General features: G+C 41.8%; 1 protein-coding gene, 7 non-coding genes and 2 pseudogenes across 8 annotated transcripts; 7 read left to right on the top strand and 3 right to left on the bottom strand.

Moving 5' to 3' along the window:
• Nucleotides 1-9,807: 9,807 nt before the first annotated feature.
• trnal-uag (transfer RNA leucine (anticodon UAG)) lies at nucleotides 9,808-9,889 on the bottom strand. The gene has a single exon. It is a non-coding gene; the product is annotated as a tRNA-Leu (tRNA).
• Nucleotides 9,890-16,074: 6,185 nt separating this feature from the next.
• LOC148812409 (histone H4-like) lies at nucleotides 16,075-16,376 on the top strand (annotated as a pseudogene).
• Nucleotides 16,377-16,682: 306 nt separating this feature from the next.
• On the bottom strand, nucleotides 16,683-16,740 carry LOC148812410 (U7 small nuclear RNA). Its single transcript, XR_016086351.1, has one exon. It is a non-coding gene; the product is annotated as a U7 small nuclear RNA (small nuclear RNA).
• Nucleotides 16,741-33,747: 17,007 nt separating this feature from the next.
• trnaa-ugc (transfer RNA alanine (anticodon UGC)) lies at nucleotides 33,748-33,819 on the top strand. The gene has a single exon. It is a non-coding gene; the product is annotated as a tRNA-Ala (tRNA).
• Nucleotides 33,820-35,138: 1,319 nt separating this feature from the next.
• On the top strand, nucleotides 35,139-35,211 carry trnak-uuu (transfer RNA lysine (anticodon UUU)). Its single transcript has one exon. It is a non-coding gene; the product is annotated as a tRNA-Lys (tRNA).
• An 11,343-nt stretch (nucleotides 35,212-46,554) lies between these two features.
• trnar-ucu (transfer RNA arginine (anticodon UCU)) lies at nucleotides 46,555-46,647 on the top strand. The gene is made up of 2 exons: nucleotides 46,555-46,591; nucleotides 46,612-46,647. It is a non-coding gene; the product is annotated as a tRNA-Arg (tRNA).
• A 43,499-nt stretch (nucleotides 46,648-90,146) lies between these two features.
• LOC148812414 (uncharacterized) lies at nucleotides 90,147-96,956 on the top strand (annotated as a pseudogene).
• A 1,595-nt stretch (nucleotides 96,957-98,551) lies between these two features.
• On the bottom strand, nucleotides 98,552-104,856 carry LOC148812415 (uncharacterized). The gene is made up of 2 exons (XM_088908628.1): nucleotides 104,239-104,856; nucleotides 98,552-101,726 (listed from the first exon to the last, which is right to left on the bottom strand). Exons 1-2 carry the CDS (start codon nucleotides 104,624-104,626, stop codon nucleotides 99,814-99,816), a joined length of 2,301 nt encoding a protein of 766 aa, XP_088764754.1. The 5' UTR covers nucleotides 104,627-104,856; the 3' UTR covers nucleotides 98,552-99,813.
• An 8,316-nt stretch (nucleotides 104,857-113,172) lies between these two features.
• On the top strand, nucleotides 113,173-113,285 carry trnal-caa (transfer RNA leucine (anticodon CAA)). Its single transcript has 2 exons — nucleotides 113,173-113,210; nucleotides 113,240-113,285. It is a non-coding gene; the product is annotated as a tRNA-Leu (tRNA).
• Nucleotides 113,286-137,705: 24,420 nt separating this feature from the next.
• trnat-cgu (transfer RNA threonine (anticodon CGU)) lies at nucleotides 137,706-137,777 on the top strand. The gene has a single exon. It is a non-coding gene; the product is annotated as a tRNA-Thr (tRNA).
• Nucleotides 137,778-144,179: the final 6,402 nt, after the last annotated feature.

Consider the following 144,179-nt stretch of genomic DNA (forward strand, 5'->3'; position numbering starts at 1 on the left):
AATCCACACAGATCGGATGAGTATTCAACATTCTGCATTACAGCTCGAGAATTCAATTGTTACCTCAACCACAATTGATATCAATCTAATACCTATGAGTGATGTACTTGCTTTTGAGTATCTAGTGTAGAAGTTGTAATCCCAGTTCATTTACGAAACAGTCTAAATGAATGGTATACTGAATGTATGTCCCTCTTGGTTTGGAACTCTTCGTGATTTAATATATACCTTTTGTATTCTGCTAACCCACACTCTTAAGATCTGTTATGTTTATATGCACATTTTATGTATTAATGAGTGTATTAGTATCTGTGTGTGTGCGTTAATGAGTTAACCCGCAAGGTCGGTTTTCTAATAGCCATCAAAGAATCATTTTGTGACTTACTGCTACAATTAATAATTGTCCCAGTAAATACACAAAACCCCTACACATGCATGGAAACCAATATTTACCTGCTAATCTAGAATGCAGCAGAGAACAGTTGGACAGAAGGTTAGTATTTGTCGATACTGCATCACAGAGGTCAGTCTCTTCCCCCTCATTATGCAGGCTGACTTGTTCACGATGAACTGTCCTCCAGTGACAGTCAGCTGCAATCACTGAGTCAGACATGGTGTTGATACACTGATGGCACTTTGGCTGATTTGGTTAATATGCTTTCCTCAGGAGATGCTGAGTTCAAATCCCAACAGTGCTTTTCTTCCTGTCTTGTCTTACAAAATGTATCACAATGGATGATTATGTATAGCTTGATTTTGTTTAATGCAAGTTTTCATTTTCTTTCTAGAACAACTTGCTTTTCATGAAATTCATACAGCTTGCGAAAGATGAAATACAAATCTTGCCTTGTATATCGCAGGCTGGTAAGAAAGAAGCATTATTTTCTTTTTTTTAATCAGAAGCTTGCAAATGGAGAAAAGGGACACACGTGAGTCTCTGTTAATTGAAAGGTTAGTGGTTTGAGCCTACCCAGAAATGCACTTCTCATTATTGCAATGTAAACCTCATCTCTACTTATTCGGATTTCTTAGCAAAACCTTAACCCACTTGATATTTGCAGGAAATGTGAATGTTTTTGTTAAACAATTAAGTACGTAAGTCAATATCACTGGGAATTGCCAATAATGACCAACATTCAAGGACATCATATTCAGCCAAGGACTTTGATCTTCGAACGGCTGGCAGAAGAATTCATTTATGCTCTCGATGCATCCTTAGTTAGAATATTTAAAATTACGACACAGATTTGTTGGAGAACTTGACAAGCAAAAAAGACAGTTGGACAGCATGATGATGTTAGGACTGTACGTTTGTATTTTAATACTTTTGTATATTTATCTTAATTTTAATATACATGTAACCACAAATGCTGTTCTACTGTATGTAAATACATTTTGTTGTATTTTATCATATTTTAGCTGATGGCACAAGGGGGTCTATTATACCTTCCGAAACTTCCAAGACAACTATAACTGAGGCTCATATTTTAATATAATTTGCTTTAAAAGAAAACCAAAATGTGTAAGATATCATCCCTCAATATTGACGTTCAAATGAAGGATTTAAAGAAGCAACAGCGATAGGAGAGTACATTGATTTTGGACCAATGTTTGCATCTGAACAATCCTTCCTCCTGGAAAGAAGAAAAAACAGGTATGTTTTGAGTCTCATGATGATGCTCTTCTGGATAAAAAAAACAGTGCAAATTTGTTTCGGATGTATTTTGGATAACATTATAACTGTCATCGAAGAGAAATTTGATCAGTTGAATGCAGTCGAAACTTTTGACATTTTATATGATGACAGGACATACATTTAGGACTCAGTACCGATACACTGCTGCTATTGATGGAGTAGAAATAAGTGTATTGGTAGTTTTATCTGAGGCAAGAAGTACTAGAACACCTCCTATAAAAATGTTAGGATTCAGAGCAAGAAATATTTTTCCACCTCACCCAATGGTATTGCATTAACGAGGCTGAATCTGGCTTCTTATTCGCCAGCTTCTTCTTCTGCCTTAAATGCTGCTGCTGTGATGTTATGCCGCCTTTCACCTGTAGATGGCTCTTTACAGTAATTTTTAAAAGTACTAATCGGGATGGATTACTGTATTTATCCTCAGTAAAGGGGAATATGTAAGTAGTGACTATCCAAATAGAATTTTTGTGTGAAACACATTTCAGAAAATTGTAAACCAATTTTCAAAACTCACAATAACACAAACACAATAAGTAAATAAGACAAAGGTAAAACATAAGTTCACAGGCACTTTCTGCATATTTACCACAACCTTACCTTCTGATCGTAAAAAGTCTTAAAATCTTGCATTTTACAAGAAATTTTTAAAATAAATGGGACATTTAGAACATGGCATATGAGAATATATGGTTAACTGAGGATGAGCAACTGGTGATGGCACTTTCTGCTTCTTGCTATAAACCTATCCCCTGGTTATAAAAACATCTAAAAATTCTGACACTGAGGTGTGAGAGACAATGGAACAGACTATCAAAATCCTGAACTTTAGGAAATTTTACTGTGCCATTTTTTTAAATATGACCCTGTGAACATGGCATGTCCCTCCTTCCTCATTACCAAAACATCTCAATGTTCCAACACTATGTACATTGGTAATTACAACACTTCACTGTTGCATTTCTGAGTTGTGACATTGTGAACATGGCATGTTAAAGTATATAGAAAATCTAGATCAGAACAGGCTAAATGCAATTCATAGTGATGTATCATTTTCTTACTTTCTAAATGAAAAAATAAATTCAGTGATTATGACACTTCGGTATGACATAAAATATGCTTCAATGACAGAATAAATACTCATGGAAAAAATACCCACAGTGGACATTCATAGTTGTGATTATAGGAATGTTAAATATCAGGTGAGTAGCTGCGTCAGCATGCGTAGGCTGCAAAGGAACAAGTAAAGGGTTATTCCATGCTGAAAAGAGAAGAAAGGAAACGCAACGTGTTGGCCGTGGAGCCTTCTTCAGGTGTTAGAAAGACAGGGCAGTATGCAAAGATAATTTTCTTTTTATCTTTGCTTACTGCAGTTTATCTTTGATGACAACATCAAAGACATTAAGGGATCCTTACGGCTAACAGCTCCACATCAACTTCCTTTTATAACTAACCTCATCAGATCTCTCAACTACACTCTTCCAGTTTCTCACTTCAGAGAAGGATAAAAAAGTCAATCATCCTCTACAGAGAAAAACCATCAACACCCCTACCACCTCCACCAGTCCTAACCTTGTTGTTACTGTACCCTCTGACCTTTCCCTTTCACCCCTTTGCATCCTCAGCTAACATATTTTAATATTACAACACAATTACAATAGATTGTACAGTATTTACAGTTTAAAATTAAGGTAAATATGTCAAAATATCAAAATCCAACTGCACAGTGCTAACAAAACAATGCTTGTCAAGTTCTCAAACAAATCTGCATTGTATTTTTAAAATATTTCAGCAGAGGATGTGACGGGAGTATAAATGACGATTCGACGATCATTTTTCTTGGGTGAATATGGTTTTCTGGGGAGTTGCGATGTTGGGCATTATTGGACATTTTTGACACGTGTTGAACAGTCGCATTTCCTACAAATATTAAAATGACTATGGTTTAGCTGAGAAATCCAATCGACCTATGTAAAACAATGTTTACATCGCAGAAGAAAGCCGTCCCTGGGTGGACTTGAACCACCAACCTTTCAGTTAATAGCCAAACGCGATAACCGATTGCGCCACAGAGTCTTTCCTCAACTCAAAAAAAAAAAAAAAAAAAAAAAAAAAAAAAATCTCTTACCGTTTATTTTGCCAGCCGGTAATATTTCTTCTGCACTGATAACCAAGAACTGAATTTCATGTTTCGCAAGCTGTGTGAATTTCATCAAAAACAAGTTTTCCAGAAGGGAAATGAACACATGCATTTAACGAAATCAAACCCTTTGTGAGTGCCCAAAATGGTACGTTCTGTACTACAAGATAAGAAGAAATACACGGCTGGGATTTGAACCGCGGTTCTTTTGGTTAATAAAGAGTCACTTTAACCAACTAAGCTACGGTGACATGACTTCCATCACCTTTTACACCCACTTGGACACACCGCTCTGAGACATCTGTGTTCAGAAAGCGCTGAAGCTGCTCTCAGAGCAAATTGCCTCTTTTACATACAGTAGCAGCCCCGACACTGAGAAACGAAGAGAACTGGGTTTTATCTGGCATTTTTCATGTCCAATGCGTTTGACATCTCCCAAGGGCGACAGAGTTCTTTTGCAACACTATTTCTTCTTCTTTTTTATTTCTGTACGCTTTGATAAAAAAACGAGAAATCGTGCAAGGGAAAAAATGTATTTGTTTCATAGAGAAAACGTACACCAGGAAATGTTGTGTTGAGAAGAGGTGATTTAACATGATACGTAACCTAGTTTATCGGAGTAAATGCTCACCCAGCAAGGTCTGGAGAAGTTGGAGAGTCTGGTGGATGTGTTTATACGGTGTTGTGGAAGAAAACAGTCTTTCTTTGAATTCTCAATCAATCGGAATTCCAGTGCGAAACATAAACCCTTTGTCTGATTTAAAGAAATAATATTTTAAAAATCATAAAAAATCGGAAAACACATGTTTCTCACTTTGAAATTTTAGACGGGGCGGTATATTACTAGTAGCGACGCTGAGCACACTATGGGGGAATTCCGGTTATGTGAAATACCAGCAGTTTAATAAATAACGCATCTGATTTTGAATCATAAGATTGTAGGTTCGACTTCTACCTGGCTCGTGTAAATTTTATTCAAGCTCCTCAGTAATAGATGTCTATTATGTAATGAACCGCACCTAAAAGCAAACATTGGGTCTGTTTCCTTTGTTTTCCAGCATGAAATAGCAAATCGTTACAAAAAGTACCTGCTAATGTCCAATAGCGTTTTTTTTTTTCAAATTACATTTTCAGGCTTCAGACACTTTTTAATAAAACAAAAGTGTCCGGAAACTCCCTAACTTTCAGGTTTGCTTGAACCTGTATTAAAAGAAGTTATTTGAAACTTCCGGGATTCCATTCTCTGATGTAGCTGTCTCTAAAGACGGATGTGATGTTTCGCAGATGTGAACTGTGCCTTCTCTCTTGTGTTCAAGGGTATTCGCTGTGTGAGATCCTAACTGTATGTCCAGTAGGGCTCTATTTTGTTTAGATTATCTATGTTGTGTACAGATAGAACTCAACTACATGGTGTGAATTCCGTGTTTAGGACGAGCAGAACCTGAAAAACGAAAAGCAGACCTCAATGTGATTTGAACATGCAGCCTTCTGACCTGGAGTCAGATATGCTACCTTTGCACCACGGCTATCAGCAACTTTGAATTTCCCAAAGGAGACAAATCAACTTCACAAAAAAAAATCTCCTGTGAAGAGCGCCGCTCTTCCGAAGAGAGTCTCTTCATCCCAGACCACATTTTATTCTTCCTGCACAGCTCTTGTGCAGGTGTTGTTCTCAATTACAGATCCAGGAACACTGATTTTTTTTCCCTATTTTTTTAACTTAAGTACCCCATGGTGCAACGGTAGCACGTCTGACTCTAAATCCCCAAGTTCATTTTCAAAGTATATCGGAGTCAACTGATACTGATCAGGTTCTGCTGCTACTGAACCCGCAGTCTTCACCTTAAAGTTCAATTCCCCAAGCCTTTTGACCTTATATGTCCATCCCTTCTCGTCAAAACTCGTATTTTCACAGAGTACCCTTCAGAAATCGCAGTATAGAATGAAAAAACTCCAGTAGATCTCGGCCGCTGTTGGTGATTTTCCCTTAAAAATAAATGAATCTCTGGAAATTTTACGGAGTGTATCACTTTCACCGAGACCGAGAAGTGTTAAGCTGTACATGAGTCTTTGTGGTTCGGTTGTTAACCAAAAGGGTGGTGGTTTGAGCCCTCCCAGGGACACTATGAGCCTTTTAATGTACACACCCGTCTCACTTTATCTCCACGGCCGGTCTTGTACCGCAATCAAATACAGAGCCCGTAGGAGGCAGTAAGCCCGCATATATAGCTCACTGTGTATATAATGAAGAAGTAGAGGTTAGTTTCTCATCTGCTCGTTACAGAGCCTTACGCAACTCGTACTGTACCAATAGCTAGGGTTTGATCCCTGCACGGGCTATTAGTTGAAAAGCCATTGTAAATGACGTGTAAGAGATTTATAGATACTGTAGATCAGTGGTTCTCAAACTGTGGTACGCGTACCGGCAGTGGTACGTGGAGTGCCACCAGGTGGTACGCCAAATGACCCTGGAACTGTGTAGTGTGCACTGAAAAATCGGGACGGGTTTTCATATTTTGTATTTTAATACGTGTCGAATATGCAGCCTACGTATTACGATACAGTGCATGCTAATACTTCAGAGGACACAAGAGATACTCTGTAATTCTATACCACTCTATAGGAATGCGTGCTACGGATGCAAGTGACCAATTGTATTTAAAAAAAGCTATTGTATCTCCAGCAAATAGGGAGAAAGGAGAATGCGTGTGATTTTGGAACAATGCCAACATTGTAAACACAGGAATGCATAGAAATACGTGCTACGAACGCAGGCAATCTTGTGAGCACACGAAAGCGTGATAACAGAAAAATATTTAAGAACTGTTCGAATTTGAGAAAAATACACCAAGCGTCTCTGTGTTTCGCTCCCATGCGCATGAAATAAAAACTTTAAATAAATACGGAAATAAAAACAGAAACGCGGAAAAATGCAAGCTTGCAGATTGCTAAAGCAGGTAAGCAACACTATTTTTGAAGAACCTTATTTACCGTTGGCAAAAGAGCTGACACGTATTATGTGTGGAGAAAAAGCTGCTAAACAGCTCGACCTGCTGCCCCCCTCCCCCTGAAAGACACAGTCATTCATAGAATTATTGAAATGAAGGATTATATCAAAAGTACACTGATAGAGCGCGTTAAGATGAGCAGATGTTTTTCACTGCAATTAGATGAGTCTGTAGTCGATTTGGCCAATTTGCTCGTTTACGTTAGATACGAGTTTGAGGGTATGTCCCATGAAGACTTTCTGTTCTGTAAACCGCTACCAACAGGAACTACAGGAGAGCACATATTTCAGCTTCTGAATGAATTTTTCGAAGAGAATGGCCTTGACTTGATAAAATGCGTCTGAGTTTGTACAGACAGTGCTAGAGCAATGACAAGCCGACATAACGGTGCAGTTGCACGAATTAGAGAGGTTGCTCCAGAAATTAATGTACGCATTACAACATCCACCGCGAGACCTTTGCCGTCAAGAAAATGCCTGACGATTTAATATCTGTTAGACTCTGTTGTGAATTGTATCAAGGCTCGAAAAATTAATTCACATCTCCTTTGCTCAACTAAATAGGCTCACCCTTCTCACTGAAATGGTGCTTTTTTATTAGTTGTTGTTAATGTTTTTTTTCTGTAAAATACTTTGAGAAGCCACCTTTAAAGGCGCTATATCAAATAAAGTTCATTATTATAATATTTATTTCTGGGGTTCCTATGAGATGATGACTTGTAGGTGGTACTTGGATGCTTTGGTTGGATTAGGGGTGGTACTTGGTCCAAAAAGTTTGAGAACCACTGCTGTAGATACTTTATTGATCCCATGAGGGAAATTAATAAAGCTTATCCAGCTAGCTTTTATGTTTCACACTAAATTGCGATCTTGAAACCAAAATAATTAGAAATATGGAACACAACCGTTGTTCTCCAAGAAGGAAAGCTGTTTAACACTGACGTCACTCCTTTTTATTTAACCCAGATTGTGAAGACAACTCCACCCTATCAAAGGTAATTGTTGCACAAAAGTTGGAAAGCACACTCTGAATCCATCTGTACTGTATATTTGATTTCCGCGATCCGTTCAAGGCTGCTTGGTGCTTCGCAAGCAAGTCATTTCAGGGAAGAAACTCAGTTTAGAGAACTACTGGTGCATTTTCACTCATTGAATTTGATCTTTGTACTCTCTTTTCATTCTCAGCTATAATATTTCAAAATTACAGTTAGGATTTGTTGGAAAACTTCACAGGCATTATTAAGTTAGGACTGTACAATTGTATTTTAATATCTTGGTATATTTACCTTCATTTTAATATGGATGTAACCATAAATGTTGTACTTTTGTCGTACATTTTAACTGAGGACGCACGACGACTATTATACCTTGTGATACATGCAAGACATCTGTAAACGAAGATGTAATTACAGTCAAATTGGCAATTAACAGAAAACCACAATTGTATAATATTATTTCTCTATGTCGATGATCAGTTGAAGGATTTGAAGAAACTATATATTATTCCTCGATATCGATGATCAGTTGAAGGATTTGAAGAAACAGCAGCGATAGCAGGTGATTTTGGTTTTGAACCCATCTTTACACCTCAATAATCCATTTGTCCTCGAAAAAAGAAAAGACAGGCATGTTTTGAGTCTCATAATGATCATCTTCTCGATCCAAAGAAACATATAAATTTGATTCCTTCCGTAGTATTTGGGATTTTCTTACGAAGATCTCACGAAGTATTGCCAGGATCTATATTTAGCGTTCGGTAGTGATAACACTGCTGATATTGATTGAGTAGAAATCTATGATGTATTGACAACTTTATCTGAAGCGAGAAGTCCTAGAACGCTGCCTATGAAGTGTTAGGATTCATACCAAGATATACTTTTTGTTTTCAACCCAAAATGCTGCTATTGCATTAATCATTATATGAACTATACCAGTTTTGGTAGCTTCTCTGCATGATTTTTCAAAACTGAAACTAATTACAAAATTATTTAAGATCAACCATGACAAAAAATTATAAATCAGGACTAATATTAATATCAACTGATGTTACTACAGAAAAAAAGATTTAACTGAAATATTAATAAGACTATTTGTGATTATGTCACTTCTCTGCTTCAGCAAGGTCAATATAAGACTCTGAAAGTAGTAAAGCAAAACTGAACTCAAAATCATATTAGGAATTCTGAGCGATATCTCCATACAGGTAATCCAACAGAACGTTGAAATATTTGAATATCATCTCTCTGTATATTGCGCTGCTTTTAACCTAGAGTAAAACTATTGGATTGAAGGAATGCTAACCGCTGGGTTAAAATGTATAGTTGTTATTTGGAGAAATCTGTAAACTCGTGATCTTATATGTTTTAAAAGACAGCACAGGAAAAAACAGTGCTGATTATTTTCCGGAGACGGAGCACTGATGACCTATCCGAGCTAATCGATAAAACCCACCCAGTGGATACTCTAGCAGAACGTCAAAGAACATTCACCTTTGTATCCAAAGAAACCACAGGAACAACATCAGGTAGCACAATCAATTCCCCTTTTAAATCTTTCCTGTAAGGTATGCTATGTGAATTCATGAAGTTAATCCTCTGATCTCTTTTGAGCACGAACAAAGTATTTCTGATGGAGCGCTCTGTTCAAAGATAAGCAATTACCCCTGCCAACGATTCGGCGTGAAGAATTAAAAGTTTCACAGACAAAAGCAGCTCACCACCACAGCCAATATTAAATTTACTTGCCGGTACACTATCATGTGCACTGCCTCAAAAGTGATCTCGGCAGATGTTGTTCCCTACATAAAGCTGAACGTGCCAAAGAGAATTTTTGTTGAGAAAACAAAATATTTTTTCTGCCTTGATGTTAAGCCTGTCTTTTAGAAAGTCTATCTCTAAACACCTCTCGCAGCCTAACAAAAAGCGCTTTTACTGATCGTATTGCAGGTCTTAAAACACTAACATTTGGCAGCGGTGGGATTCAAACCCACGCCCCCAGAGAAACTGGAGCCTAAATCCAGCGCCTTAGACTGCTCGACCACGCTACCTTCCTCCATGCCCATCTTTGTCACATTCCTGGCTTGGAAAATGCCGGGGGCTTCAGCTCTTGTCGTCGGATCTAATGATATCATGACATGTGGAAGTGACTGCACCTTCATCTTCTGAGATGCTTTCAATAGCACAAATGCTACTTTCACCGGCACAAACATAGCAATAACGAAAGAGGTGGGTTTCATCCTTTGTGCTGTTTGTAGGGGCGCAACTCTACGTCGATCTACTGCCTTGAAGAGCAAAAATCAAAATCCTCTGCTATTACTGTTGCTTTTTTCATAGTTTCTTTAAATCCTTCATTTGAACATAGATTTTGAAGGATATTGATGATAATACCACATAAATTGTGGTTTTCTTGTGATCGCCAATTTTTTTCAAATACCAGCCTTTTTTACAGTTCCTTGCGTGTTTCACAAGGTATAATAGCCCCCCTCGCATCCTCAGCTAACATATTTTAAAATTACAATAGATTATACAGCATGCATGTTTACATTTATATTAAAATTAAAGTAAATATACCAGAATACATACAGTGCTAACCCAATAATTCTTGTCAGGTTCTCCAACAAATCTGCGTTGTTATTTTAACATGTTTCAGCTGAGGGTGCAACAGGAGTATAAATGAATTTTCCCGCCAGCCGTTCAAAGACCAAATTCCATGAGTGAACATTATTTTCTCAGAAGTTGCCGGTTTTGGACTTTGCCGGTGGTAATGAATTATATCCACAACTGTTGTAGTAGTTCCTTCTTGAAATTCAACACGTGCAAAGCACTCGTAAAATCATAGGTGTTAAAGTTCGCTGAGTCTATTCGAGTCATGGTGTGTATCCCTGCCTATCATTGGGAGATGGGTAGCTTTTTACACTCAGATTCCAATCTTCAATGCTTTGTGTGAGAGCTTACATAACTTTCATTTTCTCACATTTTCTGACGACTGTTCCAAAGGGGCACCCTGTCAATTCCGAATACTTTTCAAAAATCTGCCTGCATGTTTGATTATTGTCATTTCATTTCGAAAAAGTTCAATATTGATCATAACTAAAGAAAATAATGATCACGAACAAAAAAGGGATAAAGATGCGAGTCGATCTTGAATCACAGCTGGGTGACACGGTCTTCTGTTCTGATATGGTTGTACGAGAAACAGAAGGAATCGCCAATCTCCTATAGAACATGAGTTGAATCAGGAGTGAGACATTTCGTATACTCGTGCATATGTCAACGCCTGACCTACATCGTAAAACTAACATTAAGTTGTCAGAGACATTCATTTATATACAAACAAGAGACAGACCAAGTAATAATTCTACATTAGTTCAGGTGGGTAAACCTGAACTAACTAACTAATAAGCCTATTAATAATTCTACATTAACGTGTCCTACACTGATCAGACTAATTGACATGGTCTGATTCAGAGCCTGTGCAGTTCGTGCTAATTACAACAAGGACAGTTCTGAACCCTCATCACCGAACTGAGCACAAGTTCAGCTGTTCTCCAGTTTTGTTACGCATGGTTTTTCATTGCAATTGAGTTCAGAGCTGGAGCTGATCTCCAGACAGTACAGTGTTTTGGGTAAGTTGTCGAAATTCGCATGAGGCTGCAGACAACTTACCCAAAGTGTTTTCTATAGCTTTCAGATGCAGTTCATTTATATAAAAGAATGTAAGTGGTATAAACGCAACAAGCCAGACGGCTGTCCAACCTATAATTTTCTGACGCAAGGCCTGACGCGTTATTCATTACGCCACTGACGCTGCTATTGTAGCGCTAAAAAAAACACATTTTCTACATTTATGTCTGTTTAAAAATCACTCTAAAAAAGACAAAGGGTTTGTGTGTCGCGCTAAAATTCAGCTTCATTTCGAATGCAAATAAAAACCATTTTGTTCCAAGAAATCATAAATTTGTCACATCCTTCATACTACTAATAAGTACACGAATAAATACTCGGAAGAAGCCGCTCAGGTATTAGAGAGATTTAAAATCGGATCGGAGGATTTAGAGTCCAGACTGCAAACCAACAGCTAACACAGGTCTTTTATAGAACCGTTTTGATTTCCTCTACTTTGTCCCCGTGACGTCATTGTCCTGCTTATAGCCGAGCCCGACACACATCTGGTTTCTGTCGCTGGGCACACACACTGCGGTCCATGCGGGTCCTAATACCCCAGTACAATGACGGGGACACTAAACTGTAAACAGGTGCCGTCCTTCGGCTGAGACGTAAAACCGAGGTCCTGTGATCATTCAGGAGAATGGTGGTGGTGGAGGGGAGTCCCCATTACCTGTAAAGCGCATTGAGTGGAGTATCCAGAACAGCGCTATATAAGTGTAAGCAATGATGATGATGATGATTATTATTATTATAATGTAAAATGCAATAAAAAAAATCAAACTTTGATTCAAAATAGATTAATGTAAAAACTGATAAAGCTAATGCTTTTTTCAGGGCTATATCTACTTTTTTTTTTAAAAGCGAAGTCTGTCGCGATTGTGAGAGTTAGAGAATGTGTTCCAGCGGGTGCCTTCATATCATGAGCGTCAGTCTCGCCCGTAGCTGCGAGAAGGTTAAAAGCACACAAGTGATCTGTAGACGATGTTCGGGGAAGAAATAATTCTGTTTTCAGCACAGGGAGTGAGAATGAGCTCAGCCCGGCTCCCAGCAGAATCCATTCTGGTTTGGTTACTGTTAGACTGTGCGTCTGAGGCTCTTTGGATCGCAACGTAAAAAAAACAATTGCTCACATCATGTGACTTCCACGACAGGAAGGAAAGATATCACTTTAAAAAATCAGAACTGAAGATTTGGATCCTGGGCCTCAACTTAAAAATAAACAGTTTAACGACAGGAAATTGATTCCAGTTGTCAGATCACGTATACGCATACCTTAGCTTTGTGCAACAACCTGAAACTTTCAGGTACCATAAGTAATTTTATTGCTAAACATATGCCATTTTAATCTGCAAGCGACCAGAATATAGAATACGAATTTTTGTATAAAAATGCATTAAGTCCTGTTCTACACCTGCATGCTTTGGAAGCGCTGGCCTACCTGTATCAAAATATCAGATTGTGTTTCTGCAACATTTCGTGCATAGTGCGCCATTTTATCTAAAACAGTCACAACGAGGGCTTTACATGCAGTCTGGGGTATTTTCCCCTTTTATTTTTTTGCCACTTTATATCGAACCTGTTATACTCCCAGAAGTGCACAGTAGCTTGTACTTAATAAAAATGTACAATTCACCACTGGTATAAACTGATGTGTGCCGTGTTTGCCTTTGTAAGCATTTGTTTAAAAAATAAGTTCACAATACGATAAAAACACAGAAAGCACAAACTTTATAATACAACGATACAAAATCAATACCAAATAATTATGCCAATTAAGTAACTATCCTTTGAGAACAGAGAACACCTTTATATCTACAAAAAACTTGACATTTGTATGTATTTTTGAATTACAAAGCAGACAGTGTAGTCCCTTAATTCAAAGATCAGATCTTGGCCAAAACAAGACAATCAGACGTGGGCTGAATTCGGAACAGGAACCTTTGCTTAGTCGATTATTGAGCTTTTGATCAATGTCTGAATAAAACAGATTCGCTTTTTTAACTCTTTGATTAAATTACACGAAAAGCACCTTCCTTCGAGCCAGAATCGAACCAGCGACCTAAGGATTCCCTGTTGACTCCACTACCGTCCTCCGCTCTACTAACTGAGCTATCGAAGGGATGCTGTGGCATTGCTCTCTGGCACATACTGCCCAATGAAGTAAAATGTGAAATGGGTGATTTAAATCCCACTTCGACATCAAGTTTCCAACTCGTTTCCTTAGTCTCATTTACCTTGAATTTAAGCCACTAACCAGGATTCTACTGTATAAACTTCCAGGGATATTACAAAATGTTTGATGGGGCATCAATCATTCCAGGCGGAAATTGATTCCTTTTTTTTCTCGAGGGATCATATTAAACATTTCATTAGTCTTGAGAGGAGGATCACCATGAGACACAAAACAAACAGTTTCTTTCTGTCTTTATTAGAAAGTAGCGTTTGTGCTACATTAATAATATTTTCGTGGAAATAAAGAAGTTGTAAATTTTAAAAACTTATATTTGAATCGAAATGTGGTTTTGATTTAAATATTAGCGTGTTCATGTAATTAGTTTGTGTTTGTCATTAATATATATATATATTGCCATGTTACTAGAATTTGTAACTGAAGTTTACTAGTTGTGTTTTTTATAATGATTAGACATTTGAATACAATATTGTATATAATGTATAATTTGAACTACATATTGTTAAGGTGTGAATAATTGTATATTTTAAGAATACATTTCTAAAACAAATCATTGGCTTTATTTACTAGTTTCTACACCTATAAAAATATTTCTTTGATGTATAATAGACATCCAAGAAAGATGTCTATTATACATCAAAGATGAGCAGTGTGTGTCGTGTTCACAGCTGATAACTAGAAGATTGTCACGATATTAGTTCCCCCTCCTTAAGGGTGCTCCAGCCCTTTCACTTAAGACTTCATTCTCTGCACCTGTTTCCCATTCCCAGCCCACCTTAAAAGCCAGGCGCTGACGCTCATCCGGGCTCTGCATTTGATTTCCGTATCGTGCTAGTCTGGGACCTGGAAGCGCCTGGTCCCGTTAAGGTTTTAATCTCGGTTCCCGTTCCTGTTCCCTGTCCGCCGGTTCCGACCCGGCCTTCGTGGTTTTTAACTTGTTCTGATGGATCTTCTGGTTTTGGACTTTCTCGTGTGTTTTGGATATTCCCTTAGGACTTTTCTTTTGGATTGTTCGCCTCGGCCACACCTCCCCTGTGCACCAGCGCACCTTGGACACGCCCCCCTGTCTTCAGCCCCGTATTCCTGCATGACGTTTCCCCAGTGTTTCCCCACTTCGTCGGATTGTGTCGTCCGCATAGGGTCCGGAAAGAACTGTTCGTTACAGAATGCAGAGCCAACACCTGGACCCCGCGGACGGCACCCTGGCAGCCTGGATTCCATCGGGTTTTTTTTCTCCCCTTTTTTTTTCTTAGGGCTTCGGAGCCGCCCTGAAAAGGAGGGGCGTACTGTCACGATATTAGTTCCCCCTCCTTAAGGGTGCTCCAGCCCTTTCACTTAAGACTTCATTCTCTGCACCTGTTTCCCATTCCCAGCCCACCTTAAAAGCCAGGCGCTGACGCTCATCCGGGCTCTGCATCTGATTTCCGTATCGTGCGAGTCTGGGACCTGGAAGCGCCTGGTCACGTTAAGGTTTTAATCCTGGTTCCCGTTCCTGTTCCCTGTCCGCCAGTTCCGACCCGGCCTTCGTGGTTTTTAACTTGTTCTGATGGATCTTGTGGTTTTGGACTTTCTCGTGTGTTTTGGATATTCCCTTAGGACTTCTCTTTTGGATTGTTCGCCTCGGCCACACCTCCGCTGTGCACCAGCGCACCTTGGACACGCCCCCCTGTCTTCAGCCCCGTATTCCTGCATGACGTTTCCCCAGTGTTTCCCCACTTCGTCGGATTGTGTCGTCCGCATAGGGTCCGGAAAGAACTGTTCGTTACAGAATGCAGAGCCAACACCTGGACCCCACGGACGGCACCCTGGCAGCCTGGATTCCATCGGGTTTTTTTTCTCCCCTTTTTTTTTCTTAGGGCTTCGGAGCCGCCCTGAAAAGGAGGGGCGTACTGTCACGATATTAGTTCCCCCTCCTTAAGGGTGCTCCAGCCCTTTCACTTAAGACTTCATTCTCTGCACCTGTTTCCCATTCCCAGCCCACCTTAAAAGCCAGGCGCTGACGCTCATCCGGGCTCTGCATCTGATTTCCGTATCGTGCGAGTCTGGGACCTGGAAGCGCCTGGTCCCGTTAAGGTTTTAATCCTGGTTCCCGTTCCTGTTCCCTGTCCGCCGGTTCCGACCCGGCCTTCGTGGTTTTTAACTTGTTCTGATGGATCTTGTGGTTTTGGACTTTCTCGTGTGTTTTGGATATTCCCTTAGGACTTCTCTTTTGGATTGTTCGCCTCGGCCACACCTCCGCTGTGCACCAGCGCACCTTGGACACGCCCCCCTGTCTTCAGCCCCGTATTCCTGCATGACGTTTCCCCAGTGTTTCCCTACTTCGTCGGATTGTGTCGTCCGCATAGGGTCCGGAAAGAACTGTTCGTTACAGAGATGTCTGGAAGAGGCAAAGGCGGAAAGGGACTCGGGAAAGGAGGCGCTAAGCGTCACCATAAGGTTCTCCGTGACAACATCCAGGGAATCACCAAGCCCGCCATCCGCCGCCTGGGGGAGTGAAGCGGATCTCCGGGCTGATCTACGAGGAGACCCGCGGGGTGCTGAAGGTGTTCCTGGAGAACGTCATCCGCGACGCCGTCACCTACACCGAGCATGCCAAGAGGAAGACCGTCACCGCCATGGACATGGTGTACGTGCTGAAGCGCCAGGGCCGCACCCTGTACGGCTTCGGAGGCTAAACAGGAGTGGAGCTTCACTACCGGACCCCGACGTATAAACCCAACTGACCCAGTGACATTTGTCACTGCTGAGGTTGCTTTATGGGTCTATTTTCTATACTGTGCTGATCAATTGGAAATCAAATTGCAAAAAAGACCCGTTCCCACACCTAAGGTCAAATATTAGGAATCAAAACTGCTTGAGTGTATGGAAGCACACAGCTTTATCAAGATTTCCAAGTGCAAGATCTTTTTATTCATAAAAGACCCTATTTATGTTGTATGAGAAATATTAATATTAATACAGAATCTTTTTTCACCAAATAAATGGGCTTCCTGACTTCAGAAAGCCTTCTAAACAAATACTAAAAGAGCAAGAATTCAACTTGGTAAATGAAATGAAAACACATACCCTACCAAACCTTGAGTACAGGCCATTCAGGATGATAATACAAAACCATTTATAATTCAACAAATAAAACCTGTCAACTGGTAATCACCACTTATCATAAAAAAATAAGTAGCAATACACAGTAGGGGACTCTTGAGTGCAAGTTAAATCCATGCAAGAAGGGGGTTTAGTGTTATATTTCCAAATCAGATATGCAAATGAGAGATCTGGCGCAGCCAATCTCAAAGCTCCCTTGGTCTGGAATGGAGCTGCTCCCCTCTTCTAGTTATTCACACTGGAGTTAGGTAACATATTAGCACATTTCATCTAACAGTTGCTGCAGAAACAAAAACGTAAACAAATGACCTGGAATGTGACCACACCTATTAGAATGTAGTTCAACAGATAACTTGTAAACCTTGTCATAAGATTTTTTTTGTTCTACAAAATATACTTTATTCCGCAAAAAAAAACATCTCAAAAGGAACATCTCACACATATTAACACTCCATGTAATAAAAAACAACGGCGGAAGGGAGATTGATTGTCCGTTATCAATCTTTGCAAGTGGGGGTGGATTTGCGCAATTAAGAGAGTCCCTCCAAACCTACCACTTGCTATTGTCCTTTGATCCCTGTATAGGGCCCAAAGTCCTTTCCAGCGCTCCCTTGCCGTGGGGAAACCCCATTTGGCTACGTGGTGCTTCGTCCTCCTCTTGAGGTCCGCCAGGATCCTCTCCTCCAGCTCCCTCGCCCCCCACTTTATGTTGTGCCGGATGAGAGTGTTCCTCGCCTTCCACAGTCCTTGTTTTGTGAGGGACAGCAGCAGCCCCCGCAGGTCCTGTGTCCCCTTGTCCAGTCTGGTGGGTGCCAGCCCCCAGCAGAATGTACTGGTAACTGAGCACCACACCCGTTCCCAGGAGTTGCATAATGTTGTCCATTCTGTGCCCAACACCGCCTTGGCGAAGGGGCAGCTCCAGAACACGTGCTCCTGAGTCTCCTCGACAAAACACGTGTCCCGGGGGCAATGCGGATTCCTGGAGATCGAGTGTCTGTAGAGGACCTTTCTGGTAGCCAGTCTCTTGTGTACAGCCATCCAGTTGAGGTCCTTCAGTTGGTTGTCAAGTTCTTTGGGCTGTGTCCTTTCCCAGACTTGTCTGGGAACCTGCAGCCTTTCGTCAGTGACCAAATGCCCCCTCACCTCTTTGTACAGGGCTCTGTGGTTGGTGCAGAGCTCTGGCTGTCTCGTGGCCTCGTACCTCCTGCTCCACTTGACAGCATGGATGTAGAACTCCGGTTGCATCTCTGCCTTGGGCCCAGTGTTTGACCACCGGACCAAGTGCCTCATCGGGACGGAGAGCCACAGACTGACAAAGTACTGGTACTTGTGGCCAATGGGCTCCCGCAGCGCCCGACAGAGCTTGCAGTAGACGATGCAGTCGAGTTTCAGGGGGAAATGTGGGACCCCCTTCCTCGACCGGCTGACACATCCTGTTTCTCATGATGTACTCGTACTTGCCACCCCAGACGAAGCCGAAGATCATCCCTTGCAGCGCTTGTCTGAGTCTGGCCGGCAGCGGGTACACCACCACCAGGTAAACCAAAGCCAGCAGGATGTCTGCTTTCAACACCATCACTTTCCCTGTGTAGGACAGTGACCGCGTTTTCCACAGACCCAGCATCGCATTCACCTTGGCGATCCTCTCGGTCCAGTTGATGGTCTCATTTTCCTGGCTCTGGAAGGAAACCCCCAGTATTTTGAGAGGCTCTGTGCAGAGCTCGAGACCCTCCGGCTCCGTCGTCCTGTGCTTCCAGGGCCCGAAGAACTTCAGTTTGCTCTTTCGGCGGTTGAGCTTCGACCCCGAGGCTCTGGAGTATTGCTCCATGACCTGCAGAGCCCTCCTCAGCCCCCTGTCTGACCTCAGGAACAGCGTTGTGTCGTCAGCGTACTGGGAGATCTTCAGGGTTTCCCCCGCGCCTCCCGGTATCTCCAGGTGGTTGATGACAGGGTCCCGTCTCACCGCCTCTGCTAGGGGCTCTGTGAAAAGAACATAGAGAAGGGGTGAAAGGGGGCAGCCTTGTCATACTCCGGATTCCTGGGGAATGAAATCCCCCAGGTTTCTGTTTACGTTGACTCTGCTGCCTATGTCAGAGTACAGTATCTTAATCCAGAGGCTGAAACTCTCTCCGAAACCGAAGCGTTCCAGCACCCTGAACAGATAGCTATGGTTCACTCTGTCGAAGGCTTTCTCCTGGTCCAGGCTGACCACCATCATGTGCATATTCCGGTCCTCGCCCCAGGCGCTAGCGTCTCTGGTCAGCTGGAGGGTCCAGCTGACGGATCGCCCTTCCACCCCACACGTCTGGTTGCTGTGGATGATGTGGGGGAGGGCGGTTCTCAGTCTGGCGGTCAGAAGCTTGGAGAGGATCTTTACATCCATGCAGAGCAACGTGATCGGCCTCCAGTTTTTGAGGTCGTCGGCATCTCCTCCTTTGAAGAGCAGGGAGATGACACCCTTCCTCATGGTGTTTCCGAGTTTCCCCCGCGGAAGATCTCCTGCACCACTTCCACCAGATCTGCCGCCAGGGTGTCCCAGAAGCAGGTGTAGAATTCCTTGGGGAGTCCATCCGGCCCCGGCACCTTGCCATTCTCCATGGACAAGAGCGCAGCCTTCAGCTCCTCGGCCGTGATCGGACCCTCCAAGTCCTCCCTCACCTCCTCTGGTACTCGTGCCTTCAGCCCCTCCAGAAAAGCATCACCTGCCTCCACCTCTGTCTGCTTTTCTGAAAAGAGCTCCTTGTAGAAAGTGGTGGTCGCTTCTATCTTGTCGCTCTTGTCCAGCACTTCCTCTCCATCTCCCCGTCTCAGGCTGTAGATCACCCTTTTTCTGGGCTTCTCGGACCTGATTGAAGAAATAAGAGGAACAGGTTTCATTATTTTCATAATGCTCCCTTTGTGCCTTGACCAGGAAAGCCTTGGCTTTCTCGGTGTGCAGCTTGCGGAGCCTTTCCTTCAGGTCCCATGCCCAGGCTGATTTGAAGGCTCCTCCCCTGTTGTACTCCTCCTCAAGTTGATTCGGGAGTCACGCAGCTTCCTTCCTCTCCCTGGCCGCCTTCCGTCTGCAGTACGTCTGCGCCAGCGTTCAGGTCCTGTCCTTCACCGACTCCCACCATTCCACCATGGAGCTGTAGCCGTCTCTCAGATCGACCCAGCTCGCTAGTCTTTACGGAATAGTGCCTTGAAGTCGTCTTCCTCCAGTATCTCCCGGTTCAGCTTCCAGTACCCACGACCAAATGCCGGCAGGTTGGTGTTAGCCACCACCGTCAAGTGCTCGTGGTTGGAATACCACTCCGGGGACACCGTCGCCGACTCCAGGGAGCAGGTCGTGTGCAGAAAGATGTAGTCCAGGCGGCTGCACACTCCCCGGGAGTTTTTCCATGTCGTTCCTGCGTCGTTAGGGCAGCACCGTCTGAAACCGTCTACCAGGGAGAACTGCTTGAGTAGCGACTCCAGCTCTGCCGAGCTAGCGTCGCTCCCCTTCTCCCGGTCGATGTTGAAGTCCCCGCCAAGCACCACCTGTCTGTTGGTGGTACAGCAGCTGGCCAGGTCAGCAAACACTTCCTTCAGGATAGAGGGTTCTGTTGGAGCATAGACGTTAATTGCTCTCAACTTCTGCCCCCTCCAGTCGATGTCTGCGACCAGGATCCGGCCCTGTACCACCGAGAAGGAGGAAACCAGCGTCATCTCTGGGTTTCCGAGGAGGATTCCCACTCCGGAAGAGTGGACCCCTCCTACGCTCCAGCATGATTCTCCCTTCGTCCATTCCCTGGTGAATGTCAGCTTGTCGCTTTCATCCTTCAGGTGGACCTCCTGTAAGAAACAAACTGAGAAAGACTTTGAGGCCAGATCATGAAAGACTCCCAGTCTTTTCACCGGATCTCTTAGCCCTCTCACGTTAGTTGTTAGAAAGGTAAGTTTCACAGTCATGATTAAACAAGTGAAAGTTGAACCTCCTCTCTTTGTGCTTACAGTGAAAAACTTGGGAGTCTACATCTGGGCACTGTTTAGCCTAGATGTAACTCCTCTCGTTCGGGTCCTGGGGGAAATATGCTGGGCTCCCTCCAGGTCTCGCTGGGGACTGAAAGGTAAACATGCTGGACAGGTCCAGCCCTACCATCAGTCCCGGCTCCAGGGCGGCTTCAAAGTAATCCTCGTCTTCCTCGAGGATACTCTCCGCCACCGCTTCGGGAAGGCTTTTTTCTTCCCTTTCTCCAGGAGTTTCGGGGACCTCCAGTTGCTCCTGGGCCTTGGGGGAGGGGGGCCCCACTTCCTGGGCTGCCTCTTCCTGTTGTTCCTGGGCCTCAGGGGAGGGGGTTCCGACTTCCTGGGCTGCCTCTTCCTGTTGTCCCTGGGCCTCGGGGGAGGGGGTAACCTCTTCCTGGGCTGCCTCCTCCTGTTGTCCGTGGGACTCGGGGGAGGGGGGTTCCGTTTCCTGGGCTGTCACTTCCTGTCGTCTTTGGGCCTCGGGGGGCAGGGTTTCCATTTCCTGGGCTGCCTCCTCCGGTTGTTCCTGGGCCTCGGGGGAAGAAAGTTCCGTTTCCTCTAGGACGAGGAAACGGTTCTCCCTTACCACTCTTTTCTTTTGTCCTTCCGAAGGTGGATCCTCTTTCCCTTCTTGCTGGGAGTTATGAGGGCCCTTCCTCCGGTCAGCCATTTTGTCCGTCGTCCTGGCGGCCATCTTGTGGCACTGGTGCGGCTGGGGGTGTGGCCTCGGCAGTTTCGGTTCTCTGCGGGGGAGGTGCGGGTTCTTTGTTCTCACCTCTCTCCCTTTGTCTTGAGACCGGTTTCTGCCGGCCGGCTTCCACCACCTGCACAAACAAAGGTTTGCTTACCTTGCATTGGTGAAGGAGGTGTCCCTCGGCGCCGCATCTGTCGCACTTTTTGGCTGCCCGGCAGGTTTTTGCCAGGTGCCCCTCTTTGTTACCCTTGTGGCCGGACTGTCTGCACTTCTTGCAGAAATCCGGCATCCTGGGGTAGTAAAGCTACCCCCTGTCGGCTCCGATGTTGAAGCGGGCCGGGGGGTGCTAGAAACCGTCGACGCCCTCTAGGTCATCTTTCAGGAGGACTCGGTACTGGCATTTGCCGTACCAGACGCCGCAACTGTCCCTGATCTCCGTCGGTTTGCCCACCACAGTTACATACCTCCCTAGGTACGCTGTTACCAGTTCCATTGGTACGTAGGGGTTGTATGTGAGGACTGTGATGGTCCTCTGGTTTGTCTTCCTCATAGGCTCCGGCCTGAAATCAGAGAAACCGGAGTGCTTACCTTTTTCTCTGATCATTTTCGTTGCCTTTTCATATGAGGCGTCCGTGGCCATATAGGCCTCTCTCTGCCTTGTTGTCTTGCAGGCAGTAGAGATCTCCGGCCACCAACTGCAGGATCCCTCTCAGGAAGGTAATGAAAAAGGATTTCGCAGTTGGCATCGTCTCTGTTTTCTTGGTCCAGTGGAACCGGATCAGTGTCTTCTTGTCTGCCATCTGGAAAGGAGAAAAAAGAAAAAAGGAGAGAAAGAGAGAGAGCAAGGTCCTGTGGAGAGGAGAGTTTAGCTGCTAAAGGAGCAGCGAAGGAGCCCTGGCCTTTGTCCTTGTGGGCAAAGCCCAGCTAGGTGCAGGCGCAGGAGGAGAGAGAGAGAGTGAGCGGATAGTACTTCCGAGTCTCGAGGAAGAAAGTAAGCACCGCGGGCAGGCCACGAGTACCTACTCCCAGCCAAGAGGCCAAGGAGGCAGAGAGAGAGGGAGCGGATAGCGCTTCCGAGTCTCGAGGAAGAAAGCAAGCACCGCGGGCAGGCCACGAGTAACTACTCCCAGCCAAGAGGCCAAGGAGGCGGAGCAAGAGAAAGGGAGAGGAGAGAGCAGAGAGAGAGAACGTTGCTGCCGGATCCCACCCAGCTCAGCTGCTGCTTGGCCTTAACCCCCTAGGCTCAACCTAAGGCGATACCAGCTCAAGCACTCTTCAGGATCTTCGATCGCCTTCTAGAACTTTGGAAAGACAATAACTGCGGGCATGCCACTTGAACTTGATCTTAGCCAAAAGGCCGATAAAATTGGATTCCAGCTCACTGGCCCTGCAAAACTTAGTTCAAGACTTTAAACTCTCAGACACATATAGATGTATATATCCCACAACAGCAGGATATACATGGTCAGGAAGGAATAGCAGCTCCAGAATTGACTATTGCTTTGTCTCAGAGAGAGTGAAAGTTGTTGGGGTCACTCTTCAGCCTGTCTTCTTCTCAGATCATCAGGCTTTAGGGTGTAGAGTGGAATTCCAGGGCGGGACTGTCTTTTGCCCAGGCCTCTGGAAACTCAACACAAAGCTGCTAGAGAACGAGGGGGTAATATCCCGCTACAAAGAAAAACTATCACAGTGGCTGTCCTTGCAGTGTCTGTACGGGTCAGTAGGAGAGTGGTGGGAGGAGGTGAAGGTGAGGACAAAGGCCTTTTTCATGGCTGAGGGAAGGAAGGCTGCTGCCAGACGAAGAGGAGTGCTAGCCAGGAAACAGAGGCAGCTGCAGCGTCTCTACACGATGCTGCACAGTGGCTTCGATGTGCTCGAGGATATCACCCTTTTAAAAAAGGACATCCGGAGAATAGTCGAAGAAAGCAGTCGAGGAGTGCTGTTAAGAAGCAGAGTGCAGTTCTTGGAAGAAAATGAGAAGTGTACTCGCTTCTTTTTCAGGAAAGTGGTAGGCTCCAAGTCTGTCATGGAAAGTGTAGTTGATGAGGAGGGAAGAGAGAGTACAGAGCTGAGTGCTATCCTCTCCTGCATTGAGGCCTTCTTGTCACGGACGTCCAAAGGGACTAACCGTGGGGAGCAGGAGTGCGGAAAAAGACCCATATGCGTAGCGGCGAGACGGGAAAAAGGCCCGGGCTCATTAGTGCAAAGAGTTCAGTAATGCCGTATAGAAACCTGTGCCCTCAGGGAGCGGACGTGGGGCGCCCTGGTGCTAGGCGGGTCTCAGGAAATCAAAACGTCAGTGCTGAGCGAGGACAGAGTGCAAGACCCGGAAATATATAGCCCAAGGGAAAGAGAGGGACAGGAAGGACAGCAGACCAGAAACTAGGGACAGGACAGAGAAGGACCACCCTCTGGCTGCAGAGGGCGTGACACTTCTACTCAAGACTGTACAGCTCTACAGAGGTAAGGGATGAAGAAATTCATTTTTTTACCTCAAAGCTAGAAAATGTTTTGAGTGAAGAAGATAGGGAAGTACTTGAGGGGGATTTGACAGTAGAAGAGCTGAGAGGCTATGGAGAGCTTACAGAAGGGGAAAACTTAGGGTGCTGACAGGCTCCCTAAAGGGGCGTCTGCTTTTATTACTTGCACGAATGAAGGCAAAAAAAAGCCAATCGATGTGAACGAACGGCGCTTTACAGAGGAGTACTGCCTGACTGGATCGTTGATGAACGACAGAGGCCACTCCGACCTCTTCTCGGTTTTCTTCAATGACTTACTAAGGATCTTCTTCAAATTCGCCCATGCAGGGGAAGCCAGTTACACCAAAGCAAACGCAGGAAAGTGCATTTCAAGCAGAGACCAGGAGGGACTTGTTTACACCGAGAGTGGGCGGAGAATGGAACAATGCGCCCAGCCCTGTTGCTGGAGCCGATTCTTGATGAGCTCTTGGGCTCACTAAGAGGCCCCCGCTGGATGCTAATCTTTCTGTTGTTCTTGCAGGTCCTGCGCTGCTTTTGAGCCGACAGAGCTCGTCCTGGTCTGTCGGCACAGCCCAATTGCAAATGATCGGCTCCGCGTACAGAAGGAACGTGCGTTTGGTACAAGAGTGCATGAAGGCACCGGAAATACATTGGGAACAAATGACCGGTCGCTCAAGACCTCTGTGAAGTACAGGAGCGTGCAAAACGAGGCTGTTTCCACCCGGTCTCGAACCGGGGACCTTTCGCGTGTTAGGCGAACGTGATAGCCGCTACACTACGGAAACCTGCAGGGACCGCTGCTGGTGTCTCGCTTGCGTTTCGGGCTGAGAAAGGGACGTGTCACTTTAGGCAGGTGGCGCTGGAGAGAGGAACAAAGGGCGCGATGAAACAAAATGCCGAAACCCGGGATTGAACCAGGGACCCTTAGATCTTCAGTCTAACGCTCTCCCAACTGAGCTATTTCAGCGGTGCGCAAAGCCCACAGCCACCTGCTCCAGCCTTCCTGTGTTGTGGCATGAGCGCACCAAGAGTAGAGGGAGAGTGTTGCAGGAACGTCACTCAGAAGGAAAGCCACCCAGCTGCGCCCTCTGAGCTCTGTCCAGCGCATCTTCCTCGCATGGACTCCTGCCTGCGACGGGCAGGAAACAATTAGCAAGAACAGAACGACACCCCATGGGTGTCTAATGACCGCACCTTAGGTTGTGACACGTGCAGGTGTGAGGGGTTGCCGGGCTACTTTGGAGCAGAGCTTGGGCGGAGGGGGGGGCGGGAAAGCAGACAAAGAGGTGACACCTCAAGGTCTGCACGATCACAGCTCTCCGCCGCCCCAGGCTTCCGCTCGATAAGCTACTGGACACACCCGCCCCTCCTCACACAGACCGTGGAAAAGCCCCCGAGTGGGAGGGCTCTCTCTTCCTCCCAGGAGCTCTTGGACACGACGCACAGACAGGGCGCGGGGAGCCGCCGCCTGCAAACACGGCTCCAGGCAGGACTCCACTCCGCAGGAGCCGCAGAGCAGAGGAGATGAGGGCAGCTTAGCTCCTGTGCAGAGTCCTGAGCTGTTGTTGCTGTGGATGCTGTCTTTTCTGCACTCGGGGTAGGAGTGAATGTTGAGTTGCCCGTAGAAATGAAGCAGAGCACTTCAACGGCACGGGTGTGTGTGTGTGTGCGCCCTGGTGATTCTGGGAGACAGATCGAACCTGGGCTAAAAGAGAGGGGGCTTAGCCCTCTTCCATTTGCTAGTTCAAAGTTGTACAACCCATTTGTATCTGCTAGGCGGCACAGTCGTCGTGCACAAAGAACGCTTTGAAAAGCGTCAAAGGCAAGTCATTCCGAGTTGGTCGTTTGTGTTTTCCGTTCAGACGCGAAATGCTGAAATGATCTCTCGGCTCCTCGGTTGTCATTTCTGCTCCGTAAAGGGATCACAGCACGCGTCGGCTTCCAGCATGCTGGGTCGGGACACGATGCCGGGGGTTGGTGAGAGCGATGTCTTCCTCGTTAGTATAGTGGCAAGTATCCCCACCTATCACGCGGGAGACCGGGGTTCGATTCCCTGACGGGGAGTAGCTTTTCTTTCACCTCCTTAGAGAAATGACTGCCTTTCACTTCTCTGTTTTCTTTCACAGCGTCGTGCACCTTTTCATTGCTCTCGCTTTCAGAGCCTCCGCACGGCACACGACTCGACATCAGGAAGCACATTGAAGTGAAAGCAGGAAGCGCTGCGACATGCACTGTGCAGATCCCGCCACACTAAGAGGTGAGTGGGTCTGTTCGATGCACAAAGAACGCTTTGAGAAGCGTCAAAGGCAAGTCATTCCGAGTTGGTCGTTTGTGTTTTCCGTTCAGACGCGAAATGCTGAAATGATCTCTCGGCTCCTCGGTTGTCATTTCTGCTCCGTAAAGGAATCACAGCACGCGTCGGCTTCCAGCACGGTGGGTCGGGACACGATGCCGGGGGTCGGAGAGAGCGATGTCTTCCTCGTTAGTATAGGACCTGTCACCTGTCCCCACCTGTCACGCGGGAGACTGGGGTACATCAGGACGCGCCTTGAAGTGAAAGCAGGATGCGCTGTGACATGCACTGTGCAGATCCCGCCACACTAAGAGGTGGGTCCAGTGGGTCTGTTCGATCACAGCGCTAGGCGAATCCCCAATCCCCTTTTGTGCCTGGCGACAAAAGATGTCTGTTTCCGCCTGGTTTCGAACCGGGGACCTTTCGCGTGTGAGGCGAACATGATAACCACTACACTACGGAAACAGTGGTAAGACGTGCCCAGCGGCCCAGTGCTGAGCTTCGCCAATGCGATTCAGCTGCTTCCAGTGCCTTTATTGGAGTGCGCTGATGGACCGTGCTCTCTCTCCAGAGACCAGCACGCCTGTCATGGACGGAGCAGGAAAGGCGGCGCCACATTCTACAGCCCTCTCCACGCAATCGACGAAATCGGGCTACTGAAGTGGAGAAAATCGCCTCTCCAGAAAGTGCAAATATCATCTTGGAGACTATAAATCCTATTGCCGAAGGTCAGCCTGTCTACCAGAGTAACCCTCCCACAGCGATGATCAGCTCGTCTCACACGCGAGAAGTTTCGGTTGGAAACAAGCGCCCCCTCTTCTCGCACGTTTTGCACGTTCGAGTAGTTTTAATGCGGCTCTTTCGTACACGGTGCTGATCTTTTGGAAAGCAGGAGGCAAAACCGAGTCGAACCGCCTGGGTGAAAACCAGGAACCCTAACCGCTAGACTATATGGCAGCGAACAACCATGCTGTTCCCGGCATCATGCAAGCAAACTACATAAATATGAGAAAACACGCAAGAGAGTTGTCACTCAGAGTGTCGAAGGGTCGATGTATACTGGGGCTCAGTTGAAATGCAACGTCAGGACTTTTCCGAATTATGTCACACGAAGAGAGCACAGCCCTTTCCGCCCTGCCGCGTGTGTCTCGGTAACTCGCTGTGATCGTATAGTGGTCAGTACTTTGTGTTGTGGCCGCAACAACCCTGGTTCGAATCTGGGTCACAGCAGAATAGGGGCGTCTGCTTTTACTACTCGCACGCATGAAGGCAAAAAAAAGCCAATCGATGTGAACGAACGGCGCTTTACAGAGGAGTACTGCCTGACTGGATCGTTGATGAACGACAGAGGCTACTCCGACCTCTTCTCGGTTTTCTTCAATGACTTACTAAGGATCTTCTTCAAATTCGCCCATGCAGGGGAAGCCAGTTACACCAAAGCAAACGCAGGAAAGTGCATTTCAAGCAGAGACCAGGAGGGACTTGTTTACACCGAGAGTGGGCGGAGAATGGAACAATGCGCCCAGCCCTGTTGCTGGAGCCGATTCTTGATGAGCTCTTGGGCTCACTAAGAGGCCCCCGCTGGATGCTAATCTTTCTGTTGTTCTTGCAGGTCCTGCGCTGCTTTTGAGCCGACAGAGCTCGTCCTGGTCTGTCGGCACAGCCCAATTGCAAATGATCGGCTCCGCGTACAGAAGGAACGTGCGTTTGGTACAAGAGTGCACGAAGGCACCGGAAATACATTGGGAACAAATGACCGGTCGCTCAAGACCTCTGTGAAGTACAGGAGCGTACAAAACGAGGCTGTTTCAGCCCGGTCTCGAACCGGGAACCTTTCGCAGGTTAGGCAAACGTGACAGCCACTAGGCTACGGAAACCTGCAGGGACTGCTGCTGGTGTCTCGCTTGCGTTTCAGGCTGAGAAAGGGAAGCGTCACTTTAGGAAGGGGGTGCTGCAGAGAGGAACAGAGGGCTCAATGAAACAAAACGCTGAAACCAGGGATTGAACCAGGGACCTTTAAATCTTCAGTCTAACACTCTCCACACCCACCTGCTCCAGCCTTCCTGTGTTGCGGCATGAGCGCATCAAGAGGAGCGGGAGAGTGTTGCAGGAACGTCACTCAGAAGGAAAGCCACCCAGGTGCGCCCTCTGAGCTCTGTCCAGCGCATCTTCCTCGCATGGACTCAAACAATTAGCAAGAACAGAACAACACCCCATGGGTGTCTCATGACCACACCTTAGGTTGTGAAAGGTGCAGGTGTGAGGGGTTGCCGGGCTACTTTGGAGCAGAGCTTGGGCGGAGGGGGGGCGGGAAAGCAGACAAAGAGGTGACACCTCAAGTTCTGCACGATCACAGCTCTCCTCCGCCCCAGGCTTCCGCTCGATAAGCTACTGGACACACCCGCCCCTCCTCACACAGACCGTGGAAAAGCCCCCGAGTGGGAGGGCTCTCTCTTCCTCCCAGGAGCTCTTGGACACGACGCACAGACAGGGCGCGGGGAGCCGCCACCTGCAAACACAGCTCCAGGCAGGACTCCACTCCGCAGGAGCCGCAGAGCAGAGCAGAGGAGACGGGGGCAGCTTAGCTCCTGTGCAGAGACCTGAGCTGTTGTTGCTGTGGATGCTGTCTTTTCTGTTCTCGGGGTAGGACATCAGGAAGCACATTGAAGCGCCGCGACATGCACTGTACAGATCCCGCCACTACTGGGCCCGATTTCCCCGGATCGAAACCGGGCGGAAACAGGCCCGTTTCGTTTGTCGCCACACACACTGTTTGGGGATTCGCCTAGCGCTGTGATCGAACAGACCTACTCACCTCTTAGTGTGGCGGGATCTGCACAGTGCATGTCGCAGCGCATCCTGCTTTCACTTCAATGCACGTCCTGATGTACCCCGGTCTCCCGCGTGACAGGTGGGGATACTCGCCACTATACTAACGAGGAAGACATCGCTCTCTGCTTAGTGTGCAAAACACTTACTTGCAGCATTGTGGGTGCTGTGGTTTAAATGCTATTGGTTTGTGAACAGAATACCCCTATCCCAGTGCATTGTGCCACATTAAATAAACGCACGAGAAAAAGAGATTCAGAACGCAAAGCTGTGTCAGTGTTCTGTGTAAAAAATCGGTTTGAACATCATGGGAGCTGTTTTTAATAAGCTGCTGAGTAAAGAATATTTTAATCTTCCTGCTGTCAGTAGTATTGTGAATATAGTTGACTCTTACCTGAATGAAAACAGGGCGTAAAGGAAGGGTTTCAGAAATCAAACAAAGCTTTATTCCCGTGCTTACAGTCTGGGTAATTGGAGACTGCGCTGTTCTGCTTCCTATGGTCATATTGACCGTATTGAACAGTATTTTTCGCGCTCTGAACGTCTGTACACAGCGGTCCCCCGGATTCCAGTTCGTGCATAATTACGCATTGATGAAAAAATGGAGGTTTAAAAAAAGATAATTAGCTCACTGATAGTTTGGTGTAGAGGCTGTGGAAATATCCACAAGTCTTGGTCTTTAAAATGCATTTGGTTTGACGGCGTAGAGTTTGTCTCTTGTAGAGAAACTTGTAATCGCCTTAAAGAGAGTCTTCTTGAAGATGTGCACCAGCTTGCTCTCCACTGTCAATTGACAGGACTTTAGAAGAACATATTCTCATACAACAAACATACAAATTACACATCTTAAGGAACATGAAGAGAAATCCGTGTACTAAATAACATAAAACTGTCGCTGCAACTTATCACAAAGCTATTTTATGTGTCTGACCACCTCTTTGCTACTTTGCAGCGAGCACAAATCTTTCTGTTTCTTCATCGCTATTTTACTGTCTCTTTCCCCTATGTGGAGATGGATCCACAGCCGAAACTTTTATACTGCAGCCAAATATAGCGATACTGTCACTGCCTGTGGGCCACGTGTTCCTGCTGTCAGTGTATTATGTCATGTTCATCCACACCCAGAAACATTACTGCTGTAGCACAAGAGTTATATAGGCGCAGTCCATAGAGCAAGAATCTCTTAATCTCAGAACTGTGGGTTCAGCCCCCACGTTGGGTCCCTCTGTGTCAATTTCATCCCCCCAATCCTCCTAGCATGACCTGATGGCGTAACAGTGATACCCAGTACCCAGCGTAATTCAGCTTTCTTTCCACTTGATTCAGATTTTGATCTGAAATCATCGGCCGAACAAGAGTTTGTCTAAATCGAGGGAGATCTGCTCACAAGCAAGTATTAAACACTTCAGCATTTTCTGTTCGAATACCACACTTTGTCAAAACACTGCCGCTTCTTAAGCTAATAAGTAACGGTTTTCGAGCACGCATTGTATTGTTAATGCTTATATTAAAAAAGCATAAATTCACATAGTGGAATTTGGACTGAACATAGTAGTCCAGCCCCTTTACAACATTACATACCCACTGATTAAAGCTTAAAACTACAGCAGCAGGAGTAACAATAATGGCAACAACATGTTTGAAGTTCGGCATTTCATTTATTCTGCGGAAACATCGTATCGGAATGAACTGCCCGAGATAAAAGAGTAATTGCGGCTTCAGATCGTTTTTACAGAGCATTGCGTTGTTCTGTTCATGCTGACTACACGCTTTAAATTTGTCGTTTAGTGCAAGCGTTGCTTTTCCAGGTTTTTCTGAAATTCCTCGCATTTGAGCCAGCACTAAAATATTTCATTCCCGTCGCTGAATACGTCGTGGAAACGGTATTTGCAACGGAATGCTGTCACACATGAAACCTCTTTGTTATTCGGTTCTGGAGTTTGAAAATGAAAATAAAACGGGGGTCACTTCATAGGCTTGAAAGAAGTCCAAGCAGCATAAAACCCCGCGAATTCTCACAAATTGCATTGTGCTGCACCTTTCTTCTGCTGCTGTTATAAATCTGCCTTAAACATTTGAATGCATACCTTACTGCTGCTAATCACATTCACGTGTTTACGAAGCTTTTTTCTGTCCGTTATGTTTTTGCTAAGTAGTTTCTCCGTTTCCCTCGTACTGTGATTGTCAGCGAGCACAACAAGACTGAAACAGTGTAAAGGCAGGTAAAAAAGAGAGGGTAAAACGCCTGACTGTCGGGAGTGGGAATGAACCCGTGCCTCTATTTGGAGAGTGAAACACAAAGCTTAAAAGACACAAATCTGTGAATTTGCTGTTTTAAACCGCTCGACTCTCCTGAAAGAAGGTGTGCTGATTGCACCAGTCGCATCCGATTTTCCGTAACTTTGGGACGATTGATACGACTGGACGAACACAATTTGTGGCGTTTAGCATGACATGGAAAACGGTACCGGAGCATTCGGGTCCGGACTACCAGACCCCCGCACTATCATACTATTAAACTCCCAGCCTCTCTCACTCTCTCCTCACCTCTCACCTATGATCTGAACCTCACAGTGCCTTCTTTCTTACCAAAAACCCAAACACACACTGAAAATCTACCTCTACCATATATGTCAAAAGCTCACTCCACATCATTTCTATCCCTTTATTTCATTCTTTTGATGCATGTTTTTGCACATAACCTGTTACCTTTTTGTTGTTTTGCACACTGCCTGTTGTTGTTTTTTGCACATCGGCTGTTGTCTCTGTCTGTCTTTTGTTATACAATTGTATTGTTGTTGTGTTTTTTTCTTTGTACTACTTATGTCCGAGAGCTTGCTAAATAGCATTTCGTTATACCATATACCTGCGTATGAGTATAATGACAATAAACTTGAACTTGAACTTTAAACTTGAACTTGAACTTGACGTAGTCTTGCAGGCAGTATATTATTTTATCGTTTATTCGTTTATCGTTTATTCTTCTCGTTCCTAAGTCAGATTTTTAGTGCTTTCGAACGTTACTTCCAACCTGGACTGACAGCTCACCCGATCTGTTTGTGATCAGACCATGGAGTGGGGGGTTGTACCAAGCGCACGTTCCTTCCCAATGCTGAGGCGATCATTCGGAAGATGGGTGTGAAGAGAGACAAGCTTTGTCGACTAAAAAACAAGGCGGGATATGCACGAATACTAATCAATGGCGACAGTTATGTTCTCTTACTATTGAGACTCCTATATTGCGAGTTTTTTTTTTGAAGACTTTGAAACTAAAGGAAAGCGGTGACAAACGAAACAGGCACAGGTGGGGGTTTGAAACCACGATCTTCAGTTTACGAAACCGACGCCTTACCACTTGGCCACCGCACCTTTGAGCGAACAGGGGAATAATGTTGTTCAAATTATTTTTTTTCTGAATCTGGTTTACATCGCCTGGAGGCAGCAACAACAATAAAAGGGATACTTAACAAGGAGATACGCTGTAGCAGTGTGACTCCAACAGATGCTCCTGAAGAAGCCGGAGGTTTAAGCCAGCTCCTTAGAGCGCTCGGCCGCGTTACTATCAACAGCGGCTCTTCAGCTCTTGTTGTTTGACCTAGTGGTTTTATAACGCGTGGAAACGACCGCAACTTCGTTTTCTGAGATGCTTTCTCTCACGTGGTGAAATCTCGACCTCTTTGGCATCTCTGGCTATAGTTCTTCTGTAGAGCACCTCTGCTTATAGTGCCCTTGAAGTCATTTTATTTTTACAGGAAGACGCATTCCCTAACGATCTCTCCTGTTTTAGAAATGCTTCATAAGGTGTGTTTGATTCAACGGACAAACAGTATACTAATTGTACAATGCAGATCTATGCGGCATTCGTACTGGATTTGACTGGGATTCTGAAATACTTCTTGAAAAGGTATTCAGATTTTCTTGAACCTATAATAAAAACACAGACCTGAAACTCCCTAGCTTCCAATCTCTGATGTTGCTGTCCTTAAACTCGGACGTGATGTTCTGCAGACGTGCAGTGTCCCTTTACTCTCGTTGTTTTCAAAACGACCTCCGTTGTCGGGCGCAGTTAAAGTGGAACTGGCCTGACTGCACAGGAAAGTACGGAATGATAAAATGTTTCTACGGCTCAAAATGTCCCTTTAGACCCTCGTCATGTCTCTGTGATGAACGTGTAGCTAGAGAGGTTTAACAGATGCTCATGATGTTTCACACGGGGTGTTACCTGTTGTAGTGTTTCAAAAGATGCGTTAGCGGACCACAGATTATCTTGAAAAGATTTGGGTTTGCACTGGCTGGGATTCAAACCTGACTCAATTATTTGGAAGGCGCCTGTACCACCAACGCACTTCCGAGAAGCACCTGCAAATTATCACAATCCTCTCTCTCACCTACAAAGTTATGGAGACACAGACGTCCAATGAAAGCTCAAGGCTCCACTCACTCAAGGCTCCACTCTTTTGTTGTGATGTCATTTTAATTAATATTAGCTTTGATAAGGTGTCATTTTTGCCTCTTAAAGGTAAAGTCTGCTCCTTTCTTCCTGGTATAGAAAGAACGTGAAAACGCGAAAGTTCTGCAGGGAAACTGCAGGCATTCTTCATGAGTGGTGTGATCAGTGAGCATTTGCACATCTCTAAGTCTGTTCCATAGCCTTTTTCATCGGGGATGTAGCTCAGTGGTAAAGCGCATGCTTTGCATGTATGAGGACCCGGGTTCAATCCCTGGCATCTCCAGGTGCTTAATGTTACAGTACTCACATCGCAATCTTCTGTTGAGTGAGAACTCTTTGCTCGTGTTCAGAGGGAGCCAGGTTTACACAATTAAATGCAGGCACACTCGACGTGCTGCAGAGTTGCGCTGCTGTTTTAAATGTACCTCATTTAGTTCGGTTAAATCCTAAATTATTTGAACTAATAATTTAGTTCAAATTCAGGAAATCCTGAGATTGCTTTACACTTGGCGTGGCTGTTGCAGAAAACACCTGTTGAATCTTGCCCGGGATTTCCTGAGAGATCATTCAGCGAGCGAATCCTCCTTCTGAACTCCGTACTAAACTGAAAGCTTCACAAACTCCTCACTACGTCTCCTGTACTGTTACGAGTGCTTTCGTGTAGATGTGAAGCACAGCCATAAACACACTTTGAACTTTTTCCGTTTGTTAAGGAAAATGCAAAAGAGCATGATATGTATTGATCGTATAAAATATCCATGGCACAACTCGAGAAAGTACTGAAGGACTACACATCGACTTTTGATGATTACAAGAGATTCAAGAAACACAATCGTCCGCAGCTGGGTTTGGATCCTGAACTCTAGAGTTAAAAGAACATAAGCGACGGATATGACCTATAAACTCTCTAAATTGTCTTATAGTTTATGAAATAAAACAATTTCTTAATAAATTCTAACTGTTGATAGACGATTTATTGAATTTTAACAAAATCACAATTAAAAACTTTTTCGGTTAAACTGTTATTCACATACTCTTACGTAAATAAACGTTAGTGTCTTCCGGTGTGTGAGCCAATTTCTCCCAAAAATATTCGTTAGTCTGTCGGGAGGCTGTGCAGGGTGATAAGAAATAGAATTTCTAAAAGACAGGCTCCCTAAGCTTAACATCAAGGCTGTTTTCTCTACAGAAATGCTCTTTAAATTTCAGCACTGTTGCAACTCCCTTTATAAAGGGTGTGCACACGTATACAACCAAGGCATTGGAAGTTTTTTTTTTAATTATTGTTCCAAAAAATGTTCCATTTGTTTTCTTTTTAATGTTGTTGATTAAAAGATTTTATTAAATGTGAAAAAAATCTGAATGTGAAAAAAGGTCAAAATGCTATTGAAAAAACAACAGTAATGTGAGGAAAGATGGATTGTGGGAGCCCCTTAACTACCCATGTCATGCTGTATTTCTCTCTCATTCTACTGGGAGTGGTGCCGTCGCTTCTGGATAAAGTCTGTCAGTGGTCATTCCAGATGGGTCAGGTATGACTGCTCTTCGGCAGAAGAGACACGTGACTTGCGAGGATCCCGACAGTGTTTTCCTTTTTTCAGAGCCCGGATAGCTCAGTCGGTAGAGCATCAGACTTTTAATCTGAGGGCCCAGGGTTCAAGTCCCTGTTCGGGCGACTGTGCCGTTCTTAAGTCTATTGAGAATGTCATTCTATTGAGTAATTTTTATTACTCGCTCGCTGAACGATCTCTCAAGATATCTCGGTGGAGATTTAACGGGTGTCTAATAATCACGTTCAAAAAGATGACGATACGTTTTTTTTAACTACTGTAGGTAGCCTTAATGGCAACACGGTGTGAGTACATCTTAAAGCAGCTGCAGACAGAGTACCCGTAATGGCAACACACTGCTTTGAGTTCGGCTTTTCTTATTTCTTCTGCAGAACCAGTGGAATCGGAATATACTGATCCGCATAAGAAGCGCTTTCGGGTTCTGATCATTTTTATTGAGCGCTGCTCTAAGTACCACAGGCAAGATGGCTGGTGGTCTAAGGCGTTGCGTTCAGGTCGCAGTTAACCCTGGAGACGTTAGTTAAAATCTCACTTCAAATAAAGAGGTCTTTCTCCTTAGAGTAGAAACGATAGACAACAAATTCACAGATTCGTGTCTTTTAAGCTTTGTGTTTCGCTCTCCAAATAGAGGCACGGGTTCAAATCCTACTCCCGACAGTCAGGTGTTTTACCCTGTCTTCTTTACCTGCCTTTACACTGTTTCAGTCTTGTTGTGCTCGCTGACAATCACAGTACGAGGGAAACGGAGAAACTACTTAGCAAAAACATAACGGACAGAAAAAAGCTTCGTAAACACGTGAATGTGATTAGCAGCAGTAGGGTATGCATTCAAATGTTTAAGGCTGATTTATAAAAGCAGCAGAAGAAAGGTGCAACACAATGCAATTTGTGAGAATTTGTGGGTTTTTATGCTGCTTGGACTTCTTTCAAGCCTATGAAGTGACCCCCGTTTTATTTTCATTTTCAAACTCCAGAACCGAATAACAAAGAGGTTTCATGTGTGACAGCATTCCGTTGCAAATACCGTTTCCACGACGTATTCAGCGACGGGAATGAAATATTTTAGTGCTGGCTCAAATGCGAGGAATTTCAGAAAAACCTGGAAAAGCAACGCTTGCAGTAAACGACAAATTTAAAGCGTGTAGTCAGCATGAACAGAACAACGCAATGCTCTGTAAAAACGATCTGAAGCCGCAATTACTCTTATATCTCGGGCAGTTCATTCCGATACGATGTTTCCGCAGAATAAATGAAATGCCGAACTCCAAACATGTTGTTGCCATTATTGTTACTCCTGCTGCTGTAGTTTTAAGCTTTAATCAGTGGGTATGTAATGTTGTAAAGGGGCTGGACTACTTTGTTCAGTCCAAATTCCACTATGTGAATTTATGCTTTTTTAATATAAGCATTAACAATACAATGCGTGCTCGAAAACCGTTACTTATTAGCTTAAGAAGCGGCAGTGTTTTGACAAAGTGTGGTATTCGAACAGTAAATGCTGAAGTGTTTAATACTTGCTTGTGAGCAGATCTCCCTCGATTTAGACAAACTCTTGTTCGGCCGATGATTTCAGATCAAAATCTGAATCAAGTGGAAAGAAAGCTGAATTACGCTGGGTACTGGGTATCACTGTTACGCCATCAGGTCATGCTAGGAGGATTGGGGGGATGAAATTGACACAGAGGGACCCAACGTGGGGGCTGAACCCACAGTTCTGAGATTAAGAGATTCTTGCTCTATGGACTGCGCCTATATAACTCTTGTGCTACAGCAGTAATGTTTCTGGGTGTGGATGAACATGACATAATAGGCTGACAGCAGGAACACGTGGCCCACAGGCAGTGACAGTATCGCTATCACATTTGGCTGCAGTATATTGTGTTGAGAGCAGCAATGACTTTCCTGCAGAGATGGGAGTGCCTTTAATACAGCGCTTTCAATCGGACAGAGTAACAGGAACTGACCTAAAGTTTCAGCTGTGGATCCATCTCCACATGGGTGAAAGAGACAGTAAAATAGCGATGAAGAAACAGAAAGATTTGTGCTCGCTGCAAAGTAGGAAAGAGGTGGTCAGACACATAAAACAGCTTGGTGATGATTTGCAGCGACAGTTTTATGTTATTTAGTACACGGATTTGTTGCTTAAGATGTGTAATTTGTATGTTGGTTGTATGAGAACAGTTTCTTCTAAAGTCCTGTCAATTGACAGTGGAGAGCTAGCTGGTGCACATCTTTAAGAAGACTCTCTTTAAGGCGATTACAAGTTTCTCGAACAAATCTGTGTCATATTTTTAAAATAGTTTAGCTAATGAGCAACGAGAGTACAAATGAATTCTCCCACCCTCCATTCGAAGATAAAACTCCATGTGCGAGTTTAAGTTTCCTTGAAGCTACTGATGTTCGTCATTATTGGACAATCCCGGTGATATTGACTAAGAAGCTCAATTTTTACGTGTTGTAGTTCAACATGTGCAAAACATTCGTAGCCCCTGCAAATATCGGCAAGGTCAGTGATATTCTCAACAATTTGTGCCATTGCAATTCGTGCAATTTGTGCCATACTTTTTCGAAATGTATTCTGACATGCCAGGATCAGAGGGTCATATTTAAAAAACTGGTGCATTAAAATTTCTTGTACTTCAGGATTTTGATAGTCTGTTACATTGTCTTTCACACGTCGGTGTCAGAACTGTGAGACATTTTCATAATCGGGGGGAAGGCCGTAGCAATAAGCAAAAAGTGCATTCACCTTTTCCCAGTGTAAGTCCGTGTTGTGGTGAGTTTTTAAAATTGGTTTGCGATTTTCTGAAATATATTCCATACAAAAATATAATTTGGACAGTCGCTATTTATTTGGATATTCCCGTTCAGTGAAGATGTCTACAGTATTCCAGCCGGATTAGTACTGATCGAAGAGAGCCATCTACAGGCGAAAGGCGACATAACATCACAGCAGCACCATTTAAGGTGGAACGAAAAACACGCATAAGAAGCTGGCGAATAAGAAGCTACTGTAACTTCAGCCTCGTAGCAGACCCTGGGAGGCACGCTCAAAATAATCATCTTTCCCAGTACTTCAGAGTCATATTTAGATCGCTTTACTGCAATTTTATTTGATTGGTGGGAGATGTGAAGCCATCGAGCCTGTACTGCGCTTCACATTGAAATTGAAGCCATTTCTCATGTTCTCTCAGTGTCGGGGCTGCAATTGCGTGTAAAGGAGGCGACTTGAAAATGAAACGTGTAATCACCTTACAGAGGGTCTTCAAGATGGGGTGCGTCAGCTAGTTCTCCATTATTGTCAGTTTACTGGACTTCTGAAGAAACTTATCTACAACGAAGATACAAACTGCACAGTTTAAGGCACATGAGAGAAATCTGTTTGCTGATTGACTCAAAAAATGTCGATACAAATAATCTGCCAGGCTGATTTACTTGTCCGACCACCTCCCTCCGTCCCCCTTTGCTGTTAGCACAATTCTTTCAGTTTCTTTTCTTGTATTTTCCTTGCTATTTTAGTGTTCCCCATGTATAGATGGATCCACAACCGAAACCGTTTTCACCCTGTGTTTCTGCACACCTTGCACAGTTCCAGTGGCGCAATCGGTTCGCGTGCGGCACTTATACAGCAGTGCACAGCAGAGTCATGCTGAGGTTGAGTTCAAGCCTCACCTAGAGTAGTGTCTTTAGCTACTGAAAGCGACTTTCGAGTTCAGATACTCTTAGGTATCTGATGGAGATAAATTAACATCAAATGAAGAAGTAAAGGTTTACTTCGAGTCATAATCAAATAAGGCTCCACAGCTGAAACATTGTGTTTCCTTCTCTTTTCAGCATGGAATAAACCTTGACTTTTTCCTTTGAAGCCCATGCATGCTGACGCAGCTCCCTACTTAAATTACCATCAGCTGTGTACCTCCAGCTGACCTGTACACAAATATGACGAGATGAGCACTGAAGACTTGAAAAAGCTCTTGCATTAGACTCTGTGTTTCTGTTGTTCCCCAGATTTGTTTTTAATGTTCTTTTTCTTTTGAAGTTGTTGCATTTGTTTTTTTTTTCATAGTTGTTAGACTACTACAGGGATTTACCCAGGTTCCTGGAAGACTTCTCGTTTTGTGTTTGTTGTGTTTTTGGGTTACAACAATTTTTTTTTCTATTGATAGGACCCCACGCATTACTATGGGAGTAGTTAACTTTAGTTCTTACATTGTACCTGAAATTACCACATAAACTACTACTCTGTTTCCCTTTTTTTAAAAGGCACAAGTGAAGTTTGTTTTCCTTGGTGCTGATTGGTAGCTACAATGGGTCAATTGCAATAAACTTATATACAATAAACTCCGCTGAAATTTGTCAGCAGCTCTGTACTAAACCTGTTCTCAATTGCAACAAACCTAAAATAACAGCTGCTGCCCATTAGATGTTACTGCATTAGGAGTCTAGCTTAAACCACCTCTTCATAGGTTTTAAGCAACTCAGTAGCGGACTAAGCAGAACAATTGATCACATTAGAACTGTCTTGAATGTAATGGAAATAATGTACTCATTAAGTAACAAGCTTATGCACCACTTGCTTGAAAATTATTATTATATTTAACTAAAATTGCTTTCCAGACACCACAAATATTCACAATGAATGTTATCATTACACGTATTTATTAATAAAAGTGTTATTTATTAATAATTAAGTTCCATGTATATCTTTATTAGTAGCTGTATTACAAGTAATGCATATACAGTCTTTATTATAGTTAGTTTTCAGTTATCCTGGGGAGGGAAGAGAATGGAAATAAAGGAAATAAAAATTTTTAAGTCTTCAATGTGTTCTGTCATAGCTGTGTGTTGTCATATCTGGGTGTTAATTTAGTATATTTGTTGTATTATTTATTGTGATTTGACACTACACTTGTGTTTCTCAGGAGAAAGCAGTAAGATTGTTTTTTATTTGAGGGTACAGAAAATTGTATTGTACGGCCAAATGTAAGGTTACGTTAAGAAAGCATTATTGTTACCTTTTGCAACGTTATTTATTTAAGACGGTTCTTCAGAATAGTGTCCCTTACGTATCCAACAATAACGGTGCTGAAATAGCCGGAATGTGTGGGAAGAAGATGGAGATGGAACAGGAGGTTTATTCAGTCAATAGAAAGGTTGTGTAGGACTGAACACACTGCGGTTATGGTACTGGGTTTAAGAGCATTACGATCCTACAGTCTCCTGATCCGTAATCAGATGCGTTATCCAATGCACCACTGGCCCTTGTACCGCACTCCTCAAGTGCACCACTGTGACCTTGCGCCGCTACAATAATACATCGCCCCAGTCCAAATTTTCTCAATTAGGTGCACGTTTTCTATGTGTATTTAGTTAATAAGTCTTTCATTTTGTCTGTTTTAAAAATTGCATCTCTTTAAAACAGACAAACGTGTTTATGTGTTGCGCTGAAATTCACACATGAGGGAATTCAAACGAAAGAAATCACAGAGTGGAGATGCTTGTGATAGAAAACAGAGCTTCATATGATGCATGAGATGCTTTACCTCTGAACTAAACTCGGCTCTTTAATTGTGTTAGGAAGAGTGAATAGCCAACAGTGTACATTTTAAAAATCAAAGCAAGACAATGAGACACGAAGAGAATTCGGAACACGAGCCTCTCCTTCATTGTTTAATGAGCTTTTAATGAACGCCTAAGTGAAAGACAAATTCACTATTTTCACTTTGTGATTAAAAACACTTTTATCACACGTTAAGCACTCCTGATGGTGTCGAATAGTTCTCTTTTCTACCCTCATCATTTGAGGATCCCCAGCTAAAATATCTTTTTAAACTACAACAAAATTGCAATATTTTGAATACTTTTTAAGTTTACATAGTCACATTCCCGGTGATATTGACTTAGGCGCTCAACTATTAACTTCTTGTAGTTTGACTTGTGCCAAAAAATTGAAATCTCTGCAACTATCAGGATGCTTAAGGACATCCAAAGAAACCCCATCACATTTAGGGGAGACAGTGTTGAGGTCGGATTAATTTGAAATGCGTCTCTGGGGACTTTTGATTTACCAACGTTATGTTTAACTGAAGGATACGCTGACTGACTGTGCCATAGAAACTAACGCACATCACCTTTCTTCTACATTCACAGGTTTTTGGCTAAAGACAAAAAAATCTTTTTCGTTTCCTTGCCAGCTGGCAGTAATTCCTCTGCGCTGACAAAACAGATGAGTATTTTATCTTTTGCAATTTGTATGGATTTTTTTAAAAACAAGTTGCTCCAAAAATTAAATGAACACTTCCATTAAATTTAATGTAGAAGCATGTTGCTGTCCATAATGATAAACTGTGTGGCAAGACAGGCACCACTGGGACTCAACCCCAGGATCTCCTGTTTACTAGGCAGGCACTTTAACCAACTAAGCCACAGCATTCTCGCATCCTAGTGTTAATCCTGCATCAGCAGGGTCAGCTTGTCGACACGCCCGTCTCCATTTGGTGGTTTGAGCTGACGTTGCCATGACGTTGCCATTAAATGCGACCGAGAATACTCCAACCAGAGAACTAAGCCATGGCATTGGCATCAAATATCCCTTTTACAGCCACTTGGACACATCTCAATTGCTCTGAGACACCTGCATTCAGTGTGCGCTGAGCCTGCTCGCTGAGCAAAGTGACGAGAAATGGCTTATGTCAAAGGAGTTCAATATGCTTTTTATGTTCAATGGGCTGTCCACTACAGCTAACACTGAAGCGCAGCACAGGCTCTGTGGTTTGACATCTCACAAGGTAAATGTTGAAATTGTAGGTGGAAGAGGAAAATTACCCTTGAGTATGGGGAAAGAGCCAACTCATGTCCGGAGGGGGATAAAGTGTGTATGGAGGTGGCCTAGTGGTTAAAGCACTCTCCTCTTAGTACATGAAACTCTGCACAAGTAGGTTTGAACCCCATCCTCCTCGAGGAAGGGCTTTGACACATTTTGACCTTTTTAAACTTGGTGTGCTTTCGTTTCGTTTCTTCGCTCCTGTACTACAGCAGTAATATTTCTATAGGTGTATGATCATGGTAGGCTGACAGCAGGAACATGTGGCCCACAAACAGTGACAATATCAGAGGTGTCTGCAGTGTGTTGGTTTGTGAGCAATGATAAAATAACTTGACATGGATGCAGGTGTGCCTGCATTAATACAGCTCCATTGAGAGGAAAAAGTAACACAAGAACCAACTTAAATTCAACAGCACGTTTCTGCAGCTGAAAACGGAACCTACTCCACTGGAGCAGCACAGCACAGTAGCACATTTTCCTCAGTGCACTCGAACAGTGCTTCTTCCCTAGCCTACCAGCTTCAAGACTTTTTTAAATCGATCAAAGATTCATTGGAAAAGGTTTGTCGATGGGTCAGGTGGGAATCACACCCGGATTCACTGCTTGCAAGGCAGCTATGTTCATCATTATACCCAGGACTGGCGCCAGGGGAATGATCTGTAGGGGGGGCCTGAAATCCTGAGGGGGGCAGTGATATTTCGGTTTAAACGGAGCCATTGCAACCATCCAAGTGAATTCTCGCAAGCATGCCACTGATTAATATTTCACGTTAGAAGATAACGACAAGCTATCTGGTATTTAGCGATGAAGAACAGTTCCACGTTCATCAGAAGTCACGTGATTATTTTTGCCTGGAGCATCAACCATATGTGTTCATTTTTGCAACAACATCAATGGTAACGAGGTTCTGAATCATTAAGAAATCATTGTAAAACCAACAGAAAGTACAAACTTCTATAACTACAGTCCTAGTTATATAACGATTGTAAGTATGAGGATAAACTACTGCAAGGCATTGGTCCACCTGAGCAAATAAGGTCATAATAATGTTGACACCTCAAAGCATAGACACTATGTAACGTGCTGTTCCTGGGCGGATAGCCCTCCTGTACATCAAACAGTTTGATGTAGTAACTGTGAATTCGGGGTTAGTGTAGTTATCTGACCATTGACAAAGTACAACTATTTTTTACGGCTCAAGTTAAGTAAGTGAAAGTGTTCAAAAACTTTTTATCCAAACCTTTTATCCAAAACTGAGGGGGGTGGGACTGTTCAGTTGAGGGGGCGATTTTGGCATGCCAGTAACATTTTCACAAAACGTCCAAGAGGTACGAAAACACTTACTTTGTGTATAAAGTACATTGTGTACACACTGTAAGTTCAGAACGCGAGAAATACTGCTCAATATGGGATCCTGTCCAGGAATATCAGGGCTGTAAGGGGGTCAGATCTATAGATGTAGTAAACACATTAGTGGAGACAGTGTGTCTGCTCTCTGTGTGAGAGCCGGAGAGGAAAAATAATCTGTGGTCTGGGAAGAAGAGACCCTCGTTGGAAGAGCGGCTCTTCTCACAGGAGAGAATGAAAAAAAAATATTTTTCAGGGACACTGATTTTTCTCCTTGGGGGAATTAAAAGCACTTATGAGGAGTGACCTCGTGGTGCAATGGTAGTGCATCTGGTACCACATCAAAAGGTTGTGTGTTCAAATCATGTCGAGATTGGCTGATGTATGTTCAGGTTCAGCTGGTGCCAGACCCAGAAATTAGACCATGCAGTTTGGTTTTATCTGTACACCACATAGATAATCTAAATGAAATAACAGAGCAGTACAGGACACGCATTCAGGAAATTACACAGCAAGTCATTTTGAACATGACAAGAGAAAAGGCACACTGCACATCCGTGAAACATCACCTCCGACTTTAGAGACAGTTACATCACAGAATGGAAGTTTCAGGCCCCTTTTTCATTACAGGTTCAAACTAACCTGAAAGTTACAGAGTTTTAGGTCACTTTTGTATTAAAAAAATCTTCGGATATGAAAAGTGCCCAATCAAAGCAATTTCTCTTCATTTATCTTAGCGTTGGGGCTGCTATTGTGTGTAGAGGAGGCAACTTGCTCAGCCAGCAGACTCAGCGCTTACTGAATACAGGTATGTTTTGAGTGTCATGTTGATCGTCTTATAAATGCAAAAGAAACTTTTAAAGCTGATAAAGTTTTCCATTGTAATTTGCACGTAGCTACAACGTCCCTGGAAGAGAGATTTTATCAGTTGCACGTAATCGGTATTTTTTACTTTTTGTTTAGTACTGGAAATATATTTTTTTAAATATTTCTAAAGAAGATCTCAAGAAGTATTGCCAGGACCTACCTTTAGCACTCAATATCGATATTAATGGAGTAGAAATGTAAGATAAATTGGTGATCTGAGCTAAAATAGTCCTTACACGCCTCCTGGAACAGTGTTCGTATTCATAGCAAGTTATATCCTTTTTCAATCCCAAACGTTGCTATTGCATTAAGCTTTGTGTGACCATTAGAGGTTTCGGTAGCTTCTGAAGAGCGCACTTTTCCAAACTGAAACCTATAAGAACATTATTCAAGACGCACCATGTCCCAGAATCATTCATCGGGACTAGGATTAATATCAATGGAAAGTACTTCAAAATAAAAGATTTAACTGAAATATTAAAAGAGTAGGAAAGCATTTAAAGTAGAAAAAAATCAGTTCAGATGATATTTAATTTTTTGAGAAATGGGCACATACATCAGCTCAGTGAGCAGTGCGAGGTGCTCTCCTGGAGATGATGTTAAATTAGTTAAAATCATGTGATAGTTAAAATAGCTTAATACTTAGTGAAACAGCCAGCACAAATGGTTGCGTTTGTGATTATGTCACATCTCTACTACAGCAGCGTCGGTAAAAGACCCTCTGAAAGCAGTAAAGCTCTGCACAACTGAATTCGTTGCTATTTGGAGAAATCCACAAACTCGTGTTTTTCATGTGCTTTAAAAGACAGCCATACTCACCGACAAAATAAAGACACTGCTGCTGATTTTTTCCAAAGCACAGTTGACCTTTCTGAGCCAATTGATGAAGCTCACCCAATGAATACTATAGCAGAAGGTGGAGGAAAGTGCAACTTTGTAACTATCGCAACCACAGGAAGAACTGCAAGAAGCAGAATCAATTTCCCATCGAATGGTGGTGTTGTGTGAGGTACGCGATGTGAACGTGTGCAGAGAATCCCACAATCTCTTCAAAACTTGGACAAAGTATTTCTGATGGAGCGCTGTGCGCAAAGATTGAATAAGCTTTGCTCCTGCCGATGATTCTGCGTGAAAAAGCACAGCATTCAAGTTTCACAGACAAATGCACCTTGCCTACAGAACCAATTTTAAAAACAATTGCGGCACACTACGATTCACCTTGACTCAAAAGTGATCACGGCAGATGTTGTTCCCTGCATAATGCTGAAGGGACCAAAGAGCATTGCTGTTGGGAACACAAAATGAGGCTTTTTTATGCCTTGATGTTAAGCTGACAAAGACTATCTTGAAACACCTAGTTCAGTCTCTCGACAGACTGTCAAGCAAAGCTTTTACCCATTGAAGTCGCAATAGAAGGAAGGTCTTAACCCACCAACACTTAGCAGCGGCAAGATTCAAACCTAACCCAGCGAAGAAAATGGAGCATAAACCCAGCACTTAGACCACCCAGCCACACTCCCAACACCTTACTCTTTTGGAGAATGTCGGGTGGGTTCAGCTCTTGTTGTGCGACGCGTGAAAATGACTGCATCTTCGTTTTCCGAGATGTTTCCTATCACATCTTTGTCAGCTCTGAATATAGTGCTTCTTTGGAGCAGGCTTCAGACCTTTTATTTTATTTATAAAGGAGGGCGCATTCAGAAACATATAATTTCTGTTTTTGAAATGCTTTAGGCGGTGTGTTTTATATAATGCACACACAGTATTCTGATTGTATACTGTAGACCGGTGTAGCAATCATACTGGACGTGACTGGGATTCTGAAATGTTTCTTGAAAAGGTATTCAGGGCTGCTTGAATCTATAATAAAAAAGTGACCCGAAACTTCCAACCTTCCAATCACTGATGTCGCTCTCCCTAAACCTGTACGTGATGTTTTGCTGATGTGCAATGTGCCTTTACTCCTGTATTAAAAACGACCTCTGTTGTTGGGCGGAGTTGAAGGAGAACTAACTGCACAGAAAAAGTACGTAACGATAAAATATTTCTGCGCGTGAAACACATCAATCGTTCAGCATTTCTAAAATGTTTAATTGAATTGACAAAGAAATCCTCTCCTTAAACTTCGAAAAGGATTATCTGTTGAGCCAGCAGGCGTAACACTGCAGTTGCCCGTTTCTCACAGGTGTTTGAAGTTATGGATAACATTTAGCAGGCTTGGCACCGTGGCTTAGCTGGTTAAGACGCCTCAATAAAAACCAGGAGACCCTGTGTGCGAATCCCAGCGGTATCTATTCGTAGACAACAGGCCACTCATTGTCAATATTTATGGAGCTTAATTTAAAGACAACGGGAGAAGCATGAGTTACAGCTTTCTGTAGCTGTTTTATATAACTATGTATCGGTTGGCTCTGTGGCGCAATGGAGAGCGCATTGGACTTCTAGGCTTTGATAGAATGAAGTAATTCAAAGGTTGTGGGTTCGAGTCCCACCAGAGTCATGTATCATCTTGATTCAACCTTTCAAAATCCTCTAGGGATTAGTGTTGATCAAGTCAAATATAGGACTTCTTAAGAGTCCACAGTTGAAAATGAACCAGCAGCCACAAGAAAGAAATTAGCACTGGACTGTGATCACATTACTCCTGTCCTGGACTCCTTGCACTGGCTTCCTGTCAACTTCAAAATCCTCATGCTCACCTATAAGGCTCTCCATGGCTTGGCACCTCAGTACCTGTCTGGGTTATTGCCCTACTCCCCACCTCACAACCTTTGCTCTTCTAATTCTGGTCTCCTATCTGTCCCCCAGTCCATCTACACTCTATGGGTGACAGGGCCTTCTCCTGTTTTGCCCCAAAGCTCTGGATCTTTATTCCCAAGGATATCAGAGAGTCACCTTCTCTAAACTCCTTCAAATCCAGACTCAAAACCCTCTTCTTTAGAAGAGCCTTTAATGAACTATTCTTTACCCCTCTGTTCCTACTGTATTTAATACCACCATCTATTGTCTCCTCTAACTGTGTATTCTCATCCTGCTTATCTTGTGTATTTTTTTAACTTTATTGGTTTCATTCTGTAAAGCACTTTGAAAAGCCACCTTTAAAGGCACTATATAATGTAAAGATGATTATTATTATTATTAATAATGAACAGTGCATTTAACACTGAGCACATGCGGTCCTTCTTTGCAAAGGATTGCAAAGGTTGGGAATTAGCCTTTCACTCGTGTTGTTGAAGACCGTATCCTGGCTTTGTTGCAGGAAATGTCTGGATGCCATCACCGGATCAAAGAGAGGATCAGGGTTTTGGGAAGTCTTTTTGATGCCTGACACTGTGTGTTGTAACGGGTGTAATTCTGGACCTAAACAACAGAGAACACTGTTGAAATCGCTGAACTGCCTAGCAGACACTTTGTCGCCTTCTTCTGACCTGTATTTAATGCGATTCTCTGAAAACATGGCACGTTATATCTGTGCTACCTTTATGGAGGGCACACTCATAAGAATCATAGATTCGATCACAAGCATCTAAAAATGAGCATGAGAAAATGACATCACGCTATAAGGCTGAATGGCACAAATTCTCCTGTTACTTCTGCAGCAAATGTGTGTTTTTTGCTTCTTAACACTGAGATAGTTGGAGATATTTGGCAGCAGTGGGATTCCAACTCACACCCCCAAAGAGACTAGAGCTTTAATCCAGCTCTAAATTAAAAACTGGGTGACTTGTAAGGGCTGGTAGGAGAGAAAAGGTATAAATGCTTCTTTTTTGGACTTTTTTGGAAGTCTTTATCTACTAAATGAAGGAAAGAAATATTTGATTATTATTTTTTCACCAGTTGTTTTGATCAAATCATTGTAACGCAGTGTCTTATTAAGGTATAATATGTACATGAACGTCATGTCTGAGTCGATGATGGCAGCTGAGTATCGCTGGAGGACAGTTCATCATGAGTGGGTAAGCCTGCATAATGAAGGAGAAGAGATCGGCCTCTCTGACGCAGTGTCCAGTGACACTAACCTTCTGTCCTACTGTTCTCTGCTAATGTAGAGGGTGAATGTTTATTTAGGTGAATGTAAGGTTTCATTCTTGTAAAATATTTCCGAGCACTTTTTTTGTTGCTGAAAATTAATCTTGTGCATTTGAATGAATTCCGATATTGTCACCTAATTCTATACATTGTTTCATCAGACTAGAACATTTAGAGGAGCTCAATTGCATTTATGAATTGCATAGTGATAGTATTTCTTTCCGTTTAAATACTTCAGTCAAAAATGTAGAGAAGGTGCTCCTGTTTTCACCATTATAAGAACTGTGATGCACCAGTAATATTTACTCTCATAAAAGTATTGTAATTGTATTGTTCTGTTCTGTAACAATCTTGAGTGACACAAACCTTCTGTTTTACTGCACTACACTTTTCCAGAGGCCAGTTCAGCACACAAGGATACTCAGTCAAACAAACACTGCAATCGCTTGATAAACGCCATTTCTCATCCTTTCTCTTAGTGTCGGTGCTACTATTGTATGCAAAGGAGGCGACTTGACAATGAAATCTTAAAGAGAGTCTTCATGAAGGTGTGCGCCGGCAAGCTCTCCACTGGCAATTGACTGGGCTTGTGAAGAAATCAATCTCATTCAACAACCATACAAATTGCACAGCTTAAGGCACATGAAGCGAAATCTGTGAGCTGATTGACACAAAACAATGTCACTTCACATTATCTGCAAAGTTGTTTTGCTTGTCTGACCACCTCTTCCTACTTTACAGTGAGCACATATATTTCAGTTTCTTTCCCCCATGTGGAGATGTATCCACTGCCAAAACTGCTGTCTGATTATTTAAATTATCTGTAAAACTGTTACATGACTTCATCTAATTGTAAATTTATAAGACGGTCTGTGAGACATTTGTGAGAGTAGCTGAATCCCAGGGCTGGTATGGAATCACACACAGACGGGTCTTCTGTGTGATCTGAGTCCCACTGCCCAGAGCTACAGACTGGTCAAATGGTCACTATTGTAGACATGACCATCGGACCATCGGCTACAAATAATCAATATACTGATCATAGTGTCACTACTGGTGTTTATTACATAAATACTATATATAAATAATAAGATAATTCCACACTCATATGTGTTATAAAACATTTATAAACATTTTGGGAGGCTGACATACAGTAACGAAAGTAATACTGAAGGGCTGGAAGTCCTGGAAAGCGTTAATAGAACCTTCTTGCTTTCGACCTGGAACAGAGCCCACAACTGCCAGATCAGTGACCCCTGAGCCCAGTTCACAGAGAGGAGAACCAGGAGCTCTGCTATGTCTCTAAGAGGGCTGGGAGGAAGGATAAAAGGGGGAAATGTGACATGAGTCCAGGCTGTTCTGTCTGATATTGTTCATGTAGCAGCACTGATTGTCTGAATATCTTCTGGTTCTGGATTGTGAGGATAGAGAGCAGTACGGAGTTGAGATCCTGTCTGAGTGTGAGTCTGAGCTGTGAATCTGACTGAGAAGAGAATAATGATTTTTTATTCTGCCTGAGAATTTTCCTGAGAATTTTTCTTCATGAAATGAAGTTCTTGGTTACTCTTGGTCAGTGCAGAAGAAGTACTGCCAGTTGGCAGGAAAATGACAGTATTTTATTTTCTTTAACTACAAACACGTGAGTTGTGAAAAGCAACAGGAATGTGTCCCTGTGCAGCTGTTAAACAAAGGCCTGCTGGGTCAAATGCACTCAGGGACGTGCTTCAGATTGTGATGATGTAAACATAATGTCTGATAAAAATTGAAGGGATTTCTTTGCAAACCCTCTTGAATGTTGCAGGAAATGTTTGTGTTTTACTCGTGTGGAACTACAACAAGTAAACAATTAAGTACCTAAGTCAATGTCCAAGAAAACCATCTTCACGTGTGGAATTTTTCTTTAACTGGCTGTTGGGAGAATTCATTTATACACCCGTTGTATCCTTAGCAAAAATATTTTAAAATTAGAACACAGATTTGTTGGAGAACTTGACAATTCTTGACAATCATTATTAAATAAGCATTATATAAATGTGCGTTGATATTTGTAATATGTACCTTAATTGTAATATATATATACATAATTGCTTTGATATGGATGTTCATTTGAAGGATTTGAGGAAACTATCAAGGATCGCAGAACAACCAAAGATACATTTAGGCATCTGCGATTGGTAAAGATGAAACAGTACCGTAAGTGTGAAGCTTGCATACACATGAGAGAAAAAATCAGTTTTAATGCACTTCATTAAACTGATGGTGTGCTTATCAATCGTGCATAAAATGTATATAGCAGAGGATGGTTTTGATCCATCAACCTCTGGGTGATGGGCCCAGCATGCTTCCACTGAGACACTCTGCTGACAGTTGTTGGACATTGATTCAACACAACTGCTCTATCTTTGCTTTCTAAAAGTGCGCCCGAGATGAAAAGTCTAAACGGTAAACGCAGACGTCACTTTGAGCACTTGGTGTTTTGTAGTACGAATCATCACACGCTGCTCTACATGGGCGTGTCTTCAAGATCGTTGAGAACCAAACCTTCTGCTTTCCGAGGCAACTGATTCTTTCATCGTTAATTCCCAAATCTTCAATGAGAATCAGTGAAACGAAAACCAAAAACATGTACAGACTCGCGTCCTAGCGTGAAAGAAAAACAATGGAAGCATTTGAGAAATAACAAGAGTAGTCTGAACAGTTCCAGCCTATCAACTGCTCTAAAGTGATCGCTACCTCTACACCCAGTTTATAACACTGAAAATGATGCAGGAAGCACAGCAAAGTTCTAAAACCAGTGAATGCAACTGCATACATAAAATGTCAATTTTTCAAAAGTAAAATCTTCAGCTTTGAAGGATTGTCATTCATATATTTTCGTTTTTCTCTTTTTTACATAGCACGCTTTCGAGAAATAAACTGTCTTGTAATTAAGGCTGCATTAGAAAATGTGTATCTAGCTTTGTTCAATTAAAATCGGGACATCCCAGTGGGCAAAAGATGTAGAATATATGTCTATTAAACTCATATATTAGACGTATAAATGTGCTCCGTAACTCGTCTAGAATGAAATTCTAATATACGTATATCGTTATACGTCAATTAGATCTATGATTATATGTTCATTAAACATATATGGTTGGAGCTCTATTATATGGATAACTGTAGAGGACTATTATACATATATGGTTAAAGGTCTATTATACATCAAAGATAGATGTTATAGGTGTAGAAACTAGTAAATCAAGCCAATGGTTTTGTTTAGAAAATAATTCTGAAAATATACAATCATTCACACCTAAAAAATATGTAGGTCAAATTATACATTATATACAATATTGTTATCAACATATGGCTAATCATCATAAAAAACTCAACTAGTAAACATTAGCTACAAATTCTAGTAACATGGCAATATATATATAGCAATGACAAACACAAACTAATTACATGAATATGCTTATATTTAACTCAAAACCACATTTAGATTCAAATATGTTTTAAAATTGACAACTTCTATATTTCCAAGAAAATATTATTAATATAGCACAAACGCTACTTTCAACGGCACAAACCCAGCACTAAAGAATGAGGTGGGTTTCATCGTTTATGCTGTCTGTAAGAGGGGGCGACTTCACAGAGCTGAAACAAGCACGTCCGGCAGCTACAGGGTTGAAGGTGAACATGTATCGTATTCTAATGGCTTCTATTTCCATTGATGAATGAGACAGATTCACAAGGAGATCCTTCACACGATCAAATGAACACATTACTATTTCAGTCTGATTTAGAGGCTACATTTGTGTCAGCAGTGCTATAAATGTGAGTCTTATATACTTTCAGGGGCTGCATCTGTAGCGCTTCATCTAAGAGGATGTTTTTACTTTAGCGCATATTTAATGAACTGTGTAACACAGAGCTGGAAAGGTGAACCCAGAATGGCTGGGCAATTGATGAGTTGGAGTGATCTTTTTATAGGTGAATAATTGCAAAAGTTTGAATCCAATTCATATTGAAATGTTAAACAACTGACAATCTGTTCAGAAATGAACCTGTGTAAAAGGACTTCACTGTAGACTAGGATGGCTGAGTGGTCTAGACATTAGATTTATTATCCAATGGACAAAGGTCCATGTGGGTACAGTCCCCACTTCTGTTAGATTCCTGTAACAATTTTGCAGTGACAGAACACTTTGAAGATTTACACTCTATTTAAATATGAATTTACTCACTTTCAGTTCTCTTCACTCCCCGGGATAACTGAACTCTCACTATTGCATACCAAAGGCTTTACATGCATTAGTTCAGGTGGGTAGTTGCGTCAGCATGCGTAGTTTGCAAAGGAACAAGTAATAGGTTTATTCCATGCTGAAAAGAGAAGAGTGAAAAGATAATGTTTCAGCTGTGAAGCCTTCTTCAGAAACGTTGTGTTTTCTCTCTTCTCTATTCAGCATGGCATAAACCTATTACTTGTGCCTTTATATGCATTAGCTGTGATACAGATTCTAAAAAAGACAGAATGAAACTGTTTGTTATGTGTCTCATGGTGATCCTCTTCTCGATCCAAATGAAATGTTTAATATGATCCCTCGAGAAAGAAAATGAGTCAATTTCCGCCTGGAATGATTGATGCCCCATCAAACCTTTTTTAATATCCCCGGAAGTTTATACAGTAGAGTCCTGGTTCGCGGCTTATACTCATGGTAAACAAGACTAAGGAAATGAGTTGGAAACCTGATGTCGAACTGGGATTTAAATCACCTGGAACATTTCACTACATTTGGCAGTATGTGCCAGAGAGAAGTGCCTGACATCCCTTCGATAGCTCAGTTGGTAGACAAGAAGACTGTAGTGGAAAAAGTGAGGAATCCTTAGGTTGCTGGTTTGATTCTGGCTTGAAAAAAGGTGCTTTTTGTGTACTTTAATCAAAGAGTTAAAATAGCCAATCTTTTTCACTCAGACGTTGATCAAAAGCTCAATAAACGACGAAGCAGAGGCTCTTGTTCCAAATTCAGCTCCCATCTGATTGTCTTGTTTTGGCCAAGATCTGATCTTTGAATCCAGGGACTACTCTGTCTGCTTTGTTATTCAAAACCAGATACAAATGTCACGTTTTTCTTGTAGATATAAAGGTGTTCTCTGTTTTCAAAGGATAGGCACTTAATTGGTTTTATGATTTGGTATTGATTTTGTATCGTTGTATTATTAAGTTTGTGCTTTTTGTGTTTTTAACGTATTGTGAACTTATTTTTTAAAACAAATGCTTACAAAGGCAAACACGGCACACATCTGTTTATACCAGCGGTTTATACAAAAAATTGTATATTTTTATTAAGTACAAGCTACTGTGCACTTTTAGGAGTTTAACAGGTTTGATATAAAGCAGCCAAAATATAAAAGGGGAAAATACCCCAGACTGCGTGTAAAGCCCTCGTTGTGACTGTTGTTTTTTTGTTAAATACGGCATACTGTGCACGAAATGTTGCACAAACATAATCTGATATTTTAATAATTATTATTTTAATAATTTGATAATGTTTTCAGGTTCCCTCAGGACAAAAGACAAGTGGAAACGTGATAGTAAACCAAGCAACTGCTTTATTCTCCTATCAAAACCACACAAAAACCAAACAGAGGATATACACACACATGAGGAGACCGACAGAACACGTACACATGGATAGGGTGGTAACCCGTTAACTACAGGCTATACACTTAGAAAGCTATACAGGACACTAAAACTACTATAACACTATTTACATATGCAGGGTCATGCTGACCCTCAGACTCTTCCCGGCTACAACTCCCAGCCTGCTCCACGGTACTATGAGCGCCTAGGTGCGCGTCCTCCTCACCACAGAGCGAGGGCGTTACACTGCCCCCACCTGAAGCGTCTGGCATCCCGCCAATGTTGAACACCCCCCTTAGGCTGTACTCATACTCTGCTTAAGGCTGCGGAACTCTGCGTGAGCGGCCACTGCGGCGTGGTGGCGGCTGGCGGCCCGCGGACGCCCCATTGTCGGCCGGCTCCGGCACCGGCTGCTCCTCCCAGACCTGGTAGGGTGCCAGGCGGTCTTGGTGCAGGACCACCACTCTCCTCCGTGTTCTCCCAGCTTACAATCTCTGAGGTAGTTGTCACTAAACTCGGACGTGATGTGCCACACATGTGCCGTGTGCCTTCACTTTTGTAAAATTAAACTCGAAACCCAAAACAGTAACATACTTAAGAGTAAATGCCTCCTAATAGCTAGCAAGTGCTCCTAGTTAGTAAAGTTGTTTGTGTCCCTGCCTGTCACGCGGGAAACCGGGGTTTGATTACCGACGGGGAGACAGCTAGTTTTTTTACGATCAGATTCCAAACTTTAATGCTGTGTGTGAGAGTTTACGTAACTTTCCTTTTCTCACATTTTCTGACGACTATTCCGAAGGATCGCCCTGTCAACTCCTAATACTTTTCAAAAATCTGCCTGCATGTTTGATTATTTTTGTTTTATTTAGAAAAAGTTCAATATTGATCATAACTAAAGAAAATTATGATCAGAAACAAAAACAAAATGTTGAAGATGCAACTCGATCTTGAATCAGAGCTGGGTGACATGGGCTTCTGTTCTGATATGGTTGTATGAGAAACAGGAGGAATCTCTTCTCTCCTATGGAGCATGAGCTGAATCAGGAATGAGACATGTCATATATCAACGCATGACCTACATCGTAAAACTAAAACTAAATTAAAAACTAACATTAAGTTGTCAGAGACATTCATTTATATACAAACAAGAGACAGACAAAGCAATAATTCTACATTAACTTGTCCTGCACTGATCAGACTAATTGAAATGATCTGATTCAGAGCCTGTGCAGCTCGTGCTAATACAACAATGCCAGTATTGAACCCTCAGCACCATACTGACTACTGAGCACAAGTTCAGCTGCTCTCCAGCTTTGTTACGCACATTTTTTATTGCAAATGGAGCTGATCTCCAGACAGTAGTGTTAATTAGTCAGCAGCCTCTACTAGTAATACATCGCCCCTGTCCAAAATCTCTAGGTAAAAAAAAACACATTTTATACATTTGTCTGTTTAAAGATATAATCTCTTTAAAAAAGACAAAGGGTTTGTGTGTCAATTGTTTCGATTAATTTCGAACGCAAATAAAAGTAGTTTTCTTCCAAGAAATCACACATTTGTCGCATCCTCCATACTATACTTCTCTCTTGTAGTAGTAAAGCATTTTGATTTAAACTGAACAATATATTAAATGTTTCATCTATACACTTACGATTAACATAAGCAGCCTTGAACGGATTGCGGAAATCAAATATACAGATGGATTCAGAGTGTGCTTTCCAACTTTTGTGTAACATTTTCCTTTGATAGGGCGGAGTTGTTTTTAAAATCTGGATTAAATAAAAAGGAGTGACGTCAGTGTAAAACAGTTTTCCTTCATGGGGAACAACAGTTGTGTTCCATATTTCTAATTATTTTGGTTTCAAGATAGCAATTTAGTATGAAACATAAAAGCCAGCTGGATAAATCTGTTACACCTCATTTACAATGGTCTTTCAACTAATAGCCCGTGCAGGGATCAAACCCCAACTGTTGGTACGAGTTGCGTAAGGCTCTGCAACATGCAGATGAGAAACTAACCTCCGCTTCTTCATTATATACACAGTGAGCTATATATGCGGGCTTACTGCCCCCTACGGGCTCTGTATTTGATTGCGGTACAAGACCGGCCATGGAGAAATGAAGTGAAGAGGGTTCATTAAAAGGCTCATAGCGTCCCTGGGAGGTCTCAAACCACCACCCTTTTGGTTAACAACCAAGCCACAAAGACTCATGTACAGCTTAACACTTCTCGGTCTCAGTGAAAGTGATACACTCCGTAAAATTTCCAGAGATTAATTTGTCAATTTCCCTACGGGATTAATAAAGTATTATCTATCTATCTTAAAGGAAAATCGCCAACAGTGGCCGATATCTATTGGAGTTTTTTTCATTCTATACTGCAATTTCTGAAGGGTACAGGCTTGGGGAATTGGACCTTATGGTGAAGGCTGCAGGCTCAGCAGCAGCAGAACCTGATCAGTATCGGTTGACTCCGATATACTTTGACAACTTAACTTCTGGATTTAGAGACATTTACCTTACTGTCGGTATACTAAGATGTTTTGGTCACGAGGAAGGAGGGACAAAGCAAATTGGCAGAATGTGTGCTATTTTGTTGACTACAAGTCCTCACATGCCAGAGGGTCAATTAAAAAAAAATGTAACAGTATAATCTCTTGTACTTCACAATTTGATAGTGTCTGTTACATTGTGTCTCACACCTCAGTGTCAGAATTGTGAGACGAGTTTGTAATCAGGAGGGTGGGCCATAGCAATTCAGCAGAAATTGCATTCACCTTTTCCCAATGCATTCTCACATGCCATGCTCAGAGGGTCATATTTTTAAAATGGTATCATAAAATTTCCTGAAGTTCAGGATTTTGACAGTCTGTTATATTGTGTCTCACACCTTGATGTCAGAAATATGAGATGATTTTAAAATCAGGAGGGAGGGCCCTAGAAATATAGCAAACATTGCATTTACCATTTGACAATGTATTCTCTCATGCCATGTTCAGAGGGTCGTATTTAAAAAACGGTACAGTACAATGTCCTGAAGTTCAGGATTTTGATAGTCTTTTCCATTGTCTCTCACACATCTGTGTCAGAATTTTTAGACATTTTTATAACCAGGAGGTAGGTTTGATCACCCTCTGCTCATCCTCAGTTAACCATATAGTCTCATATACCATGTTCTAAATGTCCCATTTAAAACTGCTATATTAAAATTTCTTGTAAAATGCAAGAGTTTGAGTCTTTTTATGATCATAAGGCAAGGACGTGGAAAATATGCAGAAAGTGCCAGTGAATTTACGTTTTGCCTTTGTCTTATTTACTCGTGGTATAACATGCCAGTTTGTTTTATTGTGAGTTGTGTTTCTGAAATGTGTTTCATACAAAAATGCAATTTGGACAGTCTCTACTTACATATTCCCCTTTACTGAGGAAATGTACAGTAATACATCCGGATAAGTATTTTTAAAAATGACTGTAGAGAGCCATCTACAGGCGAAAGACGACATAACATCACAGCAGCAGCATTTAAGATGGAACGAAAAACGCAAAGCAGCAGCTGGCGAATAAGAAGCCAACTTCAGCCTCGTTAATGCAATAGCATTAGGTGAGGTGGAAAAATATTTCTTGCTCTGAATCTTAACATTTTTATAGGAGGTGTTCTAGGACTTCTTGCCTCAGAAAAAAAATACTGCCAGTACATCAGTTATTTCTACTCCATCAATAGCAGCAGTATTATCAGTACTGAGCCCTAAATGTAGGTCCTATCATCATATAAAAAGTCGAAGGTTACGACTGCATTCAACTGATAAAATGTATCTTCTATGAGAGTTATATCTTTATCCAAAATACATCGGAAACAAATTTGCACGTTTTTTGGGGGGGATCCTGAAGACTGAGACTCAAAACTTTTTTTTTCCTTCTTTCCAGGAGGAAGGATTATTCAGATGCAAACATTGTCCCAAAATCAATGTACTCTCCATTGATATTCAAATCCTCAAATTCTTCATCTGAACGTCGATATTGAAATATGATATCGTACAAATTGTGATTTTATTTTTAAAGCAAATTCTATGCTTTAAATTAAATAAATTTTATTTATTATGAATGTGCCGGAAATTTTTCAGTACTTTAGAGGGTTCTGCCATTTTAGATGTTATGCTGTTCCTGTCTGATTTATCAAATGTGTCATTTAAATCTCCCGTCATTTCTATATCAGTCTGAAGGCCTTGCAGTAAAGATTGCAATTCATCCAAAAATGCCAAGTTTCCCACTGGTGATACATACAAGGAAATGAATGTATATTTTCCCCCCAAATCAACAAATTTAAAATCAAATACCTCCCTCATCTGCAGGTGGAGAGAATAATGTCAGAATAAATACAGGTTTAAAAGTCAGGAGCATTGATAGTCCTATTTTAAAATGACACTAAAATGCTCACAATATATTAAAAAGCTCTGTAAAATGCAAAAATAATAAAAAAAAAATATTAAAACAAGGTAAAAAGAAATAATACACAGTTATAAAGCTCAGGAATTATCAATGTGAAGTTACAATGGGTTGATTGTGTTGCATGTGATTTAAAAAATTAAATGTTTGCAAAAAATCCACTTACAATATGCTAAAAATTCCGCCTGGAATTTCCTCCCCCTTAAACATGTGTTATATCTCTGCAGCAGAACATAGAAGGAGCCTGGTTCAGGTCTTAAATTGAAGCTAACCCCCTTGGCTTTGAGTGTGAATAGTCAAATTTCTTATATTTCTTAATGTGTCCACTCAGCAGACAAACATATGAAAAAAAAACAAAAAAAAACAGCTGGCGAACAATTGTTCTGGGTCTTCAGAGGTCAGATTTTTCAACTATATGCATGTCAAGGGCCTGGGAATGATTTGAAAACCTTGTTCTAGGTGGCTACTAGCTTGGATAAAACTTTGGGACAAATTGATCAATTAGAAAAAATTCTACATCATGTTTTGTGAAGACTGGACCTGGAATGAAATTTCACACCTATAATAAAAAATCATAAAAATATTGAAAATAATACGAATAAAAACCATTGCAATTGCTATAAAAACCTTAAGACACTGCTAGAGAGCCTTTATCTGCTGTTATGCAATGAAAAAAAACCTCAAAGTTGCCTTCTGGTGTGAAAAAAAGGAGCACTGATAAGAAACTGATAAAAAACTGATTGATTATCCCTTCTGAGTCAATGATTGACAGCTAAAAATGCAGCCTGAAGCTTCTAGAGGAAGTCTCACCCCCTAAGGGCTCTGAATGGCTGAAAATACAAAGAATGACAGCGGTTTTTACCAATCAAATCGCCTTATTTCTGGCGCTTGTTCTTCAAACATTTACTACGTAATCAGTAACGTTTACTAGTCTCTAGCTCTTGAGATAAACTAGCCTGGGTTATTTTGGATATATATTGTAACGCTTACGGCCTACAGGCACTGTGTAAGAGCCGGCGTACCAGAGCAGGTGACGTCACCGCCCTTCCCTGTGATAGCAGGATTACAGCTACTGGGCTGTAGAGAGATCTCTCTTTGGCTCACTGGACTGGGTCGCTGCTGAGAGACACAGGAGTCCTGGGTTTGAGCCCCTGACGGTGGGGGGCCGACCTAACGCGGCAAGGGCGCCTGCCTGAGCCCCCATTGTGTTACAATATTATGCTCCAGAATAAGGTAAAAACATGGGATATGTTTTTGCTTTTGCGGTTTTGTTGGTAAAAATGTATGATATTGACATGCTGTGCTTGCCGGGTTGCCGTGTGTTTTTATTGGGATTCTGCTAGTTCATTAATTTATTGGTTTATTGCATAATAGTGTCATGTCTGTGGAAACAAACTTTATGGTTTTGTTGTGGTGATATCTGAGAATACGTGCATGTGAGAAAATTTGTGGAGCGGTTTCAAACAAACGTTGTTTATCTCGCGTTTATCTTAAAAATAAAAAGTGTCATCTGGGGAGACAGGAGTGGTCCTCGGTGACCACGATCCGGACTAAGTTAACAGGTGTGTAATTTTTTAAAAAATAAAACAAGTTAAAAATAAAGACTAAATGGGTTTAACATTCAGGAATGTAATTGGTCAGATGCTTATGATAAGTGATGCTGGCGTTTCCCGTGATTTAGCGAATTCAAAAAAATATTCATTTTAAAAACGGCAAGAGCTCGTATGAAAAAAAAGTTCGTAAGTATCTTTGTTACAACAGCTGCGCCAGAACTATTCAGATACTGTACATCAGAAAAGTACCTGAACTTGACTGGTTTATATTCAGTTATTTGCATTGGGAACGAAAGGGAGACTTAGATTGATTTTATTAGGGTTTTAGGAATCAGAAAATGTATTTTTACACTGTCATGGAAATATAACTATCAAGGAAGCCACAAGAGAGAGTTCTCACCTGATTAAGGTCTTTATTTCAATATTGCAATATTGGGAGCCCTGCTGCCACTTCGCAAAGTGCAACCAGAGACTCAATTTGTTACAAGCAGTACAGGGTTTTTATAAGACGTTGCGCTGTAAAAAAGCTCAGCGCTTTGTCCGTTCTAAAACTTCCCCTTTCCCTAAGACAAAACAGATTACATCATAGAGCGAGAGAAGAAGCACTAGATTTGTTATTCAAAGCTAATCAGTTACTTTCGGCTAATTCTAATGACCCAGACAGCATATATTGTTTTGGTACATTGTCTTCTAAAGTAACCTAAACAGTGTACTTTGTTGACGCACTGTTTTCTAAAATTCTGCACGTACTGTAGCACAGCAATTACATTCTTGAAATATATTATCTAAAAGCACCAATATATTTTTTGCAAAGCTCTCTACATTTTAAGAATTAATTTACTTATTAGATTTCCACTTCAATTCCCTCCTTTTTATTCTTGAAAATGATTAAAAGTTAGATTCTTCATATGGACTATCAGAACATACTGATGCGCAAACATATTCATTACCATATTTCAAAGCATTGGAATAATATATGTCGTACAGCAACACAAAAACAGGAAGACAAGTATCACAGCTACTATAATCGGTGTTACAGATGCAGCCATTCAAAATGCGCGGTAAAAACCCGCGGTACGGTAACCTACCCACAAGCCACCGCGGGGCACCGGAGGGTACCGCAGGGCAAGTGATTGGCTGGCCAAAATGACCGACAGGGGCACTCGTGGTGCATTGGTTGGTAGTGCAAAGATTTAATCATTTAATGTCTTTACTGTGCACATTTTAATCCGCTTAGTTTTGAATATTTATATGGATTTTACCACTAAAGGGAAATTTTAGTAGCTGAGCATAAAAAGAAGAGGAGCATAACGCATCTGAAGGTCATAAACGATATTAATTTAAAACATTACTGTATGTATGTAAACTGTACTGTGTATGGCTGGTCTTGGTAGTTTAAAGAAAAAATACACACCAGTCTTCCATTTCTCCCTAAACATTTTAAGCATGAAAGTTTTATGAAACGGTACCCAAATATGCGATTGCTGTATAGAATGAATTTTAATTAAAAAAAAATATTTAACACGAACATTAAGCAGTTTACATCTTCCGCCTGAGAACAGTCACCCGTTGCTACCCAACGCAGAATGGTGATTGGCTGACACCATCTGACACCCCTCTGATTGGAGAAAAAAGACGTGCTGGTTTGCTATACCAGGAAGAGGATTTCTTTCAATTCTAAACGTGTATTTTAAAAGTTTAAGAAGTAAAAACCTTACAGCGTACACAGATTTCTATACTGATCAGGATTGTTATCTTTGTCTTATGCATAATAATGTTCACCGCTCTGTCCAGCAAATTAATAATAAACTTTATTTTATATAGCTTTTTAAACGAATAAGTAATTAGATTGCTCATAAACCTAATCACTTGCTTTTTCTTTTTATTTAGGCTCAGATTTCAACTATAGATCGTATTATTAATAACCATAATAACAACCAACCAACAAAAACAACCATATAAACATAATACCAACCAAAAACATAGATAACAACCACAATACAAAATCAAATAATCAAACCATTTTACACTCGCAAAGTCCTCCAATTATCATAATCCCGCCCCTTATGCAAAACCAAACCTTCCTCCCATCCCAGTTTATCCTGTTTATCATAAACAAAATCCACCTCAATTTTCAACATAAAGCATTACACAAAATCAATACCTCAACACTCCATACTCAACAACAATAATTCACAAAGAGCCAGAACATGTAACTACACATTCCCAAACATACCCAAACATAGCCCCGCCCCTTATGCAAAACCAACATCCCTCCCCTGTTCTCTCTCTCCCCTGGCGGTTGTAATTGTTTTTATTTTCAAATAAATTTTAGCAAAGTCATGTATTTTAAAAATCTTAAGATTTTTATATTTATGTCTTTATTTAGTGGTTTCATTAGTGACAAAGGCTAAACTTTCTTGGAAAAATGTCTTTTATGTAAACCATGTTTGCTATTAATTCATTCAGGGCTAAAATATGTTCATTGTCTTCTAATGAAAGAAGGGTTCCTTTCGCCGTAGTCGGGAGCCTAGCCTTTAACTAGTAAGTACTGTATTTACTGGGTTTTTGAGGGGGGGGGGTGTCTTTCGCTGGAAATCTCGCCTCCTACTTTGAAAATACCCGTGAAACCGGTTCAATTCGTCACAGCCAGCACTCCTGCAGAGAGTTGGGTTGTACTTGCAGTGCATACAGTACACGCGTTATGCTCTTCGTTAATGTCTGTGAAGTTTTATTTAATCTCTGAGCCATACTGATTCTTCTGGAAGCCAGTTTCCGCCAGGGAGTAAAAAAAAAAAACACACTATGGTATTCTCTCCAATGCAGTGCAGTTAAAAACATACCTCTGATGCTGCTCCTAAATGAATATCGTTTATGACCATCAGAAGCTTTATGCTCCTTTTCTTTTTTCCAGTGGATTGAACAGGGAGAGGCATTTCATGATGTACTTTTCACTGATGAAACAACAGTGGCTCTGGAACAGTTTTCAACCAAGTCGTTTTATAAAAAGGGGAGATATGTACACGTTACTGAAGCTAAAAGTTTAGCCTTTGTCACTAATGTAAACACTAAATAAAGACATATAGAAATCCCATTTTTAGGATCAGAGTCTTACATGTGGTTATTTCGAAAACGTTTGTACGTGCTCCTTCTTACCATGTTACTGTTTACCGTTACTGACCATATTAAGTTTAAGTGCCTGTGGGCACTTTTCCTGTCCGTGGGGGGTGGACCGTCTTTCATTAGAAGGTTAGTCTGTTCTACTCTGAGAATGTAGAGGCGGTGGGAAGTGCCCGCGGTCATTTAATTAGTATTAAAATCTTAGTTATCTTTCTAGTTCACAGGTTTGCATGCATAATTTAATTTCGAAAGCCACTGAGACATCAGGTACGACTGTTGTATTTATGAAAAAGAAACAAAACAAAAAACATACTAACAACTGTGCCATCCTACTCCTTAGTTAATACATTTTATTCATAAACAGTTAACATTGTTAGCAAAATATTTTGAATTATATTTAACCCTATTTTTTCTTTAGTTTTGTATTTAACTTATTATATGATAGTCAGACTTAATGTATATTAATGTATATTTGAACAATGAAAATATATTTTTACAAGATTTTACATTAAGCACTTAAAATTAATATGGTTAATAATAGTAAACTGTAACATGCTGTTACAAGATCGGTTAACTGCGAAGAAAATCCTTTCAGAGAAAATGTTTCAGGTGTGAAGAACAAACCTGTTCCCACACACCCTGCCCCCACTACCATTAGAATATACACAAACATTTTAGTGTTTCATTCTGAGCAGAAGCCCCTCACACCTGAAGAGTGCTGGCTGTGACGAATTAAACCGGTTTTACAGGTTTCAATCACAGATTGGGACTCAGTAAAGTAACACACAGCACCACTGGATTTGATAATACTGTACCTAACCAAAATCCGCAATATGGAAACAGAACCTAATTGTTGATAGATGATGTACTCGTAACATTTTTTCAAGACGAACTACAACATTTAAAAAATGACTTGTATGTACTTGATATCTCTAATCAATCCACGGGTTCCAGCACAAAACGAAACTAAAACGCATACCGTTTAGCGCTTCTTATTAGTTGCTCAAAAGTAATTTGACCGTATGAAATGCATAATATAAACCTAGAAACATATACGTGAGCAGTACTTAAGCACTGTAGTATCGGTGTTAAGACATACCTCTCAAATACTGTAAATGAAGTTCAAAATATCTCAAGACCAATTCTGGTCGTAATGAAACCATGTTTCGTGTATGTTTTCTTTTTCATCTTGAAATAACTCATTTCTAAATACCTTTTTCACTGTTAACATCTTGTAGCAACTTTGCGACAAAATATACACTCTGACAGTTCATCCTGCTACCAACATTAAATAAAACAAATCTTAAGATTTCTATATTTATGTCTTTATTTAGTGGTTTCATTCGAAGCTTACAATGTTTAGGGAGAAATGGAATACTGGTGTGTATTTTTTTCTTTAAAGTACCGAGACCAGCCATATACTGTATGTTTATGTTAAGATTTCCCTTCAGTGGTAAAATTAGATATGAATATTCAATACTTAAACGGGCACAGTTAAGACATTAAATATACATATACATATTGTATACAGTACAGTTTGCATACGGTAATATGTTTATGTTACGCGATTAAAAAATAAATAAATAAAACTGAAAGGTCCAGCACCAGCTGGATTCGAACACACAACCTGCCAGTTGGTAGTCACGCACTTAGACCAGTAGGCTACAAGACAACTCGCATGAACAGGCAGGCGAAACAGCCTTACACAGTCCTGCCGCAGTACACGGATATAATCATACCGTTATTAAATTCTTTAGATACGCGATTCCATATTATATTCCCTTTTAATCAAATTCTAAAAGTACGCTTGTTGACTCCGGTATCACGTTAGTTAAAGACTTCAAAGCTTACAATGTTTAGGGAGAAATGGAATACTGGTGTGTATTTTTTTCTTTTCATGATAGGTGTCACATTTTAAATCATTTTCGTAGTTAGAAATTATGAAACGCCCTGTTAAAAGCAAGGAAGTTTTTATGCCCGTTGAAGTAAAACAAAATGCCTGACAAAGTATGGCTTGGACAGATTCCAAGTGCTTGTACAAATGTGCTAAAGAAATTATACTTTGAGTATACAGCTTGTCCAAAGTCATCCATTATTAATACTATTAGTAATATCTTCAGTAAAGGCTTTGATGCATAAATATTTCTGATAAAGGTAGGTTGTGTACTTTTGTCCAACTGAGCAATCTTGCTTTCATAAAATATACCAACATTTGAATGACTGATGATTAACATGTTGTAATACACAGTTCAAAATTAAAGGCTCGAATGCTGTACATGAGAGGTTAAGCTCCCCCTGGCGGTTTTACAAGGCACGCCGGATAGCTAGTCACGTGACAAACGTGATACCGCGTGATACCCCGGTGGGCGTGTCGCGGTATGCCGTGAAATACCTCACCCATTTTGAATGGCTGCATCTGTAGTAACTTAAAGAAAAACATTCCCCCTGGCCCAAACAGTGATTCTAACCAGGAGAGAAATGGGTGAGGCTGTAGAATGAGGCATTAAAGCACATACATAACAAGATGTATAAAATTTATTTAACTTTACAGTATGATTTATAAGTTTATACCACAAATTACTCATATCCCCCTCATTATCAGTTTCATTCAGCCAGTTTGTATACAAAGAGGCTTCACGTTTAGATTCTTCCTCTTTCTGGGTGGTGACAGGCTTCCACATAAAAAGGAAAAAGGCTGTGCACATCAGTCCCAAGCATGTGATCCCCATCTATCCCTGTGGAGACATCACTCCTGTGCTTTGCTCAGTTTGTTTGTGACCTTTTTACAGTGGGAAGCATGAATCCAGGGCACCCTTTCCGTGACTTTCACAGCAGTCGCAGTGGTCAGCAGCCTTGGTACGCCCTCCTCCACCTGAGTGAACACCATTTCTTTTTCCTGAAGTCTTTCACCAGAATCCAGTCTCCTTATTCACTCATTAGTTCTTACAGCACAGGTAAATCCCTGTGGGCTGGAGCCCAGCATTTTTCTTAGGGTTTTTTTTTACAAGATTGGTCAACAGCTGGGTAATAACTCTTAGAAAAATCTACACATTGTTCCACTGCCTCAGCTGTGTCGTTTTGCAGAACAATTCTAGCTGAAGTTGTAAATTTTCTCTTTGGTCCGTTCCTGCAAAACATCTTATTATGAACAAACAAACCATAATAATAATGTGCATCTATGGGAATCACTCCCAAGGGTAACCCCCCTTAAAACTATATTGTTCTACCCATCAGGTTCTGCCACTAGATAAGAGAACCTTTCCCATGAAATCATTTTTTGACCTTCATGATCCCTTCAGGGCGTACAATTAGCACAGAAGCAGCAGCTTTAGTCCACATGTTTTTCAAGCAGGATATTAACAGTATGATCATAATGAATAATACCAGACACACAAATATGTATTGAACCAGAGACCCTCTCCAGGTTCCTAGCACAGACTGTAGCCATGCACCAATGCCCCAATCATCTGGATTATAATTATGATATATATTTTTCTTCATCATAGATGTGCTTTGCTAAGTCATTAATTTGCTAATAATTGTCTAGAATACAAGTACTGTTTAGTCTTTGCTCACCTAAACAGCTGTCTATCACCCTAATAGAGAATGGCCTAAAACTGTGATTATAGTGAGGAGCATACAGTTATTTCCATTCTAATACATCTATCAAAGGGGATTACTCCCATGAGCATCTTTTATAGCAATACAATCCCAACATGAGCTCTGATTATTATTTGTGGCTGACTGATAAAGTATTGATTCCATATCCCCATTTATAAAAGTAAAACTCCTTACACTTAACAGGTACACTGTCGCCCCCCCTCAGGAAGCTCAACAAACACAGAAACAGTGACAATATAATAATTAATGTTCACTCAGTCTCTGGTGCAGTGGTTCGGTGTTGGCGCAATGCGTAGATCCAGCGATCTCATCCTGTCACTCAGATGGCAGAGTCGGTAGTCAGTTGCACTTGATATGGTCCTTCCAAGCAGGGTTGCAACATCTGGCAGGGTATATCTTCCTCACCCACACCCACTCGCCAGGTACCAGGTCGTGTCTTCCCTCTACTGGAGGTCTCCAAGCGTCCAGCACCTGTTCACCAGCCCCGTGCACCACTTCAATTAACAACCTACAATACTACAATAGAGAATTAGCAAATTCAACAATCCATTAGCCAAATTCATCCCTCCAGGAAGTTTCGTTGATTGGCCTGTGATGATATCAAACAGGCTCTATTACACAGTTCTGTTTGATCCAGCCCGCATCCCATGGTGTTCCTTCAGTCTGATGTCTAGTCAATCTTTTCTGTTCCTTCATTCCACTGTTCCAGCAGACTGAGGGTGATCTCAGTCCATCTCACCCCGAATAATCCAGCCACAGCCTGTCCCTTGATCATAATACATGCGGTAGGGCTGTGCCCACCAAGGGCTTATCTCCATCATCAAGTGTTTGGTAGACACAGAGGCAGTGACAGCAACCCACTGGGAAAACAGATTATAAGAGCCAAGGTTGTAAACATTTGCTACTGCATGAAAGGTTTCTCAGGAGCAGGCCTTTTGAGCTGTAGCACCTGCACCTGAACTGTAGTTGAGTTCCTTTGATAAGCATCACATTGAGATACCACATAAGTGGCTACTGCTTCAAACACGGTCCCCACCCAGGTTTGGGTAACCGGCACACCATTTGACTCACACCCAGGTGTCCGATAGAGTCCATTAGTCGAGCTACAAAGGGCATTAGGCTGTGAGGGCATGCAGAGCGTCCAGTGTGCTGGCAGCACCACACTCTTTTCTAACCATGTCCTTTTCTCTGCTTTAGAGGCCTCAGCCTGAATATCCTGTAGCTGTCCCCTTTTCACCAGCAGAGGTCTCACAGGGGTGTCAGACTCCTGTTCTACCAGGACTGTGCACCTGACAGCTACATCTGCAAAGTTGTTCCCTCGAGTTACTGGAAACATTTCTTTATTATGTGATTTATACTTTACCACAGCTACTTCAGTCAGTAGCTGCAAAGCTTCTAACAGTTCAGAGACAAACCCAGCATTCTTGACTGGAGTCCCTTCCATGTTGGGGAAATCCCTATTCCTTCACTGCCATCCAAAATTGTGGCATACACCAAATGTATATATACAGTCTATATAAATTGCTACAATTTTCCATTTAGCATATTTACAAGTTTCAATTAAATATTTTCATTCGGTCTGCTAGTTCTACACCAGATTATTCACAGTTTATACAGCCAGGCAGGTAGCCTGCACAACACATAAACACGGCCCCTTGGCCACCGCATCAAGGGGTCCTGAATAATAATAACCCACCAGACGATGCCTATCTCCATGCTCCTGCACCAGCACAACGGCTCACAACCCATTTCTTTCACTTACAGACAGATTACATACAGATGATCCGTCTGAGGGAATACAGTCCAGGGCCAGTGTCTGCAAGAAAGCTTGTCTCAAAACATCAAAAACGGTTTCTGCTGCAGGGGTCAAGGCAATTTTGTCTTTAGACTGCACTACCCCCCTTAAACCAATACGTCACTGGACAAGCTCGTTCTGAGAAGGCATTCACCCTGGCTTTATCATGTACAGATGCAGCCATTCAATGTGCGCGGTACAGACACGTACCGGAGGTAATTGGCTACGGCGTCGTGCACCGTGACGCGCGATGACGCAAAATACCGCGGTACGTGATTGGTTGACCGACAGGGGCACTCGTGGTCCGTTGGTCTGTCGTAGAAAGACTTACTGTAAACGTCTTTACTGTGCCCGTTGTAGATATTGAATTTTACCACTGAAGGGAAATCTTAGTAGCTGAGCATAAAAAGAATAGGAGCATACTGTAACGCGTGTGAAGGCCATAAATGATATTAATTTTGGAACATAAACATACAGTATATAGCTGGTCTTGGTACTTTAAAGAAAAAAATACACACCAGTATTCCATTTCTCCCTAAACATTGTAAGCTTCGAAGTCTTTAACGTGATACCGGAGTCAACAAGCATACTTTTAGAATTTGATTAAAAGGGAATATAATATGGAATCGCGTATCTCAAGAATTTAATAACGGTATGATTATATCCGTGTACTGCGGCAGGGCTGTGTAGGGCTGTTTCGCCTGCCTGTTCATGTGAGCTGTCTTGTAGCCTACTGGTCTAGGTGCGTGACTACCAACTGGCAGGTTGTGTGTTTGAATCCAGCTGGTGCTGGACTTTTCATTTTTATTTATTTATTTTTTAATCGCGTAACATAAACATATTACCATATGCAAACTGTACTGTATACAGTATGTATATGAATATTTAATGTCTTAACTGTGCCCGTTTAATTGAATTTAAAAAAAATTATTTAACACGAACATTAAGCTGTTTACATCTTCCGCCTGAGAACAGTCACCCGTTGCTACCCAACGCAGAAACACAGCCACTAACTAGCAAAGAGAGGACATTAGCTACCCAATATGATAAAGAAATAAATGATTATTTTGTTTATTTCTTTTGCACATTTATTTGAACATTTCCATCGATTGTACAAGCACTTGGAAACTGTCCAATCCCTAGTTCATCAGGCATTTTACCGGTCTGGCGCCGGTCTGTGTCTTCCAGGATATAATGCCAGCGAACTCTTGTTTTTATGTCCACTATAACAGACAATCTCCTTTGCTTTTAACCGAGCATTTAATAATTTCCTAAAATGAAAATGATTTACTTTATTTCCCTCACGGGATCAATAAAAGTATCTATCATCTGTCTAAACTATGGGACAGAATTCTGGGGTCTCCCCATACCAGAGATTATGGTAGGGCTTCAGAATGGTGATTGGCTGACACCATCTGACACCCCTCTGATTGGAGAAAAAAGATGTGCTGGTTTGCTATACATACTGTACCAGGAAGAGGATTTCTTTCTATTCAAAACGTGTATTTTAAAAGTTTAAGAAGTAAAAACCTTACAGCGTACACAGATTTCTAAACTGATCAGGATCGTTATCTTTGTCTTATGCATAATAATGTTCACCGCTCTGTCCAGCAAATTAATAATAAACTTTATTTTATATAGCGTTTTAAACGAATAAGTAATTAGATTGCTCATAAACCTAATCACTTGCTTTTTCTTTTTATTTAGGCTCAGATTTCAACTATAGATCGTATTATTAATAACCATAATAACAACCAACCAACAAAAACAACCATATAAACATAATACCAACCAAAAACATAGATAACAACCACAATACAAAATCAAATAATCAAACCATTTTACTCTCGCAAAGTCCTCCAATTATCATACTCCCGCCCCTTATGCAAAACCAAACCTTCCTCCCATCCCAGTTTATCCTGTTTATCATAAACAAAATCCACCTCAATTTTCAACATAAAGCATTACACAAAATCAATGCCTCAACACTCCATACTCAACAACGATAATTCACAAACAGCCAGAACATGTAACTACACATTCCCAAACAGACCTAATTTCCATAGCCCCGCCCCTTATGCAAAACCAACATCCCTCCCCTGTTCTCTCTCTCCCCTGGCGGTTGTAATTGTTTTTATTTTCAAATAAATTTTAGCAAAGTCATGTATTTTAAAAATCTTAAGATTTTTATATTTATGTCTTTATTTAGTGGTTTCATTAGTGACAAAGGCTAAACTTTCTTTGAAAATTGTCTTTTATGTAAACCATGTTTGCTATTAATTCATTCAGGGCTAAAATATGTTCATTGTCTTCTAATGAAAGAAGGGTTCCTTTCGCCGTAGTCGGGAGCCTAGCCTTTAACTAGTAAGTACTGTACTTACTGGGTTTTTGAGGGGGGGGAGGTGTCTTTCGCTGGAAATCTCGCCTCCTACTTTGAAAATACCCGTGAAACCGGTTCAATTCGTCACAGCCAGCACTCCTGCAGAGAGGGGGGTTGTACTTGCAGTGTATACAGTACACGCGTTATGCTCTTCGTTAATGTCTGTGAAGTTTTATTTAATCTCTGAGCCATACTGATTCTTCTGGAAGCCAGTTTCCGCCAGGGAGTAAAAAAAAAAAACACACTATGTTATTCTCTCCAATGCAGTGCAGTTAAAAACATACCTCTGATGCTGCTCCTAAATGAATATCGTTTATGACCATCAGAAGCTTTATGCTCCTTTTCTTTTTTCCAGTGGATTGAACAGGGAGAGGCATTTCATGATGTACTTTTCACTGATGAAACAACAGTGGCTCTGGAACAGTTTTCAACCAAGTCGTTTTATAAAAAGGGGAGATATGTACACGTTACTGAAGCTAAAAGTTTAGCCTTTGTCACTAATGTAAACACTAAATAAAGACATATAGAAATCCCTACGTTACAGACTGTATATGGCTGGTATTGGTAGTTTAAAGAAAAAATACACACCAGTATTCCACTTTCTCCCTAAACATTTTAAGCATCAGAGTCTTACATGTGGTTATTTCCGAAACGTTTGTACGTGCTCCTTCTGACCATGTTACTGTTTACTGTTACTGACCATATTAAGTTTAAGTGCCTGTGGGCACTTTTCCTGTCCGTGGGGGGTGGACCGTCTTTCATTAGAAGGTTAGTCTGTTCTACTCTGAGAATGTAGATGGGGTGGAAAGTGCCCGCGGTCATTTAATTAGTATTAAAATTCGCACTGATTCCCTTGCGAAGATACGGACATAGGAATATTCGTGCGTGGTCAAAAAATGGCATAAAAACGACAAAGTGAAGGCTGTGAAAACATTCACAATGTACTTTACACACAGAGCAAATATACCCCCCCCCCCCTCAATTCAATTCAAGCTGCTTTATTAGCATGACAGATGGGTACAATCAGTGTTGGGTATTTACTTTGCTTTGAGATGCCACTTTTAAAGGTGATATATAAAATCAAGGCTTTAACTTGCTTTAACTCCGCAAGTCTGAGTTCTTATGTCTGTCCTATCCGAACCCGAAAGTATTACAATATGTATCTTTATAGCAGGTGGTGTACAGCTTTTTAGTATAGATTACACTTTTCTAAAATGTATTTAAAAAATAAAAACGATTACAATCTAATCTTTCCACGTTTGATCCCAAAATAAATCTAAACGGGGAGAAAGCTATGTTGAAAGTTTATTAAGATACTTAGAAGACAAAGATATCAATTTATGTTGCATTTGTCTGATTGTGAATCAAAAACCACATATATTTAAACCCGCATTTGCGATTTAAATCAAAACGTTATTTAAATCAATTTAAATGTTTATATTGTAACACCTAGGTGACTATTCATTGTTATTAAAATGACTTAAATTCGATCATGTTGTGATATTTAGAAATATAAATTTGTTTGGTGCGAGTGAGGTTTTATTTAATCTCTGACTCAGTGATGGCCTGGCATGGTGAGGTGGACTGGCAGCTATGTGGTGTTACGCAGTGGTGGCCTGACACGGTGAGGTGCGCTTGCAGCTATGTGACGCAGTGGTGGCCTGGCACGGTGAGGTGCGCTGGCAGCTGTGTGATGCAGTGGTGGCCGGGCACGGTGAGGTGCGCTGGCAGGTGGGTGATGCAGTGGTGGCCTGGCACCGTGAGGTGCGCTGGCAGCTGTGTGGTGTGACGCAGTGGTGGCCTGGCACGGTGAGGTGCGCTGGCAGCTGTGTGATGCAGTGGTGGTCAGGTATGTAGAGGTGCACTGGCAGCTGTGTGTTGTGACGCAGTGGTGGCCTGGCACGGTGAGGTGCGCTGGCATATAATCAATATATTCATGTGCATCCAACACACAGTTCAACGCTAGCAACTACACAAAATCTAAAATATGAGCTCTACTTGCCACTTACAATACCAACAGTACCAGCTAACTTTAGTAGTGACATTTTCATGGATCTTTTTAACAATAAAATTTACAACATCAGACTTCAGACACAATTAAACAGGCCTCAAAAAAGTCTGGTACAAACATTTTCAGCATGGTGAAACATGGTGAACATTTCCACCACTGCGTCACACCACACAGCTGCCAGCGCACCTCACCGTGCCAGGCCACCACTGCATCACACAGCTGCCAGCGCACCTCACCGTGCCAGGCCACCACAGCGTCACACCACACAGCTGCCAGCGCACCTCACCGTGCCAGGCCACCACTGCATCACACAGCTGCCAGCGCACCTCACCGTGCCAGGCCACCACTGCATCACACAGATGCCAGCGCACCTCACCGTGCCATGCCACCAGCTGCGTCAAACCACACAGCTGCCAGCGCAACTCACCGTGCCCGGTCACCACTGCATCACACAGCTGCCAGTGCACCTCACCGTGCCAGGCCACCACAGCGTCACACCACACAGCTGCCAGCGCACCTCACCGTACCAGGCCACCACTGCGTCACAACACACAGCTACCAGCGCACCTCACCGTGCCAGGCCACCACTGCATCATCCAGCTGCCAGCGCACCTCACCGTGCCAGGCCACCACTGCATCACACAGCTGCCAGCGCACCTCACCGTGCCAGGCCACCACTGCGTCACAACACACAGGTGCCAGTGCACCTCTACATACCCGACCACCACTGCATCACACAGCTGCCAGCGCACCTCACCGTGCCAGGCCACCACTGCGTCACATAGCTGCAAGCGCACCTCACCGTGCCAGGCCACCACTGCATCATACAGCTGCCAGGGCACCTCACCGTGTCAGGCCACCACTGCGTCACACATATTTCAGCACCATATATTTCATGGATATTATGGAATATAATGGATGGATATCTTAGTTATCTTTCTAGTTCACAGGTTTGCATGCATAATTTAATTTTGAAAGCCACTGAGACATCAGGTACTACTGTTGTATTTATGAAAAAGAAACAAAACAAAAAACATACTAACAACTGTGCCATCCTACTCCTTAGTTAATACATTTTATTATTCATAAACAGTTAACATTGTTAGCAAAATATTTTGAATTATATTTAACCCTATTTTTTCTTTAGTTTTGTATTTAACTTATTAAATGATAGTCAGACTTAATGTATATTTGAACAATGAAAATGTATTTTTACAAGATTTTACATTAAGCACTTAAAATTAATATGGTTAATAATAGTAAACTGTAACATGCTGTAACAAGATCGGTTAAACTGCGAAGAAAATGCTTTCAGAGAAAATGTTTCAGGTGTGAAGAACATAGATCTCCAATGCAATTTCAACTAAACCTGTTCCCACACACCCTGCCCCCACTACCATTAGAATATACACAAACATTTTAGCGTTTCATTCTGAGCAGAAGACCCTCACACCTGAAGAGTGCTGGCTATGACGAATTAAACCGGTTTTACAGGTTTCAATCACAGACCGTGTGACATGGGACTCAGTAAACTATTTGATAACGCTATAAAAACGCTATAAAATAATGTGACTTGGCACAGAACAAGTTTACAGCACAGTACAAAAATAAATGCTGACCATGACTTTAGAAGCATAAATTGCCTTACACTCAATTTAAACACAAGCTGTCTTTAGCCTTCTAAGCTGGTTCATACAGAAATGTAGAGATCCAGGCTCAGAACACACAGCTTCATTAGCGAATACATATGCAGGACAACTAGAGAAGACGTTTTACAGAGGATGGATTTTTAGAAACATCCCATCAGACATCCCATCATATTCACAACGTGAAATCTAGAAAATAATATTACGTAACCAAAATCCGCAACATGGAAACAGAACCTGTGTAATTGTTGATAGATGATGTACTCGTAACATTTTTTCAAGACGAACTACAACATTTAAAAAATGACTTGTATGTACTTGATATCTCTAATCAATCCACGGGTCCCAGCACAAAACGAAACTAAAATGCATACCGTTTCGCGCTTCTTATTAGTTGCTCAAAAGTAATTTGACCGTATGAAATGCATAATATAAACCTAGAAACATATACGTGAGCAGTACTTAAGCACTGTAGTATCGGTAAGACATACCTCTCAAATACTGTAAATCAAGTTAAAAATATCTCAAGACCGATTCTGGTCATAATGAAACCATGTTTCGTGTATGTTTTCTTTAAAGTACCGAGACCAGCCATATACTGTATGTTTATGTTCCAAAATTAATATCGTTTATGGCCTTCACACTACAGTTTGCATACGGTAATATGTTTATGTTACGCGATTAAAAAATAAATAAATAAAAATGAAAAGTCCAGCACCAGCTGGATTTGAACACACAACCTGCCAGTTGGTAGTCACACACCTAGACCAGTAAGCTACAAGACAGCTCACATGAACAGGCAGGCGAAACAGCCCTACACAGCCCTGCCGCAGTACACGGATATAATCATACCGTTATTAAATTCTTGAGATACGCGATTCCATATTATATTCCCTTTTAATCAAATTCTAAAAGTATGCTTGTTGACTCCGGTATCACGTTAGTTAAAGACTTCGAAGCTTACAATGTTTAGGGAGAAATGGAATACTGGTGTGTATTTTTTTCTTTAAAGTGCCGATTCCTGGAACACCCCTCTGAAGTGGTTCCATAAGAAAAGAAAGCGTTGATAAATACAAGTGTCTTTTAATACACTCTTTGCTGTGCTCTTGAGGATCTTTGTGATATTTTAAGCTCTAGTTGAATGATAGGTGTCGCATTTTAAATCATTCTCGTAGTTAGAAATTATGAAACGCCCTGTTAAAAGCAAGGAAGTTTTTATGCCCGTTGAAGTAAAACAAAATGCCTGACAAAGTATGGCTTGGACAGATTCCAAGTGCTTGTACAAATGTGCTAAAGAAATTATACTTTGAGTATACAGCTTGTCCAAAGTCATCCATTATTAATACTATTAGTAATATCTTCAGTAAAGGCTTTGATGCATAAATATTTCTGATAAAGGTAGGTTGTGTACTTTTGTCCAACTGAGCAATCTTGCTTTCATAAAATATACCAACATTTTAATGACTGATGATTAACATGCTGTAATACACAGTTCAAAATTAAAGGCTCGAATGCTGTACATGAGAGGTTAAGCTCCCCCTGGCAGTTTTACAAGGCGACGCCGGATAGTTAGTCACGTGACACACGTGAACCGCGTGATACCCCGGTGGGCGTGTCGCGGTATGCCGCGAAATACCTCACCCATTTTGAATGGCTGCATCTGTAGTTGGTTTTATAATCCTTTTTTTCCTCTTTAGATCCAATACTTGGAGAAGCCCGGCCTTATGGATTCCCTAATTAGGTAAAACAATCACAATATCACATAACTCTATTGAGTTAGTTTACATAAATGCTATTTCATGCAGTAATTCCTTATAAAATGCTGCAGTCTGGGCCTAAAATAGGTCTGGGGTGTCCCCCACCCACATCAGTAGTTGAAACTGTACATCTTTTCCCAAGCAGACTGTGACAGCTTATATTTGCTTTAAACACAACCCTTGCACCCCTTCTCCTGTAGCCTCCTGTTACCCGTTAGAAAACTTTATATCACATCTTTATGCTGTTTTAGTCTAAAAACAGGACAGCTGTGCTCCTGTGTCCCCCAGTTACTGCACACTGTAAGATTATTTCACTTTTATTTAAATCCTGAGATAAATTTAGGAAGGCTACAGAGGGGTTTACTAGATTAAAACTGTTCACGCACGGCTCTCGTTTCAGCTTCTGACATGTTCTTTAATTGTGAAATCAAGCCTCTTTCTTACAATTTCTCCAAAAAACACCTTTTTTTTAGTAACTGCACACCAGCTTATTAGTAGTTTTGTCTTTGGGGTTTTATATCTCGGTATAACATTAAAGTCGCACAATAATTTCGACAAACTGGCGGCTCCCTTTTCTCCTCCTTGGGAGTCTTTTTACCTCCCATTTGCAGCGCTCGCACTTCTGCATGCATGCTTCGCGAGTTATTAAATCAAATCTGTCTCCGCTGTCCGTAATATCAGGAAAGCATAGTTGTACATTCTTGGCAACATCAGGTTTTAACCCACTCAAGTAAATTTGTTTTATTCCTGTGGAAGTATCTTCATTCACTTCCTTCTCATCGGCTAACCCCGAGTATACTATCCATATAGCTATAAACCTTTCTGTAAAATCTGAAACATCCTCACTTCCTTCTGCTGACATGCTGTTACTTTTCTCTAATCAGTTTTTCGGTGGGTAATGCTCTTTCAAAAATCTCCACACTAATTCCTACCCTTCTCCTAGATTCTCTCTTAAGGCGTTCTATTTCTTCTTTTGCTGTTTCTTTTTCTGCATATATAACTTCGTTTCGTTCAGCCATTGCTTTTAGCTTTTCCATCAGAGATTTTTGCGTCTCATCTATGATATTCTGTTGCATTCTCAAATATTCCTCTAAATATTGTTTATTTTTATCCAAATGTTCATACACTTTTCTACATTCCTGTTCAGCCTAAATTCCGTCTGACATATTTCTTTTAAGTTTCACTTTGGATTAATCAAACTTTTTTTTTTCTTCACACCAAACCATTTTCACATCTCCCACGCGCCCCGCGGAATCCCCCAGTCGAGACAAACTGACGAACTATCACAATACGGGAACACGGACCAGGTTCCAAATCCTGGCTTTAAACACACAGTTGAATCGAGTTACCATTTTCGGCTCTTCTGCGAGTACAGTTCTAGTTACTACCTTCAGCCGTACTGCAGTCGTGTACCAGGATGCAACACCTGGATTTTTTCGCACGGGCAGGGCGAGACGTTATTCCTTCAGCAATCCCTCTTTTTCTACCCCACCTTCACAAAACAGGCATCTAAAAACACATACACCATTAACTCATTTTTCTGTTGTACTTGCTTCAGCTTCAGGAAAACCCTGAACCCACCACAGCAACATGGAGAGGACAAGGGACTTTTTAGAAAAGAGGAGTCCTTACCTCTTTTTAGAAGCGGCCGCCTATCTTTTCCTCTCCATGTCCGTGTGGTTTAATTTAGATGGACACTTCTTCATCATTTGGGTCATGTATCCGCCAATCTGCCTCCTCCTTTTTAGAGGACGTTGTAAACCTTTAGGAACAATATGATCTAGCAACAAGGTTATGTCACTGTAATTACAGATGCAGCCATTCAAAATGAGCGGTAAAAACCCGCGGTGCAGTAACCAACCCGCAGGGCACCGTAGGGCACCGCAGGGCAAGTGATTGGCTGGCCAAAATGACCGACAGGGGCACTCGTGGTGCATTGGTTGGTAGTGAAAAGATTTAATCATTTAATGTCTTTACTGTGCACATTTCAATCCGCTTAGTTTTGAATATTTATATGGAATTTTACCACTAAAGGGAAATTTTAGTAGCTGAGCATAAAAAGAATAGGAGCATACTGTAACGCGTGAAGGCCATAAACGATATTAATTTTGGAACATAAACATACAGTATATAGCTGGTCTTGGTACTTTAAAGAAAAAAATACACACCAGTATTCCATTTCTCCCTAAACATGGTAAGCTTCGAAGTCTTTAACTAACGTGATACCTGAGTCAACAAGCATACATTTATAATTTGATTAAAAGGGAATATAATATGGAATCGCGTATCTCAAGAATTTACTAACGGTATGATTATATCCGTGTGCTGCGACAGGGCTGTGTGTTAGTTTCCTGACTCCCATTATTTAAACTGCGACACTGATCATTCATCTCTAAATAAACTTTATTTTATATAGCGTTTTAAGCGAATAAGTAATTAGATTGCTCATAAACCTAATCGCTTTTTCTACATAAACAGCGTGATTGCTCTCTGAAAATGCTTTTCCTTTATTTTTAAAGTAGGCTCAGATTTCAACTATAGATCGTATTATTATAAACTTTCTTTGAAAAATGTATTTTATGTAAACCATGTTTGCTATTAATTCATTTAGGGCTAATATACGTTCATTGTCTTCCAATCGAGTCGAGTTGACATTGGAAGCCTGCCACACCCGGACTGTTAAACCAACGCATTAGCACGTCAAAGCCCATTGAGCCAGTATTGGCTTTAGCATTCCCCCCTTCTCCCCTCAATTCAATTCAATTCAAGGTGTTTTATTTGCATGACAGATGGGTACAAGCAGTGTTGGGTATGTATATTGTAACGCTTACGGCAGACAGGCACTGTGTAAGAGCCGACGCACCAGAGCAGCGCACCGAGGGAGCGTCTGCATTTATAACTTAGTTTTTAAAATTGGTCAAGCAATATGAAGCATCTCCTTTTACTTAGTGCCTGAACATAAAAAGAATAGGAGCATACTGCAATGCGTGTGAAGTCCATAAACGATATTAATTTTGGAACTTAAACATACAGTATATGGCTGGTCTCGGTACTTTAAAGAAAACATACACACCAGTATTCCATTTCTCCCTAAACATTTTAAGCATCGAAGTCTTTAACTAACGCGATACCGGAGTCAACAAGCATACTTTTAGAATTTGAATAAAAGGGAATATAATATGGAATCGCGCATCTCAAGAAATTAATAACGATATAATTATATTCATGTTGCAAAAGAACTGCAACGGACATAAAAACTCCCTTGCTTTTAACAGAGCGTTCCATAATTTCTAACTACGAAAATGCCAGGTGAAAGGATTTGTAAACATATTTTGTTAAAGCAAGTCAGTTTTTACAGCAACACATAAAATACATTTTTCCAAGAAAGTTTAGCCTTTGTCACTAATGAAACCACTAAATAAAGACATAAATATAGAAATCTTATTTAAATCTTATTTAATGTTGGTAGCAGGATGAACTGTCAGAGTGTATATTTTGTTGCAGAGTTGCTGCAAGATGTTAACAGTGAAAAAGGTATTTAGAAATGAGTTATTTCAAGATGAAAATTTTCAGAATAATTGCAAATCTAGCAGGATAGAGAAAGCACAGAAAACTGGCAGTTAGATTGATCAGATTAGTATGAAAAGTCATTTAGCAAAGGGAATGAGAAGAGTGACAAACTAGTATACTTTAGATCTTTTTTTCTGAACCAGGGAAAATCTGATCATGTTTCCCTATAAGAATAATAAAAAACTTTATTTGATATATCACCATTAAAGGTGGCATCTCAAAGCAATACAGTAGATGTAAAAACAGATAAAAGGACCACAGATTACAAAGTAAATGCATATAAGAAAGACAAGCAGTTAGAGGTGCTACCAAAATTAGAAAATGAAGCAGATACAGACACTAAGTCTTCTGAAAAGAAAGGTTCTGAGGTTAGATTTAAACTGGCCCTGGTGTGTGTGTGTTTGTGTCTGTCTGTCCTGTGATGGACTGGCGCTATGTCCAGGGTGTATTCTGCCTTGTGTCCGTCGCTTACTGGGATAGGCTCCAAATCCTCTGTACTGGATAAAGAGATTAGAAATGGATGGAAGTAAAAGCACTGAAGAAACCCAGAAACCCACTATGAAATGGCAGCATCTCACTGAGAATAAAACATTTTATAGTGCTGGCTTAAGGAAACAGCCTTTCCACCTCTCTTGCACATCAGTATCCATACCTAGTTATTTAAACAAATTGCCTCTAATTATAAACATCTTAATATGCTGGCTCTGTGGATCCGCATCAGCTATGTTTGCCCATTCCTTCAATTCATGTGCATCCAACACACAGTTCAACGCTAGCAACTACACAAAATCTAAAATATGAGCACTACTTGCCACTTACAATGCCAACAGTACCAGCTAACTTTAGTAGTGACATTTTCATGGATCTTTTTAACAATAAAATTTACAACATCAGACTTCAGACACAATTAAACAGGCCTCAAAAAAGTCTGGTACAAACATTTTCAGCATGGAATAAACCATTACTTTAATGGTATAAACCTTAAATGGATTCATATTCTCAATAAGATTTGGTGCTCAGTAACATGACTTAGAAAATGACAGAAGACATACGTATCATGCTTATCCTTCTAGTTTTCATAATCGTAAACTCCTTAAGGCAGTTACATTTTCTCTGTTCTGACCTGGAGTTACAGAGAAATTTAAATGTTAATAAGAGATTTGTAATGAGGAAAGTCATACCAATCACTCATACAGTACCAGGATTTGCAATTACAATACAAATACTTTCTTTCTGTATGTGTTTATTTTGCAGTTTGAGTCTATGGCATTCCTTTGGGGGTCTATACTCCAAGGCATGACTTTTTTATGTATAAACATCAGTATTTACTGCTATTAATTACTGTACGATTTATAGTTGAAATCTGAGCCTAGATATAAAGTTAGATATAAAGTTAAAATCTCGACAAAGCAATGTAGGAAATACAGAGAAAATAAATCCTTTCTGACATCTAAAATCAGTTTCGATCAAGGTCTCTAAAACGAACAAGAAAAAGAGGATTTTCGGAGGGCAATTACGCTGTGTTTATATAGAATAACTGATTTATGAGCAATCTAATTTCTTGTTCGTTTAAAACAGTGAAATGTCAGCTGCAAAAGGTCGCACCAGAAACAGCACTCTCTCTGCCTGTCATAGACGTTCAGGAAAGGCTGAATGAAGTCATGTCAAGTACAATAATTTGGAGATCAATAATAACAGTTGTAGGGCAGTATATAAGGAGGATAAGGATTTTGAAGTTGACTTGAAATCTGATAGGTAACCAGTGCAAGGACTTGAAAACAGGTGTAATGCATCCCTGATAGGATTCTTGCTGTCATATTCTGAACATATTGAAGATTGCTCAGTGTGGATTTAATTTCCCCAGTGAACAGGATGTGCATTTATTAATTCTAGAAAAAAAGCCTTTCTTGATTTCTCTAGTTCTTAGTTTCTCTAGTTCCCTTTAAAATAAACTATTATTCCACAATGCAGAGTATTACATGGCCAGTATTTACACATGATATTTGTGATTTAAAGAAATTAACACAAGCAGCTTTTTGGAGATTTAAGTGTTGGCTGAGTTATTGCAGGATAAAAGACAAGAGATGTTGGCAAGAAGAAGATAATTTGCGGAAAGCTGAGGAATACACTTATAACAAGAACACTTCCTAATGGGGTTAGGCATACTTTTGATGAAGATGATGAAGTTAACAGACTATATGTTTACATAGATACTGAAATAAGGATTGTATTTTAGATTATGTGTAGTTGCTGGCATTGAACTGTGTGTTGGATGCACATGAATTGAAGGAATGGGCAAACATAGCTGATGCGGATCCACAGAGCCAGCATATTAAGATGTTTATAATTAGAGGCAATTTGTTTAAATAACTAGGTATGGATACTGATGTGCAAGAGAAGTGGAAAGGCTGTTTCCTTAAGCCAGCACTATAAAATGTTTTATTCTCAGTGAGATGCTGCCATTTCAAAGTGGGTTTCTAACACTGTGTATGGTTCCATCCACACAGTGCCTTTACTTCCATTTCTAATCTCTTTATCCAGTACAGAGGATTTGGAGCCTATCCCAGTAAGCAACGGACACAAGGCAGAATACACCCTGGACATAGCGCCAGTCCATCACAGGACAGACAGACGCAAACACACACACACCAGGGCCAGTTTTCCCATAAACCAATTAACTTACCAGTATGTTTTGGAGTGCGAGAGGGAGTCATATCACACATATGGAGAAAAACCATGTAACCCAGAGAGAACATGTAAACCCCACACACACAGGATGGTAGGAATTGAACCTAGGACCCCAGTGCTGCAAGATACAGATGCAGCCATTCAAAATGGGTGAGGTATTTCGCGGCATACCCCGGTGGGCGTGTCACAGTATCACGCGGTATCACGTGTGTCACGTGTGTCACATGACTAACTATCCGGCGTCGCCTTGTAAAACCGCCAGGGGGAGCTTAACCTCTCATGTACAGCATTTGAGCCTTTAATTTTGAACTGTGTATTACAGCATGTTAATCATCAGTCATTAAAATGTTGGTATATATTATGAAAGCAAGATTGCTCAGTTGGACAGAAGTACACAACCTACCTTTATCAGAAATATTTATGCATCAAAGCCTTTACTGAAGATATTACTAATAGTATTGATAATGGATGATTTTGGACAAGCTGTATACTCAAAGTATAATTTCTTTAGCACATTTGTACAAGCACTTGGAATCTGTCCAAGCCATACTTTGTCAGGCATTTTGTTTTACTTCAACGGGGCATAAAAACTTCCTTGCTTTTAACAGGGCGTTTCATAATTTCTAGCTACGAAAATGATTTAAAATGCGACACCTATCATTCAACTAGAGCTTAAAATATCACAAGGAAAAATACACACCGGTATTCCATTTCTCCCTAAACATTGTAAGCTTCGAAGTCTTTAACTAACGTGATACCGGAGTCAACAAGCATACTTTTAGAATTTGATTAAAAGGGAATATAATATGGAATCGCGTATCTAAAGAATTTAATAACGGTATGATTATATCCGTGTACTGCGGCAGGACTGTGTAAGGCTGTTTCGCCTACCTGATCATGCGAGCTGTCTTGTAGCCTACTGGTCTAGGTGCGTGACTACCAGCTGGCAGGTTGTGTGTTCGAATCCAGCTGGTGCTAGACTTTTATTTTAACAAACATTTCTTCGAAAAAATAGGTAAGCGATATTATGGACAATCAATTGACTTTTATATTTCAAAATATCGCAACATGATCGATATTTGCGATATTTTGAATATATCTTCCCTTCTGACAGCGGTTCCTGCTTCTATTGTGTGTGTGTGTGCAACAGTAAATTTTTATAGAGAAATGGAGGCTGGACAGTATGCGTTACAATATAAACATTTATATTGATTTAAATCGTGTTCTGATTTAAATCACAAACGCGTGTTTAATTATGTGTTTTTTAATCATGATCAGGCTAATGCATTTCTACATTTTCTGTATGAACCAGCTTAGAGGTTCATACAGAAAGACAGCTTGTGTTTAAATTGAGTGTAAGGTAATTTATGCTTCTAAAGTCATGGTCAGTATTGTTGTACTGTGTCACATTATTTTATAGCGTTTTTATTGCGTTATTAAATCCGGTGGCGCTGTGTTAGTTTCCTGACTCACATTATTTAAACTGCGACACTGATCATTCATCTCTAAATAAACTTTATTTTATATAGCGTTTTAAGCAAATAGGTAATTAGATTGCTCATAAACCTAATCACTTTTTCTACATAAACAGCGTGATTGCTCTCTGAAAATGCTTTTCCTTTATTTTTAAAGTAGGCTCAGATTTCAACTATAGATCGTATTATTATAAACTTTCTTGGAAAAATGTATTTTATGTAAACCATGTTTGCTATTAATTCATTTAGGGCTAAAATACGTTCATTGTCTTCTAATCAAGTCGAGTTGACATTGGAAGCCTGCCACACCCGGACCGTTAAACCAACGCATTAGCACATCAAAGCCCATTGAGCCAGTATTGGCTTTAGTATCCCCCCCTTCTCCCCTCAATTCAATTCAGTTCAAGGTGTTTTATTTGCATAACAGATGGGTACAAGCAGTGTTGGGTACTGTATGTATATTGTAACGCTTACGGCAGACAGGCACTGTGTAGGAGCCGACGCACCAGAGCAGCGCCTGCAATTTTTATATTTATAACTTAGTTTTTAAAATTAGTCAAGCAATACGAAGCATCTCCTTTTACTTAGTGCCTGAGCATACTGCAACGCGTGTGAAGCCCATAAACGATATTAATTTTGGAACTTAAACATACAGTATATGGCTGGTCTCGGTACTTTAAAGAAAACATACACACCAGTATTCCATTTCTCCCTAAACATTTTAAGCATCGAAGTCTTTAACTAACGCGATACCGGAGTCAACAAGCATACTTTTAGAATTTGATTAAAAGGGAATATAATATGGAATCGCGTATCTCCAGAATTTAAAGACCAGACAATCGCAAACTCGTTTTCAATAAAATTATTTTATTAATTCAGCAGTTTGTGAGAGGGACATCCAGCAGGGAGAGACACACACACCGGTTTTCATTGACAACATTGTTTTTTTTTCAATTCCTCTTGTCTAACAGGAATGTTTTGTTTGTGGACAGACTGTTAGACAAGAGGAAAAGACCGCCTCCTCCTACGAAGCATTTCGTTGATCCGATCACGAATTCTTTTCCAGTCGTACGCAGCAAGGGTTGAGAATCTCCGATTCACCATCGTACTAATGGTTTCCCGGAGATTGGGTTAAAAAAAACAAAAAACATACTAACAACTGTGCCATCCTACTCCTTAGTTAATACATTTTATTATTCATGAACAGTTAACATTGTTAGCAAAATATTTTGAATTATATTTAACCCTATTTTTTCTTTAGTTTTGTATTTAACTTATTATATGATAGTCAGACTTAATGTATATTTGAACAATGAAAATATATTTTTACAAGATTTTACATTAACCACTTAAAATTAATATGGTTAATAATAGTAAACTGTAACATGCTGTAACAAGATCGGTTACAAGAAGAAAATGCTTTCAGAGAAAATGTTTCAACCAAACCTGTTCCCACACACCCCGCCCCCACTACCATTAGAATATACACAAACATTTTAGCGTTTCACCTGAAGAGTGCTGGCTGTGACGAATTAAACCGGTTTTACAGGTTTCAATCACAGACCATGTGACATGGGACTCAGTAAACTACAGTAACACCGTATTTGATAACGCTTTAAAAACGCTATAAAATAATGTGACTTGGCACAGAACAAGTTTACAACACAGTACAAAGATAAATGCTGACCATGACTTTAGAAGCATAAATTGCCTTACACTCAATTTAAACACAAGCTGTCTTTAGCCCTCTAAGCTGGCTGGGCTCAGAACACACAGCTTCATTAGCGAATACATATGCAGGACAACTAGAGAAGACGTTTTACAGAGGATGGATTTTTAGGAACATCCCATCAGACATCCCATCATATTCACAACGTGAAATCTAGAAAATAATATTACGTAACCAAAATCCGCAATATGGAAACAGAACCTGTGTAATTGTTGATAGATGATGTACTCGTAACATTTTTTCAAGACGAACTACAACATTTAAAAAATGACTTGTATGTACTTGATATCTCTAATCAATCCACGGGTCCCAGCACAAAACGAAACTAAAACGCATACCGTTTCTCGCTTCTTATTGCTCAAAAGTAATTTGACCGTATGAAATGCATAATATAAACCTAGAAACATATACGTGAGCAGTACTTAAGCACTGTAGTATCGGTGTTAAGACATACCTCTCAAATACTGTAAATCAAGTTAAAAATATCTCAAGACCGATTCTGGTCGTAATGAAACCATGCAAGGGAGTTTTTATGTCCGTTGCAGTTCTTTTGCAACATGAATATAATTATATCGTTATTAATTTCTTGAGATACGCGATTCCATATTATATTCCCTTTTAATCAAATTCTAAAAGTATGCTTGTTGACTCCGGTATCACGTTAGTTAAAGACTTCGAAGCTTACAATGTTTAGGGAGAAATGGAATACCGGTGTGTATTTTTTTCTTTAAAGTACCGAGACCAGCCATATACTGTATGTTTATGTTAAGATTTCCCTTCAGTGATAAAATTAGATATGAATATTCAATACTTAAACGGGCACAGTTAAGACATTAAATATACATATACATATTGTATACAGTACAGTTTGCATACGGTAATATGTTTATGTTACGCGATTAAAAAATAAATAAATAAAACTGGAAGGTCCAGCACCACCATTATGTTTATATGGTTGTTTTTGTTCGTTGGTTGTTATTATGGTTATTAATAATACGATCTATAGTTGAAATCTGAGCCTAAATAAAAAGAAAAAGCAAGTGATTAGGTTTATGAGCAATCTAATTACTTATTCGTTTAAAACGCTATATAAAATAAAGTTTATTATTAATTTGCTGGACAGAGCGGTGAACATTATTATGCATAAGACAAAGATAACGATCCTGATCAGTTTAGAAATCTGTGTACGCTGTAAGGTTTTTACTTCTTAAACTTTTAAAATACACATTTTGAATAGAAAGAAATCCTCTTCCTGGTAGTGTGTATAGCACGCCAGCACGTCTTTTTTCTCCAATCAGAGGGGTGTCAGATAGTGTCAGCCAATCACCATTCTGCGTTGGGTAGCAACGGGTGACTGTTCTCAGGCGGAAGATGTAAACAGCTTAATGTTCGTGTTAAATATTTTTTTTAAATTCAATTAAACGGGCACAGTTAAGACATTAAATATACATATACATACTGTATACAGTACAGTTTGCATACGGTAATATGTTTATGTTACGCGATTAAAAAATAAATAAATAAAAATGAAAAGTCCAGCACCAGCTGGATTTGAACACACAACCTGTCAGTTGGCAGTCACACACCTAGACCAGTAGGCTACAAGACAGCTCGCATGATCAGGTAGGCGAAACAGCCTTACACAGTCCTGCCGCAGTACACGGATATAATCATACCGTTATTAAATTCTTTAGATACGCGATTCCATATTATATTCCCTTTTAATCAAATTCTAAAAGTATGCTTGTTGACTCCGGTATCACGTTAGTTAAAGACTTCGAAGCTTACAATGTTTAGGGAGAAATGGAATACTGGTGTGTATTTTTTTCTTTAAAGTACCAAGACCAGCCACGAGTGCCCCTGTCGGTCAACCAATCACGCACCGCGGTATCGCGTGTCATCTTACCTGCGGTATCTGTACTGCGGTGTCTGTACCGCGCACTTTGAATGGCTGCATCTGTAGCAATGCTAACCACTTTGCCACCATTATAAATGGATGGATATCTTAGTTATCTTTCTAGTTCACAGGTTTGCATGCATAATTTAATTTTAAAAGCCACTGAGACATCAGGTACTACTGTTGTATTTATGAAAAAGAAACAAAACAAAAAACATACTAACAACTGTGCCATCCTTCTCCTTAGTTATGAATTTTATTATTCATAAACAGTTAACATTGTTAGCAAAATATTTTGAATTGTATTTAACCCTATTTTTTTTTTAGTTTTGGATTTAACTTATTATATGATAGTCAGACTTAAAGTATATTTGAACAATGCAAATATATTTTTACAAGATTTTACATTAAGCACTTAAAATGAATATGGTTAATAATAGTAAACTGTAACATGCTGTAACAAGATCGGTTAAACTGCGAAGAAAATGCTTTCAGAGAAAATGTTTCAGGTGTGAAGAACATAGATCTCCAATGCAATTTCAACCAAACCTGTTCCCACACACCCTGCCCCCACTACCATTAGAATATACACAAAGCACTGAAATCTTTCGAGCTAATGATCAGGTGACCCGAGAGAGAGCAAGAGAAACACCAAGGGGTGCGGAACTATTTACATGGAAAACTGGCGATCTCCCCAGACTGTCCGCCTGTTTCACTGTTACCTGGATACCTCTTTATTTAGAACTCACTAACACTGATTTTTAGTTTAGAAGGATTCAAGTAGGGTTTTAGATGAAAGGCAACGACCTTAATCAAGCCCAAATCATAATTGAACCCATTCAGAGCCTACATTACATTTTAGCGTTTCATTCTGAGCAGAAGACCCTCACACCTGAAGAAGGGGGAGGTGTTTTTCGCTAGAAATCTTGCCTGCTTCTACTTTACAACCGGAGTGCTGGCTGTGACGAATTAAACCGGTTTTACAGGTTTCAATCCCAGACCATGTGACATGGGAGTCAGGAAACTAACACACAGCGCCACCGGATTCGATAACGCTATAAAAACGCTATAAAATAATGTGACTTGGCACAGAACAAGTTTACAGCACAGTACAATAATAAATGCTGACCATGACTTTAGAAGCATAAATTGCCTTACACTCAATTTAAACACAAGCTGTCTTTAGCCCTCTAAGCTGGTTCATACAGAAATGTAGAGATCCAGGCTCAGAACACACAGCTTCATTAGCGAATACATATGCAGGACAACTAGAGAAGACGTTTTACAGAGGATGGATTTTAAGAAACATCCCATCAGTGACATCACTGAAGTCAACTCCTAGGTACTGTAACTGTCGTGTGGATAGTTTCACAAGAATCAGACAAAGGTTTAAGCATCGCTTGTTCTAGATAAAACTGCAAAAAAAACAACAACAACCCATAATGTACTTCTTTGCGGCTCTGTTTGCCCAAATCATATATTCACAACGTGAAATTTAGAAAATAATATTACGTAACCAAAATCCGCAATATGGAAACATAACCTGTGTAATTGTTGATAGATGATGTACTCGTAACATTTTTACAAGACGAACTACAACATTTAAAAAATGACTTGTATGTACTTGATATCTCTAATCAATCCACGGCGACATTGTTAAAGCAGAGTCCCAGTAAAACGAAACTAAAACGCCCTGGGCATACCGTTTCGCGCTTCTTATTAGTTGCTCAAAAGTAATTTGACCGTATGAAATGCATAATATAAACCTAGAAACATATACGTGTGCAGTATTTACGTACTGTAGTATCGGTGTTAAGACATACCTCTCAAATACTGTAAATCAAGTTAAAAATATCTCAAGACCGATTCTGGTCATAATGAAACCATGTTTCGTGTATGTTTTCTTTAAAGTACCGAGACCAGCCATATACTGTATGTTTATGTTCCAAAATTAATATCGTTTATGGCCTTCACACGCGTTGCAGTATGCTCCTATTCTTTTTATGCTCAGCTACTAAGATTTCCCTTCAGTGGTAAAATTAGATATGAATATTCAATACTTAAACGGGCACAGTTAAGACATTAAATATACATATACATACTGTATACAGTACAGTTTTCATACAGTAATATGTTTATGTTCCTAAATCAATCTCTTTTATGAGCATGTGAAAGGCATGGTGAATCGATTCACAAAAATTACTGTACTTTGCATGATTGGAAACAAATGCGTGATTGCGAAATGCTGTGGTGTTACTTTTACAAAGACGGTCAATGAAAGAAAGAATGTTGACCAGGGCAATACTTTGAGTTTACACTTACAGCTTGTCCAAGGTCATTCATTATTAATACTATTAGTAATATCTTCGTTAAAGACTTTGATGGCCACAGCTCAAACATGAGAGGTTGAGCTTTATTAGCTCCACCTTGCCGAAATTCCGGATACTATTATTTTGCTTGTCATATTATAGGAGAATTTACGATAACTAGCGGTATTTACCGGTAACTCGCAGTATTTACCGGTAACTTGCGGTAGACTGCGTACAGCGTACCGGAAAATAATGCGGTATCACCCACGCATTTTGAATGGCTGCATCTGTATGTCCCCCAGCTCTGAGCCCATTGGGCCTGCTGGTGTGACCAGAGCTGCAGCGTCGCCATGCTGGTGGGGGTCAGTTCGGCTTTTCTGTTGGAATGAACAGGGGGGTTACATGATGGTGCTGTCTGTGGTCTGGCTGTCCTGCTGGTCTGGATGAGGGGTGTGTAGTGTGGTGCAGGTTCTTGTCCCATCCTGCTCTTGGTCCAGGTTGGAGGGTTGCACCGATTCTGAGTCTTGTTAGCTGGTATGGATGGGTTTGGGGGTGTTGATACCAGAGTGGTCCGGGGGGTGTGCAGGTGTCTCGGGGGCATTCTTGTTTTACTGTGAGTTCAGGTTGATTCTGTTGGTTCTGTCACGAATCTCCCTCACGCAGGCAAGCGCTCCCGCATTCCCTCGAGCTCTCCCTGTACCAAACGTCTGCGCGTCAATCAGTCCTCTACTTAAACTCTCATCTGTCCCCCGGTCAATGCTCACGATTGAGATTACCTACTAACTACGCCTTTGCCTTACTATGACTTCTCCCCTGGACCTCGACCCCGCTTTTCCGACTACCGCTTTAGCCACTCGATTTTGTCCTTCGCCTGTTTTACGCTTTCTCGGATCCTGACCTCAGACTGTCTCTTCGTTTACGCCTCTGCCTACCGACGCAACTTCTACGCCTTCCCGGACTCCGACCCCTGCCTGTTTACTCCGACTACGCCTGCGTCTCGCGCCAACCCTACCAAGGGCACCGCATTGGATCCCTATCCTCAGCAGTCAGCCCCTGTGTGACGGGTTCTGAGTGTCTTGGTTACATCCGTTTGTGTGTATAGATGAAAAAGCTATTGAAGAGCACCCCCACACCCCCCACGCATCTCGGTGGAAGTTGCCATGTTCAAAAAATCCTAAAAAGAGAATTAAAGTTTCACACAGCAAAGCATGACTGTGAAAGGTCAGGAGGCCTGCCTAGTGAGCACAACACTTGATCACAGTCAGAAAATAATTAAAAAATAAAGAAATGGTCCACAACTCAAAGCAAGGTTGTACAAGGTTAGGGGGGCTATCTGGTGTGTAAAACACTTGGTTTCAGCAGTGTGGCTGTTGTATTTGAAATGCTATTGAGCCATGAAGACGACCTGTCCCAGTGTATTACCTGTAGTGTTTTCAAAAAAGCATAAAAAAATAAAGGTTCCACAACCCAAAACAAAGCTGGGAAAAGTCAGAGGACCTGCTTAGTGTGCAAAACACTTACTTGCAGCATTGTGGGTGCTGTGGTTTAAATCCTATTGGTTTGTGAACAGAATACCTCTATCCCAGTGCATTGTGCCACATTAAATAAAAGCCAGAGAAAAAGAGATTCAGAACACAAAAGCTCTGTCAGTGTTCTGTGTATAAAGTCGGTTTGAACATCATGGGAGCTGTTTTTAATAAGCTGCTGAGTAAAGAATATTTTAATCTTCCTGCTGTCAGTAGTATTGTCAATATAGTTGACCCTTACCTGAATGAAAACAGGACGTAAAGGAAGGGTTTCAGAAATCAAACAAAGCTTTATTCCCGTGCTTACAGTCTGGGTAATTGGAGACTGCGCTGTTCTGCTTCCTATGGTCATATATGGGTTTTTCGCACGAAGCCGTATTGAACAGTATTTCTCACGTTGTGAACGTGCACACAGCGGTCCCCCAGGTTCCAGTTAGTGTGTAATTACGTAGAGACTGTGGAAATTTCCACTAGTCTTGGTCTTTAAAATGCATTTGGTTTGACGTCGTTCTGTGCTTCCATTGCGAAGATATGGACAAAAGAATATTCGTGCTTGGTCAAAAAAATGTCATAAAACTAAAAAGTAAAGGCTGAGAAAGCATTCACAATGTATTTTATACACAAAGCAAGTATTCTCGCAACTCTAAGAGGTTTCGTGTATACGGTACAGGCGTGCCAAAATCGTTTTCAAACTTCAAGCTAACTTTACCCCGGTGGCTCGCTGGACTCCGAAACTCTGGTTGACAACGTGACGCACGGCACTTGGCCTGCTCCAGGTGGCGAGACGAGGAAGACTGGGGTGGGTGGGTGGAAATGTGAGGTCACGCAGGGGCGCGGGGCTGCGTGTTGTAACACGCGGTAAGAGCAGTAGGGGAGCGGATCAGGAGGGGGGTGGGCGCGTCATTTCCAAGACACAAATCGGCTTCTCCGTCGCCGCTGCCAGAGCCCCTGGCCGCCGAGCGTGCCGAGCGCCGGTTGTCGATAGATCACGGCAGGGACTTTTCGTGTTTGAACGTCGGGCTTCAAGTGTTGACACTTTTCAGAAGAGATTTTCCGCAGTGGTCAGCTCGCACCGGTGCGGGAAGATAACGCGCTAACGCATCGACACGCTTTCATTGGCGCCCCGCCTGGGAGAGCGGGGTCGAGTCGCAGACGGAGACGGTGTGGCGTGTCACCAGGGGGTGTTACGGCTGCCACCCGTTTTCACTTCCCCGAGTGGTCGAGTACTGGGCGGCGATCCTTCTGTGTGGAGTCTGTAGTCGAGTCGAACCTGAAGAAGGCTCCATGGTCGAAACGTTGTGTTTTCTTTCTTCTCTTTTCAGCAGGGAATTTAAACCTGTTACGTGTTAACTGATAGATACTTTATTGATCACGTGAGGGAAATTGCACTGCGACAGCAGCACTGTCAACGCAGCGACAGTGTAACGAAATGATACAATAATACAACAATCCAATCCAATCAGTCTAGTCAGTGAGAAGTGCACAAAGAAGAGTCGCTCACAGTCCAGAATATACAAAGAACAAACCAGAACAGTACACAAAAAGTTGTATTGCACATTATAAATATATTGCACAAGTCCCTGGCATCTATTGCACAAAAAAAAACAGTTGTAAACGGGAAAAAAACAGATGTAAGCAGAGAGTTTACTGTTTAGTGCAAAAACTGTATCCCCTCAAAACCGGGCAGCTTTCTGGGTGCAGACGTGAGCAAGGTGACGTCTGTGCGCTCTGTTCGGCTGGACAAGAGCACCTGCGCTGTGTGTGTATATAAACATACAAAGTTCAAGGAGGAAGCTGCGTCCGAGGAAGAAGTAGAGGTTGATTCCTGTGCTGAAAAGAGAAGAGAGACATAGCTTTTCGGCCGTGGAGCCGAAAACAGAAACATTTACAACGCTGTTTTGCAAACCTTTACCTTCAAGCAGGTAAATGTGTTCGATATAAGGAGCTTGATATCACATTATAACTCGCAAGCTAATGTGGGAAAGAAATAGGATTTGTTTATATAGTTTATATTTATATGTTATATTTGTTTCCCCCGTGTGGATACATGTCGCGTTCACACAACGAAATAGTGCGCTGCTACTCCGTCCTTTCATGTGTATGAGGTGGAAATGCAATATTATTTCAACCCCATTAAAAAATAAACATTAAGCAAGCGAAAAACAACATTGTCCTGATTTTTAATAATAATAATGTATTGTGTTGTGTGTTATTGTTGTTTTTTTTGTATGTGCGTTTATACTTTTTGACATACTTTTTCTGTTTTGTTTTGTATTGAAATAACAACAAGAATAGTCAATCATCCTTACACGTCTGTAGCGCTTTTCTGGACTCTCCACTCAGAGCTCTTTATAGGTCCTGGGGATCCCACTATTACCACAAGTGTGCAGCCCCAACTGGATGATGCTGCATTCCTCTCCCCACAAACCAGCTCTCAGTGGGGAGGAGAGCAGAGGGATGAAGCCAGTTCAGAGAGGGGGGTTATTAGGAGGCCATGATGGGTAAAGACCAGGAGGGATTTGGCCAGGACACCGGTGTTAACACTGGATTTAGTCGAATGCTTCATTATGTTCATATTAGGTGATATCCTGTAAAAGTTTTAAAAAGTTTTTTTTTTAAAACCTCCTTTTGCGGCTCTTTTTTATTTATTTTTTTAATTTAAACACCAGAAATACAAAAAAAGGAGACAGAAGATTAAAACCGATCCAGAAATAGACAGACTTCACAGCCAGAGGACTTCTCCATTATAAAAGCTGAAAATGAGGCTTACATCGTAGGCCCTGCCTTTTGATCCTTTACATTTCTAACAGGATCAATTTAAAAAAAAAAAGGAATCCTACCTAAAAAGCATGAATAGAGAGAGCAGTGCTGGGACCCTTGACTCTTGTGGAGGAAGTTATTTCGCCAAAATCGTGACCTCAGCTCTTCCTCCCATCTCCCGGTTCTAGGTGATGGGAGGCCCGTGGCACCCACACTGGTCCCCTGCACGGGCGGGGCCGCCGCCGCCGCCCTGCCCTGCGACGTGGAGCCACGCTACGAGACGCTGTGGTTCGTCCAGCAGCACGACGCGCTGGCCCTGGTTGTGTCAGCCGGCAGAAAGCCCGGCCGCCAGGGCTTCCACTACGTCGAGAGGCGGGACCCGTACTACACTACGCGCTGGCGTGCCGCCCCGCCGCCCCGCTTCGCCCGGGTCTGCAGCTCCCTTGCCTGCTGATCCTCCTGACGGCTCTTCCTCTGTCCACCCTCCTCTCCTCGGTCTGCGTCTTCTGCGTCTTCCTCAGAGGGGTGGGCAACGTTTTTTTCATTTTGTGTCCACCCCGTTAAGGTGACGCCCTGCGGATTATCAGCCAATGGGGGGCTTCAGTAGGTCAGGATCTTGCCCAGCTGTGCCCTGAAAGAAGCCAGGGTATCGGCTTTAACAACATGGGTGGGCGGCCTGTTCCCCACCCCCGCCCCCCTCTGTGTACAGTAGAGCCTTCTGTCCTGACTGGAGGAGCTCACCCAGCTGTGTCTGGAGAGAAGCCAGGGTATCAGCTTCAAACACATGGCTGGGCAGCTTGTTCCCCACCCCCACCAACCTTTGTGTAAAGACGTGCTGCATGGCACACTGCTTGTGGTTTGGCTTGGTCCCACTTCTGTGTATAGACTTAAAGAGACGTAAACCCGAAGTGAAAGGGAAGTCATTTTATTTCTGTTTGTGTGTTTTCAGCAAAATGCGGATGACAGACCTAAAAGGCATGAGGGAGAATCCCAGCTTCGGCAGTCGATATTTTTTTTTCCTGAGACGACCCGAACTACCCCCCAACGCCCCCGAACACCAGACAGAACTCGGTAGACCGGACCCTCTACGATATAATCCGCCCTTGCACAAACCCGCAGAGCTGTGGGTCAGCATGATATCCCCCCATGCCTGCTGGCTGACTGACACACACACACACACACACAGAGGAAATGCCTCTTCTTTACCAGCGAGCTGACTGGAAGTCGAGAGCATGTCAGAGTGAGGGCTGGCGGCGAACCTGCTTTCTTTCTTTTTTAATGCAAAACCAAAAAGAAGGATCTGAACACGAGCCGTTTAATGTGCTGGGCTCTGGGGCTGGGTGAAAAAGGGGGGGGATTATTTTTAACACAATAACGTGCTACTACTATGATTCCTGCATTTTCTATAGATTCTACGCGCTCCTTCCATGTGAAATGAAACACCCAATGTCGCGACAGGCTCGGCTGCAGGAGAGACGGGCTTCAGTTCTGTTTAAAACAAAAAAAATACCTGCCTGTAGGAGACTTTCGCTCTGCAGAAGAGCTTTGTCGTGGTCTAAGCAGTCAGGATGTTACTCTGTGGTTTTTAAGGCGCTGTTCCCGGGGGTCTGCAGTAATTGTTCTCGCTTATTGTGGGCTCCTTCCTGTTCCTTACTTTTTGACGTTGGGAAAAAAAATTAAATTCCCCCCCAGAGAATCTTTACTTCTTGTTACTTTTGAGCCGCTGGCAAGATGTCATATGAAAAAAAGGAGCAAGTGTTTATCTGTGTTCATCTGTGGCTGAAAACGGGTAGTTTGGACGTGTACCAAAACAAAACCGCCAATGCTTTAATGCTTCTCACGCGGAAATGCAAAAGGACTGAACCTCCAATTAAAACGTGAAAAATAAACATGACCAATGTATGTAAACAAAATGGGCTTTCTTGTGCGCAGAAAACAAACAACAAATCACTCCTGTCTGTCTTGTGGGGTCGTGAGTGGTTAATTGGTTCCAGGGGCTCACCCAGCTGTGTCTGGAGAGAAGCCTGGGTATGGGCTTCAACCACAGGGCTGGGCAGCTTGTTCCCCACCCCCACCCCTCTCTGTGTACGGAAGCGCCTCCTGTCCTGACTAGAGGAGCTCATCTCAAGCCAGGGTTTGAGCTTCAAACAAAGGGCTGGGCAGCTTGTTCCCCACCCCCACCCCCCCACTGTGTAAAGATGTGCCTCCTGTCCTGACTGGAAGGTCCCATCCATCTGTGTCTGGAGAGAAGCCAGGGTATCTGCTTCAACCACAGGGCTGGGCAGCTTGTTCCCCACCTCCACCCCCCTTTTTGCAAAGTAGCACCGCCTGCTCTCTGTCTGAAATGCCCTTCCTCTGTGCCCTCTGGTCCACGATTCAGTATTCACTCTGAAGAAGCCAGCTGGACTGACTTGGCCGGTGACCTTTAAGGATTTGGAAAATTTGTATCACATTCCCCCCATTCTCCTCTGTTTGAGAATAAAGAGATCTAGTGACTTATCCCTTCTTTTCAGCACAGAAATGTATCCAATGTGGTCCCAGAGCAGCAATGTCTTTTCGAGTAAAATCGCATGCAGCATTCTCACCAAGGTGTGAACTATGGCGGCGTGCGGGTGGAACATTGCGTGGTTTTGTGTTTTGCAGCAGGTACCCTTGTGTACGAACGCGCCTTTCTGCACTGTACTGGGGCATCTGTGAACAGGATGTTGCCGTCATAGAAAGACCGAGGTTGCTGCAGTCTTCGCCACCTGCCGTAGAGAAATACGTGGGGGGGGGGGGGGATTAGACGAATATTAAGATCTGGTCATGTACATGAAACGGGTTTGTGCGTGTGCGTGTGTGTAGGTACACTCTCCCCTGGTAGAGATTCGCTAGTCGTATTCCAGAAACAGCAGTGAAATGGGAATCAGGGGGCAGGAGTGGACACTCAGATGGTGTGCGTTTTGGAAAGGAGAACGATTGGCGCTACTTTACACAAAGGGTGGCAGGGGTCGGGAACAAGCTGCCCAGCTGGGGTGTTGAAGAGGATCGCCTGGCGCCTCGCAAGACACAGCTGGATGAGATCCTCCAGTCGGGACGGGACAGGGAAGGCGCTTCTTTACACAAAGGGTGGCTGGGGTGGGGAAAGGGCAACTTTAACATCCTGTGTTGTCCAGCCCCACCTGTGTGTGTGTGTGTGTGTGTGTGTGTGTGTCTCCCTGACTGTGACAGAAGCTTCGTAGGGCACCGATGTCCTCTGCTGTCCCCCTGGACTACTGAGGGGCTAAGTTTGTGTGAGGCTACATGGGTCAGTTTAATCACCTCTCTCCTCCATTTCTCCTGCCTGATCTCTCTCTCTCTCTTTCTCTCTCTACCTTAGATTCATCAGCCGGAGGTGTTATATATATAGCGCTTTTCTGGACACTCCACTCAAAGTGCTTTACAGGTCATGGGGATCCCACTACCGCCACCAGTGTGCAGCTCTTTACAGGTCATGGGGATCCCACTACCCCCACCAGTGTGCAGCTCTTTACAGGTCATGGGGATCCCACTACCGCCACCAGTGTGTAGCTCTTTACAGGTCATGGGGATCCCACTACTGCCACCAGTGTGCAGCCCCACCTGGATGATGATGCTCCAGTCCACTCCCCACACACCGGCTCTCAGTGGGGAGGAGAGTAGAGTGATGAAGCCAGTTCAGAGATGGGGGTTATTAAGAAGCCATGATGGGTAAGGCAGCAGCCATATCACCCTGCAACTCACAACTGGCAACCCACTGAAGCTAAGAAGGTGTGAGCCTGGTCAGTACCTAGATGGGAGACCTCCTGGGAAAAACTAAGTTTGCTGCTGGAAGAGGTGTTAGTGGGGCCAGTAGGGGGTACTCACCCTGTGGTCCATGTGAGTCCTAATGCCCCAGTATAGTGACGGGGACACTATACTGTAAACAGGCGCTGTCCTTCGGATGAGACGTAAAACCGAGGTCCTGACTCTCTGTGGTCATTAAAAATCCCAGAGCGCTTCTCGAAAAGAGTAGGGGTGTAACCCTGGTGTCCTGGCCAAAATTTCCAATTGGCCCTTACTAATCATGGCCTCCTACTAAAATCCCTCTATGAATTGGCTACATTAATCTGCTCTACTCCCCACTGATAGCTGATGTGTGGTGAGCGTTCTGGCGCACTATGGCATCCAAGTGGTGGAGGGGAGTCCTCATTACCTGCAAAGCGCTTTGAGTGGAGTGTCCAGAAAAGTGCTATATAAGTGTAAGCAATTATTATTATTATTATTATTATTATAATTAAGGGCCAATGAGAAATTTGGCCAGGACACTGGGGTAACACCTGAAGTATGCTCTCAAGAGGCACCAGTAATGTAGGGGTTTGGGCATTTACTGGGACAATTATTAATTGTAGCAGTAAGTCACAAAATGATTCTTTTGATGGTATTAGAATCCAGCCTTGCGGGATAACTCGAACAACGCACACACACGGGTACTAATACATGAGGATACATTTATTAATACACAAAATGTGCATATAAACATAACAGATCTTATCGTGAGGATTAGCAGACTATATACAGAAGGTATATATTTAATCACGAAGAGTTACAGATACCAAGAGGACATACATTCAGTATATCATTCATTTAGATCGTTTCTTAAATGAACTTGGATAACAACTTCTACACTAGATACTCAAAACAAGTACATCACTCATAGTAATTAAATTGATATCAACTGGTTGGGATAACAATTGAATTCTCGAGCAGTAATGCAGAATGTTGAATACTCATCCAATCTGTGGGAATTCAGATCTCCCGTGGACACAAAGAAGCAGTGGCAGGCTGTTCCTGTGTCCAATCGGCACTCTCTGGCTCTGTGCCAGGCAGTGCTCAGTGCAGCTTGCGACATCGTGGGAGAGATTCCTGCAATGCTCAAGCAGTGGGCTCTCTGAAGACCAGCTAGTTAGTGTTGGCTGAAACTAGCAAAGTTTGTGCACAGGAGGAAAAGTGACTGCGGGTCCCAGCAGGTCAGGATGAAGACCGGTTTGTTCCTGATGAAGCGCTAGTCCTGAATTCTTATTCAGCTGTCCACAGTTCCGACCTGTTCATGAGGCTTGCTGCTGATGCTAACTTCGGGTGGATCCTTTGGTTACGTGCTGGCAACTTTCGCCCTCGACTCTTAGAACAAAGGAAAGTCCTGCCACTCGGACACAGTGGCCGTTACGTGGTGGTCCGGACCGAGTCGGAGGATGTTCAGGAGGTGCTCCAAGGCTAAAAGTCCAGCAGGCACACTGCGAGAATGTCCTGCTCTTGGGAACTGTGCTCGAGAGGTGTCCAGCCGGCCCAGGGGCTCTTTGTTGCCTGTTTTTACCTGGAGGAACTGCAGGTCGCTCATTGGTTGAAAGTTTCATGGGGATCAGAGACCCACGTGGGGTTAACCTGCCCTACCAGTTCCTGATTGGCTGATGATGAGTAATAATGCACTCTGACCTTAGGGTCATAAACCAACTTTGAATGACATTTTCCCTTGGAATCTCAGACTTTTAGTCACTAGAAATGACATTTGTTAAGGTGGTTGATGTGTACCAGCTTTTGGGAGCTGTTCCTTAGCAGGACACTCTATCGGCTAGAAAAACACCTTAATTGTGAACCAGATTGAATGGACTCTGTATCAAGCACCACTGAGGTGAAGGAGAGAGGGACTGGCAAGGGAGCAGCAAACTTAATTCTTGTATTTTAATAAACCTTGTTGCTACAATGGTCTCTCTCCTGTGTGAGTGCGCTGGTGGGTTTTAAAGTCACTTGACTGACTAAAACTCTTCTCACACTGACTGCAGCTGAATGGTCTCTCTCCTGTGTGAATGCGCTGATGTCGTTTTAAGAGGTGCGAGTGACTAAAACTCTTCCCACACTGACTACAGCTGAAGAGTCTCTCTCCTGTGTGAATGCGCTGGTGTGAATGTAAGTGGTTTTTCTGACTAAAACTCTTCCCACACTGACTGCAGCTGAATGGTCTCTCTCCTGTGTGAATGCGCTGGTGGACTATTAAGCTACTTGACTGACTATAACTCTTCCCACATTGACTGCAGCTGAATGGTCTCTTTCCTGTGTGAATGTGCTGATGTCGTTTTAAAAGTTGTAAATGACTAAAACTCTCCCCACACTGACTGCAACTGAATGGTCTCTCTCCTGTGTGAATGCGCTGGTGGGCTATTAAGCTTCCTGACCGACTAAAACTCTTCCCACACTGACTGCAGCTGAATGGTCTCTCTCCTGTGTGAATGCGCTGGTGGGCTATTAAGCTTCCTGACCGACTAAAACTCTTCCCACACTGACTGCAGCTGAATGGTCTCTCTCCTCTGTGAATGTGCTGGTGGGTTTTTAAGTTACTTGACTGACTAAAACTCTTCCCACACTGACTGCAGCTGAATGGTTTCTCTCCTGTGTGAATGCGCTGGTGGGCTATTAAGCTTCCTGACCAACTAAAACTCTTACCACACTGACTGCAGCTGAATGGTCTCTCTCCTGTGTGAATGTGCTGGTGGGTTTTTAAGTCATGTGACTGACTAAACCTCTTCCCACACTGACTGCAGCTGAACGGTCTCTCTCCTGTGTGAATGCGCTGGTGGGTTTTTAAGTTACTTGACCGACTAAAACTCTTCCCACACTGACTGCAGCTGAATGGTCTCTCTCCTGTGTGAAGGTGCTGATAGGGTTTTGAAATGCTAGACTGACAGAAACGCTGCTCCTCCCTGTGCCATAATGGCAGTTTGTCCACTCCATCTGAGCAAGGCCTTGAGTGATTCTTCCTCATCCCCTGATCGTCCTGTGGTCTCTTATTCTGCAAATGCTCCATGGAATGGTCTTGCTCTGTGTGATGAAAGTGAGATTTGTTTTCTTCATTATTATGTCCCTCAGTGTTCTGCTCAGCAGTGTGAATCATCTGGGGCTCCTTCTCCAGCTCTCTGAGACTAAAACCGCCCAGTTCATTCAGTTGTTCCTCTCTTTGCCCAAGAACAGACACACTCTCCAGTTCATTAAAACTTTCAACAATTTTCTCAGTAACCAGATTATTAAACCAGTGTGTAAAGTCATCAGATGCTAAGGGATTACATGATTGTTTGAGACTGTGCAATGACAGTCTCTCCACTTGAACAGAACAAGGCCTAATTATCAAGCCCTGTAGGAGCTGCTGTTGCTCCTCCCTGTACTGACTCTCCTCTCGGTGCTGTATCTCAACAATGTTCTCTTCACCAGGTACATCAGTCTGCTGCTCTGCACAGTCAATCAACTGGGGCTCCATGTCCTGCTCTGTAAGATTAAAGACATCCAGTTCTTCACTGTGCTCTTGTACAGAGACACAGCCCAGTTCATTACAACCTTGTGTAATATTGTTCGAGTCCAGATTATTCATCTTCTCTGTAAAATCATCACATACTAAGAGCCCAGGTGTCTCACTCTCAGACTCCATCTTCATCATGGACACAGAGTCCAGAACCTCAACAATCTGTCTGCTCTCTGTGTGCTGCTCACTGAGAGTCTTTTTCCCTTCTGGAGCAGTGAGCTCTGTCTCCTGCATCAGACTGGAGCCCCACTCCTCCTCACTGTGCTTCTCTTCAAGAGGAGCCCTTTCCCCAGCCTCAGAGAGAGCACTGGCCTCTGAGCCTGTAAACAGAACAAGACAAAATCTTTATAATAATAATAATAATAATAAAAAAAAAGTTATTTTATATAGCGCCTTTAAAGGTGGCTTCTCAAAGCATTTTACCGAGTGCCAACAACAAAAAATACACAAAATAAGCATGATGAGAACACACAGTTAGAGGAGACAGTAGATGGTGGTACTAAATACAGTAGGAGCACAGGGGTAAAGAATAGTTCAATGAAGGGTCTTCTAAAGAAGAAGGTTTTGAGTCTGGATTTGAAGGAGTTTAGAGAAGGTGACTCTCTGATATCCTTGGGGAGAGAGTTCCAGAGCTTGGGGGCATAACAGGAGAAGGCCATGTCACCCACTGATTGTAGACGGACTCGGGGACACAATTAGGAGAACACAATTAGAAGAGCGAAGGTTGTGAGGTGGGGAGTAGGATGATAACCCAGACAGGTACTGAGGTGCCAAGCCATGGAGAGCCTTATAGGTGAGCAGGAGGATTGTTAAGGCGACATGCAACTTGACAGGAAGCCAGTGCAAGGACTCCAGTATAGGAGTAATGTGACTAGACCTAGTCAGGATTCTGGCTACTGAATTTTGGACATACTGAAGTTTGTTCAATGTGGATTTAGAGTCCCCACAGAGTAGAGCGTTACAGTAGTCTATTCAAGATTAGACAACTCTTTTCAGCCACAGTTAGTGATAACACAGGGCGTAGTGGAGCAATATTTTTGAAGTGAATGAAAGATGTTTTGACAACATGCTGCACATATGGGTCAAACGTCAAATATCATCCCCAAGTTTTTCAATTTACACTGAAGCTCAAGTACAGACCATCTACAGACCAAGGGTTACACATTGGTTTTACAAAGTTGATGGGTGGTGCCAATAAGCATGACTTCAGTCTTGTCACAGTTAAGATGAAGGACATTTTGAGTCATTCAAGATTTTATATGGGAGATGCAACTAAATAGAATAGAGACAGACACATCAGCGTCAGGTTTGGTATGGATGTATATTTGAGTATCATCAGCATAGTAGTGATAGCTGAGGCCATGTGATCTAAAAAGCTTTAAACTACACACACGCGTACAAGTACACTCACAATCAATTTGGGTTGTTTAAATATAGCGGAATATGTGGGTATAAGGGGGTGTTCTGATTTAGCTTTGTCAGAAACCTAACTACCATGTAAAAAGTAAGTCTACTGTAATAATAACACAATCACATTACATTTACATTAACAGTGCACTGAGAGAGAGGGATCAATACAGACTGACTGGACACCACAGAACATTAACACTGCAATCAGAGAAAGGGGTTAATACAGACACACTGACTAACTGGACACTACAGAGCATTAACACTATACTGAGAGAGAGGGGTTAATACAGACACTGACTGGACACTTCAGCACATTACCACTGCACCGAGAGAGAGAGGTGGGTTAACAGACACATTGACTGCACACTACAGTACATTAACACTACACTGAGACAGAGGGGTAAATACAGACACTGATTGGACATAACAGTACATTAACACTGCACTGAGAGAGAGGGCACATGAACACTGCACTAAGAGAGAGGGGTGAACACAGACAGACTGACTGGACACTACAGAGCATTAACACTATACTGAAAGAGAGGGGTTAATACAGACAATGACTGTACACTACAGCCATAATCAATGCATTGAGAGAGAGAGGTGGGTTAACAGACAAACTGCTTGCACACTACAGTACATTAACACTACACTAAGACAGAGGGGTAAATACAGACAGTGATTGGGCATAACATTACATTAAAACTGCACTGAGAGAGAGGTGTTAATAGAGACATGCTGACTGAACACTACAGTACATTAACACAGTACTGAGAGAGGGGTTAATACAGACACACTGACTGGACACTCCGGTATATTAACACTGCACTGAGAGAGAGAGGGGTTGATTCACACATACTTACTGCACAATACAGTACATAAACAATGCACTTAGAGAGAGAGGTTAATACAGACACACTGGATTAATATTCCAGAGGAGTTAATACAGACAGAGACCGTGGAGGACGGTAATACTTAAACCAATTGAAATAATTTTTATATACACAATCATTAGTATACATATAAAATCTAGACCAATACAACGTAAATACAATATTTATAAATGTTGTTTCATAATGACGTTGGATTACAAATTGATTCAGTGGAACAATTGTTGAATGTGAACGAGGTGTTTTCAGCACCGTAACCGGACAAAACAGTTCAGTTTCCAGTAAAGAATCCCGTTGCTACATCACACAAGTCTTTCCCACTTTTTCACTCTGCATCTCTGCACTATATTCTCACCAGTGAAGAAAGGTTTTTGATGACAGTTTGATAGTTTGTTAGATAACGAGAATGTTTACTCTTACGAGATGTTTTCTTTAAAATAAAGTTTGTTATTTAAAAAATCTCACCAGTGAGGAAGTTATAGACACTGGTTTCAAACACACATACTGACTTCATACAAGTCACCTCACTGACCTGAGAGCTGCAGTTCCGTATCCATTTCTTCTTTTATTTCTGCAGAGACTTCACAGGGAAGCGTGTGTCCAACACGAACTGTCTGTTCCTGATCTCCTCCTGCTCCCGACTCCTTCTCCCTCAGCTGCAATCTCCACTTCAGGCTCTCGTTTTCCTTCTTCAGTTGCGCCATTTCACTCCCGACACTGTCCTCCACACACTGTGTGATTTTAAACACGGCCCGTCTCACCAGGATCTGGGAGACGCTGCGGAGTTTGTCTTGAAACTCGTCCTCCGAATCACACATCCTGTTTCCAAAAACTTCTGACACTTCATACACGATCGATTTGAGCAAAACGTGCATGAAAGAGTCAAGCTGGGTTTGCAGATTTAACAAGCACTCCGCCATCCTTCTTCAGAGTCGGTCAGAAACAAAGGCTGACTTCCGGAGTTTAAACAGAACAACTTATTTTTTATTCTTCACAGATCCTGTTGTCAGGGCTGTGCTCTGTTCAAGCATAAACACAGTCGTCAAGACGTTACGTATTCAGAACCTGAAGTTATTTTAAAGAAAAACAACAACTTTCTTTAAAGAAAATTATTCAGTCACCCACACGTGGTTGAAGTACATGCAGAGTCGCGCAGTATAATGACGTCATTCGTTAGCGCAGCCGCAGCTTCAAAACAATAGAGAAGCGGAGCTGAGAAAGATGAGTTTCTTTAGCCGGATATAAACTTCTCTGCACCTCCTAGCGCGACCTTCGCCGTTCGTAACGGAACAGATTTATTTTTTTGCCCTTCCACGACCCTCCTCCCCAACGAAAACGTCTCAAGTGGATTTTGATCTCCCTATGCAGGTTTTTGGTTAAAGAAAAACAATGCTGTCGTTTCTTGCCAACTGGCAATATTTCTTATGCACTGATAAGCAAGATTTCTATTTCATATTTCACAAATTGTTTGAATTTGTCCATATTCCATAATTGTTGTTTATGTTTGATTAACAGACAAAATATGACAACCCCTCTACTGAGCATATACTTTATTTTCCTGATGTACTGTAGCAGCCCTGACACTGAGAAACGAAGAGAAAATGGCTTTTATCAAGCATTTTTCATGTTCAATGCGTTTGACATATCCCAACAGCGACAGTGTTCTTTTGCGACACTGTTTCTACTTTTATCTTCTTTCTGTACGCTTTGATAAAAAAACGAGAAATCGTGCAAGGGGAAAAATGTCTTTTTTCATAGAGAAAACGTGCACCAGGAACTGTTGTGTTGAAAATAAATGATTTAACACGATACAGTACTTAACCTTATTTAAAGGAGCAAATGCTCACCCAGCAAGGTCTGGAGAACTTGGAGAGTCTGGTGGATGTGATAATTTCACGGTATTGTGGAAGAAAACAGTCTTTCTTTGAATTCTCAATCAATCGGAATTTCAGTGCGAAAAATAAACCCTTTGTCTGATTTAAAGAGATTATATTTTAAAACTCATAAAAATTCAGAAAACACGTTTCTCACTTTGAATTTTAGACGGGGCGGTGTATTACTAGTAGCGGCGCTGAGCACACTATGGGGGAATTCAGGTTATGTGATATACTAGAGTTTTAATAAATAAATCTGATTTCGGATCTTAAGATTGTAGGTTCGACTTCTAGCTGGTTCGTGTAAATTTTAATCAGGCTCTTCAGTAATAGATTATGTAATGAACTGCACCTGAAAGCGAACGTTGGGTCTGTTTCCTTTGTTTTCCAGCATGAAATAGCAAATTGTTACAAAAGGCACCAGCTAATCTCCAATAGCGGTTTTTTTTTCAAATTACATTTTCAGGTTTAAGACACTGTTTAATAAAACAAAGTGTCCTTAAAATCTCCAACTTTCAGGTTTGTTTTACTCTATAATAAAGGAGATCTGAAACTGAGATCTGATGTAGCTGTCTCTAAAGACAGAGGTGATGATTCGCAGATGTGAACCGTGCCTTTTCTCTTGTATTCAAGGGTATTCGCTGCGTGAGCTACTAAATGCGTGATCTGTATTACTCTATTTTGTTCAGATCATCTATGTGGTGTACAGATAGAACTCAACTGCATGGTGTGAATTCCGTGTTCAGCACAAGCAGAACCTGAAAAACCTTGACGTGATTTGAACATGCAGCCTTTTGATGTGAAGTCAGACGCGCTTCCGTTGCGCCACGAGGTCAAGCCAAACAGTTACTTTTAAGCCCCCATCAGCGTCGCGAATTTTTTTTTCCTCCTGTGAGGAGCGCCGCTCTTCCAAAGAGAGTCTCTTCTTCCCAGACCACATTTTATTCTTGCTGCGCAGCTCTTGAGCAGGTGTTGTTCTCGACAACAGATCCAGGAACACTGATTGTTTTTTTTTTTTCATTAAGGACCCCATGGTGCAACGGTAGCACGTCTGACTCTAAATCCGGAAGTTGAGTGTTTTAAGTACATGGGAGTCAACTGATACTGAACAGGTTCTGCTGCTGAACCTGCAGCCTTCACCATAAGGTCCAGTTCCCCAGCCTTCTGACCTTATATGTCCATCCCTTCTTGTCAAAACTCGTATTTTCACAGGGTACCCTTCAGAAATCGCAGTATAGAATGAAAAAACTCCAATAAATCTTGGCCGCTGTTGGTGATTTTCCTTTAAAAACAAATGAATCTCCGAAACGTTTACGGAGTGTATCACTTGCACTGAGACCGAGACGTGTTAAGCTGTACATGAGTCTTTGTGGCTCGGGTGTTAACCAAAAGGGTGGTGGTTTGAGCCCTCCCATGGACGCTGAGCCTTTTAATGAACACACCCTCCTCACTTCATTTCTCCACGGGCAGTCTTGTACCACAATCAAATACAGAGCCTGTACGGGGCAGTAAGCTTGCAAATATAGCTCACTGTGTATATAATGAAGAAGCAGAGGTTAGTTTCTCATCTGCATGTTGCAGAGCCTTACGAAACTCATACCAACAGCTGGGGTTTGATCCCTGCACGGGCTATTAGTTAAAAGGCCATTGTAAATGACGTGTAACAGATTTTCCAGCTGGCTTTTATGTTTCACACTAAATTGCGATCTTGAAACTAAAATAATAAGAAATATGGAACACAACCGTTGTTCCCCAAGAAGGAAAGCTGTTTTACACTGATGTCACTCCTTTTAATAAAATCCAGATTGTGAAGACAACTCTGCCTTATCAAAAGAAAATGTTACACAAAAGTTGGAAAGCACACTCTCAATCCATCTGTATATTTGATTTCCGCCATCCATTCAAGGGTGCTTGGTGCTTCGCAAACAAATCATTTCAGGGAAGAAACTTAGTTTAGTGAACTACTGTTGTATTTTCACTGATTGAATTTGATCTTTGTACTCTCTTTGCATTCTCAGATATAATATTTCAGAATTACAGTTCAAATTTGTTGGAAAACTTCACAGGCATTATTAGGTTAGCACTGTACAATTGTATTTTAACATCTTGGTATATTTACCTTCATTTTAATATAGAAGTAACCATAAATGTTGTTATTTTGTACTTTTGTCGCACTTTTTAAAACATTTTAGCTGAGGATGCACGGCGACAATTGTATGATATTATTCTTTGATATCAATGATCAGTTGAAGGATTTGAAGAAACTATCAAAGAAACAGCAGCAATAGCAGATGATTTTGGTTTTTGAACCCATCTTTACACCTCAATAATCCATTTGTCTTTGAAAAAAAGAAAAGACAGGCATGTTTTGAGTTTTGAGAGGAATGATCCTCTTCTCGATCGAAAAGAAACGTATAAATTGATTGCTTCAGTAGAATTTTGGATTTTCTTTCGAAGATCTCACAAAGTATTGCCAGGATCTATATTTAGCGTTCGGTAGTGATAACACTGCTGATATTGATGGAGTAGAAATCTATGATGTATTGACAGCTTTATCTGAAGCAAAAAGTCCTAGAACGCTGCCTATGAAGTTTTGGGATTCATACCAAGAAATACTCTTTGTTTTCCACCCCAAATGCTACTATTACATTACACATTATGCAAACATTACCAGTTTTAGTAGCTTCTGGGCGCGATTTTCCAAAACTGAAACTAATTACAAATTATTTAAGATGAACCATATCCAAAAATTGTAAATCAGGATTAATATAATATCAACTGAAATTACTACAGAAGAAAAGATTTAACTGAAATATGAATAAGACTATGCAAGCCTAGAAAGTAGAACAATTCAGTTTATATAACCTATTTTTTTATTTTTTGAGAAATGGGCTCACACACCGAAAGACACTAACGTTTCTCTTCGTTAGAGTATGTGAATTACAGTTTAACCCAAATGTTTGTAATTGTGAATCTGTTAAAATTCAATAAATCGTCTATCAACAGTAAGAAATTATTAAGAAAGTAAGAAATTGTTTTATTTCATAAACTATAAGACAATGAAGAGAGTTTACTTCGCTTTTGTTCTTTTGACTTAAGCGTTCAGGATCTGAACCCATCTGCAGACGGTTGTGTTTCTTGAATCTCTTGTAATCATCGAAAGTCGTTGTTTTGTGCTTCACTTTTTGCTCGAGTTGTACCATGGATATTTTAAACGATTAATATTTTTCATGCTCTTTTGCATTTTCCTTCACATACAGAAAAAGTTCAAGGTGTTCATGTCACTGTGCTGCACATTTACGCTGGACCACCTGTAACAGTACAGGACACGCAGTGAGGAATTCGTGAAGCTTTCGTCTCAGTGCGGAGTCCAGAGGGAGGACTCACTCGCTGAATGATCTCTCAGGAAATCCCGGGTGAGATTCAAAAGGTAAACCTGGCTCTCTATGAACACGAGCAAAGAGTTCTCACTCAACAGAAGATTGCGATGTGAGTATAGTAATATAAAACACCTGGAGATGCCAGGGATTGAACCCGGGACCTGTGGAGCAGTAAGTGACTTGGAGCGCTAACATAAGAGATACTCACATAAAGTGCTTTTACTGACCATATTACAAATCACAGGAAGTAAGGTCTTAAAACATTGGGCAGTAATGGGATTTAAACCCACACGCCTGAGAAAGTGGAGCCTAAAATCCAGCATATTAGACCATTCAGCCACACTACCTCTGGCCCCCTCTCCTTTCCTCACGTTGCTGAGTATAGGTGCCTTCATGCAATTAAGCCAGGTTTGAATCCCAGCCAATGCATCTCCAAATCTTTTCAAATGAATCTGTGATCTTGTAGCACATCCTCTAAAACCAGCAATCGAAATTGGAAACGTCTTCTTCAACGCTGAAAAGCTCAATTAGGACGAAGCAGTTGTACACAGGACAGCAGTACCATATGTGTTCTTGATTGATTCAGACTCGTTCTCAGTGGTTCTTGCTCACCAAAAATCTTAAAAGCTGAGGAAGAACGCTATGAAAAATACTAATCAAAATACAAAATAATAATCATTATTAACCAGAAACAGCAGAAAAACTGGTCACAATTGTGATTATGTCGCTTCTCTGCTTCAGCAAGGTCAATAAAGGACTCTCTGAAAGTAGTAAAGCACTAAAGCACTGCAAAACTGAATTCAAAATCATATTAGGAATTCTGAGTGGTGCCTGCTTACATGCAATCCAATACGGATGTTGTCTTTAAATAAGAATTCCCTATGTTTCCCTGCCTTTTCCCTGGAGTGAAACTATTGGATTGAAGGAATTCTTATGACAGGTTTACAAGGTGCTGTTGATATTTGGATAAATCTATGAACTCGTGATTTTTATATACTTTAAATAACGGCCATACGCACAGAATAAAATTACTGATGATTTTTCCTGAGACGAAGCACAGCTTATCTTTCCAAGACAGCTGATAAAGGCAAGCCAGTGGATACTCTAGCAGAACATGGAAAAACGTTCAGCTTTGTAACCAACAAATTCCCCATTTAGATCTGACATAGTGAGGTATGCTTTGTGATTGCTTGAAGTGAAACCCACAATCTCTTTTGAACTTAGACAAGTTATTTCTGATGGAGCGCTATGCGGAAAGACTTAATCAGCTCTACCCCTGAGGATGACTCGACTTGAAAATGCAGAACATTAACGTTTCATAGATAAAAGGAGCACAACCGACATTAAAATTGAGGGCGCACTGTGATTTGCACTGACTCAAAAGTGATCTTGGTAGACAAACTTCCCTGCTGAAGGTGGAAACAAGAATTTGTGTTGAGAAGAAGAAACACTTTTTTCTCTCTGCTTTGATGTTAAGCTGATAAAGTAGCTTTTAGCACATTGCTCCACTTGGTGGTTGTAACACAAGAACTCTTAGCAGCAGTGGGATTCAAACACACACCTCCAACGAGACTGGAGCCTTAATCCAGCACCTTAGACCACTCAGCCACACTAACCACTGTGTCTTGTCTCTTTGTCTCATTACTTCCCCGGAGGAAGCCGGGTGGCTTTTGCTCTTGTCCGACAGTGGCGTTATGACTATGGAACCGACTGCACCTGCTTTTTCTGAGATGCTTCCCCTCTCATGGTGAGATCTCAAATTCTTAAACACCTCTGGATAAAGTTCTTCTGTTTAGTTCTTCTTCTATTTAGAACTATTCAAACTTAGAACTCTTTGCTGATTTAGGTGGTATATTTCCTCAATTACAGGACAGCACAAACAGTTCTTAATGCAGAAATGGAAGCCTGTCTAAATTTTCCTTTCTGTTAAAGAAATTTTGGGAAGCACTTTTTTTGGGACACTGATTTTTCTCCTTTGGGGAGCTAAAGAAGACTATAGGGTGTGGCACAGTGGTAGTGTAGCTGATTCTATCTCTGAAAGTTGTGAGTTCAAATTGGGTTGGGGTCAGCTAAGAGTTCTTCACCATCTGCTGGTGCTGAACCCAGACTTCTCACCATGTAGTTGAGTTCTTCTCAGCATCTCCAAAACATCATGTCCAACTTTAGAGACAGCTACATCAGACAATGAAAGTTTGAGACCACTTTATTATTACAGGTTCTAGCAAACCTGAAAGCTAAGGCGTTTCAGGTCACTTTTTTAATTAAAAAAGTGTCTGAAGCCTCTAAATAAAATTAGGCTTTTTTAATTGTGTATGAAATTCACTCCCATGGGCTCTGAAAGGGGAAATATACTGTTGGGATCCTCGCAAGTGAGGTGTCTCTTCTTGTGGTGAAGCACAGTCATACCTGACTTGTCCGGAATGACCCAAGACAGACTTTATCCAGAAGCGATGGCACCACTCCAAGTAGAAAGAGAGAGAAACACAGCACGACACGGGGAGTCAAGAGGCTCCCACAATTCACCTTTCCTCACATTACTGATTTCTTCACTAACATTTTGACCATTTTACAATCACAATGACCGTTTCACATTAAATAAGTTTTTAAACCATCAATATTTAAGAAAAAAAATAGTACTTTTTTTTCCAATTATTCAAAAAAAAACATTAAATGCCTTGATTGCATAAAGTTTCACAGACAGAAGCAGCACGCCAGCACAACCAACATTAAAATGGAGGGCACACTACGATTTGCATTGACTCAAAAGTAATCTCGGTAGACGTCATTCCCTGCATAACGCAAAAGGTGGCAAACCGCATTTGGTTTGAGTGGACGCAAGAAAGTTTTTCTTTTCTGCCTTGATGTCAAGCTGACAAAGTATCTTTAAACACTTTGCTTAGTTTCTCGAGAGACTGCCAAAAAGCAGCTCCCTCCCTTTTGAAGTCAGTTGGAAGGGGTCTCAGCAGAAGCACCTAACAAGGTGAGATTCAAACCCAAGCCCCTGAAGGGGCTGGAGCCTTAATCCAGTGCTTTCCACTGTTCAGCCACAGTTACCACTGTACTGTGTCTCTTTGTCACATTACTTGCTCAGAGAAAGCCAGATGGCTTTCGCTCTTCTGGTCCGACTTAGTAGCATTACGACTGTGTAACGAACTGCACCTGCTTTTTTTGAGATGCTGCCATTCTCGTAGTGACATCTCACCTTCTTTAACACCTCTGGATATAGTTCTTCTATGAAACAGGCTTCACACCTCTGCGTACAGCGCCCTTGATGTCATTTTATTTTTACAGCAGCCGCATCCGGAAAGTTGTGTCTTTTATGTTTTATTTGAACAACAAAACTACGAACAATACAAACAAGAGCACATATAACGTATCAAGAAAATCGTCAGCTATAATGCTATAATAATGCTATAATACAATTACACTTTATGAAAAACTATTACACAAGGTAAATAAAGATAAGGTCCGCACAGCTTGTTCTTACATTTCGAAAGAGTCCGTAAATACCCCTTTACGTCTATTTTGAACTGTTCAAACGTAGGACTCTTCCCAGACCATTTCACTTTATACCACATTCCTAAACGAGGATGCATCTCCTGTTTTAGAACTATTTTGGGCGGTATGGCTTATACAACACACCCACAGTATTCTAATGGTGGACTGCAGATCTGTGCTATAGTTCAGTCGAATTCGAAGGATCCAGCAATCGTACTGGATTTGACTGGGATTCTGAAATGTCTCTTGCAAAAGTATTCGGGTTTGCTTGAACCTTTGATAAAAAAAGTGATCTAATCTGAAACTACCCAGCTTACAATCTCTGAGGTAGTTGTCACTAAACTCGGACGTGATGTGGCACACATGTGCCGTGTGCCTTTACTTTTGTAAAAAACTGGTATCGGAAAAAGTTTCTTAATATTTCTTTTGATTAGCATGCAAGAAAATGTGATCATTACCTATGGAGCCTGCCTTTTAGAAGTTCTCCCTCTAAACACCTTGTGCAGCCTCCCGACAGACTAACAAAAAGCGCCTTTTCACCAACTCAATTTATAATACGCCCCTCAAAACTCACAACCGAATAACAATCCATCCGTATATTTGATTTCCAAGATACATTCAAGGCAACTTGGCTCTTCGCAAGCAAATCATTTCAGGGAAGAAACTCAGTTTAGTCAACTACTGGTGCATTCAGCACACCACTTGCTCTCGCTTGTCAGGGTGGCTGAGTGGTCTAAGGCGCCAGACTCAAGGACGTGTGTCTTTCCAGCTGGCTTGGGTATTCTGGTCTCCAAATGGAGGCGTGGGTTCAAATCCCACTCCTGACAGCTTCTGTTTCTACCTCTCTTGAATTGTTCCAGTGCTAGCTGACAGTGAATGACTGAAATATAAAAGCAGCAGAAGAAAGCAAGCAACTCAGTGCAATTTGTGAGTATTCTGCACTGTTAAAATGCACAGGTTTTCATACTTTTTGGAATTCGTAGCTCAAGAAGTGACTCCTGTTTCATTTTCTATTCACCAACTCGATTTGCATTCCGCCCCTCACAACAGACTAACAAACGGCTTCATGTGCCACAGCATTCCCCTGTAGATTCGGTTTGCACTATGAATTAGGCGACCCCGAATGAAATATTTTAGTGTTGGCTCAAATGTGAGGAATTTCATGAACCCTCAAAAAGGAACGCTTGCAGAAAATGCCAGCAATTCAAAGCGTGTAGGCAGCATGAACAGACTAATTCTGCAATTTCTTTTATCGCGGGCGGTGCTTTCCGAGTCGATGGCTCTGCATTAGAAATGAGAAGTGCTGAACTCTAAACACGTTCTTGCCATTACTGCTACTCCTGCTGCTTCTCCTTCATCCTCGAAAAAAGAAAAGACAGGCATGTTTTGAGTCTCAAAATGATCTTCTGGATCCACAAGAAACATGTAAATTTGATTGATTCCGCAGTATTTTGGATGTACTGTACTTATAACTTCCATCGAAGAGAGATTTCATCAGTTGCATGAAATTGAAACTTTGACTTTTTGTTTGGTATTGAAAATATGTTAAAAAAAAACATAAACAATTTTCTAACGAACAACTCATGAAGTATTGCCAGGATCTATATTTAGCGTTCGGTAGTGATAACACTGCTGATATTGATTGAGTAGAAATCTGTGATGTATTGATAGCTTTATCTGAAGCGAGAAGTCCTAGAACGCCATCTATGAAGTTTTAGGATTCATACCATGAAATGCCTTTTGTTTCCCACCCCAACTGCTGCTTTTGCATTACACATTATGTGAACATTACCAGTTTTGGTAGCTTCTGGGCACGATTAAACTGAAACTGAAACTTATTACAAAATTCTTAAATCAGGACTAATTTTAATATCAAATGAAATTACTACAGAAGAAAAGGTTTAACTGAAATATGAATAAGACTATGCAAGCCTGAAAAATAGAACAATTCAATTTATACAGATGCAGCCATTCAAAGTGCCCGGTACAGACACGTACTGGAGGTAATTGGCTACGGCGTCACGCATTTTGGCGCAAGATGACGCAAGATGACGCGGGGTACCGCGGTACGTGATTGGTTGACCGACAGGGGCACTCGTGGTCCGTTGGTCTGTCGTAGAAAGATTTACTGTAAACGTCTTTACTGTGCCCGTTGTAGTATTGAATATTCATATGGAATTTTACCACTGAAGGGAAATCTTAATAGCTGAGCATAAAAAGAATAGGAGCATACTGTAAGGCGTGTGAAGGCCATAAATGATATTAATTTTGGAACATAAACATACAGTATATGGCTGGTCTCGGTACTTTAAAGAAAACATACACGAAACATGGTTTCATTATGACCAGAATCGGTCTTGAGATATTTTTAACTTGACTTACAGTATTTGAGAGGTATGTCTTGACACCGATACTACGTAAATACTGCTCACGTATATGTTTCTAGGTTTATATTATGCATTTCATACGGTCAAATTACTTTTGAGCAACTGATAAGAAGCGCGCAACGGTATGCCCAGGGCGTTTTAGTTTCGTTTTGTGCGGGGACTCTGCTTTAACTATATCGCCGTGGATTGATTAGAGATATCAAGTACATACAAGTCATTTTTTAAATGTTGTAGTTCGTCTTGTAAAAATGTTACGAGTACATCATCTGTCAACAATTACACAGGTTCTGTTTCCATATTGCGGATTTTGGTTACGTAATATTATTTTCTAATTTCACGTTGTGAATATATGATTTGGGCAAACAGAGCCGCAAAGAAGTACATTATGGGTTGTTGTTTTTTTTATTTGCAGTTTTATCTAGAACAAGCGATGCTTAAACCTTTGTCTGATTCTTGTGAAACTATCCACACGACAGTTACCTAGGAGTTGACTTCAGTGATGTCACTGATGGGATGTTTCTAAAAATCCATCCACTGTAAAACGTCTTCTCCAGTTGTCCTGCATATGTATTCGCTAATGAAGCTGTGTGTTCTGATCCTGGTTCTCTACATTTCTGTATGAACCAGCTTAGAGGGCTAAAAAGCTTGTGTTTAAATTGAGTGTAAGGTAATTTATGCTTCTAAAGTCGTGGTCAGCATTTATTATTGTACTGTGCTGTAAACTTGTTCTGTGCCTAATTACATTATTTTATAGCTTTATCAAATCTGTACATTGTCTGTTGATAATTTTTCTGTAGTGCTTTTTCAGCCCTCAGCATGTGACTGTGCTGGTGGTGCTGTGGGTTAGTTTCCTGATTCCCATGTAACTATGACTTTATTTTTTAACAAACATTTCTTTGAAAAAATGAAACGTTTCCCTTGGTCAGAGATTAAATAAAACCTCACTCGCACCAAACAAATTTATATTTCCAAATATCACAACATGATCGAATTTAAGTATTTTTATTAACAATGAATAGTCACCTATACGTTACAAAATAAACATTTATATTGATTTGAATCGCGTTTTGATTTAAATCGTAAATGCGTGTTTATATATATGTATTTAAAGGCAATATACTGTATAAAAGCGCTGATTCTTATGGAATGTGTTCCGCCGGGGATTCAAAAAATTTATTTTTTTTAATCGTGTATCTAAGGAAAATTGCAGTATAACTTTGTTCATGCACAAACAGTGGCATGTTACATTATTAATTTGGGTGTCTCCTCATGCCAGAAAGCTCTAGATTGCATTTTGAGTGCGGTTTTTGACTTTTTCTAAATTGCAACCCATAAATAAAGCTGATACAGTTTAGACTTACTGTATTCTAAACTGTATTACAGCAGCACATTGGACAATGCAACGTAAATTGCAAAAATGCACTTGGAATCTGTCCAAGCCCTACTACAAAAATTATTTAAACTGCGACACTTATCATTCATCTTTAAATAAACTTTATTTTATATAGCGTTTTAAGCAAATAGGTAATTAGATTGCTCATAAACCTAATCGCTTTTTCTACATGAACACAGCGTGATTGCTCTCTGAAAATGCTTTTCCTTTATATTTAGGCTCAGATTTCAACTATAGATCGTATTATTATAAACTTTCTTGGAAAAATGTCTTTTACGTAAACCATGTTTGCTATTAATTCATTTAGGGCTAAAATACGTTCATTGTCTTCCAATCGAGTCGAGTTGACATTGGAAGCTTGCCATGCCCGGACTGTTACACCAACGCATTAGCATGTTAAAGCGATTTCATTGATTTATTTTAGTTAAAATTTTATATATCACCTTTAAAAGTGGAATCTCAAAGCAAAGTAAATACCCAACACTGATTGTACCCATCTGTCATGCTAATAAAACACCTTGAATTGAATTGAATTGAGGGAGAGAGGGGGGGAGGGCGAGCGAGATAACCAGGACGTAAGGCAAATAAGATACACTCCACAGGCATTCACAACAGCGACATATGAAACGTTTGCACATATAGTTAAGTTATTACTTGGTTTTCAAAGTGCAATGAAATACAATATTGTTGTTGTTGCTGTTCTTGTTGTTTTTATCCTGTAAAGCGTTTTGAGAAGCCACCTTTAAAGGCGATATATACTGTAAAAGCGCTGATTCTTATGGAATGTGTTCCGCCGGGGATTCAAATTGTTTTTTATTTTTTTTTAATCACGTATCTAAGAAAATCTCATTATAACTTTGTTCATGCACAAACAGTGGCATGTTACGTTATTAATTTGGGTGTCTCCTCTTGCCAGAAAGCTCTAAATTGCATTTTGAGTGCGGGTTTTTGACTTTTTCTAAATTGCAACCCATAAATAAACTGCGACATTTTAAACTGCGACACTTATCATTAAACCAGAGCTCGAAATACCACAAGGACCCTCAAGAGCACAGCAAAGACTGTATTAAAAGACTGTATCACACCTAAAGAAGAATATTTTAAATTTCTTGGCGCAGTTCATTGTGCAATTAACCCTTGTATGTGCTGTCCGCGTTCAAAATGCAATTTAAAAAAAGTCAAAAACCACGCTCAAAATGCAATTTAGAGCTTTCTGGCAAGAGGAGACACCCAAATCAATAATGTAACATGCCACTGTTTGTGCATGAACAGGGTTATACTGCTATTCCCTTTGATACCCGATTAAAAAAAAATAAAAAATGTTTTGAATCCCCGGCGGAACCAGGCATCCATATGAATCAAGTAACAGGTTTATTCCATGCTGAAAAAAAGAAGAAAGAACGCAATGATCCCCCCAGAGTCTCAGCCCCGGGTTATTTGGGTTTTTAGACAGAGGGTAAAAAACTCTCTCTCTGGCTTGACCTCCCCCTCCCTGTGTATTGTCTGTTTTTTTGTTAACAAGGCTCGCCAGCTAATGTGAATTGAAACCTGTCTTTCTAGCTTTTAAAGTCGTGCGAAGTGTAAGCCACAATTCAAATAGAGAAAAAAGAGCTGACTGGCAAGATTTAAGATGTGGCTGTCAATGTTGGATTAAAAAAACACATTGCCAGACGTTTGTTGCATTGCTTGAAAAATAACTTTATTTCGAGAGACTGGATAAGTATTTCAAGTGTTTTTTTTAACTTCCTGAAAAACAACTAATAATTTAACTATATGTGCAAACGTTTTATGATATGTCGCTGTTGTGAATGTCTGTGGACATGTGCTGGCTGGACAGGAGGCTCTACTGTACACAGAGAGGGGCGGGAGGAGGGGACAAGCCCCTCTCTGTGTAGAGTAGAGTTTGATTAATAGGGAATATAATACAAACGTTGTTTGGTGTTAATGTGTTGTTAAGTGTGAATTTGTACCTGTTTCCCTGAGGTCTGGCTTTTTTTCTGGAAAACCATAACTCTGGTCTTGTCCAGATTGACTGTCGGCGCCCAGGTCTGACAGTGCTGCTCCAGCAGCGCCAGGTTCTGGCGCAGCCTCTGTTCTGTGGGCGACAGCGGGACCAGGTCGTCTGCAAAGAGCAGGAACTCGATTTCCATAATTAATGCAGATCAGTAAATCAAGGGACAAAACAATTATTGCGCCCGGCTCCTCAATGGGCTTTGACGTGCTAATGCGTTGGTTTAACAGTCCGGGTGTGGCAGGCCTCTAATGTCTCCAGACTTCGGCAAGAGGCACCCGCCTTTCATTGGAAGACAATGAACATTCTAGCCGTACATGTGAATATAGCATAAATACACAAAGGGATTGGGTGAGCTCCCATCACAAAAAAAACTGCGAACCTGCACTACAGCGACCACAGTACAGTATGGAGACCAAGACCTTTTACGGGAAGAGACGGGGTGCTTCTGCCGCCCCAGCTTCCAAAGAGCGAAGGGTAAGCAAATACAGCAGACTTCATCTGAAATACGCGATTACAGCGCATATTACAAGGTATTATTGCCGTTTTGAATTTTAAATTCAATTATAATTATTTCTTCGTAGCCTGTTCTTCAAGAAAACACCGCACGGGCGAAACGATCTTCGAAATCTACCACCAGGACAGTATAAAAGAAAGCGGTAAGACGGAAAAAAAGAAAAGTTTATTTTGTTGTCTGTTCCGCGACTGATGAATACTACTACAGGCCGTGGGTCTCTGCTCTCGGCCACTGGCCAGGGTGCCAACCTGTAGAAGCAGCACCTGTGTGGAGACATTTCGGCAGCAGCGGGAGCAGTACGATGCATTACTGGGGAGGATTGGGAGGCTAGAGACACTCCTGAAAATGCAGAGGAAGGAGACAGTATGTTCCAGCAGTCAAACAGTTGAGCAGCTGTCTCCCGAAAAGTGCCTCTCCCCGCCGCGCAGGTTGCAATGCCTGGCGGAAGCTCTGCCCCCCGCAGAGCACACACCGCCTCAGGACACTCCATCCCGGCCTCTCCGTTCACCACCACGCAGGAATCTGTTGATGCTGTCCCCGCCGTCTATCTCCCCCCAGGAAGCACTGTTTACAGAGCGGAATTCACAGACGCCAGTGGGACGAATAATTCTCCCAGATGTCCAACTGCTACCCATCACTCAGGAGATGGAGGGGGGGTTGTACTTGCAGTGCATCGGCATAGACGGGAAAGCAAGAGCCGACCGCTACGCCGCCCTCGTGTTTCGAAATCTTGTGACTTTTGAAATTTACTGGGGGTGGACCACGTCTGTTAATTTCGATGGGTCCAGAGGCAAAAGTGCCTTGCCTTGCAATCTCTGGGAAACCATTAGTAGCATGGTGAATCAGAGATTCTCAACCCTTACTGCGTGCGGCTGGAAAAGAATTCGTGATCGGATCAACGAAATGCTTCGTAGAAGGAGGCGCTCTTTTCCTCTAGTCTAACAGTCTGTCCACAAACAAAACATTCCTGTTAGACAAGAGGAATTGAAAAAAAACAATTTTGTCAATGGAAACCGGTGTGTGTGTCTCTCTCTGCTGGATGTCTCTCTCACTCTCTGCTGAATGAATAAAAGCATTTTATTAAAAATGCGTTTGCGTTTGTCTGGTATTTACTTTGGTCCCTTTTAACTGTTTTTCGATCTACTGTATTGCTTTGAGATGCCACTTTTAAAGGTGATATTTAAAATAAAGTTTTTTTATTATTGTTATAGAGAAACATGATCAGGTTTTCCCTGGTTCAGAAAAAAAGATCTAAAGTGCTACACATAACTTTCTTAATTCGATGTATTTAAAGCAGTGAACTACTGTAGGTGTAACATAACATTCAGAAATACAATCGAGAATAGTTTTGGGGTGTTTGTTTAGATGAAACGTTCCTGAAACGTATAACGTAACAAAATTAAAGACGATTAAAATCTGTAATCTTTCCACTTGTACTGTATGTCATCGGAAAGTTTCTGCTTTGTGTAAGGATGGTATCAAAAAGCAATCTTAAGTGGTGAGAAAGCTGTGCTCAATGTATTTAAGGGACTTAAAAGTAAAAGAAGATGCTTCATATTGCTTGACTAATTTTAAAAACTAAGTTATAAATGCAGACACTCCCTCGGTGCAGCGCCGGGTGTAAATATCAAAATATACATTCGTCCCGGGCAGAGAACGAAGAGCGCCCGGCTGGGGTGCGCGGGGAAGAGCAGAACAGGAATGAAAGGCGGGGTATAGGAAGGCGTACAGTCTGGGCAGGTATAGATTACACTTTTCTAAAATGTATTTGAAAAATAAAAACGATTACAATATAATCCTTCCACGTTTGATCCCAAAATCCCAAGAAAAATAAATCTAAACAGGTAGAAAGCTATGCTGAAAGTTTATTAAGATACTTAGAAGACAAAGATACTGTATCAATTTATGTTGCATTAGCCTGATTATGATTAAAAAACACATATAATTAAACATGCGTTTGCGATTTAAATCAAAAGACTATTTAAATCAATATAAATGTTTATATTGTAACGCATACTGTCCAGCCTCCATTTCTCTATAAAAATTTACTCTATTGCACACACACACACACAATAGAAGCAGGAAGCAGAAGCAGGGACCGTTGTCAGAAGGGAAGAAGGTGACTATTCATTGTTATCAAAAATGACTTAGAATCGATCATGTTGTGATACTTTGAAATATAAAAGTCAATTGATTGTCCATAATATTGCTATTCTATTTTTTCGAAGAAATGTTTGTTAAAAGGAAAGTCCAGCACCAGCTGGATTTAAACACACAACCTGTGAGTTGGTAGTCAGGCATGTAGACCAGTAGGCTACAAGGGAAATCACATGAAGATTGAGGCGAAACAGCCCTACACAGCCCTGTCGCAGTACACGACTATAATCATATCGTTATTAAATTCTTTAGATACGCGATTCCATATTATATTAGGAGAAAAGCTTAAAACTACCACTTTTTCACACGCTATTTCACATGTTAGTTAAATACTTCGATGCTTAAAATGTTTAGGGAGAAATGGAATACCGGTGTGTATTTTTCCTTTAATGTACCGATTCCCGGAATCTGACTGGCTGACACCCTTCTGAAGTGGTTCCATAAGATCTGGTATATGGAAAAGAAAGCGTTGATAAAAAAAGCCTGGATTCTCATGTATCTCATACAAGTATCTTTTAATACAGTCTTTGCTGTGCTCTTGAGGATCCTTGTGATATTTTGAGCTCTAGTTGAATGATAAGTGTCGTATTTTAAATCATTTTCGTAGTTAGAAATTATGAAACGCCCTGTTAAAAGCAAGGAAGTTTTTATGCCCGTTGAAGTAAAACAAAATGCATGACAAAGTAGGGCTTGGACAGATTCCAAGTGCTTGTACAAATGTGCTAAAGAAATTATACTTTGAGTATACAGCTTGTCCAAAGTCATCCATTATTAATACTATTAGTAATATCTTCAGTAAAGGCTTTGATGCATAAATATTTCTGATAAAGGTAGGTTGTGTACTTTTGTCCAACTGAGCAATCTTGCTTTCATAAAATATACCAACATTTTAATGACTGATGATTAACATGCTGTAATACACAGTTCAAATTTAAAAGCTCAAATGCTGTACATGAGAGGTTAAGCTCCCCCTGGCGGTTTTACAAGGTGATACCGGATACTTTCTGGCATGGCGTCAAAGGACGCGATTAACCGCGTGATACTGCGTGATACCGCGACACGCCCACCAGGGTATGCCGCGACATACCCCACCCATTTTGAATGGCTGCATCTGTATGTCACACGAAGAGAGCACAGCCTTTTCCACCCTGCCCCGTGTGTCTCAGTAACTTGCCATGATCATATAGTGGTCAGTACGTTGTGATGTGGCCGTAACAACCAGGGTTCGAGTCTGGGTCACGGCAGAATAGGGGGCGTCTGCTTTTATTACTTGCACGAATGAAGACAAAAAAAAGCCAATCGATGTGAACGAACGGCGCTTTACAGAGGAGTACTGCCTGACTGGGTCGTTGATGAACGACAGAGGCCACTCCGACCTCTTCTCGGTTTTCTTCAATGACTTACTAAGGATCTTCTTCACATTCGCCCATGCAGGGGAAGCCAGTTACACCAAAGCAAATGCAGGAAAGTGCATTTCAAGCAGAGACCAGGAGGGACTTGTTTACACCGAGAGTGGTCGGAGAATTGAACAATCCGCCCAGCCCTGTTGCTGGAGCCGATTCTTGATGAGATCTTGGGCTCAGTAAGAGGCCCCCACTAGATGCTAATCTTTCTGTTGTTCTTGCAGGTCCTGCGCTGCTTTTGAGCCGACAGAGCTCGTCCTGGTCTGTCGGCACCGCCCAATTGCAAATGATCGGCTCCGCGTACAGAAAGAACATGCATTTGGTACAAGAGTGCATGAAGGCACCGGAAATACATTGGGAACAAATGACCGGTCGCTCAAGACCTCTGTGAAGTACAGGAGCGTGCAAAAAGAGACTGTTTCCTGAATTCTACAAGAGTGGAGAATTCTACAAGGCAGCGCCACATTCTGCACATTCTACTGGGCCCGATTTCCACGGTTCAAAACCGGGCGGGAACAGGCCCGTTTCGTTTGTCGCCACGCACACTGTTTGGGGATTCGTCTAGCGCTGTGATCGAACAGACCCACTCACCTCTTAGTGTGGCGGGATCTGCACAGTGCATGTCGCAGCACATCCTGCTTTCACTTCAATGCACGTCCTGATGTACCCCGGTCTCCCACGTGACAGGTGGGGATACTCGCCACTATACTAACGAGGAAGACATCGCTCTCTGCTTAGTGTGCAAAACACTTACTTGCAGCATTGTGGGAGCTGTGGTTTAAATGCTATTGGTTTGTGAACAGAATACCCCTATCCCAGTGCATTGTGCCACATTAAATAAACGAACGAGAAAAAGAGATTCAGAACGCAAAGCTGTGTTAGTGTTCTGTGTAAAAAATCGGTTTGAACATCATGGGAGCTGTTTTTAATAAGCTGCTGAGTAAAGAATATTTTAATCTTCCTGCTGTCAGTAGTATTGTGAATATAGTTGACTCTTACCTGAATGAAAACAGGGCGTAAAGGAAGGGTTTCAGAAATCAAACAAAGCTTTATTCCCGTGCTTACAGTCTGAGTAATTGGAGACTGCACTATTCTGTTGCCTATGGTCATATACGGGTTTTTCGCATGAAGCCGTATTGAACAGTATTTCTCGCGTTGTGAACTTGTGTATACAGCGGTCCCCCGGGTTCCAGTTAGTGCGTAATTACGCATCGATGAAAAACCGGAGGTTTAAAAAAAGATAATTAGCTCACTGATACTTAGATGTAGAGGCTGTGGAAATATCCACATGTCGTGGTCTTTAAAATGCATTTGGTTTGAAGGCGTTCTGTGCTTCCGTTGCGAAGATATGGACAAAAGAATATTCGTGCTTGGTCAAAAAAATGTCATATAAACGAAAAAGTAAAGGCTGAGAAAGCATTCACAATGTATTTTATACACAAAGAAAGTATTCTCGCGATTCTAAGAGGTTTCGTGTAAACGCTACAGGCGTGCCAAAATCATTTTCGAACTTCAAGCTAACTTTACTCCGGTCTGGTACCGTAGGTCAAGTAGGTTAAAATCCCAGTCATGTTTTTTTTCCTATCTTGTGGTACATAACGTACCATTTCGGACTATCACAAATGGCTTGATTTCGTTGAATGCATGTATTCATTTTCTTTCTGGAAAACTTGTATTTCAACAAATTCACACAGCTTGCGAGAAATGAAATTCAATTCTTGATTATCAGTGCAGAAGAAATATTGCCAGCTGGCAAAAAAAAAATTTAACCTGAAAGTTGTGATGGGAGACATGGACCCACCATTCTGTCTGTGTGGTGCGTTCGGTTGTTCACTGAAAGGTTGGTGGTTCGAGTCCACCCAGGGATGGGTTTCTTTTGCGATGTAAACATTGTCTTCGCAAAGGTCGATTGGATTTCTCAGCGAAACCTTAACCATTTTAATATTTGCAGGAAATGCGAGTGCTTAACAGGTGTCAGAATCACCGTGAAATGTCCAATTACTGTATGCCCAACGTCGCAACTCCCCAGAAAACCATATTCACCCAAGAAAAAGTCGAGTCGTCATTTATACCCCCGTTGCATCCTCTGCTGAAATATTTTAAAAATACAATGCAGATTTGTTTAAGAACATGCAAGCATTGTTACATTAGCACCGTGCATTTGGACTTCGATATTTTGACATATTTACCTTAATTTTAAACATAAATACTGTACAATCTATTGTAATTTTGTTGTACTATTAAAATATGTTAGCTGAGGATGCAAAGGGGTGAAAGGGAAAGGTCAGAGGGTGTAGTAACACCAAGATTAGGATTGGTGGAGGTGATAAGGGTGTTGGTGGTTTTTCTCTGTAGAGGATTTTGAGTTTTTTATCCTTCTCTGAAGTGAGAAACTGGAAGAGTTGGGAGTTGAGGGATCTGATGAGGTTAGTTATGAAAGGAAGTTGATATGGAGCTGTAAGCCGTAAAAACTCCTTAATGTCTTTGATGTTGTCATCAGTGATAAACTGCACTCAGCAAAGATAAAAAGAAAATTATCTTTGCTTACTGCCCTGTCTTTCTCACACATCAAGAAGGCTCCATAGCCGAAACATTGTGATTCTTTTCTTCTCTTTTCAGCTGGAATAGTCCTTTACTTGTTCCTTTGCAGCCTACGCATGCTGACGCAGCTACCCACCCGATATCTAACATTCTATAATCACAACTATGAATGTCCACTTTGGGTATTTTTTCCATGCTTATTTATTATTATTATTATTATTTATTCTGTCATTGAAGCATATTTTATGTCATACTGAAGTGTCATAATTACTGAAAATATATTTTTTTCATTTAGAAAGTAAGAAAATGATAAATCACTAGGAATTGCATTTAGCCTGTTCTGATCTAGATTTTCTATATACTTTAACATGCCATGCTCACAATGTCACAACTCATAAATGAAACAGTGAAGTGTTGTAATTACAAATGTACATAGCGTCGGGACATTGAGATGTTTTGGTAATGAGGAAGGAGGGACATGCAATGTTCACAGGGTCAAATTTTTAAAACGCTACAGTAAAATTTCTTGTATTTCGGGATTATGAGAGCCTGTTACATTGTGTCTCACACCTCAGTGTCAGAATTTTGAGACATTTTTATAACCAGGGGTAGGTTCATAGCAATAAGCAGAAAGTGCGATCATCCTTTGCTCATCCTCGGTTAACCATATATTCTCATATGCCATGTTCTGAATGTCCCATTTAAAACTGCTATATTAAAATTAAGACTTTTTATGATCAGAAGGCAAGGTTGTGGTAAATATGCATAAAGTGAAAGTGAACTTTGTCTTGTTATTGTGAGTTTTGAAAATTGGTTTTCGATTTTCTGAAATGTGTTTCACACAAAAATGCAATTTGGATAGTCACTACTTATATATTCCCCTTTACTGAGGATATGTACAGTAATCATCCCGATTAGTATTTTTAAAAATTACTGTAGAGAGCCATCAGAAAGGGAATGAAAACTTGCATTAAACAAAATCAAGCTGCATGTAATCATCCATAGTGAAACATTTTGTAAGACAAGACAGGAAGAAAGACACTGGTGGGATTTGAGCGCAGAATCTCCTGTTTAATAGGAAAACACTTTAACCAAATCAGCCAAGATGCTGTCAGAGTATTAACATCATGTCTGCATCAGTGATTACAGCTGACTATCGCTGGAGGACAGTGAAGTCAGCCTGCATAATGAGGGGGAAGAGACTGACCTCTGTGATGCACTATAGAGTTACACTAACCTTCTATCCAACTGTTCTATGCTGCATTCTATCCTAGTGGTAAATATTGGTTTCCGTGCGTGTAATATTCCTTTTTTTGTCAAATATTTTCAAGCACAAATTTTGCTGTTGAAAATAAGCCTTGTGGTTTTCAATGTTGTGATCCTTTCCCCCCAGTGTCACCCAAATTGATACATTGTGCTTTGGCAATTCTTCAGGCTATATAGTTTAGAGGAGCTCAGTTGAATTAGTTTGCGTATATAAAGTATTTCTTTTCCCTTTAATCCTTTAAAACATATTACATTTTCAAAACATCGTATCTTTCTTCCTACTAATTGTAGCGGCAATGCTTGTTAATAAGACAGAATTAAGTGTTGCTGTGCTTTCCCAAATGAGGCCCCATCTCTCTCTTCACCTCTGTGGTGCAGCCACAGAGAAGCTATTCATGCAGGCTGATTTAAAGATGTTTTCTTTTGATAAGGGACAGCTCCCAAATGGGGATGCATTTAGCTAAGTCTGGCTATCATGATCAATGGGCATCCATTGGCGCCTATCTGTCTAGGGAGTGCCAGATGGACATCTGGACTGCATTCCTAAGTGTCAGGAGTAAGTGACTCATATCTCACCTTGATCAACCAATCAGGGACTGGTAGGGCCGAGTAACCCACGTGGGTCTCTGATGCCCATGAAACTTTCATCCAATGAACGAGCTGAAGTTCCTCCAGGTAAAAACAGGCAACAAAGAACTCCAAGACTATTCTAAAGGGAATTCAAAGGAGAATTCCAGGAGTGTGACACAATTCCAGGGCAGGACGGCCCAGGAGCAGAAAGGCTCCCAAGGGCAGGACATTCTCGCAGCGTGCCTCCTGACCATCCTGAGACTCAGCCCGGACAACCACGGAACGGCCAGTGTGTCCAAGTGCCAGAACTTTCCTTTGTTCTAAGAGTCGAGAGCGGAGGTTCCCAGAGAGTAACCAGAGGATCCACCCGAGGTTAGCACCAGCAGCAGGCCTCGTGAAAAGGTCAGAACTGTGGACAGCTGAATCACTATTCAGAACTAGCGCTTCATCAGGAATGAACTGGTCTTCTTCCTGACCTGCTGGGACTCACAGTCATCTTTTCTCCTGTGCACAAACTTCGCTAGTTTCAGCCAAAACTAACTAGCCAGTATTCAGAGAGCATCAGCAGCGCACCGTCACAAGCCGCACAGCACAGCCTGGCACGGAGCCAGAGAGTGCGGATTGGACAGCAACAAGCCTGCATTTGCTTGTGCCCGCAGGAGATCTGAATCCCCAGAGATTGGATGAGTATTCAACTTCACTGCATTACTGCTCCAGAATTCTATTGTTATCCCAACAAGAGTTATGTACTTGTTTTGAGTATCTAATGTAGAAGTTATAACCAAGTTCAATTACGAAACGGTCTAAATGAATGATATACTGAATGTATGTCCTCTTGATATATGTAACTCTTTGTAACTTACTGAATATATACCTTTTGTATTCTGATAACCCTCTCGATAAGATCTGTTTATATGCATATTCTATGTATTAATAAATGTATCCTCGTGTATTAGTACCTGTGTGTGTGCGTTGTTTGAGTTATATTGCATGGTTGGATTCTAAAGCCATCAAAAGAATCAATTTTGTGATTTACTGCTACAATTAATAATTGTCCAAGTAAATGCCCAAACCCTACAGAAGCATGCAAGAAAATGTGATCATTACCTATGGAATTTCCCACCAGCGTGGAGTTTGTCTGTCTAAAGCAGAACACAGCGGAGTCATGCCGAGGGTTGTGAGATCAAGATTTCAGTGGAGCACTGTCGTCTACGTCTTTAGCTACATGAGTTGGACATCCTCTTGTACACGGAAAGCAGATTGAGATCCTCTGACATGAAAAGTGCCAGATAAAAGCCATTTCTCATCCTTTCTCTTAGTGGTGGAGCTATCGCATGTAAATGAGGCAACTTGCAAGGCGAGCAGGCTCGGTGCACACCGAACGCAGATGTCTCAGAGCAGTTGAGACGTGTCCAAGTGGCTGTCAAAGGACAGCACTTTGCCGGCGCCGTGGCTTAGTTGGCTAAAGCGCCTGTCTAGTAAACAGGAGATCCTGGGTCTGATTCCCAGCGGTGCCTTTCTTCCTGTCTTACTGTACAGAATTTATCCTTATTGGCAAATCCCATGCCTTTTAATTCAGGTGAATGCAAGTGTTCGTTTCCTTTCTGGAACAACTTGTTTTGAAAGAAATCTATACAGCTTGCGAAAGATGAAACACAAATCTTGCTTATCAGTGAAGAAGAGGTACTCCCAGCAGGCCAGCTAATACCAGCAAAGTTTTTTTTTCACCCTAACCCAGAGAATGGAGAAAAGCGAGTTCAGGCTCTGCAGTGTAATCAGTTCGCGAGTTTGGCGGTTAGCTGAAAGAGTGGTAAATGGAGCTCGCCCCAGCCCGTCCTTATTCTTTTAAAGAGGATAAAAAATTAACTTCGCCGCCATTACTACCAGCTTTAAAAGACTGCCATGGGCACGGAAAAAAACACACTACAGATGACTTTTCTGGAACCGAAGCAGAGATTCCTTTACAAACCAACTGATAAAGCTCAGCCAGTGAATACTGTTAACAGAATGTGAAAGCACGATCAACTTTGTAACTGCAACCACAGGAAAAACAGCAAAAAGCAGGCTCCATTCCCCATTTAAATCTGTCGTGCGAGGCATGCTTTTTGAACGCATGAAGTAAATCCCACGATCGCTTTTGAACTTGGACAATGTACTTCCAAAGGAGCGCTATGCGCAAAGATTTAACAAGCTCAACCCCCGCCGACGATTCGGTGTGAAGAAGCAGAACATTCAAGTTTCACAGACAGAAACAGCACGCCAGCACAGCCAACATTAAAACGGAGGGCACACTACGATTTGCATTGACACAAAAGGGATCTGGGCAGACGTCGTTCCCTGCATAACGCAAAAAGTGGCAAAGCGCTTTTGGGTTGAGAGGACGCAAGAAGGTTTTTGTTTTGTGCCTTGATGTCAAGCTGAGAAAGTATCTTTAAACACTCTGCTTAGTTTCTCGAGAGACTGCCAAAAAGCAGTTCCCTCCCTTTTGTCTGAAGCCAGCTGAAAGGGGGTCTTGACAGAAGCACCTGGCAGCATTGGGATTTGAACCCACGCCCCCAAAGAGACTGGAGCCTTAATCCAGCGCCTTAGACCGCTCGGCCACGCTACCCGCTGCGTGCTGTCTCTTTGTCTCATTACTTGCCCGGAGGAAGCCGGGTGGGTTTTGCTCTTGTCGCCCGACTTAGTGGCGTTATGACCGTGGAACCGACTGCACCTGCTTTTTCTGAGATGCTTCCCCTCTCATGGCGAGATCTCGACTTCTTTAACACCTCTGGATAAAGATCTTCTGTGGAGCAGGTTTCAGACCTCTGCGTACAGCACCCTTGATGTCATTTTATTTTTACAGCAGCCGCATCCGGAAAGTTGTGTCTTTTACGTTTTATTTGAACAACAAAACTACATACAATACAAACAAGAGCACATATTACCTATCAAGAAAATCGTCAGGGGCACATGCTATAATACAATTACACTTATACAACACACCCACAGTATTCTAATGGTGGACTGCATATCTGTGCTATAGTTCAGTCGAATTCGAAGGATCCAGCAATCGTACTGGATTTGACTGGGATTCTGAAATGTCTCTTGCAAAAGTATTCGGGTTTGCTTGAACCTTTGATAAAAAAAGTGATCTGATCTGAAACTACCCAGCTTACAAACTCTGAGGTAGTTGTCACTAAACTCGGACGTGATGTGGCACACATGTGCCATGTGCCTTTACTTTTGTAAAAAACTGGTATCGGGAAAAGTTTCTTAATATTTCTTTTGATTAGCATGCAAGAAAATGTGATCATTACCTATGGATTTTCCCGCCAGCGTGGAGTTTGAATTCACAACCTTGAGACTCAGTGTTCAAGAGTCACAGAAGAGGTCGGCCTGGTCTTCAGTTTGCCAACGATAAGCTCCGGCAGTGCTCCTCTGTAAAGCAGACTGTTCGGATCGGTTCTGTGGGACGGCACTTCAATACTAAGATCATTTGCAGTACACTCAAAAAACATAGACGAAGAAGGTGTCACAGTAAGGTGAACCCTATGGGCGAGGGATGTTCCTGCCTCGTGTACGACTACACCACCTAGCAATACAAACGGGGTGCTAGGGCCCCTCTACATTACCACAGGTTCTGTTATCTCCTAGAATTACCAATGCACACACAGACCAGCGACAAGCATTTGTATTGTATAAGTGCCCTTTTTATTTTCCAACTACATTCACATGCACTATCACCCAAAAACACAACGAAAACAGAATTCACAGCAGCAAGAGGTCCTTCCCAGGGTCAAAATGAATAGAGAGGGGCAGCAGTCTTTCCTGTAAAATACTAAAGAGAGGTCACTCGAACGTCTCTACTTAGTACCTGTAGTCTCTGATGGCCCACTTTGAGGAGAGGGGTATCGCCCACTCCTATTTCCCCAGTCTCTGTTCAGGTAACAATAGAAATCCTCTGCGACTGTATTACATTCCTCTCAGTTTGAATCGGCTAACTGTGCCAGTTTCCTTGTTCCTCACCTTCAGGTGTTAAAAGTCTCTGTACAGTACCTCTGTTTCAATGCCAATGTCTCTCATTGTCGTCAGTTACTGAACCAGTAGATCCTTGCCTCCAGGTATTAGAAGTCTCTGCAGAGTACCTCCGGGGTCTTGCACTCTGCAGCTTCCCTTGTGCTGCCTGTGTCGTCTCCAGGGTCCAGTGGGAATCAGGAGCCCCCTCTGTTCTGTCTCAGGTCTTTTTATCCCTCTCCTTAGCCAATCCCTTTCAGGGGGGTTTCCACTGTCCCTGTCAGAAACGGGTCCAGGAGGAAGCTTGTGTTGTTTGAGGGGTGTTGGAGTGCTGAGCTAGGTGTCATGGAACCTTATCAGTTCACCCCTTGGTCTGGCTAAAACTGGCTCAGCAACTCCTCACACCTCCAAGTCTCGATACCTAATTGCTCCCTGAACGACTTGGGTTTGACTGTTTTTACTGACTGTTCCTGTATTAATTGGGACAACTGCAGTCACCCCCTTGAGTGAGAGGCAACATTGACACCATCCTGGAAATCAACATAACCTAATCAATCACAGCCTGTTACTGCCTCAATGACCCACACCCTGAAACACAAATCAACATAACCCAATCAATCCCAGACCGTGACTGCCTCAATGACACACATCCTGCGACACAAGCTTCACCTGGAGCACAATGGCTGTGTTTTCAGCTACGGAAACTTCCTGTTGACAAGTCGGTGTTTGTGTTGCTTTTTCTGCTCAATGGAGCTGTATTAATGCAGGCACATGTGCTTCCACGGCAAGTTATTTTATTAGTGCTCACAAACCAACACACTGCAGACACCTCTGATACTGTCACTGCTTGTGGGCCACATGTTCCTGCCGTCAGCCTACTATACCATGTTCATGCACATCTAGAAATATTACTGCTGTAGTACAGGAGCGAAAGACTAAACGAAAGCACACCCAGTTTAAAAAGGCGCATTTGTCAACTGCTGAACTTCACAAGGATGGGATTCACACCCACATGGGCAGAGCACAATGGATTAGTAGTCCATCGCCCTACCACTCCACCACCTCATCCCAGAAGTTAGCCTCCTGACATGAGTTAGTGCTCAAGGTGGTCGTATTTCCTCTACTCAAGGATCATTTTCCTCTTCCACCTGCGATTTCACCATTTTCCTTGAAGATGTCAAACATAAAAAGCATATTGAGCTCCTTGGACTTGAAATTACCAGATAAAAGCCATTTCTCAACACTTGCTCAGCGAGCAGGCTCAGCGCACACAGAACACAGGTATCTCAGAGCGGTGTGTCTAAGAGGCTGTAAAAGGAGAGTGCTCCATCGGTGCTGTGGCTTAGCTGGTTAATGTGCATGTCTAGTAAATAAGCTTCTGGGTTCAAATCACCACAGTGCTTTTCTTCCTCTCTTGCCATGCAGAGTTGGTCGTGGACAGCAACAGGTGTCTGCCTTAACTTTAATGGAAGTGTTCATTTCTGGAACAACTTTTTTAAAAACAAATTCCACACATATTGCGATAGATAAAATACTAATCTTCCCTGTTGGTGCAGAATAATTAGTGCCAGCTAGCAAGAAAACGACAACAATTTTTTTTTGTCTTTAGCGTAAAACCTGTGAATGTAGATGAAAAGATGACGTGTGTCAATTTTTATGGCACAGTGAGCTTGTCCTTCAGTCAAACACGTCGGTAATTCAAACACCCCCAGAGACACACTTCGAATTAGCTTTGACCTAAATACAATCTACTCCAGATGTGATTGGGCCTCTTTCCACATCCTGATATATGCAGAGAACACAAGCTTTTGGCACGAGTGAATATAAATGTAAACATAAATGCTATTCAATATATCGGAATTTTGTTGTATTTAAAAAATATTTTAGCTGGGGATCCTCAAATCAGGAGTGTAGAAAAAAGCACCGTAAAACACCATCGGGAGTGCAGAACGTGATAAAAGTGTTCTTTAAACAAAAAGTGAAAATAGTGAATTTGTCTTTCACTTAGACGTTCATTGAAAGCTCAGTAAACGATAAAGCAGAGGCTCGTTTTGTGAATTCTCCTCGCATCAGATTGTCTTGCTTCGACCTTTAAATTGTACACTATGTAGACGCTTCACTCTCCCTAACTCAATTAAAGAGCCGCAGGCAAAAGTGCCTGTCAGTTTAGTTCAGTGGTAGAGCATGTAGCGGCGAGGCTTATTAATAAGGCAGAATTAAGTGTTTCTGAGCTTTCCCAAATTAGGCCTCATATCTCTGTTCATCTCTGTGGTGCAGCCACAGAGAAACTATTCATGCAGGCTGATTTAAGGTTTCCTTTGATAAGGTTTCCTAGGACAGCTCCCAAAGGGGGATGCACTTAGCTAAGCCTGGCTATCATGATCAATGGTCATCCATTGGCGCCTATCTGTCTAGGGAGTGCCAGATGGACATCTGGACTGCATTCCTAAGTGTCAGGAGTAAGTGACTCATATCTCACCTTGATCAACCTATCAGGGACTGGTAGGGCCGAGTAACCCATGTGGGACTCTGATGCCCATGGAACTTTCAGCCAATCAACGAGCTGAAGTTCCTCCAGGTAAAAACAGGCAACACAGAGAGCCGAGGAGATTCAGTAAGATTCAGGAGAATTCTGTAGACTTTTCTAAAGGGAATTCAAAGGAGAATTCCAGGGCAGGACAGCCCAGGAGCAGAAGGCTCCCAAGGGCAGGACATTCTCGCAGCGCGCCTCCTGACCATCCTGAGACTCAGCCCGGACAACCACGGAACGACCAATGTGTCCGAGTGCCAGAACTTTCCTTTGTTCTAAGAGTCTAGAGCGGAGGTTGCCAGAGAGTAACCAGAGGATCCACCCGAGGTTAGCACCAGCAGCAAGCCTCGTGAACAGGTCGGAACTGTGGACAGCTGAATCACTATTCAGAACTAGCGCTTCATCAGGAACGAACCGGTCCTCTTCCTGACTTGCTGGGACCCACAGTCATCTTTTCTCCTGTGCACAAACTTTGCTAGTTAAATCCAACACTAACCAGCCGGTCAGTGAGCATCAGCAGCGCACCGTCGCAAGCCGCACAGCACAGCCTGTCACGGAGCCAGAGAGCGCGGATTGGACAGCAACAGCCTGCAACTGTTTCTTTGTGCCCGCAGGAGATCTGAATCCCCAGAGATTAGATGAGTATTCAACTTCAATGCATTACAGCTCGAGAATTCAATTGTTATCCCAACCAGTTGATATCAATTTAATTCCTAAGAGTTATGTACTTGTTTTGAGTATCTAATGTAGAAGTTATAACCAAGTTCATTTACGAAACGATCTAAATGAATGATATACTGAACGTATGTCCTCTTGATGTGTAACTCTTCATAACTGATTGACTATATACCTTTTGTATTCTGATAACCCTCTCGATAAGATCTGTTAGGTTTATATGCATATTCTATGTATTAATAAATGTATCCTCGTGTATTAGTACCTGTGTGTGTGCGTTGTTTGAGTTATATTGCATGGTTGGATTCTAAAGCCACCAAAAGAATCAATTTTGTGATTTACTGCTACAATTAATAATTGTCCCAGTAAATGCCCAAACCCTACAGAACTGGTGCCTTCAGAGAGCATACTACATTACAAGCACTTGCATCTCATTTATAAGGCTTTGTTTTCTACTGCCACTCTGGATTTCTTTTTAAACGCAACATCTTATCTGTGATTGTCTTTCATGTGACATCCCCCGTATGTGAATTTCAGCATGACACATAAAATCGTTTGAGATGCTATTTTTAAAACAGACCAAATGAAAGACCTAGTAGCTAAATACAAGTAGAAAACACGTGAATCAAATTGAGAAAATTTGGACCAGAGCGATGTATAGTATTGTAATGGTTGGGGGTTCAGGCAGGCACCCTTGCCATTGCCACTTAAGTCAGCCCCCCACCGTCGGGGACTCAAACCTGCAACCGCCTCCATAGCTCAACAGGGACCCAACCGCTTGAGCTTAAGGACGGTCTCCCTTTAGTTCAACAGGCTTGGTCCCTGTTGAGTGATGCCAGAGGCCTGGGTTTGAGTCCCCGACGGTGGGGGACTGACCTGATGTGGCAGTGGCGAGGATGCCCATGTGAACCCTGGAGCGTTATATTGGTGTCAGCAGTGGGATGGGATAGCCCTTTGCTGAGGTTGGTGAGTTAAGCGGGGGAGAGTGTAACGCATACGGCCACCATTGAGTGTGTAAGAGCCGGCTTACCAGAGCGGTGATGTCACTGCCCTTCCCTGTAATAGCAGGGACACAGCCGCAGGACTAAAGGGAAATTGCTCTTTAGCTCAACAGGCTAGGTCCCTGTTGAGTAATGCAGGAGGCCTGGGTTTGAGTCCCTGGTGGTGGGGGGCTCTTGTGAACACTGGAGTGCTACAGTATTACTAATAGCAGCACAAAGCTCACAGTGGTGGCTTCAGGGTATCAGAGCCAGTGGCGCAATGGATAATGCGTTTGACTTCAGATCAGAAGATTGTAGGTTTGACTCCTCCCTGGCTTGTTAAGTTTTTAAACTACACTTCTCAGAATACACAACCCTTCTATCGACTGGATGAGTCTCCCGTTACGTCTCCAATTCTTTCCACACATTCTGCTTGTTTCACCACCGTTACTGTTGGACCACAGCCACAGAATCGAGGAGAGATACGGTTCTGATAAACTGTCTTAAATAATCATGTTGAAAAAGGTGACAAAGTTTTTTTTTCTTTAACATAACCTTACATTTGCCTGTTCACTTCAAGTTATTTTCTGTACCTGCAAATTCCCCAATTTTTCTGCTGTCTCCTGAGAAAGACATGTGTCAAATCACAATAAGTAATACAATCTATTCAGTTAACACCCAGATGTAACAGAACACATTTAAGACTTACACCCCCTTTAAATATGTATTTCCTTCATTTCAGTTTTCTTACCTCCCCAGGATACCTGAAAGTTCACTATCCCATATTAAGGACTGTACATGCATTACCGGTAATACAGCTACTAATAAAGATATACATTAATCTTAATTATTAATAAATTACACTTTTATTAATAAAGACATGTATTGATCAAATTCATTGTGAATAGTTGTGGTGTCTAGAAAACAATTTTAGCTACAGTAAATATTTCAAGCGAGTGGTGCGTTTGTTCATTACTTTGTGACCATATTATTTCCACTACATTCAGAACAGTTCAAATGCGATCGACTGTTCCTGTACTGAGCTACATAAACCCTGTGAAGAGGTGGTTTAAGTTAGTCTCCTACATCGGTAGCATCTAATGGGCAGCAGATGTTATTTTAGGTTTGTTGCAATTGAGAACAGGTTTAGTATGGAGCTGCTGACAAATTTCAGCAGCCACATTCGTTGCAATGACCCGTTGTAGGGTCATTGCCAATCAGCTGCAAGAAAAAAAAAAACATCATTTGTGCCTTTCTTAAAAAAAAGAAAAACAGAGTAGTAGTTTATGTTGTAATTTCAGGTACAATATAAGAACTTAAGTTAACTAGTCCCACAGTAATGCGTGGGGTCCTATCAGTAGAAAAAAAAAATACTTGTAACCCGAAAACACTACAACCACAATGCGAGAAGCCTTCTGGGAACCTAGGTAAATCATTGTAGTAGTCTAACTACTACAGAAAATAAAATTTAAAAAAAATACTTAAAGGAACAACTTCAAAACAAAAAGAACATTAAAAACAAATCTGGGAAACAACATAAACACAGAATCTAATGCGAGAGCTTTTTCAAGTCTTGGGTACCCCATCGTGCTCCCTTAGTCCCAGCTGACCTCTCGTCTAAGAAGATATCTCTCATCTATCTGTGTAGAGATCAGCTGGGGGTCCACAGCTGATGGGAATTTAAGTAGTGACCTGCGTCAGCTGCAAAGGAAAAAGTATAGGTTTATTCCATGCTGAAAGGAGAAGGAAACACAACGTGGAACCTTCTTCAGCTGTGACGTGGAATAAACCTTTACCTGTTCCTTTGATGTTAATTTAGACCGGATCTCCAGCAAATACCTAACAGGCTACAATCCTGTTAGATAAGGTGTTAAGGACGACCTATAAGTAGCAGTATCTAAAGTGGACAGTTGCTTTCAGTAGCTAAAGACAGGCCACACTGCTCCAGGTGAGGCTTGAACTCACAACCTCGGCATGACTCCGCTGTGCACTGCTGTGTGAGTACCGCACGCTGACCAATTGTGCCACTGAAGCTGCATAAAATCCTTTCCCTTCACAGACTGACGTTGCAGGAAAACAGGATTTCGGCATGTTTTCTGTCTCTCCGTGGGGGAAAGGGACAGTAAAAGAGCAAGGAAACTACAAGGGAAGAAAATGAAAAAATAGTGCTCACTGCAGAAGAGGGAGGAGAGAGATTGTCAGACACGTAAATCAGCCTGGCGGATTTACACTACAAATTTGTCATTTGTAGTGACATTTATGAGTCTTCATGTGTCTGAAACTGGCCAGTTTGTATTTTCATTTAAAAAATCCAGTAAACTTGAATAAGAAAGAAGGCACACTGCACATCTGCGGAACATCACGTCCGAGTTTACAGTGACATCAGAGATTGAAAGCAAAGTCGTTTTTTATTAAAAGTTCAAGGAAACCTGAATATGTTTGCTAGAAGTATTTCAGAATCACAGTGAAATGTAGTACGATTGCTGCACAGATCTGCAGTCTGCAATTAGAATACTGTTTGTGCGTTGTATAAAATACGCCATTCAAAACTTTTCTAAAACTGCAGAGATTCATTTCAGAATGCGTCTTCCTGTAAAAATAAAATATCTATTTTATTTAACGGGTGCTATAAGCAGAGTCTGAAGCCAGCTCCACAGAAGAGCTATATTCAGAGGGCCAAAAAAGTGAATATTTCACCAAGTGGACAATTACTGTACATCATAATCATATTTGTTTTACTCCTCCTGCCATTGCAATTTGTGCACAAAGATTTTTTTATTTTCAAAATGTATTAGCCTTGATGGGAAAAAAAAAAACCGGGGGCACGGTGGCTAAGTGGTAAGGCGTTGGTCTCGTAAACCGAAGAGTGCGGGTTCAAACCCCGTCCGTGCCTGGTTTGCTTACTGCGACATACCTTTATCTAAATCGTCAATTGTCTTGCAATGTAGAAATCTGTGTAATAATAAGAAAAGAACTGTCAGTAGTAGTTAATAATCCTTTGACAAAGCAACAGGCATCCTCCACTGCGTGTCAGGATGGCTGAGTGGTCTTAGATGCCAGCCTCAAGAACTCAATTATGTGAAGTGACAGTTTTATGTTATTCACAACCCGGATTTCCCTTCATGTTCATTAAGATGTGTAATTTGTATGTTGCTTATATGAGAACAGTTTCTTCAAAAGTTCTGTCAATTAACAGTGGAGAACTAGCCGATGTACGTCTTCATGAAAACTCTCTTTAAGGCGATTACAAGTATCTTGAGCAAATCTGCGTCATATTTTAAAAAAAAAGTTTAGCTCAAGATGCAACAGGAGTATAAATGAATTCTCCCGCCTTACATTCCAAGATATGGAATCTTATTTTTCTTGAAGTTTCTGATGTTGATATTGGAAATTGCCAATGATATCGACTCAGGTAGTCAGTTGTTACGTGCTGTAATTCGATACATGCAAAGCATTTGTATTCCCACAAAATATCAATAAGGTCAATAATGTATTAAACAGTACATGCCACTTTTTCTCTAGATGATGTTCACGATGGAACAGTGAGAAAGGCGTGCCTAGATATGCTTGAACCAGCACCTTACTATCGTTTTAGTCCCGACCTGACCGCACTGACCAATGCTACCGGGGTAAAGTTAGCTTGAAGTTCGAAAATGATTTTGGCATGCCTGTAGCGCTTTCGCGAAATCTCTTAGAGTTACAAAAACACATGCTTTGTGTATAAAATACATTGTGAATGCTTTCTCAGCCTTCACTTTGTTGTTTTTATGACGTTTTTTTGACCACACTCGAATATTCTTTTGTCCATATCTTCGCAATGGAAGCACAGAACGCCTTCAAACCAAATGCATTTTAAAGACCACAACTTGTGGATATTTCCACAGCCTCTACATCAAAGTATCAGTGAGCTAATTATCTTTTTTTAAACCTCCGGTTTTTCATCGATGCGTAATTACGCACGAACTGGAACCCGGGGGACCACTGTGTGCACACGTTCACAACACGAGAAATACTGTTCAATATGGCTTCGTGCGAAAAACCCGTATATGACCATAGGAAGCAGAACAGCGCAGTCTCCAATTACCCAGACTGTAAGCATGGGAATAAAGCTTTGTTTGATTTCTGAAACCCGTCCTTTACATCCTATTTTCATTCAGGTAAGGGTCAACTATATTGACAATACTACTGACAACAGGAAGATTAAAATATTCTTTTCTCAGCAGCTTATTAAAAACAGCTCCCATGATGTTCAGACCGACTTTTTACACAGAACACTGACACAGCTTTGTGTTCTGAATCTCTTTTTCTCGTGCTTTTATTTAATGTGGCACAATGCACTGGGATAGAGGTATTCTGTTCACAAACCAATAGCATTTAAACCACAGCACCCACAATGCTGCAAGAGTTTTGCACACTAAGCAGGTCCTCTGACTTTTCCCAGCTTTGTTTTGGGTTGTGGAACCTTTATTTTTGTATGCTTTTTTGAAGATAACACTACAGGTAATACACTGGGACAGGTCGTCTTCACGGCTCAATAGCATTTCAAATACAACAGCCACACTGCTGAAACCAAGTGTTTTACACACCAAACAGGCCCCCTAACCTTATACAACCTTGCTGTGGCTGTGCCACTTTCTTTATTTTTTTATGATTTTTTGAAGATAACACTACAGGTGATACACTGGGATAGGTGGGTCTTCTTCGTGGCTCAATAGCATTTCAAGTACAACAGCCACACTGTTGAAACCAAGTGTTTTACACACCAGATAGCCCCCCTAACCTTGTACAACCTTGCTGTGGCTCTGGCCCCTTTCTTTATTTTTTATGATTTTTTCAATATGGCACCATTAGACAGCCGGTACATGGGGATAGGGGGCTGCTATTCACGAGTCAATAGCTCTTCAAGCACAACAGCCACAGTGCTGCAACCAGGTGTTTTACACACCAGACAGCTCCCCTAACCTTATACAACCTTGCTTTGAGTTGTGGACCATTTCTTTATTTTTTAATTATTTTTTTACTGTGATCAAGTGTTGTGCTCACTAGGCAGGTCACCTGACCTTTCACAGTCATGCTTTGTTGTGTGAAACTTTAATTCTCTTTTTAGGATTTTTTGAACATGGCAACTTCCACCGAGATGTGTAGGGGGTGTGGGGGTGCTCTTCAATAGCTTTTTCATCTATACACACAAACAGATGTAACCAAGACACTCAGAACCTGTCACGCAGGGGCTGAATGCTGAGGATAGGGATCCAATGTGGTGCCCTTGGTAGGGTTGGCGCGAGACGCAGGCGTAGTCAGAGTAAACAAGCAGGGGTCCGAGTCCGGGAAGGCGTAGTACAGGTGTAGGCACAGAATCGACAGGCGAAGGCGTAGTCGAGGGACTGGCAGGGGTCAGAGTCTGGGAAGGCGTAGAAGTTGCGTCGGTGTGGATTCAGAAGGCAGAGGCGTAAACGAAGAGACAGTCTGGGGTCAGGATCCGAGAAACCGTAAAACAGGCGAAGGTACAAAATCGAGTGGCTAAAGCGGTTGTCGGAAAAGCGGGGTCGAGGTCCAGGGGAGAAGTCGTAGTAAGGCAAAGGCGTAGTTAGTAGGTAAGCTCCGGGAGAGAATCTCAATCGTGAGCAATGACCGGGGGACAGATGAGGGTTTAAGTAGAGGACTGATTGACGCGTGCACGTTTGGTACGGGGAGAGCTCGAGGGAATGCAGGAGCGCTTGCTTGCATGAGGGAAATTCGTGACAGAACCAACAGAATCAACCTGAACTCATAGAAAAACAAGAATGCCCCTGAGACACCTGCACCCCCCTCCTGGACCGCTCTGGTATCAACACCCCCAAACCCATCCATTCCAGCTAACAAGACTCAGAATGAGTGCAACCCTCCAACCTGGACCAAGAACTTCCAATCTCTGATGTTACTGTCTCTAAAGTCGGACGTCATGTTCTGCGGATGTGCAGTGTGCCTTTTCTCTTGTCGTGTTCAAAGTGATTCGTTGCATACGCTCCTGACTGCATGTTCTATATTCTTCTGTTATTTCATTCAGATGACCTATGTGGTGTGATCACAAGGTTCAGCACCAGCAGAACCTGCAGACACATCAGCTGACCTCGACATGATTTGAACACGCAATCTTCTGAGCTGGAGTCAGACGCGCTACCGTTGCTCCACAAGGTCACTTGCTACAAGTGCTTTTAATTCCCCCAAAGAGAAAAATCAGCGTCCCTGAAAAAGATTTTGTTTTCATTCTCTCCTGTGAGAAGCGCCGCTCTTCTGAAGAGGGTCTTTTCTTCCCAGACCACAGATTCTTCTTCCTGCCTGGCTCTCACACAGAGAGCAGGCACACCATCTCCACTAATATGTTTACTATATTTATAGATCTGACCCCCTACAGCCACGATATTCCTGAACAGGATATTTACCACCAGCCTCGTGAACTTCTCATCTTGACCTCTCCCAGGAGGAGCCAATTAACACAGAATCCTCTCTCCATTTAGCAAATAACACAAAACACTGTTTACCTGTCAAGACAGAAAACCTGGCTGCTCCAGGTGAGGCTTAAACTCACAACCTCGGCATGACACCACTGATTATGTCATTTTACATGGCCTGAACCAGGAAAGAGATTGGAACTCAAGAAGTTATGGTGCTGTTTTAATACTTGCCTATTCTTGTAATTTTTCGGTCAAATCTTTTATTTTGGAGTACTTTCAATTGATGTTAATCCTTGTCCCGATGAACGACTCTGGGCCATGGTGAGTCTTGAATAATGTTCTTATAAGCTTCAGTTTGAAAAAGTGCGCTCTCCAGAAGCTACCAAAATCGCTAATGGTTACATAACACTTAATGCAAAAGCTACGTTCGGGGTTGAAAAAGAATATTACTTGCTATGAATACGAACACTGTTACAGGAGGGGTGTTAGAGCTATTTTAGCTTAGATTATCAGTTCTTCTCTGTCTATATCAACAGTGTTATCACTACTGAGTGCTAAAGGCAGGTCCTGGCAATACTTCATGAGATCTTTTTTAGAAAACATTTAAAAAATATATTTCCACTACCATACATAAAGTAAAAGATACCGATTGCAGCTACAAGCAAATTCCAATCGAAAATGTATCAGCTTTAAAATTTTCTTTTGGATCTATACAACGATCAGCATGAGACTCAAAATATAACTGTGTTTGATTGTACAGCATAGATTGTCCAGCATTTATCTTTATATTTATGTTAAAATTAAGGTAAATATATTAAAATATCAACATCCACCTTCACAGTGCTAACGTAACAATGCTTGTCAAGTTCTCAAACAATTCCTCGTTGTATTTCTAAACGATTTTAGCAGAGGACGCAACAGGAGTATAACTGATATCTCCCGCCAGCCATTCAAATATACTTTTCCATGGGTGAAAATGGTTTTCTGGGGAGTTGCGGTGTTGATCACTATTGGACTTCCCTGGTCTCTAGTGTTGTTGTTAGACACAAGCAAAAGGCTTGCATTTTCTGCAAATATAAAGAGGGTTACGGTTTCGGCTTTAGTGGAGACAGTGTTTACATTGACAATACTAAGAAGGTCATCCCTGGGTGGGCTTGAACCACCAACCTTTCAGTTAATAGCAGAACATGCGCACCGATTGCGCCACAGAGAGTGATGAGAAAAACTGTTCTCCATTTGCACCTTTCCGGTCAAAAAATAAACATCGCTTGCGTTTTCAAGCCACAACCCATTTGTATCTGCTAGGCGGCACAGTCGTCGTGCACAAAGAACGCTTTGAAAAGCATCAAAAGCAAGTCATTCCGAGTTGGTTGTTTGTGTTTTGGAAATGCTGTATTGCTGCCAAATGCTGAAATGATCTCTCGGCTCCTAGGTTGTCATTTCTGCTCTGTAAAGGAATAACAGCACGCGTCGGCTTCCAGCACGTTGGGTCGGGACACGATGTTGGGGGTTGGAGAGAGCGATGTCTTCCTTGTAAGTATTGTAACGCCCTCGCCCGGTGGTGAGGAGGAAGAGCACCTACGCACTCATAGCACCACGGAGCAGGCTGGGAGTTGTAGCTGGGGAGAGTCTGAGGGTCAGCTCGATGACCAGCAGCTGACCCTCCATATATAAATAGTGTTGTAGTAGTTTTAGTGTCCTGTGTAGCCTTATAAGTGTATAGCCTGTTGTTAAGTAATTACCACCCTAAAGATGTGTACGTGTTCCGTCAGTCTCCTCATGTGTGTGTAGATCCTATGCTGTTCAGCAGTCTCTCGAGAAACTAAGCAAAGTGTTTAAAGATACTTTGTCAGCTTGACATCAAGGCAGAAAACAAAAACCTTCTTGCGTCCTCTCAACCCAAATGCGCTTTGCCACTTTTTGCGTTATGCAGGGAACGACATCTGCCGAGATCACTTTTGTGTCAATGCAAATCGTAGTGTGCCCTTCGTTTTAATGTTGGTTATGATGGCGTGCTGCTTCTGTCTGTGAAACTTGAATGTTCTGCTTCTTCACACTGAATCGTTGGCGGGGGTTGAGCTTGTTAAATCTTTGCACACAGCGCTCCTTTGGAAGTACTTTGTCCAAGTTCAAAAGCGATCGTGGGATTGACTTCATGCATTCAAAAAACATACCTCTCACGACAGATTTAAATGGAGAATGGCGTCTGCTTCTTGCTGTTTTTCCTGTGGTTGCAGTTACAAAGTTGACCATGCTTTCACATTCTGTTAACAGTATTCACTGGGTGAGCTTTATCAATTGAATCGGAAAGGACATCGCTGCTTCGGCTCCAAAAAATAATCTGTAGTGTGTTTTTTTTCTGTGCACTTGGCCATCTTTTATAGCTTGTAAAAATGCCGGCAAAGTTAATTTTTCTCCTCTTTAAAAGAATAAGGATTGGCTGGGGCGAGCTCCGTTTACCATTCTTTCAGTTAACCGCCGAACTCACGAACTGATTAAACTGCAGAGCCACAGGCGCCTCTCTTTTCTCCATTCTCTGGGTCAGGGTGAAAAAAAAACTTTGCTGGTATTAGCTGGCCTGCTGGGAGTACCTCTTCTTCACTGATAAGCAAGATTTGTGTTTCATCTTTCGCAAGCTGTATAGATATCGCTAAATGATTAAAGTGTAGAGCCACCGACACCGTTTTTTTCAATTCGCAGGGTTTAACAATATACATATTTGATCAAACTGAGAAACAGGAACGTATCCTAGCCTGAGCAGATAAATTATAACCTATAGTATTCATACCGGGAACTCAGATGCAGATAAGAGCTACAGCTATCACAACTAGTGTTTAAAATAGTAATAGCTCCTGTCTATT

This window comes from Atractosteus spatula (assembly GCF_055471065.1).
Source record: "Atractosteus spatula isolate fAtrSpa1 chromosome 10 unlocalized genomic scaffold, fAtrSpa1.hap1 SUPER_10_unloc_3, whole genome shotgun sequence".
Classification (NCBI taxonomy): Eukaryota; Metazoa; Chordata; class Actinopteri; order Semionotiformes; family Lepisosteidae; genus Atractosteus; species Atractosteus spatula.

Bases quoted from the DNA above. Each gene is read 5' to 3' on its own strand.
- LOC148812415 (XM_088908628.1), bottom strand. From the start codon at position 104,626: ATGGCGGAGTGCTTGTTAAATCTGCAAACCCAGCTTGACTCTTTCATG. The intron at 101,727-104,238 runs GTCAGTGAGGTG...TTCTGTTTACAG, and splicing joins TACGGAACTGCAGCTCTCAG to GCTCAGAGGCCAGTGCTCTC.